This window comes from Pseudorca crassidens, chromosome 8 (genome assembly GCF_039906515.1).
Source record: "Pseudorca crassidens isolate mPseCra1 chromosome 8, mPseCra1.hap1, whole genome shotgun sequence".
NCBI lineage: Eukaryota > Metazoa > Chordata > Mammalia > Artiodactyla > Delphinidae > Pseudorca > Pseudorca crassidens.
The window spans coordinates 40,727,205-40,871,383 of NC_090303.1; the positions used below are offsets into that span (position 1 = coordinate 40,727,205).

At 37.5% G+C, this 144,179-nt stretch overlaps 1 protein-coding gene across 12 annotated transcripts; it reads left to right on the forward strand.

Moving 5' to 3' along the window:
- Positions 1-7,589: 7,589 nt before the first annotated feature.
- Positions 7,590-104,389, forward strand: ETV1 (ETS variant transcription factor 1). Of its 12 annotated transcripts, none has more exons than XM_067746252.1 (14): positions 8,952-9,309; positions 9,408-9,567; positions 9,745-9,876; positions 10,688-10,775; positions 12,145-12,192; positions 21,471-21,524; positions 59,683-59,812; positions 63,375-63,563; positions 67,868-68,115; positions 85,577-85,643; positions 87,237-87,307; positions 90,793-90,962; positions 96,592-96,693; positions 101,547-104,389. In XM_067746252.1, exons 3-14 carry the CDS (start codon positions 9,832-9,834, stop codon positions 101,766-101,768), a joined length of 1,434 nt encoding a protein of 477 aa, XP_067602353.1. In that variant the 5' UTR covers positions 8,952-9,309; positions 9,408-9,567; positions 9,745-9,831; the 3' UTR covers positions 101,769-104,389. The 12 variants fall into 12 exon arrangements, with proteins under 12 accessions (XP_067602356.1, XP_067602353.1, XP_067602351.1 ...); XM_067746250.1 differs by having other exon boundaries at positions 8,953-9,309; positions 9,408-9,604; positions 9,718-9,876; XM_067746251.1 differs by having other exon boundaries at positions 8,953-9,309; positions 9,408-9,604.
- The last annotated feature ends 39,790 nt before the right edge of the window (positions 104,390-144,179 follow it).

Genomic DNA, 144,179 nt, shown 5'->3' on the forward strand with positions numbered 1-144,179 from the left:
AAGCCACTTGGCATACATTAAAATGGCAAGTAAATCTGTGTTCAATCTGTGATAGACTGGACATTTGAAAAGAAAAAAGTTCTTATAGTCAGCCTCTAAGATTGCCACCAGTGATCCCAGCTTCCTAATATTCACACCTTTGTGCCATCTCTCTCTCACATTGTATTAGTCTGTATGACCAATAGTCTATGGCAGAACTGATGGTTTGTCACTTCCGAGATTAGGTTGTAAAAGACTGATTTCCATCTTGAGCTGTCTCTCTTGGATTATTGGTACTTGAAAGCCTTGTCATCAGCAGCCCTATGGAGAAACACACATGGTGAAAAACTGAGCTATGTGGCCAATAGTCACAAGAAACTGAGGGCACCAGCCACCACATGAGTGAGCCTGGCAGCAGATTTCCTAGCTCCAGATCACAGCTTGACTACAGCCTCGGGAGAGACCCTGAGCCAGAAATACCCAGCTAGGTTTTTCTTAGATTCCTGATTCATAGAAATAGTGAGATAATAAATGTGGAGTAACTTAAGCCATTAAATTTGGAGATAGTTTGTAACTCAGTGATGGATAACTAACGCTGGTCTTTCACTGCAGATAATTTGAGAGACAGTGATCTAGAATGTTCTTGATCAGTGATCAGATATGGAAGGCTTAAGTAAGACTTGATAAGCTCTAAATAAGTATGGCTCTGTGTGTTGGAAAATAAGAAGAGTAGTGATGGCATTGATAACAAACTTGATGAGCTACTGATGCCCCTTTGAGCTATAAGACTGAATTATCTAGAAACCAAGCACGGATATCTCACATTACGTCACGAATGAGTCAAATAACAAGAGCTATTTGTAATGAATGTCATGGCCTTTTCCTCTGTTTTAACTGATAACACTTATTATTTTAAGAATTCTGATATTTCAGTAGGAGTGGGTGTGAGAATATGTATATGTATAGGAAAGAATATCTTTGTTTTAACTCTGAATGCAAAATTATTTTTAGGTTTCATCCATATACATACCTGCTTCCTGAATGCCTTTCTGATAATGCCTTCCTTTATGGACTCAAATGATGTCAAGAGTGTCAGATACAAATCTTTCCTAACAAAGGTAAGACTCTCATCATAAATAACTTATTTTTCTGGGTGGACTATGTTGTTCCAAGATATATTTGATAAACTTATGAGCATTGATATTATTTGACACAAGAGAAATAGGGAGTAATTTCAATTTAGAATATAAAAGTGAACCAAGAATAAAAACCTGAGTTGTATTTAGAGTGTGTCAGACAGATACAAAGAAGATTTGTAGCTTTCTTTGATGTGCTCACATGAAATGCCTGTAGTCAAAGGGCTATTTTTAAACTTGAGAAGAAATTCAGGACAAAAGGAACATTTTAAATATAAAAGAGAATTCAGGAAGATCACAAAGAAGTGAAATCACTATTACAAAGTTCAAAGACACATTGTTCTTCAAATACCAAGAAACTGACTTAAGGATCATTGGTGACCCTCATTCAGGGAAGACTCTCTAGGTATTAAGGAAGTGAGGGACACGAGGCTCTTCTCTTGCCCCCTTTGCAGAAACTGCTCTGTTTGGACAACTTTTCTGTTTTACTTTCTTGAGACTAATTCCTCTGTTGTGCACTGCCGTCAAGCAGCATTTTCTCTCTCCTTCAGCTACTGTGCTAGAGTTTTGAACTCAGCAAGGAGATCTTAACTGCAAGATAATTGGCATGTGGTGTCAGGCGTCACGTTGGCTGATCACTAGAGACCAGGGAGAGGAATCTGATGTGTCAGTCCCCTGCCTGAGCAGGATAAGTATTGGAGACCAGGAATTGACCTCCACATTGATAGGAAGCTAGAAAATTATTTTAAACATGGACAGGAAGTCCATAACAGGAAGTCAGGCTGACTGTTCTTAGGTATTAAGGACAGTTCTAAAAGTCATCTGGAAGGTCACAGGGATAGATCTGTGACATTAGGCCAAGGAGGACTGACCCAGAGAGGAGAAATCTTTTGTCTTATGTCAGAGAAAATCTCTAACACACAGGACAAGAAAGGCAACTTCTATGAGTACCAACTCTGCGAGGCAATTTAGATACATTAACTCATTTCTTCCTCAGCAGTTTTGGAAAAGAGGTTTTATATCCATTATATAGCTGTGGAAACTGAGACTCAGAGACATGACATAATTTAGCCTGTGTTGGACCGGCATTCAGATCTATGACCATCTGATACAAAATCCTCTTTCCACTACACCACTGTTTTTTTTCCTCTGAGTGACTTTATCACAGTCCTTGACTAAAAATAAGATAGGAGACTTCTTTCATAAGGGATCTTAAGGGTATCTATTACAAACCCTTCATTTAATACATTTAAAAAAGAAAGAAAGGTTACATTGGTACAAGTTATGATTCTGAATTATATACTTCAGATACTTTGCTGTCAGTCACAAATATCAGATCCTGAGAAATCACAAAGAATGTTTCTCTGTGTCAAAAAAAAATGAAAGAAACCTATACATAGGAGAAATATATTTAGCTCAAGGCAGCTTTTAATTTTCTTTTCGATAATAAATCAAGAACAAACCTTTATCAAAAAGCCATTTGTACTCAGGTAAATCGGCCCTTTTCAGTTGTCCAGCAAATTTTTATTTGTTTTCAGTACAGTCTGCCTACAACATTGCTTAGTTAATATTTGAAATGTGTTTATATTTGTAGAGTGAGGCAGTTCAGTAGTAGGCTATCCATTCACTGATTCATTCATCCTACAACAAGCATTAAACACCTTCTATATGCCAGTGGCTAAGATACTTGTAATCAGGTCCTAAGTACTGAATGAAGGACAGTTATTAACATTTACACAGAATTTAGAGCTATGAAAAAATGCCAGCTCTGAGAGGCCAGAAGAAGAAATTCTCCTAAAACTACCTTGGGATTCAGAACTGGAGAAAACAAACTATTTCCAGGAGGACCACCCAGAGGAGGTACTTTGGGAAGCCAGCCTGGAAATAGTCCTCCCAATGTGTAATACACATAAAAGATTAACTTTATTGCTGGTGATTTAGATTGTTCTAAATCAAGTTGTGTCCCAGGAGAATAAAATTCCATTTCTAAAGTGGACTTTTAGAATCATTTTTTCCCTTTTACATGAGGAAAGCACCTCCACCAAACCTGCATCTCTCACAGTGGTCCAGAAAACAACTACAAGGGTAGAGATTGGTGAACTCCGCTGATGTCTTACTGTTTAATGTTACCAATGCCATGCCTTCAAATGCAAGTAGTCCTCTCTCCAAAGAAAGGTAAAAGATTTGTTTTGTTCCTTGTTCATTATTTATTCTAAAATTTATAAATCACTCAAAGTTAAGATCCATGACTATCTAGATATATTGTTATTCTATAAATGAAAATTTCTATGGTTCTTACAAAATTAACTCTAAATTACTAATGTGTTCACCCCTTAAATGGATTAAAAAATGACTGATACATGCATGTTGTAACAAACCATTCCACGTGCTAAAAGAAAAATATGATTATCTTTTTTTATAAATTTCTTTGTTTGGTTTTTTTTTGGCTGTGTTGGGTCTTTGTTGCTGTGTGCAGGCTTTCTCTAGTTGCCGCGAGTGGCGGCTACTCTTCATTGCGGTGCGCGGGCTTCTCTTGTTGCGGAGCACGGGCTGTAGGCATGCAGGCTTCAGTAGTTGTGGCACGTGGGGTCAGTAGTTGTGGCTTGCGGGCTCTAGAGCACAGGCTCAGTAGTTGTGGCACACGGGCTTGGTTGCTCCACGGCATGTGGGATCTTCCCAGGCCAGGGCTCGAACCCATGTCCCTTGCATTGGCAGGCAGATTCTTAACCACTGCGCCACCAGGGAAGCCCCCTATGATTATCTTTTACCTCACACCTCCAATCAGACCTACTAGAGGTACCTGTAACTAATAATAAGAGATGGATGTGTATTCTTTGGGATGATAAAAATCAATATTTTTAGCTAAATATAGTACCTATAGAAAGAGAAAAGTAAAGGTATATATTATACATTCTCAATGGGGGTGATATTGCCCCCAAGTGTTGAAAATTGGTTCTTGGAGGGATAAATGTTAGATATTACACTAATTTGTGACCTTCCAAAGGATTAAGGATATAAACAAATATATAGTATATCTGTAGTACTAAAATTGAATGGGAGGGGGGCAATTAGAAATAAAAAATGTCCACAAAGCCTCTTTGGGGAGGCAGTAATGAAAAATTGTTGACAAACACTGGTGTATAGGTATATATACACATATGTCTCCTATATGTGTATACAGGCACCTTTACGCACACTATTTTTTCTTTTGAACAAAAACAGAATATATGATACTCTATATTCTGTCCCTTGCTTTTATTAACATGCTATGCCACGTGTAATCCGGGATTGACACATGCAAATGCTTACAGGGGTCAGGTGGGTAACATAAATAACATAACATAAATAAGAAAAACAGGGATTAGGGAAGAGTGTGGGCCATGGCAAAACTGAAACCCATGCTTCTTCACAAGAGCTTCACAAGCTCCAGCTGATGGTTGCTATTTGGGAATTTAGTCTCAGTGTTATCATATTCTCTGATTTGTCAAGCAATAGTGGAAATCGAAATTTTACGTGTTGATGATGAAATTTCCAAGCATGTCAACATTATGTGGGTCAAGCAAAACATGTCCCAACTAGTAAACCTTGCAGGTCTCCCTTTGGATTTCTGGTAGAGGTCCAACCCAGGGTTTCCCCAGAAAGATTCAGAGGCCAACTACAACAAAATCCTCTGCAACAGAATTTTCATGTGATGTGCTTGCCGGGCCCAAGTTCAGGTCTTCTGAATCGGAAACTCTGTGGGTCCATCCAGGAATCTGAAGTTTTATAAAACAAGGAGTTTCTTAAGTAATCTCAAGTTTGAGAACCAAGAACACAGCATACTTTTTAACAGCTATATAAGCACCATAATTGAATTCCAAAGTATGAAATGATCATACTATGTTAAAAACCATGTCCTCATTGGTGGGTATTGAAGTTGCTTCTAAATTTCCCCCTCTATACATAATACTTCAGTAAATGTCCTTATGCACATTGCTTTTATTTTTATAGAACAGATTTCCCAAATCAGGATTATTGGGTCTAACTAAGGTCTAATAGATACTGTACATTTTAGGGTCTAGTAGATACTGACTTCATACTTACTTTAGACATTTTAGGGTCTAGTAGATACTTGCTTTATAAAGGTTGCAGAAAGTCACATTCCCACCAGCAATACATGTGAGTGCCCTTATCCCAACACTAACATCCCTGGACATTAGAATTTTTTTCCAATTTGATGGGATAAAGATGTTTTTAATTTTTTTAATGAATAATGTCCTGACTTCCAGTGCAGTTAACAATTTTTTAAATCACATTTCCTCTACAAGGGAATATTGGAGATATTCCCCTGCTGAGAATGGCAGGGTTAGAGTGGGAGCTAACACCTTGTACACAGTGGCAACTTTCTTGATACCCTTACCTTCTTCCTAGGGTCTACCCTCCTCTCAAATCCCTGCTTCTCTTCCCACAGGGAGCCCACTATAGCCACTCATTATCTTTCACTATTCTGGCAGGTTTCTAAGTTTTCCTTTAAAATTATATTCACCTGTTCATTCCTATGCCCACTTGTCTATTTAATGGTCTGTCTTTTCCTTATCTATTTGATGTAGCTCTGTGCAAACTAGGCCATTAACAGTTTGCTTACAAAGAATTCAAAAAATTATACAGGTTACTATTTTACTTAATAATCAACCCAATTTGAACAAATTTCATTTAATTTTAATCATATTAACCATTTCAAACTATCAGTAGTACCATTTTAGTTTGTTTCTGCTGCTTTTAGAAATGTGCTTTAACATCAGGCATTTTCAGTATAATGCTATAATAAGTTAACTGCAGAAAAGCCACTAATGAATTTTATTTTATTAAATAACAGCAAAGGAACTATAAAGATTTAAATAGCTTTCTATGCAAGTTAAAAACTTTCCAAACTCAGAAATGGATTTTTATGGGGGGCGGAGGGGGGGAGGTGGGCTTTCTCTCAAGAGCTCTAATTTCAAAACCCAGATGGAATTTCAAAATACAAGTAAATAAATGTCAAAGCCTCTTGGCCTCTGCTCTGCCATTCTATGCCTGAAATCCTGCCAAAATGAAATTTTCCATTCAAGGAGGACTGGCGTTTACTAAGCTGATTTTTAAAGACTCACTTTCAAAAGTAGTGGAAACTTTGTGCAACTTTTGACGTTCCTCTCTGTGGATACAACAGCTGCCTCTGTAGACATTTTCCACAATGGTAACAATTTCTGAAAAACGAATTTTTAGCCCTTCCAATGCCTTCAGCCACTAGGTCTACTGGTTTTTCCCAGCGCCAAGCAGAGAAGATAAACAGAAGCCAAACTAAAAGCTAGCGTCTCACTAAGTATCACGGCACAAAAAGGACAGAAAGAGAAAGGGCAGAAGAGAAAGTGGGAGGGAGGAGGGAGCGTGGTCCGATAGTCCACTTGCTAGAGGGAAACATTAATCTCAAAACTGTGTGCTGTTTCAACAAAACTGAGCTGTAGTGAGACTGGCTTGTCTGCTTATTCACATATTATCATATTCAGTTACTGTTAAGATCAAATAGTTAGAAAAGCTGAGTTCGTTTAAAGAATACAAAGGGAAAATATGGAGCCCCTGCAATACGTAGTCAAATCCGAGGATTAAGGCTCAGCTTCTCTTGGTCAGTCCAGCGTAGGTGGGAAGTAGGGGTAGTGCTTTGGGGGGCCGGTGAAAGAGTGAAGTCTTGGCAAATGGAAACTAAAACTGTCAGCCAGTGAAAACCTGCAGTGTGCCTAAAAGAAGCTTTAAAAAGTTAACAAACTATGGGATAAATCTAAGGTGGGAATGAAAATTAGAGTGTTGTGAGAAAACTGAAATCCATTTACTCTTTGACAGTCTAAAAGCAACTTGAAACAGCAAGCCTAAGTTCCTAGCTTGTCCTTAAGGCTTTCTCCCCACTCCTTTATTCTCTTCCTTTCCTTTTTCGCAGCTTTTCTCATATGCAGTGTATGTACCCCGTAATTATCTCCCTGTAAGTCTTCCTTTAATTTCGGACTTATTTTTTCCCCCCTCTTTGTTGCTCCCAGACCCAAGCCTCCTTTTCCTCATATTCTACTATTTGTTCGCTGACGGAACAGAGAAGGGGTAGCGAGGCAGAAAAGTTTTGTGGTTTGGAAAACTTGGGCCTTTGTTGTGTCATTTCCCCTACCCCGTCACGCCCCCAACCACGTGACCAAGAAAGGCCGGAATTTTGTGAATGGAGCCGAAAGGTGGCTGCAGGGCGGGAGAGGCTCCGCCTCTTTTCCTAAAGCGGCCAATCTCCTAGCGGAGCGCTGCGGGGTCAGCAATAAACAACAATGGGCTGGGAACAGACGGTAAATTATTGGCTACCGAGAGAACCTCGCGGGGGCTGAGTCTGAAGCTCCGCCCCCTCCCGGTTACCATCGTTACCCGTCAGGCTCCAGCCGCAGAGAAGGTCTTTGGAAACTGTTGGTCAGGTTACGGGGGCTGGGTTATCCCGGGAGTGTTGGGCGGCGGGACACACTTGCCGCCTGACTGCACCCTCAGAAAGTACCCTGGAGCCTCACGATGCCAGCCTCGAGGCCCGGCTGCGCCCGAACCCCTCCCCGGCTCGGGTAAATGTGCAGTTCCCGCTCAAAATGCTTGTAGGTGCGCGCCTTAGGACGGGCTAACTCCGATTTACTACTTTCAGGGAACGCACGGTGTGTGTGTCCTTGCTGTCCACAGTTACTGGGTGTTTCCCCAGTAATAAGTTTTTTTTTTAATATTAAAAAAATTTTTGACCCATGACCTCCATGGGTCCGGAATTGAGCCTTGTGCGCTCACACTCCGGTTTAATACGGCTCCATAACGTTCCATTTAAGGAAGGAAACTTTCAATTAGAAATTAAGAACTGCAGCACGTTTCTCAAAGGGCTGAACAGCTGCCGGAAACATCCTTTGGTCTCTAGCTCTGGTCGCCACCAGGATCACAAATGAATTTCAACACCATTGAGTCCCTGGTCCCATCCCCGAGGCCTCTCATCCCCGGTTGGGCCGAGGCTTCTGAAGTGACTCTTTACAGCTCTAAGCCCCGTAGGAGGGTCAGGGCAAGTGGTTTCAGAATTGCAGCCCTCCCTTTTTAACGTCCTAGTCATTGTCCTTGAAACCCGACCCCCCTCGCCTCTCTCCCCCAGCTCCCGGCTCTAGCTGTTTAAAAGCTGGAGAGGAAGTGAAAGCGTCAAGTACAGTAAGTGATACCCTCCGCCTCCGTGTATACATAACAAAAGCTCAGGAAACGTGCGGGTCCCTAGGATATCCGAGCCACCCCTAACCTATCCCTGCTCCTCCCCACCTCCACCAGGGACTGGAAACACCTTGTCCCAGTGCACACGTGGGACAAATTTTATTTTAATACTTTACCTCACCTAGATCGCTCTGTACTTCTCCCTTCCAACGCAACCACTCCTGAAGCAATTCCTCTGCTTCTCCCAGGTGCTTTCCCCATAGATTTTACTGTCCCATGAAAGATTTACTTGAGGATGACGTTAAAAAAATAATGTTGTTGATGCGCCATAATGGTTATGGTGGGTGTTGAAAAATGGGAAGAGAACCTGGGCCAAAAACTTAGTGGGAACGAGGCTATAGTGTGAGGTGGGCTCCTTATCAGGTTCAAAATAGAGGGGCTGGAGATCTTGAGGGAGGGGTGGTGGGAGACTAAGGAGGCACGGTCTTGGTGGATCGCACTTCAGAGTATATATCTGACCCGAACGAATGTGCTTTAGGAAATCAGCCCAATTAGTGGACCAAACACACCAGTAAGGGGAACTGGCGACTCGAAACACATGGCTTCGGTGTCCCCGGGCGCCTTAACAATAAGCAGCGGGTTAGGACGGCAGTCGATTTGCTCTGTGGCGTTTCCAGGCTGTGGTCACCGCGCCAGCCGGCGGAGCACGGGTATGGGCAGAGGGGCGCGGGAGATTCACGAGCAGGGGCAGCAAGCCTCCTGATTGACAGCCCGAAATCCGATCTTGTGAAAGAGACGCGGAGCCAATGGGAGGCAGCGATCCATCAGTTTGGATTGGAGGCCCCTGGAGGAGAAGTAGAGGAAAAACCACCGAATTGAGCTCTGTCAGAGGCGCTTTCGGCTTCCAAGGGGGAAGTGCTGGGCAATAATTAATGTTTTTATTAAAATTGGAGGGAATTTTTTGCAGCCGTTCGCCTAGCGTGGCCTTCAGGTGGGTCTTTCCAACAACTTTTTATGTCTCTCCAGATAATTGCATGGTTGTGGGTTGCAAAAACTATCCTTATGAAAGAGGTGTCTCCGTCTCTTTAGTCCCGTTAGGTGCAAAGCAAGTCTCGTTGATCGCCATTGCTAGTTTTGCACACGTTTGCGAATCAGAGCTGCCCGGGGTACACCGACCGCGCAGGGAAACATCGAGAGTGTAAATAAATACATCGCCTCTGGTTCGGATTTTTGCTACTGCCGAAAATATGTAAATTGTGAACTCTCTTGTCTCTCTTTGGATCCAGGTGAAGGAGGCGGTGTAGGGAGGGTTATTTTTGTGAATGGGACTGTCGGAGGGTAATTAGCTATGCAAATTCAAGAGCTTCATTCATGATTTTTTTTTTTTTTTTTTTTGTAGCCTAAAAGCCATCTTGTTCCCCTCTAGGTTGATAGAAGTCCAGATCCCGAGGAAATCTCCAGCTAAATGCTCAAAATATAAAATACTGAGCTGAGATTTGCGAAGAGCAGCAGAATGGATGGATTTTATGACCAGCAAGTGCCTTACATGGTCACCAATGTGAGTGATCAGTTCGAAAGTTGCTGTTTATAAACTTGACTCCGACGGAGGGGGTGGGGTGGGGAGGAGGGAGAGAATGAGGAGGGAGGGGGCAAGGAGGCTGGGATTGCAGATACTTTATCTGCTTTGTTGCCACTGTAGGGCGACTCTGCTTCTAGAAGCCCAGTCTTCAAAATGAGCTTACCTTTCAGTGATTTGGATAAGGCATAGTTTTGTTTTTAAGACTCCTTTTTCTGATTAAAGTGCTCAAGATGAGTGGAAGAGGAGATGGGGGGCAGCAGCAGCTGCTGGTCTCAAAGTTTTTGGCTGGGTTTGTCTGCCACATTGAAAAGAATGAAGTTGAGACAAATGCTGACACTTTTTGTTTATATGGGGTGTTTATTTTTTTCTTTTTTTTTCCATTGTCTCTCTTACATTTTTCATTTCACCACTCTGTTTTTGTTCTTTTTTTAGGGGTGTTTCAGGGAGAATAAAATTCACTGTGTTTTAATCTAGCATTGATCCAGCCTAAAACGACTTTAAGTGTAATTGCTTAATGTTGTTTTGATGTTGAGATACCATGAATATATGACTGATAAATAGTGTATTACCATCGGCACAGGGGAGCAACTCTCCCTGGCTGTTGAGTTCTCAGCATAAGCTTTCACTGTCAAATGAACACAGAAAATGATTATTGGAATTGATACGATGGACTTTTATTTTTCTATTTAGGGAGGAGATCCAGTAGACTTTTGTATGCATGTGTGTTTCTATGTGTGTGTGCCATGTGAGGTTTACATTCTTTTAAAGGATTTTATCTTTCCCTTTGTAGAATCAGCGTGGGAGAAATTGTAACGAGAAACCAACAAATGTCAGGAAAAGAAAATTCATTAACAGAGATCTGGCTCATGATTCAGAAGGTGAGGTTTGATTTTGGGCTGAATCCCCCCTCTTTACCTATACTTCCCACCCTCATAAAGAAGAGAAGCACTTCAGTCTTACCTTAAGAATAATACACTTTCAAATTACTGCATTTAACCAAGACTTTTATTTGGAGCAATTAACATGATGTGACAGTTTGCGTTGAGAGATATTTTATGGCTCTGTCACAAACTAATGCAAGAAGGAAATAAAAACAGTGACAACTTTCTTTTAATCATTCTTTTGTGTTTAAATACCTTTGTCCATATGGCATACAAGTAATCCCATACACTAAGGTAACAATTTTGAAATATCCAACACAGTGGGACAAATTAGGCAGCTGTGCACACTGCTTAATTTCTCTTTTCTCCTGTGTTAGAAGTTAAGCAATGTAAGTGATTGTTTGATTTCCCATCCCCTTACACTAAAACCATATACTGTTATCAAACTTTTCATTGATGATTTTGATGACCACATGGTGAGGCCTTAAAATGTTCAGTGAATCATAATCAAGGCCTAATTAGTAATTATAATACCTATTTGGGAAATTGGGTCACAGATTCTTTTTATGAACTGTTGGTAGGAGGTCAATATATTATAAATTATTCCAGCCCTATGCAGGCATTCATAATAAACTTACCATACTTAGATTTAATTACCAAAGTTCAGTTTGCCATTTAGATTAGGTATATTGGATTCTGAAACATCCTCAAATCTTCATATAAGTATAAATAAGTTACACGTGCCTCTCCCTCCCCACTATGACAGAATACACAGTTTTGGACTTGATAATAATCAGGTACCAGAGAATTATCTCTCTGACTTTTGTAAACCTATTCCTGTAGAAATTTTCTTCCAAAATCTTGTATTTAAAAGTTGTCCCTTTTAGTTTTGAGGCGTTGAACTTCAAAACATATAGTACTTTGAGAATTATACAATGTACTGTTACATGTTTTATATAAGATTCGGAAGATAGAAATAAAACGTTTTTCAGTCGTTCTGATTTTTCCCCTACTACTGTTTTAGCAAGAGTTGAATATATTTAAGAAAGGTTTCTGTGGATAGACATGCCTTTACCTCAGCCTTTTTGAGTTCTAGTGTATGCGTGTTGTTTGAGGTCCCTAAGCTTATTTATTAAGCTAACTGTTAAAAAGGGGAAAAAAAAGATATTGAGAAGTATTGCTTAATAGACATCAAAATGGGCAGGATTATTGATATAATTAAGTTACAAATCCTGATTTCTTTTTATATTGACTCCCCTCCCCAAATTAAATTGATCTATAGTACTAATTTCATGACAAACATTTCCATTTAATGTAGGCTAAAGGTTTGCAAATCTTTTGTTTATGTCTTTGACTTGTTTTTTAGAACTCTTTCAAGATCTAAGTCAATTACAGGAAACATGGCTTGCAGAAGGTAAGGCAAAAGATTGCTTTCAAAGGAGGGGAAAAGCAACTCTAGAAGGGGAGGGAAAAAAAGTCCTGAACTTGCTGTCTTAATGTTCAGCCCAATTAATTGAGCTCTAAAAGAGCCACCTCATGTGTCATGCATACATTAGAGCCTCTGATGAGTTTGTCTTCGGGGAATCTGGGACTGCACTACCCAGTGTCATCACAAATTACCAGGAGAAATTGCTTCCAGCTCACAATCACATCTGCTTTTGGCAAGAACTAATGCACCAAGACTTCAAGTTCTAAGCCTCTGTTCAGATTTTAATTGCAATTGATCAGGTTTATATTATTGTACCTCGAGAGACCTCCTAGAGCCAGAACTCGGCTTGCTGTTTCCTTTAGAGCAGCGCATATCATTATTTGGTGTTCTGGCGGAGGACTTTTCTGATGGCAGAAATTAGTTTCTCTGGGTTCATCACGACGGGATGCTTCAAGATTTAAGTGCAAGTGTCTTCTTTCCACCTTGTTCACAACACAGAACGTTAGGTGTGTATCCAATGCTAAGGAAATCCATGGCTTTAAAATAAATCTTGGGGGGATTGGAGGATTTTAAAAATGTTTTCTGTTTGTTACTATGATGTGATGTTTGTTGAAATTGATCTTTGCTATTATAACACTTTTATTAGGATTTATTTAATATAGCAAGGAGATATTTAAAGGCATTACTTTTATTTTTGATAAAATTTTGTGTTGCAGTCTATTGTATCTTTTTTTGTGAAACTTTATTTTATAGGAACGAGGAGATATTGCTTCAGTACAGCTTTATACAACTTGAGAAATGTCTAATGTTGAGGGACTTTTGTTGGCGTCTATAATTTGAAATTTTTCTTTTGGATTTGGTACACTAAATGTGAAATAATAATTTTATCCTACGATGTGTTTTGTGGGAAATACAAAGAGAAAATTATAGATAGTTAGGTATTGAGTATAGTTGTGTTATTTCTGTCTTTGCATTACGTGGGAAACATGCAGTTTTTGGAACAGATTTTTAAGATGGTTCAAAGAAGAGAGAGGGTCTCTTTAAAAGGAACCCAAGCAATGCTGTTGCTACTTTGAGGCAGACTGCTGTGTTTTTTCTAGTGGTCTTGCTTGCAGTTGATCAAGTTGCTGTTAGCATGTAAAATAAGTTTCTTTGTTTTGCTGATATTCTAGTTCTTCCAAAGGGCTTCTGCAATCTTTATAAAGCTTTTAAGTTAAATAGCTTTTCCAGTATCCCTTTGCAAGGGTGATTGTATTTGTATGTTAATGAAAGGTAAGTATTAATGAAAGTTTTAGTTACATTTAAAGGTCATTTTGCTTGTCACTGTAAATGAAACTTATTGCAATAGATTACTTATTATTGCAACATAAGCCATATATTCAAATGTAACTTTCTCAAGAAAAATCTGCACAGAGGCTCTTGCATGAATTTTATCTGTTAGTTTTGCAAAGTTAAATGTTGTGAGAACACTATGTTTATGAGGGAATTTATTCGCTTATCCAGAATACCTTCAGATATCTATTTTAATTGTTCTGGAAGGTTTGTTGGTTCTTAAGATGTTTAAGTCTCATTGATTCCAAGTCAGTGCACTTGCTGGCAGATTTTGAATGTGCACAGCAACTCTGTTCCTGGAATTTAAAAATGTGGAATCTGTGACAGACTCTTACCATTTTATAATCAGTTTCAGTGCAGTGTTTTACTTTTGACTTGTTTTGTTTCTTTGTCCCTCAGATAAGTGATTTGGTAATTTATCCAAGTTTATTTTAAAACTCTACACTGAATATTCTTACCCATGATAATTAACTTACCTGTAAATCAGATCTGAAGATTTAGCTTTATATAAAATAAACCTAGAAAATGATTGATGTATTTGAAAGAACATGGACTTTTACTTAGAAAAGAATTTATAAGCTTAAATAAGTTCAGGAATTAATCCTCGGAGTGTTTTATTGAATACCCAGGTGGGCTCCTATTTACAAACCATGAGTAAGATTGCATTTGAGGATAATTTAAACATTTGTTCAGAATACTTTACGTTAATGTATCCTGTCATGATATAAGCATAACATTAACTTTATTTCTAAAAATCTAAGAGTAAGAAGAGAGGTGGGTTTTTAAAATTATCTGTTAATGGACTGCACATTTATTTTTAGCAATTTTATATAATTATGTTATTTGCATTAGCATGTTAACTTATCCCACATCTTGAACAATATTAGCTAAGAAGAGATCTCAAAATTATACTAGTTTATTTGTAGCTAGATCTGTTCATTTATGTTCTTCTGGTCATCCAGAAATTAAAACATTGCCAAACTGGCAGACTATAAACGGTTCACATATTTCTTTTCATAATTCTTTATCGCCAAGAAAGGGACCATGGAATTTTAAGTCATCTTGACCCTTTTTAAAAAGACCATTGGCAATTAACCAAGTTTCTCCCATAAGAATCCCACTGGGAAGTTAAACAGGTCTAAAAATGTTACTAGGCAGGAGAGTCAAGGTACTTGTAATGTGTCATATGAATTTTTAAAAAATTATCAAAGTCCCTAAATACTTGGGAAATAATATTGTTTCAGGTTTAATTTATTTTTTTCCTGTAAAAATTTTTATAAGGTAGACCCGAAGTGTAACATGGATTGGTCAGAGGTAAATTATTATGGATTATGAAATGTGTTTTATGTCCAAGGAAAAATTTGGATAGATAAGGTAGGACTTATTTGAGGGTGGGGTTGGAACCAGTATTTTCAATTCACTAAAGTCCTCTCCAAAAAATATGCTTCCATTCTTCCCCCAAATTTCTAAACAGGGATCAAAAATATGTTTTTGAAGAATATAACTTTATATTAGTATCAGTTTTGAAGTACTAACTGCAATTTTAAGGTTTTTTAACATATACACCACAATTTAAAATAATCACATCTTATTCTGAAGAAAATTGAAAAGGTAATGTTTTCAGTGACCAGAGTAGCAGTTAAAAAAGTGAAGAATGTGCTTATTTTAAATTTTGCCATAGCCAGTTTATATTGTCATTTTACTGTGTACAATTCTTTATTTATTGATTCTTTGACTTTTGAATTCGATTGCCACTGACAGAAAGGCAATTCCAATTATTTGATCCCATGAAATAATGAGTTCAAATATCAATTCTATCAACATCCTGGTAACGTCCTGTTTTTTTAAGTGGTGCTTTAAGGAAGGGCATCCTAGAAATTCATAGTTAAAATGGAACCTTTTGTGTGGGGGGGACAGAAGTAGAAGGATGTAAAATCGAGTTAAAAGAGGATCACGTTCTTTTAAAGTTGCTTGTTAAAGTTTACCTTTAACACAACTTAAAGAAAAATAATACATTTCATATGTATCTAATATAAATACATAGCAACTTTTGAGTGTTATTTTTGATGTTGGTCTAGATGTCCTTGAGGTTTCTTTTCATCAGTAATATTAAGGAAAATTGTCGATAGTGATTCGCTGCCATCAGGGTAGAATGTTTTTCAGTTGTGTGGTAAGTCAAGTTTCATGCTGCCAGGACACTTTAGTCAAAGTTGTGCCTCCAAGAATAACCTTTCTACACTAAAGATTATTATTACCTCATGCCCTCATGCCGATAAGCTTTTTTCCTTTTGTTTTATGTGACCTTCTATTAATAGTCAGGTTTGCTGAAAAGTAGAGATGTCATTCTATCTCCTCAGTTCACTTTAGTGGCTGATACTAAATTTATAATCAAAATCATTTATTATGAATTTCATCAAATAATATGTGCTCTTGTTACTCAATATACATAATGCCACCCATAATACACAGTAGTCATAATGTACTCATTTTTATTTTTTAAAAACTAGACTGTTTCTTTTTGAAACGGAACATAAATTGGGTATGGACTCACGATTTTTTTTTAAATGTGAGGCAGTAAGGAGAAAAAGCTTTAAAAACTACATTATTTTGTGTGGTTTAAATAAAAAAGGAATTGAGAGTTAGGCATTAAATTACAGAAGTCCATACTATTTCTTAGAGTTGAGCAAGAGTCATTGTATGGGGGGAGGGGGGAGCTACTCTCCATCTTTTTCTTGTACCAGGAAATACTCTAAACTATGAAACAAAGACTTCTTGTTTGGACTTCATTAAAGGGTAGCAGGTAGAGTAGATGTATTCTGTTTCTCAACATTTATTGGAAGTATATAAATGCATTTTCATCTAGGGTCTATTTGCAAAATAGAAAAATTTGTTAAAAATAGAATTCGGATTTGATGTAGCCTAGATATCGGTTTTCCAGAGGGTCCTAATACATGTTAATGAAATATTGCTGAACTTTTCTAATTCAGTTACAGAAAATGTATAATTTCTTGAATTTCATAATATAACTTTATTTCCTTTGACCTGTGCACAACATTGTAATTAAAATAATAATAATGATAATAATAATAGAAGTCAGACCTCAGTAGCATTAGAGAAAATATATGGATAATAACAACAGCTCTGAGCTACGCTTAAGTTTTCAAGTCTCTCTATAGGTTAGTTAGGAAATTGAAGTTGATTTGAGACTAAAGACAACTAAAACTTACTGTTTTCTTTCTTTTAGAGCATACAGAAAGAATGCCTTTATCAATATTAAAGATGTTTTTGTCATGGGGAAAATGCCCCCCCTTTTTTCATCTGTTTCAATGTATTTATATTTCTGTATTAATTAATGTTTATACATTGGTACAATCATTTTAATGTTAAAAGCGATGTGGTATAAAACCAGGCTTAGCGGTCTCATGATTATTTTCTTCCATGGCCTGAAGCTTCATTTTAGGATTAAACAAAGTATGACTGTGTGAAGGTTGATTTTCTTGTTGTTTTACTTTTATTTAAAAGAAAATTTAAATTTCTTTAGAGAAACTTGTTTCTTAACCCTGTGAGAGTGAAATGCTACTAAGTTCAGCAATAAACTATTATAATCTTAAGATAAAAAGAGCATTTGAATAATAAGCAAGAAAAATAAGGTATTTCTTTAATGGTTTGGCTTTTTTTCCCCCTTCCTTCTTTCCTTCCTTCCTTCCATCCACCCATCCATCCATCCATCCATCCATCCATCCATCCGTCTATCTTTACCTCTTTTCTTTTTTCCTTCTTAGTTTTATACATTTAAGTTTCTGTGACAAATTACCGTATAAAGCAGGATGGGTTAAACATATGTAAATATATATATGGATTTAACTTTGTCATTTATTTAAACGTGTACCTTAATGGATTTGAGCTGTATTTGAGACAGAGCAATAAAACTGGTATGTTTATACTGCAAGTTCAAGTTGACTTGCTTTAGCTCTCTGGAAGGGTGTGACATGAAAAGATTGCGGTTGGGCCCCATGGCTCATGCTGGACTGTGTTTTTGTGAATGGAGGCGGAACTCCAGCTCTGCCTGCTTGTCTGGAGGAATTGCTGAGGAGATCAGCTGTCTCATTCACGGGCAGAAAGAATGACTCATACATCTTCCGCCTTGTTTGGCTCCAGGTCATTGTTACAGTGGATAGAACTGGTTTTAATTAAATATTAACCCCTTTTCAACTTGACATTTGTTTCAGTTGTAATTTTTCCACTTTTTCCCTAGCTTTAAAAGAAAACCTGACAGGCGCCTAGTTTGTAAGAAAAAGGGGGTTTTTACTTGTTTGCAGCCAAACTTGGAAAATATTTCAACACTCACCTTTCCTTAAGTAATGATTATTACTTTATTTGAAGGTTTAAAATAAGCACAAAAGACAGACAAACTCTGTTTAAAAATTGTGCACTCCCCACCCCAGCCCCGCCCAAGAAATGTTAGTTAAGAAAGTATATTAAAATTCAAAATAAGGGTTAGTGATTCTGTGACATCAAGACTGTGATTAATATTTTCATGGGTTTCTTTCTCATAATATGTATTGCGATGTAGTAGAACGAGAGAGAGAGAGAGAGAGAGAGAGAGAGAGAGAGAGGGAGAGAGGGAGAGAGAGGAGAAACAACTTTGGATAATAATGTAGGTAAATAGCTGAAAGTGCAAATACTTCCCTTATAAAGGCGAAGTCCTGAGACTTGATGGCAACTTGTCTATTAATGTGTGATGAACTGATAGAAGCGCTCCAGCTATTACCAGTAAAATCCACATGCTTCATCTTCTTGAAAGCCTTTTATTGGTCTTTTGGTATATACTTTCTCTTCTCCTTTCTTACTCTTTCCCCTTCCTCTTTAATTACAGAGTGTGGGGAAACATTTTCATTCCCCAAAGGTGATTATTCCAAGCATAGTTTATTATAGATGGCAGTGAAAAAAACTAATTTATTTTTAGGTTGGCCTCTATTGTTAATTTTCCACTTTGGAGTTGGTATGGCTTGCCGCAAATTTTCAGGAAGCTGTAGTTTGCTACTTCACAGAATTCCCCGTGAATGGAGGAAAAAAAGGAAATGTACGATACGAGTGTGGCAATACTTTGTCATATTTTCCTTGCCCAGATCCAACTTGTGTTTTTCGTTAGCTGCTTTCCTTTGACTCTAACTTGAAGTTAGAGGTAGACTTCAGCTTTTGTCCATTTAAGTAGCATGCTGCTTCATTTGGTCTATTCAGTTTCTTAAGATTAGCTTCTGTGAAAATGTGAGTCATATGTTTTTTGTTAAAATTCTGGAATATGTTCAGGCATAAGTGTGAAGTATTTATTCAGTATGTTAAGGAGTTAGAACAGAAATAGCAGTTCTTATTCTTTTTACAAAATTGTTGGTATGTAGCTATTTTCTGTATTTGTGAGGTATAACTTCTGGTTTCTTCTCCTCCTGAAGTTTTCCCTCCCCAGCTCCCATCTCCCAACATACGCTGCTTATCCATCAGCGATTTTTTACGCCTTTCTTGCAGTGATATATATCATTGAATTGCAACTTTGTCTTCTGATAGTAAGAAAAAAAAAGTCTGGCCTTTGGGACAGTCATACCAGCATATTCTGTTACAAATACGTTTTTGTTACTCACCCGCTATTTTTAACTATTCCTGTAAAGGGATATTATGTTTTTATTAGATTCTTGTAAATGTTGGCTTTTTAAAAGCATAGTGATTGCTGTGGTTGATAATTTTGCATCTCAGTAGTTATCTGGGTTTAGCTGTTAATTTCAAAGGAAAACCAAAACCTGTGGATATGGTGGGAAAAATGTGTAGGGTTTGATTCTGTCTGCCTGCTGTTATTTATTAAATAGATATTAAAAACACTTTTTGTAATTTTTTTTGGTGAAAAGACTTATTTTGATCGTTACTCCTCCACTTATAATTTGTGAGTCTTTGAGAAAAATCAGGTTTACTGTACTGTCAAAAGAATGTTTATAGCTAAGAGAATGCTAATGTACAAATTTTAGCTGCGATTTTTATCCGTCTCCAATATAATTCATTAGAAGTAAAGATATTAAACTTGCATTGTAATGATTTGAGTAGTACCTCGTCTGTGAATTGAAAAAAAGGGATGGGTGGTGGAGGTTTGGAAAGAAGAATATAAGTAACGTTTCTTGAGTATCTGATATTGTGTCTGGCGTTGTGCTTAGACTATTCCATTTAATCCTCATGAAAAACCTATATTATCACTATTAAACTGATGAGTAAAATGGAGTTCAAAGAGGTTAAATAATGTTACACAGTTTACACAGCATAACATAGAACAATGATTTGAAGGTTGTTGGCCTTTAGTTAACCTTGGTATCAGGTATTAGTGGAATCGGAAGAAAAAAGTACCTCTTCCTCCAGTACAGGCTGATCAAATAGGTATCAGTTCTAATTTGGAAAAAAGCGCTTAATTTGTTTGGTTTTCTTAAGTGGCAGAGGATGGAATTTGTCTTCAATAAACTTAAGTATTGGTGTACAGAAGAAAGTTGTTAGAAAATAATTGAATGTCAAACTGCATATGTCTTGGTAATAGGCAAGATTATCGTTTGTTCTGCTCTTAATAATATAACATAAATTTTATTCAACCAAATATTTGTTTTTTTAAATCCTATTAAATAAGCTGACACAATAGACATTTTAATTCTATGTATGTTGTGTTCCTTTTTTATACAGAATTTTTAAAATGTAGAATTTCTTTTTATATGAATTTTTTTTCTTAATTACCAACACAAAGCTTTTTCAACAAAGACTGATTATGTTAATAAGAATTCCCCATACAGAATAGGCACTTTTAAAAAAATTAATTGACATCTGTTTTAGTATGACTTGATTGGATAAAAAGTTTCACTCTTAGATAATACTAGTAAAGTAATACTAACTAATCAGGTTATAGCTAAAGTTAATTAGGATTATAACTCATTATAAACCCAGCTTTTATGTAGCTTGTATGTCTGTAAGTGTGCGTATTTGTGTGTGCAGATGAAAACTCATTTTTTTAATATGTCAATTTGGAATAGGTTATTTTGACACCTAAATTAACTGTGATGAAAATATTCTAGAAGTGAAAAATATACTTGTGTTTTGATTGCCGAATACATTAAGTTCTTGCTCCTCAGAATTTTTTTCCTTTACTAAAAATAGGGTAGTCATTTGACATTAGGACTGATGAAATAGTGATATTCTTTTGTTAGTACTAAATAGTCACCTGGAAAATATTTTGCATGAAAAGATGGAGTTTGGTTTTATTATTTACTATTTTTATTATTGTGACCATAATCATTGAGATATAATATTTTATCATATATGACCAAAATCAATGATAATCTTTTCATGTAAAAAACTTTGTCACATATTTTGGCCAAATTTAGGGCAAACATTTTTAATTGTGGTAGTCTAATTGGCAGTAGACCGAACATATCAAAAGCAGATATTTCGAAAAAGCAGAGGGATATGTGTAGTAATTACACATCATTTGGAAGAATTGTGTGGTTAATTGAAATGGGCCGCTTAAGCACCGGCAGTAGGTGAATTGAAATACTTCTTACTCCATTCTTGCAAAAACAGAAAACAAAAAAACCCCCACTGCATCTAATGGAATTCCTGTAGCTTCTTTTATTTTGCATGTTTCTTTTATTTCCACGTGGCAGGTGAAATTCAGAGGGACTACAACTTCCACCATTTTATTTCTGACATACGTGTTTTCTGGGTGACACTGATGATGGCTTCTATTTCTCCTCCCAAATATTGCTGTCAATGCCATTTTAAATATGAGCTCATTGGCAAATAATCATAGGTTTGGTCTCAGTCTAAAAAGCTCTTCCATGAGAGATCTTACTTGACATTCTTTATGCCTTGGCAGTTTCTCTCTTAATTTTGTTTTCTTTTTTTTTCCTCAGCTCAGGTACCTGACAATGATGAGCAGTTTGTGCCAGACTATCAGGCTGAAAGTTGTAAGTATACTATGACTCATCTCTTGAACTTTTCTTTGTCTTTGTTTCCTGCTTTTATCCTTTCTCTTTGGTTGGTCTCCACTTCCAGTGTCTTTTCTTGCATTGTGTCCGTGCCTTTTTAGCTTACAGTCATGAGGTGATTGTATTTGTCAGGTTGTGACCTCAGTAGAACCCCTGTAGGATCTGAAAAGAGCTTAGGAAAACTGTTTGGATTAAAAGATGGTCCTGTTCTCTATTTCGTTTATATCCTTGGAGAAGAAACAGGGTGTGATCCATGAACATGCGAGTGTTTACTTCCAGCTTTTCAGTATGTCCAGCAGGAAAAGTGTGTGTGCTGATGGGAGACGGTCAGTAGTTCAAATCCTCATGAGATTTATTGTATAACATAAAAATCTTAGACCACACATCCTCTGGCTTATTGTATTATTTTACACTCATGAACTTTCACCTGCTTGGATTTAATTTTTAGCCTCATTATCTGCTTCCCGGTTGCAGTCACACAAATGCAAGTAGCCATTGGCTTCTCTTAGGATCCCTTCTGTGTTTCTTTCCCCGAGCCTTGCTCCAGGGCTTGTCATAGCATGCGAGAGGAGTGATTCAGGGGTTCTCCCCTCCTCTAATCAAAGAATGAGCATTTTGCCTGTATCAACATGGTTGCCTCGGGGTTTGCTTCCGATATTTATGGTTTGCCTCTATCAGCAAACTGCAGCTATTGACCTGAGGTGTGAATAGTAAAGATAAGGGTATAAATGCCATCCCGATTATAAAACTGACCTAATACATTTTTGTTCTTTTAGCACCAATTAAAGCTGTAACTTGTTTCATTTTTCCAGGCCATTGACGGTTTCACAGGAGGCAGTAGCAACAGCAACAACAGATGCTTAATACCTTACAACTTATCAAACCCATATTTTCACACCTAATATCATAAATCTAACACAAATACCTACGTTACTTTGAGTAACAGATGTTCGTGTGCAATGTTTTCAGCTTTTATGTTTGCTATCTTACATTTCCCAGGTGTCAAGGGTTGTAAGAGGTTTCTTCCAGATTCTCTCCCGTGTTACATATTTTAGTTCGGCGTCATTACAATTTTTTTCATTTGTGGTAAAATATATATTACAGAAAATTTATCATTTGAATCATTTTTAAGTGTGCAGTTCAATGGCAGTCATGTTGTTGTGCAAACACCAACACCATCCATTTCCAGAACTTTCTTATCATCCCTACTGAAAGTCTGTACTTACCAAAAACTAACTCCCCACTTACCCTGCCCCCAGCACCTGGTAACTGCTGTTGTATCAGCTTGATTTTTGATCTGAGAAGAGAATTTTCTGTACTGTTTGATATATTTATTAGACATAGGACTTCAAGAAACCTGTTCAGCTAAGGTTTAGACCTTAATTAGAGACTCTTAGAAATTCCCGGAAGGATGATGGCTAAGGATGACAGCTAGGCAAGGTCTCCCTTTCTTCGGTGAAGTGTGGGAAGAGAATGGTCACATTTCCACATGTCCCTTCCTGTGAGGCACTGGAGTTCTTTCTAAAAACTAAACCTGTCATCTGAGTGGGAGAGTTAGTCTCATGGAGTCATTTTATATCTGAAGAAATTGGTAATGATTTTAATACTCTACCAAATGCCTAAAGGTAATTTTTTATTCCTTTTCTTATTTGCCGTCTTTTTGTTTTTTCGTATTCTTGATTAATTCGTCTCCTTGAACTCACTTCTCTAGGTTCACAGCATGATTTTTTCTTTCTTTCTTTATTCCTTTGATTACTCCTTCTCAAGTCACTCATCTGCTTTCTCTGTCTTTCCCAGGGTTCTGTGCCGTGCCAGCACAGTCCCACAGAACTTTCTGTGATGATGGGAATAATCTACGTCTGTACCGTTCAGTATAGGAGCCACTAACCACATTCCTCATTGAGCACTTGAACTGTGGCTAATGGGACTGAAGAAATTAATTTTTAATTTATTTATTTTTTATGACTTTAAATGTATGTGAACACATGTGGCTATCAGCTACTGTGGTCAGCGTGCTTCTGTTGAGCTATGTCTCCTACGTCGTTTTCTCTAGTGCGGGTCTCCAGTCTGTCCCCGTCTACTGAACATCTGGTGCCCCGATCCACCACTGAGGTCCTGGTGCAAATTAGAAAAACGCAGCACCTCTGCACTCACCCCCTCCGCCCTCAGCTGAGCATCAGCATAAAACACCATTTACATAGCACCCCCAGTTTTCAATGTGATTCTCCAGTGACAGTACACTCTCAGTAAGGCCAATGGTGAAATCTTTACTTTTTTTCTGCCCAGCATCTCTCTTCAACTTCTGTTGCCCTTCTAAGTTGATGGCATCACCAATCCAAGCTGAAAACCTTTAATTTATCTTCAGTCCGTCCCAGTTCTTTACCATTAACCTCCCTTTGCTTACCAAGTTGTTAATTCTATGTCTCAGAAGTATCTTAATTTCATGGCTTCGACTCCATTTCTAATATTTCACTGCCTTAGTTCACACCCACTTTCTGCCTCCACGGAACTTGTGAATCAGCCTTTCTGTTGGTGTTCTTGCCTTCGTGTTTCCCTCCTTCCAGTCCGCTCTCTGCAATGATATTAACACACAGCCATGTGACCTTGTTAATTTTCTCTTTAAACTTCTTTCAGGACAAAGTCCTAATTCTTTAGCTGTACAGAGCATTGTTCTATAACCTGGGCCTTGGCTATCTTTTCAGTTTTAACTCTTGCTATCCCAGCACCCTGTGTCTCTCCATTCTCTAAACTTGAGCCTTTCTAATTTTTCAGTCCCCCAAACAGAGTGAGCTCTCTTATGCCTCTACCTTTGCACGTGTTCATTTTGCTTTAAAATTTTTTAAGTTTTGCTTTGCAGTCTGGTGTACCTCCAACTCCAGACTCAGCTGCGAGTTCACCGCACTGAGGTCTTTCTTGACCTTTCTTTGCATCCTTACCCTGCAGAGTTAGACTCTATAGCATCTTGTATCTTCTGTTTATTATAATATTGTAGATCCATGTCAGTAAGACTGTGAACTTCTTGAGGATTAGGAGCATGTCATAGTCAGTATGCCTGGCGTGTTTCAGAAGCACCATAAGTAAAATTGTTGTCATAACCATGATCAGCTTCTTAGTGCTGATTTTCTCCTAAGTATTTTCGAAGTCCTAATTCCCTTCTTAAGGTAGAAACATCTGATCATGCCTTAAAGCATTATATATAGTGTCCTTCTGGAAAAACATGCTAAAACCATGAATTAATTTAGCCAAGCACTTTCAGAATGCTGAAATTTTATTTTACTTCAATGAGTGAGTATTTACAGTTTAACAAATATGGTTCTAGGACATATGAATAAAACACCTAATTATAGAGGAAAACGTATAAACACACGTAAAAATAAATCTGAAATAGTCTAATAAGAAGAAAGTGGAGATGTGATTTATTTTAAGTTTCACTGACTTAAAGGACTATTGTTCGGATGATGGTGACCAGCTAATTTCAATGTTCACTGAGGATGGAGAAAGAGGGAAATAATTTAAATAGAGGAATAGGGCATATGGATTAGACTCTAAAGAGCATTTCTGGATGGAGAAGTTTATCAAATACTGGAATTGAAAGGCCATCTTGTCTCCTAAATGCCCTTTGCAAATGTTTGATACTTGTCTGTCTGGAAAAGCTTAGTGGGGCAGAGGGATCCTATCTCTAGGAACAGAAGGAAACTCCATCCCCTCTGTGTGGCCCGTCTATAACTTCTATGGGGCTATTTTTTTCCAATGGGAATAATCAGATTTCCTTACATACCTCAATCGAATAAAATGCTTCTGTTTTTGCTTTTATTGCTTTAGCCCTTTGGTAAATGTAGGTTAGGAGAATGAATGGCAAGTTTCTGCCCAGCACTGTATTACAGAACATACATTCGAGTGTAACGTGTATAAACATACGTAGAAGAGTAGGGAACAGAGCATTCAAAAAATCTGAAAAATGAAATTAAACCATAACACTGGGGTATTGCCTAGAAATTTTCCTGAGCATCTCTTATTTTTATTTATAAAGTTTTTCTGTTGGAAACCTGGAATCTTAATGATGTCATGCTATAGTTTGGTAACCTTTGAAGGCTGCTGACGTTTGAAGCATGTATAGACATTAAAAACAAATGAGAACAAACAAAAACATCATACAAGCCCATCCTAGGAATTGAATGGAGGTTAAGAAAAACAATTATGTGGCTCAAACAAACTGTTTCTTAGAAATGAATCTTTTCAGAATTCAGACACTGTGGAAAAAGATAGAATAACTTTAGGATACGCTTTAGTCCAGAGGAAGTAGAATTATATCTCTTCAGAAAAGAGAATTAAAAGAGTGTTTAGAATAATAGATGAGCCTTATCTTTCCAAAGTAGATACAAATTTGTGTATAGACTGAATTTTTGTAAACCATGTGTTTTAAATTCAATACATCAATAATCTTACATTTTAAGTCATGTACTTTAAATTTAGTTATACCACTAGTCTTTTAAAATCTACCACCCCTCATTTTCTTCATGTACAAAGTTGTGTGTTACTATTTTTCTAACTTGTTCGTTTCCATTTGATTACATTAGTTCCTTTCCATGTTTCCTCTACAGTGATTCACATGATAGATGATATTCACATTTACATTTTATGTTCTCCCAGAGCATTCCCAGGGGTTTAGCCAGGGTTATGCAAAATTCCCAGTAGGATAGATCCTTGTAACTCTACACCTTTCTTTCACACCCGAGAAAGAACACTGGAATGCAAATCAATTAGAATGATGTCATTAAAGGAATAATAACCTTGACTCTTCTCTGATATATTTATGAAAGTAAATATAAAAAGTTTGCAAATTTCTCTACTTCAACTGAAGTTTGTAACACAATACTAGTGACCCATTCTGAAAATAAGACAAACCAGTGTGTGCGGACTCAACTGTTTAAAGCCATTATTACACGGGTGATACGTTGTCTATGTAAATGAAAGTCCTAGCTGCACTTCATCTTCGTAGGAATTTTTAAAAAAAAAAATAGCACTTGGGGTGCTTTTTGCAGTGAAGTGGAGAAAAAAAATACCTTAACAGATTCATGTTACAAATCTGCTTCTGAAAAAAGCTGAAGTTAGGTCTATGCAGACCCTGACTGAATAATTCCTTTTATATTAACATGCGTTTGTCCTGGGTTGGAAAGTTCCACTTAGTGTTTGTGTTTCTTAATTTTCTTCCTTTCTACTAAGCTACCTTCCTGCATTCTGTTCCTTTCTACACAGACAGTGAGTACTTTATAAAATTTACTTTTCGTTACTAATTTTGAAACCTTTCTTACCTGATTCATGTTTTGGATGTGACTGGTCAGGAAGATCTTGTTTTTTATTTCTCTAACTGCTTTTACCAGAAGGTGAGCACACATTCACAGAGGAATTCCGTTTCTGAGATTTGAGGAAGTGAGTTTGTTACTGTGTTTTGTCTTCTTTTTAAACATTTTTGGAGGTAAATTTAAGCATGTCACCGTCATCAGACTTAAACTATCCATTTCAAGGATGAAGTGTCTTCTGCCTTTCTCACCTGCGATCATACGTATGTGTATGATCTCAGCCATTGCCAGCCCTTGAAGGTTGATTCCTTTGTGTATGGTTTTTGTTGTGGTTTTTGTTGTTTTTGGTCTGTTTGTTGCTTTGGGGTTTTTTTCTTGGTTTTTTTTTTTTTTTTTACAGTTTAAATATTTTATCAAAGCAATATATTGATAGAGTGGAAAACACAAGTAAGATCATTCCCCATTTTTCACAGTTCTCTTCTCTAGAGGCAACCATTTTTTTTTTCCTTTGTAGTTGGCTCACATACTAAATAATGTAATTGTACTGCAACTTATTGATTTATCAATTTTAGGGTTTTTTTGTTGTCCTGTTCAGATAGATAATCACTTTGGGTAAGTTTAAATTATTTTCCTGAAAGTCATCAGCTATGTAATTTTACATGAGTCCAGTAAACTTATTCACACTTGAGTGTGAATATGAATTATTTGGGAAGCTTATTCAAATGCAGGTTTATGGTCCCTATCTGTGAGAGTTTGACCGTTTAGGTCTGGAATTGGGCCCTGTAATTTCTAACGAGCTGTTAGGTGATTCTGATGCAGGCCTTCCAAGGAGCACAACGTTAGAAATTTTACTATCCTGTTATTTACTTATTTGTAGACTAAAGATAGCAGCATCAATTTTTTGCAGTTAAGTTGTAAGATGGACTTGGCTATTCATACACAATTCATTATGTAATAGATACAGTTTCTGAAGATGTTATTAAGTAATATATTGTCATCTTGTTGAAATATACTAGGGAATTGAATCTATATAAAAATGATACTGTTGAAGTGGTTTCTTCATTTTTATCATTTTTACTTGAGTTATTTGTGTTTTCCAATTGCAAAGACTATTTTCTACTTATTTTCTCTTACCTTTAGCTATAAGAAAGTCATGGCTGATTGTAGATCCCGGTCATCCTTCAATCAATTCTACTTTAGAAGGCTACCTAGTAAATTGTGAATTTTCCCAATCTGGTTAGAGAGAACCAAGCATTAGGGGCCCCATCCTTTTCCAAGTACATTCATTAGGGATTCTTGTTATTAGATAGTCTGCTCTTCCTTTGGGAGTGCACATCTGCCCTATCTATGCCAGTTTTGAGTCCAGCAGCCACATTTTCAGCAAAAAAAAATTTAATTCGGTGCTTGACTGTTTCACAAGGAATGTATTTTTCAAACCAAAATAGAAACCCAGTGAAAAATAAGCTGCATCTTGCCATAATTTTCATTTTAGATAACCTCCCAGGAATCCACAAAGTTTTAGAGAAGAAAGAAAATCTAAATAATACACCTTGGGCCTGTTTCTTGATCTTTATTTACTTATCCGTAAAATGACAAAGAAATAATCTCTCAGACCCAGGCCACGTTGTGACTGTGACTCTCTTTCCACGCTCAAGGGAAAAAAGGAAGGGTAACATCTAAATATGGTAAATGCTTGCTTGAATTTGAAAGTGGACTTTAGAAAAAACATAATGGGGAAATGTATAAATAGCAATTACCATAAATTACTATGTACTTATAAGTAAACAGTTGGATCAATTTTATTAAGATCTGCTCTAGGAGAGAGATCCCTTTCACAAATTTTGGTTCTACCGGTTTATTCGTCATAAGGTAGATAGTTCAGACTCAGTGCCAAAGTGAAAACCAAAAGACAAAGGAAAACAACCCCACCTTCCAAAAAAAATTGGAGTTTGTTGTTTCCTTATAGCTGAAAGCTAAAATTACGTATCTCAACCCAAGATTTTAGCTTTTTGTTTCCTATTTTCTTTATCGTTCTTTAATTTTGCCTTCAGTATAACAAATTATCCTAGAAATTAACTTCAGAAACATGCTCAAAGGGAGTACGTCAACAAATGCTTTCCACTTAGCCTGCCTATAATTAGTAACAAATTATTTTGAGAAAAGTGATCTGTGCCTTTGGTTGAACGTTACTCAATATTAAATAAGTATATCGTTATGCAGTAACTGGATTTATTAGTCTGAAAGCCAAATGGTATTTATTGGAAAAATTAGGTAAGGGATGAAGGTGGAAAAGTATTTGCAGAACCAAAGTTATGTTCTTTGTTCTAGTATTTTTAATATATACACAGATGCGTATATATATATTGATGAATTTAAAAAGCAAAAACAACATTTATTAGTATTTGCAAATAAAGCCAAAGCAGTCATGAAAATGAGTACATTTGGGGGCCACCAAATGTATGTAAATTTCATGAAATCAGATATAAAGGACCAATGAAGAGGTAATCTGAGCTAAACCAGTACATGAGAATCTTTATGTCATAATTGTATGTTTAGTGTTCTTATGGGGTTTTATTTATATCATTCTGTTTTTTCCATTTTTTCCCTTTTATAACATTAAACGTCTACTTAATAGGCACAGTGCTTATTTGCTTCTGTCTGTTAATGAATTTTCTCCTAATGAGAGTTTGTGCTGTGTCTCACTGAGTAAAAATGGTTGGTTTGATGTGGTTGCTTTTTTAAATCTAATGAATTGTGCCCCAACAGGCACTACTTTGCTTTGGCATTAGCTGAGGCTTTTGTGAACCCAAGAACGTATTTATCGGCAATTTATCAGGAGTGGCTAGATTAAAAATCCTACTTATATAATGTCTGATTAAAGTTTAAGAAAAACTACTTTTGTGTGCTAATGATTTTATATGCCATCTTTAAATCTTATTTAAATCTAAGGTTAGCAAAGTTCATTTTGCCATAGATACTACATTGTTAAACCGTTCAGGTCTGTTTCATAATTACTCCTAGTTGTTGAATTTACAGTGCTTTTAAGAGCGATTTTTAGATGCCATGGAAGAGGTTTGAATTGTGATTGTTCCTTTATGTTTTATAGGGAAATATTATATTCATATTTCTGTTTGCAAAATTGGAGTGCTTATGTACGCTTACAAGCGTGAGCCATATCCATTATCTTCATTTTTATTATTTAAAATATGAATAATATATCTTAGTAGTATAAACATTTTTATTTTACTTATGAGATTTTAATTTAACTTATTTACTGATACATACGTCTATACAGTTGTATATTAAGGATGCTAAGTAAGTTTATAAGACACTGAAAGTTTATTCGTTCAGCGAATGTGCTTTGAGCCTATTATATGCCGTGCTTTGTTCTAGGCATTGCTGATACAGTGGTGGGCAAACCAGAAAAATACCTCTGCTCTCGTGAAGCTTTCGTTCTTATTGCATGTAACTGATAAAGTCTTATTCATCCCATGTTGAGGGATGTGAAATTGTATCGGGATGAGTGTGTATTCATAGTCACTGTCTGTTCAGACTCTGATCTGTTATGTTCTGAAGAAAATGTACTTAGGTGTTTTTTTCAAATTTTATGTTTATTTCCACAGAAAGCACTCTGCTTAAAGGTGTAGCCACTGGATTTCCCAGTGGATGACTCTCTGTGTTCATACCTCTTTAGCCTAAGTCTAAATTCCTGTGATGGTTGACTAAGAAGAATATTTTACAGCTTTTTAAAAATTACGTACTCTCATGTTAATATTGGGTTGGCCAGGAAGATCGTGTAACATCGTACGGAAAATGCCGAATGAACTTTCTGGCCAACCCAATACTATACATTGTATATTACTATATACAGTGTATTAACCTCTACATTTTGAGATCATACTCGTTCTTTAAGATTCCGTTCATATGTCATTTATTCCTTAATTATGTTCGAATTAATGACTTCTGTGTGCCCCTAAATGCTTTGTGTGCATCTCAATTTAAACACTATTTCAATTGGCTTGTAGAGGATGGATCATGTCCTGCTCATCCTTGTATGATTCCCATGTTGTGGCGGTTGAATGAGTATTGAAATGAATGAATAGCTTCTTGGGTGCTTAGACTCTTTCTAAAAACATATTCATGCACAGGTGGCTTAAGTTGTTTGAAATCTAACACAGATATCTTCTTTTATCTTCCATGTTTCATTTTTATTTGAAGGATAATGGAAAGCTGTCTGCATTTGTGTAACATTAGAGCCAAGTCTCAGTTATCAGATTAGGGGTCTCTGATAAATATTATTTAAGACTCATATCTCACATTTCTCAGTAATCTCTATTTAGCACGAATACTCTGAAATAACTTGGTATTGTTCCAGTTTTATACAGAGAGAAACCTAGGATGTAAAATAATTCAGTAGGTAAAGCATGTGATGACTGATATTACAGAGGTCAGACCCCAGCTCATACTTTCTTTCTCTGTGGAAATCTTCCTTCCCTGAGCGCCCTTCCTTAGCCCACTTGTAAAGATTTCAAAACTGTTATTACCCTTGGGAAAAAACCTACATTGTTAAAAAAGAATGTTCTTCATATGAGACATCAATATTGTTTGAAAATTCTTCTTATCAAGGTGTGATAAATTGACAGAGACCAAGAGAGCTGGGCGTTTGTCCCAAGAAAGATATTCTGTGAACTGATATGAGCTAATTACCTACAGGAAAGCAAGATGGGAGGACTTGGTATTTGGGGACTATTGCCAATCCTTATCTAGGCTACAGTGCTTTTTTTCCTCTTCCTCAAATATTTTATCTTACTTTTCCAGCATTTGAGAGGTTTATGACAACACTATATATTTTCATGTTTATGCGCAGGTTTTGACTTCAGAAATGTTTCAGACCTGGCATATTTTCCTCGCAGGAGGTGGAGGGAGAAGAATAGTTTGGGTAATTATGACAGTAGTAGTAGTTAGCAGCAGCAGAATTAGTAAGAGTACTAGTCACAGTCGTAGTGTCCATGGAATTGCCAAAATAGTAGTAAATATTCATGAAAATCCCAAAGCTGCAGCTTGAAGAGACATTATAGATTAGTGATATCACCATTCTTCTGTTAAAGATGAAAAACTGAAATCCAGAAATATTATTGGGCTGTCTCTGATTTTAAAAAGAGTATATGCTCTCACTTGTGTGTAGGTAAAACAGCAAATAAAAATTCTATGAACCTAGACACTGTCACTTATATGTGACCTTTTCTTTATCAAATTCTCCGTTTGTAACCCTGGAATAAAAAATATTTTTCTCAACCATTTTCTCATTCAAGAATGTACTTTTAAACTCTGCAACCTTATTAGCACAAATGTGTATTTTTCAGATAAAGGAATGAGTTTAATTCAATACGTCTTTATGGTAGGCTTTTGTTTATCTGCGTTACCAATTTTAGTGTGTCTGTATTTAATTCTTAGTTTACTATTATTTAGGTTTTTCACATTAAGTATGATCAACATCTATAAACCGCTACAAAATTCTGGATACATTTTGATCAGAAAGAAATATATACCTTGCTTTGTCCACTTTTCCCTCTGAACTTCTCAACACTGACATTTAATCCTAAACCATAATACGCTCTTCTTAGATTGTCTTCCAGCTATAGAGTTGCCAGGAAAAGTTCTGTCAAATACTCTCAAGGCAACTGGACTCGGTTAAAAGTGGCTCTTTCTTATCAAGATGTATGGATAATATTGAAGCAAACCTTTCAATAGTGTTAGCTTTTCCTTTGAAATGGAGGTCATGCTGTGAAGTGAACTCTTACTGCTGTTTGAGGTGGTTTTCCTCCATCCTCATGGACACAACAGCCTTATTACATTGATTTGATTTGATTCTCTGGTCCATGGCACTGGGGCTAGAATGTCAGGTGACTCAGTTGTCTCAACTGACAGGGCTGCAGGGAAAGCCAAGTAACTGGATGTCATTGCTCCCTTTTTTCTGAATGTTTTTGCCTTCCTCAGTCTCTCCACATTCTTGTTTTCTTCTAGGGTAATCAAACCTTATTTTCCTTTCTGAAAGCTCTACGTTCGTTCACTGTTTTATTGCAGATTAAAGGCTGGTGCATTAGAAGGTTATCAGCTAATCAATAAACTTCAGGCATCCCATCTTGTGATAAAACTGTTTCATTGATCAAAGTGGAAATTAGGCCCTTAGCCTTTAAATGGCAGTTTCTGAAGGTTTGGAGAATGTGCGTATGGAATGTATAGCCCAATCCTCTTGTGTATATTGAGAGGTAGTGGTATGAGTTTAATGTGTGTGTGTGATGTACACAGAAGCAGATCCACGTATAAAAATGTCTTTAGGGCTTCCCTGGTGGCGCAGTGGTTGAGAGTCCGTCTGCCGATGTAGGGGACACGGGTTCGTGCCCCGGGCCGGGAAGATCCCACATGCCGCGGAGCGGCTGGGCCCGTGAGCCATGGCCGCTGAGCCTGCGCGTCCGGAGCCTGTGGTCCGCAACGGGAGAGGCCACAACAGTGAGAGGCCCGCGTACTGCAAAGAAAAAAAAGTCTTTAACTGTATTTTATTTAACATATCGTTCTCACTTTTCTTAAATTTTTTTTTCAAATTCTGATCAGTAAACCTCTCTCTCCCTATCTCTCTAAATATATAAAACCTATTTTTGTTAAGACTGGTATTAAGATGTCTTCTAAACCCCTAAAGTGAATTTTCAATAATTGCACACATAGGAGATAAAGGTTCAAATGCTGATTGTGAAATGAGAAAAATAATACTCTTATTTTCATATTAATTACGTAGTTAAATAGATAATAGCTTAAGAATCTTAAGATTTCGCTTCTTTATTTTGGTAAATGGAAGCTTGCTCTTTTGGTTGAGTTCCTACCATTGCTTTTTTTTTTTCCATAATGAAAAGTAAGTTTTGCCAACAAATATTCATAGTGCCAGGCATTATGCTAGGTGCTATAGAATGAAATTTAAAAACAATATTTGTGATAATACTAATCTCTATTTGTTTAGCAATTTAGAATTCATAGATCATTTTCACACCCACGTTTCATTTGTACCTCGCAGTGGTCCTGGGATGTAGGCAGAGCAGACAACGTCATACAGGTTTAGTGAGATTCCCAAAGTCTCATAGATAGTGAATGTCAGAACCAACTCATCTTGTAGCATTTTCTCTTACACGCATCTGAGCAGAATGTGTTAACCCGTCATTCCTTGAAATGCTAAGACTAGACAAGTGAATAAAAAACATAAGTATTTTTTCCATTTGCATGTATACATACATAAATTTATGTTTGTATAATATAATAAATTAAAGGAAAAATGGAAAACATCCAAAAGTTTCTTACTGTTTATGGATTTCTTCTAATTTATAACAATGTACAAAATAACATATATGGAAAGCATGGGTGGAGTAGACAGTCCTTTAAGTTCCCTATTACTCTATGAAAATCATGCTCATACTTTGAGTTGTAGAGAGGTATGGTTAACTCCTGTGTATACATAAGCCTTCAGCTTCAGGAATCCTGAATGTTTGATTAACAAAATAATGAAGCTCTCAAAAGAGAATTTTTAAATTTTGGTTTGGAACACTATTTCTCTTTGGGCATTGTATAACTTGGCCAGAAATAATTCCTAATATTGTGCAGAAATTAATTGAACATTATATTTGACATTCTGTCTGGTACAACTTTTTTATGTCTATTCATGCTGTTTTATAGTATTAATGCTATAGACACTAAAGCCATGTAATATAAACATGGGATCCTTTCAGGGGACCAAGGGCAGTGTACTACATAAGATCAAGGCATTGGACCTAGGATGCTTGAGTTGAAATCTCTATTTACTAGGTGTGTGGCTTTGTATAAGCAACTTAAGATCATTGTGCCTCAGTTTCCTCCTGTTTAAAACCTGGATAATAATGTTCCCATCCCTTAGGGTCACTTGTGTATGTTTATATAAAATATGTAAGTAATGAACAGTGAGTAATAAACTACTATGCCATTTTAAATAAGGACTTGAGCATTGGGATTTTGGTATCCATGGGTGGGAACAGATTCTAGAACTAATACCCTGAGGATGCCTAGGCAACAACTGTATGTCTGGCACATAGAAAACACCATATAAGCTTTTATTCTATATATACACAAATATATATGAAATACACAAAATACATAATTCAGATAATATTTCACAAATGCATTTATTTTGATCAACTTACTTTTCTGTGTTGTTTTTGTTTGTTTGCTTTTGCCATATTCAGAAATTATCTATACCTCCCAGCTTACAGGCTTATCTACACATATTGTAAAATAGTAGAAGAATACTATTTTAAAAGGTCAAAAGAATAGTATTTGACCTTTTACTGTTGGTCACACTAAGCAGTTCAGTGCATATCCGCAGTGATACTGTCAGAAGACACTCAGAAGTGTTGTTTGTTCAAACCTACTGTCATTTTGACTCTAAGGATTCATAAACAGAAAGTTGACCTGGAAACATTCAGTACTTGAAAAACAGACCTGGTTATAGGATCAGCTAACATCTTACATTTAAGATTATGGGTTATGCATTCTGGTTGATCAAGGACACCCTGATTTGTGGGTCTAGCAAAATTGCCTGCATCTTCAATGTTTTTGTTGATTTTGAAGTTGATGTATTCATTGAAAGGGAAAAAAAGTGTTGATTTTTCAAGACGCAACCTTTACAGTGCAAAGCGATAATAATTATAGTGTTCACTCAGCCTGAAGAAAAAATTTCACCAGTTAAATAGCAATAATCAAGATGAGAACTATATTAGAAGGGTGCTAATTTTATGATCCTCTCTTATTTAAATAATAAAAATGAATCCCCAGGACCTTTGCTGTAACACTACGTGCAATGAAAGGGTATTCAGCTTTAGATGTGGCCTGTGGAAGCCCATTTAAAAGTAATTGGTTGCTTAAGTTGTGAATGACCTAAGATCATCCTTATCAAATAGGATGAATGAATTAGTTAGGCAGTGGCTGGGCTTCTACCAGACCAGTTGTGTTCGACCTAAGAATTGGACTCTGCGTGCTAAATTTAAGAAAAGTTGGTTCTAGCTGTACCTAAAACAGAACTGGAATTACTAACGTTGGATGCTTGTTCAGCACTGATATAAATAAAGATCTTAAAGTAGCTATAATCTCACAAGGCAACACGTTGGCTTTAGGTTCAAATCTTAAGTTCCACAGTTTACCATATTTGTGATCTTGGGCTAATTACTTAACTTCTTTAACCCTTGTAAGTAAGAGGAGAAAGTAAATGGATTGGTGTAATGATTAAATGAGATATTTTATGTCAAGATTTTGGCATGCAAGTTAGTATTTGATAACTCAGTAACTCTATAGAAGTAAGACATTATCGATGTCTATACTCTTTTGAGGCCAGAGGATTTCATAAGCTACAGTGACAATTTCAGAATAGTAATGCTAATAATACAGTTGAAAACAATTGAAAGTGACTGCATTTGATTGACCTAGTGGTGAAGAAATTTGGTTTGTGTTGTCATTCCTGCTACCTAACCACCTGTTGGTAATATACCTACTCTAGATAGAGATCATCAATAGATGGTTCTTTAAAAAGTAAACCTCACCCTCCTTTCCATTATGCTCCATTACCAACCCACAAGGAAGAAACACTACAGATGTAGCAGCGTATACATTACAAAATTGTGGAAGATCCTGCTCTTTCTCTAGTTGGTGTGGTAGGTTGTCTATGCCCAGTGCTTGAAGTTTTTCCTGTAGGAAAGATAAACACTGTATTCGTGACTCACAATTTGGGGGGGGGGGGAAAGGTGGTTTGACAGACCCAACCATTTTTATTTATTTTATTTTATTTTTTATTGGCAGAGGCACATTTAATTTACAGTGATTATACTATCTATTATTCAGCACAGTTTTAAGTACTACAAGCTCCCTGGAGAACAGCGGGGAAAAAATGCATGTAAAAAGAACCCAACCCTCTACAAAATCACACAATGCAGAAGAATCTCAGTGACAAAATACAATTCATGGCACAATACTGTATTTTAAAGTACTTTATATTTCTCAATTCTGTATTTCATTCCCATGAGGAACTCAGTTTATTTATTTTTTTGAATTTTTGAATTTAATTTTTTTTATACAGCAGGTTCTTATTAGTTATCCATTTATACAGATTATATATGTCAATCCCAATCTCTCAGTTCATCACACCACCACCACCATCCTCTGCTGCTTCCCCACTTGGTGTCCATACGTTTGTTTTCTACAACTGGGTCTCAATTTCTGCCCTGCAAACCGGTTCATCTGTACCATTTTTCTAGGTTCCACATATATGCGTTAATATACCATATTTGTTTTTCTCTTTCTGACTTACTTCACTCTGTATGACAGTCTCTAGATTCATCCATGTCTCTACAAATGACCCAATTTTGTTCCTATTCATGGCTGAGTAATATTCCATTATATATATGTACCACATCTTTTATTTTCTTTTTTGGTTCCACATCTTCTTTATTCGTCTGTCAATGGGCATTTAGGTTGCTTCCATGACCTGGCTATTGTAAATAGTGCTGCAATGAACATTGGGGTGCATGTGTCTTTTTGAATTATGGTTTTCTCTGGGTATATGCCCAGTAGTGGGATTGCTGGGTCATATGGTAATTCTATTTTTAGTTTTCTAAGGAACCTCCATACTGTTCTCCATAGTGGCTGTATCAATTTACATTCCCACCAACAGTGCAAGAGGGTTCCCTTTTCTCCACACCCTCTCCAGCATTTATTGTTTGTAGATTTTCTGATGATGCCCATTCTAATGGGTGTGAGGTGATACCTCATTGTAGTTATGATTTGCATTTCTCTACTAATTAGTGACGTTGAGCAGCTTTTCATGTGCTCCTTGGCAATCTGTATGTCTTCTTTGGAGAAATGTCTGTTTAGGTGTTCTGCCCATTTTTGGATTGGGTTGTTTTTTTTAATATTGAGCTGCATGAGCTGTTTATATATTTTGGAGATTAATCCTTTGTCCGTTGATTCGTTTGCAAATATTTTTTCCCATTCTGAGGGTTGTCTTTTAGTCTTGTTTGTAGTTTCCTTTGCTGTGCAAAAGCTTTTAATTTTCATTAGGTCCCATTTGTTTATTTTTGTTTTTATTTCCATTACTCTAGGAGGTGGGTCAAAAAAGATCTTGCTGTGATTTATGTCAAAGAGTGTTCTTCCTATGTTTTCCTCTAAGAGTTTTATAGTGCCCGGTCTTACATTTAGGTCTTTAATCCATCTTGAGTTTATTTTTGTGTACGGTGTTAGGGAGTATTCCAGTTTCATTCTTTACATGTAGCTGTCCAGTTTTCCCAGCACCACTTATTGAAGAGACTGTTTTTTCTGTGTTGTATATCCTTGCCTCCTTTGTCATAGATTAGTTGACCATAGGTGCATGGGTTTATCTCTGGGCTTTCTGTCCTGTTACATTGATCTATATTTCTGTTTTTGTGCCAGTACCATACTGTCTTAATTACTGTACCTTTGTAGTATAGTCTGAAGTCAAGGAGTCTGATTCCTCCAGCTCCATTTTTTTTCCCTGAAGACTGCTTTGGCTATTCAGGGTCTTTTGTGTCTCCATACAAATTTTAAGTTTTTTTGTTCTAGTTCTGTAAAAAATGCCATTGGTAATTTGATAGGGATTGCGTTGAATCTGTAGATTGCTTTGGGTAGTAATTTTCACAATATTGATTCTTTCAATCTAAGAACATGGTATATCTCTCCATCTGTTTATAGCATCTTTAATTTCTTTCATCAGTGTCTTATAGTTTTCTGCATACAGGTCTTTTGCCTCCCTAGGCAGGTTTATTCCTATGTATTTTATTATTTTTGTTGCAATCGTAATTGGGAGTGTTTCCTTAATTTCTCTTTCAGATTTTTCATCATTAGTGTATAGGAATGCAATTGATTTCTGTGCATTAATTTTGTATCCTGCTACTTTACCAAATTCATTGATTAGCTCTAGTAGTTTTCTGGTGGCACCTTTAGGATTTTCTATATATAGTATTGTGTCATCTGCAAACAGTTACAGTTTTACTTCTTCTTTTCCGGTTTGTTTTCCTTTTATTTCTTTTTCTTCTCTGATTGCTGTGGTTAGGACTTCCAAAACTATGTTGAATAATAGTGGTGAGAGTGGACATACTTGTCTTGTTGCTGTTCTTAGAGGAAATGCTTTCAGTTTTTCACTATTGAGAATGATGCTTGCTGTGGGTTTCTCATATATGGCCTTTATTATGTTGAGGTAGGTTCCCTCTATGTCCACTTTCTGGAGAGTTTTTATTATAAATCGGTGTGGAATTTTGTCAAAAGCTTTTTCTGCATCTATTGAGATGATCATATGGTTTTTCTTCGTCAGTTTGTTAATATGGTGTATCACATTGATTGATTTGCATACATTGAAGAATCCTTGCATCCCTGGGATAAATCCGACTTGATCATGGTGTATGATCCTTTTAATGTGTTGTTCGATTCTGTTTGCTAGTATTTTGTTCATGATTTTTGCATGTATGTTCATCAGTAATATTGGTCTGTAATTTTCTTTTTTCGTAGTATCTTTGCCTGGCTCTGGTATCAGGGTGATGGTGGCCTCATAGAATGAGTTTGGGAGTGTTCCTTCCTCTGCAATATTTTGGAAGAGTTTGAGGATAGGTGTTAGCTCTTCTCTAAATGTTTGATAGAATTCACCTGTGAAGCCATCTGGTCCTGGACTTTTGTTTGTTGGAAGATTTTTAATCACAGTTTCAATTTCAGTACTTGTGATTGGTCTGTTCATATTTTTTATTTCTTCCTGGTTCAGTCTTGGAAGGTTATACCTTGCTAAGGATTTGTCCATTTCTTCCAGGTTGTCCATTTTATTGGCATAGAGCTGCTTGTAGTAGTCTCTTAGGATGCTTTGTATTTCTGAGGTGTCTGTTGTAACTTCTCCTTTTTCATTTCTAATTTTATTGATTTGAGTCCTCTCCTTCTTCTTCTTGATGAGTCTGGCTAATGGTTTATCAATTTTATTTATCGTCTCAAAGAACCAGATTTTGGTTTTATTGATCTTTGCTATTGTTTTCTTTGTTTCTCTTTCATTTATTTCTGCTCTGATCTTTATGATTTCTTTCCTTCTGTTACCTTTGGGTTTTGATTGTTCTTCTTTCTCTAGTTCCTTTAAGTGTAAGGTTAGATTGTTTATTTGAGATTTTTCTTGTTTTTTGAGGTAGGCTTGTATTGCTATAAAGTTCCCTCTTAGAACTGCTTTTGCTGCATCCCATAGGTTTTGGATCGTCGTGTTTTCATTGTCATTTGTCTCTAGGTATTTTTTTATTTCCTCTTTGATTTCTTCAGTGATCTCTTGGTTATTTAGTAATGTATTGTTTAGTCTCCATGTGTTTGTGTTTTTTACGTTTTTTTCCCTGTAATTGATTTCTAATCTCATAGTCTTGAGGTCAGAAAAGATGCTTGATATGATTTCAATTTTCTTAAATTTACTGAGGCTTGATTTGTGATCAAGATGTGATCTATCCTGGAGAATGTTCCATGCACACTTGAGAAGAAAGTGCAATCTGCTGTTTTTGGATGGAATATCCTATAAATATCAATTAAGTCCATCTTGTTTAATGTATCATTTAAAGCTTGTGTTTCCTTATTAATTTTCTGTCTGGATGATCTGTCCATTGGTGTAAGTGAGATGTTAAAGTCCCCGACTATTATTGTTACTGTTGATTTCCTCTTTTATAGCTGTTAGCAGTAGGCTTATGTGTTGAGGTGCTTCTGTATTGGGTACACAGCTATTTATAATTGTTATATCTTCTTGGATTGATCCCTTGATCATTATGTAGTGTCCTTCCTTGCCTCTTGTAGCATTCTTTATTTTAAAGTCTATTTTATCTGATATGAGTATTGCTGCTCCAGCTTTCTTTTGATTTCCATTTGCATGGAATATCTTTTTCCCTCAGTTTATTTCTAGTAGAGGAAAAAAGTATATCAACAATTTAGAATTCTGAGACCCAGCCATTTTTAAACCATGGTTAAGAGTCATTCCATTTTAGAAATTGTGTGAATTATTTGCATAGATGTAGTGCCAAGATAAAGATAGACAAATATTTAAGTCTTTATTTACATGGAGTACAGTTCTCGTGCATAAAAATATGTTAAAAACCAAAACCATGATCCTTGAATTCAAAAAACATAGTGGGAAGTTTGGAAGACGAGGGTGAAATATGCCTGGGATAGTTAAGATACAGTAGAGTGAGGAGTTAACATAGCAGCTAAGAGTACAGGTTCTGGGGTCCTACTAGTTAGGCTCATAACTCGATCTGCTACTTTCTAATTCAGTGATCTTAGTAAGTCACTTCGTCTCCCAATACTTCCATTTCCTCAGCTTACAAAAAGGCTCTCAATGGTAAGGATGCTATAGATGTGGAACAAGGGAACAAGCATACAACTAATCAGGGCGTTCATAATTATTGACACTATTACTATTATAAAATTAATAAAAGTCCTGCATGACTAACAAATTAAATAAATGTTACATAACTTCTATAGCTTTTTTAAGAGATTAATGTAAATTGGAGTAGTTGAGAATGTCTTCATGAAACAAATGAAACATGACCTGGAACTAGAAACCCAGATTCATGGAATGAAATGATCCATGAAGTGAAATGAACCTAGAGATTATCCACCCTTCATGGGCAGTAGTAGTGAATACTTGTTTAGTGCTCCCTGTGTGCTGGGTACTTTTCTAAGCACTTTATATATATCTTCATGCATCATCCAATCTTTACAACAACCTTGTGTACTGCAAACTATTAGTTCCTTTTTTTCAGGTGGGAAGATTGAGGCACAGAGTGGTTAAGTGGATTGTGTCTGATCACACAGTGACCAAGTTGCAGATCTGACTCTAGAGTTTACACCCATAACCACTATCCTATGCTGTTCCAGATAGAGTTTTGTGCCAAAACTAAGGTTGGTGGGGGAAAACAATTTGCTCAAGGTGACTAGTAGTTAGTGCCCAAGAAGTTAGGCACTTAATCCTTCTTAGCGCCTAATTTACAATACTTCTGTGCATCCGCCACCTCAACTGGCTCTTCGTGATTTGTGTGATTTCCCCAGTCATGATGGGAGGGCCTGTGAGGTGAGATGAAGGCCAGGTGTTAATTTCTCTGAAGAAGGCCTGAGCATTTTCTGTCCTTTGGGGAGAAAGGCAGCAGTATTTGGAGAATAGGTGTGCATTGGATAGTGGGAAGATGAAATTTGATAGGTCACAGTCAACATTTGTGAGTCAGCAGAAGTCCGTCAGGTACATTTGGGATTTATTCCTAAGGACAAACAGGCCAGCCTGGAAATTTCTAAGCATGAAATCAGATGTCATGTTATTGAGGAAGAGAAAGTGGAGAGAAAAAAACAAAGGCGCATAATATATATATATTTTTCTTTTTTTTCTTTTTTTTTTCTTCGGTACGTGTGCCTCTCACAGCTCTGGCCTCTCCCGCTGCGGAGCACAGGCTCCGGACATGCAGGCCCAGCGGCCATGGCTCACGGGCCCAGCCGCTCCGCGGCATGTGGGATCTTCCCAGACTGGGGCACGAACCCGCGTCCCCTGCATCGGCAGGCGGATTCTCAACCACCGTGCCACCAGGGAAGCCCTATATTTTTTGTACATATATTTCAGCATATAAGCGCACTGTAGGTAACCATATTTAAAAGAGGTACATACTAAGTAATGCACCTGTATCAGAAATGTTATAATTATGTTGGTGGAATCTAATGTGGTAAATTGAAGAAATGTGCAGTGGCTAAGAATTTATATGCATGCAGTTGTAAAGGGAGAGGGGAATCAAGCTTAATCTGACAATATTTATCCCTATGCACACCCTCAGTTTACAAAGCTTCCATTAACTTCAAAGGAATGAGGTGGAGAATGCAAACCAGGCCTGTTTTGTTTGTGATCATACGCTTGTTTTGTGGGTGGTATCCTTGTGTTTCTCCAAATTCATCTTTTCTATTTGCACACACGGAAGGAGAGCCGAGTCCTCTTTCATCTTCATATTTTTCTAGTTTCTTGGAAATGTCAGTTACAAAGGAGGGCTGTATAAATCTTCTTTGTGTGGTTTAAGTGCTAATATAAGCTGCCGAACATATCAGCTGGCTACAGTATTTGACACACTTAATACTGACTTTACACCTGCAGTTATAGCAGACGCATTGGTAGAGCTCTGTGTTCTAAAGAATGAGATGATATTTCAGAATACAACATACAAAAGAAATATAAAAAAGTCCATTTTACTCATGAGTTTCCTACATTGTGTTACATCGGTAAAACATTAAGCAGCTTGAAAAAACGCTGTTTGTTTTCATTGTCTGTCATCCTCTGATCACTCAGTTGTAGAAAAATGATTATTCCTGTATAATTTGTGATCTACAGTAGGCATTATAATATCCGTTTATTCACAGGGGCTTGCTGTTAACATCTAAGCATCTCAAGAGGCAAATTTTAAAGAGGTGCTTTAGGTTGACACAGCAGTAAATCTAGTTTTGACAGTTTTAAAAGAAAGCAGTTAAACATGCGAATACATTGATTGTTTGGATATACCAACACATTTGAGCATGGAGATCCATTTATATATACCTTACGTCTTTAATTTTTTAAATCCACAAGGAGTATTAGTAACTAATATTTATTTAAGTGAAATTTATGTGAAAATACAATCCAATGCAGAATTTATTTCCCAGTTAGTGCATCAATATATTATGAATAACATAAAGACTTGCATTGTGCAAAGATTAGTATGATTTGATATGTACCTTGATGTTACCACAAAACGCTTTGTCCAAAGTAGAAGTAAAAAGATTTGTAATATACAAATATTATTGCCTCCGTGCTGTGATTTTCTATTTCCAATAACACCTGTACAGTACTGCTACCTAGTTATGCTCTACCTTTTATGTTTAATGTGGTAATCTAATTTCCCCATTTTTGCAATTAGCAAGTCAAAGTAAAAAATGTACATTGGAAAGTTGCCATGACACTATTGCCCTGGAGCCAAATTTAGTAACCGGTGAGAAGTCTTGGTTCCTATCAGACAGGGCTGGTTCCTGAAGGACCAAGCAGAATGATCTTATTACATGGCGTTTTCCCCTGTAATGTAACCTCAAGGATGCACTTGTGGGGTCATGCAATAGGAAGGCTCTAGAGTAGGGGAAAAAAGGAACAGACTTCCTTTGAACTAGCAGCTGCGAAGTTACATCAACAACTCTATGAAGTGTAATAAAAATTGGGGGATAATTTTCTACACATTTAAGAAGGCCTTCTGGAATACTGTGAATAGGGTGAAAATTAAGGAAATTTCTAAGGTTATCAGTGTGTGTAATTAATGAATAGTTGTATAATACTTGATTTCGTATTTTCAGCTATTCTTATGATTATGTATCCCTAGATCATAGCAAGTAAGTCCCATATAATTGTAAGTTTATATAAATATGTCTTGAGATAAATTGGGCTGCAGGGTATAAAAATCATATTTAAAAAGTTGTATTATCCATGGTTAAAGTCTTTCTCAATAATTGTTCATTGTGAAGATTGTGAAAGTGGACAAGAGTAGTCTCTTAAACTCTTTATGTAGTACCATAAACTGACTTGGTGCATTTGTGATTCATAACTCCCAACTGTTATGCCAATTAAAAATTAGAGATGTCTTCCTGTAGAAAAAAATTAATTTAATCTATAATATAATACATTTTTTAAAAAAACTTATATTCAAAGGAAGCAATCTATTTTTTAATGAATTTATTTATTTATTTATTTTTGGCTGCATTCGGTGTTCGTTGCTGTGTGCAGGCTTTCTCTAGTTGCAGCAAGCAGGCTTCTCGTTGCGGTGGCTTCTCTTGTTGCGGAGCACGGGCTCTAGGCGCGTGGGCTTCAGTAGTTGTGGCACATGGGCTCAGTAGTTGTGGCTTGCGGGCTCTAGAGCACAGCCTCAGTAGTTGTGGCGCACGGGCTTTGTTGCTCCGTGGCATGTGGGATATTCCCGGACCGGGGCTCGAGCCCAGGTCCCCTGCACTGGCAGGTGGATTCTTAACCACTGCGCCACCAGGGAAGCCCTGGAAGCAATCTTTTAAAAATAAGTATGTTAAGAAATCACAGAAACTACTTAAAAAATGCTAGTGTAATTCTGAAAGTCTTCATCCCAATAACAGTTTTCTTGGGATTATATCCTTTAGCTGTGGAAATGCGATCTGTGTATACACTGATTGTTTACATTTGCTTTCTGAAACATTTGCAGAGTAAAATCAGCTCCTTATATACTGTATCTTACGTGGTATCTCTTGACTGTTTATTTCATGGCCATGTTTAAGCCTATCCAAAGCTCCCTTCATCCTTTGGCTTGTTTACTTATTTTATTTATGAAGGCTGGGCCTGTGTCAGTAGAGACTTTTTATAGTTATTCTGATATCACTCGTGCTATAGATTTTTTAAGTTAATATTTATTGTTAAGAAATGACAAAAGGGCTTGATTGGCATCTGGAGGTGCTGATGGTATTGTCACAGTTTAGGAAGCAAACACTCTACTTAGCTATGAGTCTCATTTTTTAAGAAAATCTTACGGATTTTCATAAGGAAGTTTGGTCAGCAATATTACCTGCTGTATGAAAAATAACGTGCACTTTTCTAAATGTTTCTACGTAATAATGAAACATTTTTTTCTTCATAAAGGCTATTTTGGGGTTAAAAATGTGGCTCCCAAATCATAGTATTTACTTTTATATTTCATGAATCTCCCTTTTCTTGGAGAGAGTTCTTAATCTGGTACAGTTAAATAACCATTTTTCAAGATGGGCAAAATAGTTTGGATAAAAGCTTTTCTGTAAGAATGGTAATTTCTCCATGGAAAATGCTCTAGTGTACCTTGAATTAAATATTACAGGGCATATTTAAAGAAAATCCCCAAATTTATTTTGGGGAAGAAATTCTAAACATTTTGTACCAAATTAGTAGTTGGTTTAAGTAAGATGTGTTTGTGGGATTTATCCTCGTTAGTAGGAACATCTGTAACAATTGAGGCCAAGTGACAGATAATTTCTTTTTTAAGAAGGTGTTTATTGTCAGGAAAATTACAAAGTTTCCTTTGTAATTACTCTTTGTTATTTTGGCAGCCTGTAAAGTTTTATTGGCATTTACTGAAAGGTACTTTTTTTGGCTCTAGGCAGCTGCCTTTCTTTGTGGGGTAAACTTTTCTAGCTCTGGTATTCACGACATATTTTCAACTTTGTCTCCCGACGGTGTCTTTTTGAACAAGGAGCCAAGTGGCTAATAATGTCTGAATTGTTCTCAATCATGTCTTCAGGAGAGTGACATCAGAATACTGCAGGTGTACTTCAGCCATTTGAGTGTTGTATCCTACTTATCCCGTGTATCATTGTGGAACCAAAGTGGTCAATTTAAGACCATGCAAATTACAGGCTCTTTCACATACAGCCTGGAGGAAAAGTATGTTGAAATTATGAATCGAAAGTGAGGATTCACTAATTTGAAAGAAAACAGAATCTTTCAAGCAGTACCGGGTCACCAAATCAGAATTGAAAGATTCTTTTCAAGAGGTGAATATTAAAAGAAGTAAAGCCCAAACATGGAAGAAATGGTGCTATAATAGAATTTTGTTAGACTTGGGAGTGTGACATATACGTTTGGAATTTCAGTTGTCTTGGTGGTGGTATTCACTCTGTCGCCCATGTACCATTTCTCTTACCTCTGGGCTTATTTAAAGACTTTTCTAGTTCAAGCCATTACATGTGAGATGAATTCTAAATTTAGAATTATACTGCTCTAGTTTTGAAGACCACCAAATTCGTTTAAGCAAGTCTTTGCATCACTAATTACTTATTTCATTGCTTTGAAAATAATACTGGAGAAAGTGGTTATACTTTATTTCATAAAAACTTATTTATTTGACTACTTGTTCTTAGTGAGTAAGACTTACAAATCATAGAAAACTGCTGGTCTTTTTACTAATTATTATTCCAAAGTGATGACAGGCATGTTAGTAATTGGCAGTCTTCTTTGGCAATGAAATATCATCTTAATTTTGTTTTTTATGTTACTATGGTCTATAGAGTAATTAATGTAAAATTTTAGGTTGGAGCTTCTGTATTTGTGATTTAATAAAAAAGGAAAATTAAAGATTACATTTATTGTTTGCTACTTCTAAGTAAAAATATCCTTAGATGCTACTATCTGCCTTGGTTCTTCTCTACTGTCTGTTGTCTACTTTCTTTTTTTTAATCAATAGATTTCAAAGAATATATTTACCACCTTTTATCTGAACCACTTGTTAGAGATCTATACAGATAGTTTGCAGAGGGTGATACTCTGAGGTTTGTTCTGGAGAGCTGGACGAGGCAGGGGGGTGCAGGATAGAAGAAGCCCACCTTTTACATGTCCTTCCTATGGGAAGGAGCTGTCTTCATGGTCACACAGTGTCGAGGACAGAGCACTCTTGGTGTCTGGGTATTCAGCAGGGCCCATCTGTCATGGCCTTCTTCAGAACTTCTTCATGCTAGACTGAGAAACACCAGGTAGTGTTGGCATCTTCCAAGTCACCTAGGAATAATAATAGATGCTGATCAGCCTTTTCCAAGACAGTATTGTCCATTATTTGGAAGCAATTACAGAATTACAAGGTAGAGAAGTAATATTAATTTTTGTAACCGTATAGGTCTTAACGAGTATCCATATCAAAGCACAATGGAACAATTTCTGCAGAAGAGATATCTTGTGTATTTATAAAGGTCGTAAGTAGGTGATTGATGAAGTAGGGCAGTTTTTGAGGGGTGTGGGTTTGGGTGGGCATCTTGATTCAGAACTTCATTTCAGTTTATTAGATCTGTTTCTCAAATAGCTGCAGCTTGTTCAGGTTTGATTCCTGCCAGCTGGATATGAAGTACTCTCTGTTTGGGCTCGCTGTACAGAATCTCTTTCCAAAAAAATAGTGTCGTGCTGCTTTCCATCTACTGGACCAGTAGGGGAAGGAAGATCTGATTTGAAGCCAGTACAGAATGCAAAACTGATTCGATTTGGATTGTTTTTACATTAGGTCTTCTTTTCCCTGTTCTTACCCTTTTCCAGATGGAAGAACCAGTTTCCCACCAGGGCACTTTCTCCTGGCAGTTAAATTGTGAAGGTGAGGATCATTTAGCACCACTCCTGCTGAAGTACTGTTATAGTAGGATTAGGCTTTAAAATTCAGAGGAATGAATCAACACTGTCCGAGGTCTCTCTATTTTTAAATTAATGGTGCTTGCGATGCTTTTAAACTAGGAATATAACTTTTTGTCTTTTGATTCTGCTTTTATCAACATAATAACATTATCAACATAATAACATTATCAACATAATAACATTATCAACATAATAACATTACTTTTCATCATCAGCTGGAAAGAAGGTGGTCCATGAAATGCCTTTTAAAGCACCAAGTGTTTTAAAATGTTAACCATAGGTACACCTTTCTAATGTGCATATGCACCCTCCTTTCTTGAATATAGTAGATCACACCCAATGTTGCCTTTTCTTGGTGATTAAGTCTCATTATGAATTTCAGTGACCACCATTTGCTAAAATCCAGTAATGCCCTCGGATTCTTGAGGTGCTTAGAGCTGTGTGGCCTCAGAATGTTATGCCCTCCGAATTCTTGCATCAGATTTTTACATTTTTCTTTGACATCAGCGGCAAGCAGGTACTTACACCCAGAGTTACATTTTAGAACTACAAGATTGCTTAGTCTGATGCTTTCGTTTTGGAGATGAGGAACAGAAGCCCAGAGAGGTTGCACACTGTGCCTGAGGTCACGCAGCTAGTTAGCGGTGGTAGGAACTAGGTACAGAGGACTTGACTCCTTATCCAATGCTCATTCTGCCAGGCCACACTGTTTGCTTTTTCCTCTCGTCAAGGTACCTTCCTTATAGATTCTTCTCCATGTGTACATTGTTTGTTCTTAGTGAGTAGTTGACTTGACATAACTACTGTGAAGTAGTATGTGTGAAGTTTCCCTATGAAATTGGAAACAGGATGAAATAGAAAACGTAGTATGGTAACACTCTGATGGTTGAAGTCCCGTTCCTATCATTGGTCACTTTACTTTCTTGAGTTTCAGTTTATCTTTCGTGAAAGGAAGTGCTTGGAGTAATAATGGTAATAACTAACGTTTCCTGAGTTCTTACCACGTGCCAGGTACTCTTCAGAGTTCTCCTGTGCATTACCTCATTTAATTCTCACACAGACTCCATGAGGAGGGTCTATGATAAGCCCCATATTACACGGGGAGAAACTGAATCCTGTAGCAGCTACCTAGTTGACCAGAAGCCCTTAAGCTAGTAAGTAGCAAAGCCAAATTTCATCTCCACGCTCTTAGCCACTGCTGTTATGTTTCTGGGTGATCTACGTGTTCTCTTTTAGCTGTCATGTGTAAATATTCTGGGTTTGAATCATAACAATGCCAATAGCTAGTATTATTGAGCACTTACGTACTTTACGCGTAGCATCCCACTTAATCTTAACAGCGACTCCACAGGGCAGGTGCTATTATCATGCCAACTTTATAAAAGAGGAAAGTGAAGTACACAGAGGCTTACCCAGTCTTACAACTGGTAAGTAACAGTGGCAAAATTTGAAACCAGGCAGATTTAAGTACTTGTTACCTTCACTGTTCTGCCCTATTGCCTGAGAACGAGTACTTGAGTACCTAAGCCAGAGCGTGTTATAAGTTTTGTAATAGTTATTTTTGCTGATTAGAGGTAATGTGTGTGTGTGTGTGTGTGTGTGTGTGTGTGTGTGTGTGTGTGTGTGTGTCTGGGCACATGCACATCCACATGTGGAAACACACTGACTAATGATTTCTTAGCTATGTGTTTGATGAGGTGTAGAAAACTCTCATGCCAAGCATAGAAATGAGGGAAGTAATTTAGTGCCAGAGAGAATGGGGTGTGGAGTGGTAGCGATGGTGGGAACTGTGACAAATAGGAAAACACGGGTTGTGGCCAAAGGGGAAGGTGATATAGGGCTCAGTCAACTGCTGTCCTATTTTTCAGGCTGGAAAGTGGATTCAGTATTGCTGGATATTGTGTTTTTTTCTAGAGAAGCCAGAATTTTAAACCAGAAAAGGATTTTTAAGCTGATTTTTAAATGATCACAACGGGGGCTTCCCTGGTGGTGCAGTGGTTGAGAGTCCGCCTGCCGATGCAGGGAACACGGGTTCGTGCCCCGGTCCGGGAAGATCCCACATGCCGCGGAGCGGCTGGGCCCGTGAGCCTTGGCCGCTGAGCCTGTGCGTCCAGAGCCTGTGCTCCGCAAAGGGAGAGGCCACAACAGTGAGAGGCCGGCGTACCGCAAAAAAAAAAAAAAAAGATCACAACGAATTGAAATTATTTGAAGCCACTATGTGAACCAAACAGAAACATTGGCAACCTCTGGTTTAGACCATCAGGACTGGTAGATAAGTGACCTTCAGATGAGTCAGAGTTGGTTGCGTCTTTTGAAGAGGGAGGGTTCCAAATCCAGAATACTTGTCCATTCTATTCTGTCTATTAAGATGGCGTAACGGTAGTCTGTGGTGTAGAGAAAGTTGAATTATGAAGTGTACTTTTAAGAAATAACTGTCTTGCGTGAGGCTTTTCTCTGTAGATTGTGAGGATTCCTGGCTTCTGATTTTGGCTCTGTCCTCAGCACTTGTTTCCACGTCTGTAGACACCACAGCAGATTCTGGATGGGGCTGTGGGGTGCAGGATGACCTCCGGGACTTTTTCAAGCTCCATCCCCTCTTTTGTTCGGGTATGTACACCCCTGGCAGGACCATTCAGGAATCCCTGCAATGGAGCATGCAGTCCCTGTTACTGATAGGAGGAGTTTGGGATTAGGGAAAAGAGTTTGATATGCCCTTCTGAGAAAGGTGTGGCTTCTCTGAGGTTCAGTTCTGGTTTTCAGACTGCCCAGGAAGTTCCTTGCGTGTGCCGAACATTTACTTCTGGGAGCAATGCAGGGGCAGTTTGATGGCTGTTTGCCTTCCTCCAATTAAAGTAGCTCCTCTTGTTTATATTTTTACCCAAAGGGCGTCCACTTATGGTTCCTTTAGCACAGGGGTTTCTGAGTACAAACACCGGCTCAATCGCTAAAACTTGATCATATCTAATGTTTTCAATTTAAAAATTCTGAGATTGATAACAAGAGGTGAGAGTCTCCCTTACTTTACCTTTGTGATTACTACGGTGCAGCATTCTATGTGTTGCCAAACTAACATCAAAGGACCAACTAGGTATGGGATCTATCCCCACTGATAATATTCCTTTAAGAAACATTGTATCATCTTTTTGATAACTGCTTTACTCATAGAATATTCTTTCAGAAAAAAATATATATCAACTTGCTGTGCAGTGGTCTACATTTTTGTCTTGGAAATATTATAGGTGAATCTATTTCCAGATGCTGCAAATAATGGAAAATCATGGAAAGTGGAATCAGGGTCTCTGTCCTTAAATGTGTTTCAGTTTGCATTTTGATAGCAGTTTAGAAATGTTATCGCTTGTTTTGTCACAGGCATAATTCACATCTTTCTTCGGGCACTGTAAACAAGAGAAATGGTTTAATGGCCCCATAGAGGCACTCTGCTGATAGCTGAGATTAGGCCCTTTAGTAATGGATGTGCGTGTATGTGTGAGTGGTACGTGTACACAGTGGGGGTGGGGAGGGCTTGGAAGAAGTAGATGTACTGGAAAAGAATCTTCGAGAGGCTCAGATGCAGCAGAAGTGCCCGCCGATTTTCTGTAAGACTTGGAAGATGGATTTACGGAGTGTGTGACACTATTGTCTTTATTTGTACACAAGCCTTCCCCTTTGCTTCTGGAATTTAACCCAGTACTAATTGAGGTCACTGCCACCCATTTATCACCTGAAATTGAAGTGATGTTAACTTAAAGTGAATGCTTTTCATCTAGTGAGTGTATTCCCAACTATATATATTTGTATAAAAGGCTACATGCATTTTTCATGCCATGCTTGTATCTGGTCTTAAATAACCTAATTTATGTATACCATTTACTTTTTCCCCTTTTTACAGAGTTTTTTTTAATTTGCTGCTATAGCCAAGTGAAATTATTTTACAAACACTTTTGTGTCCACAGAATGATTTGTTTTGACTTCCTCAGCTATATTTTGTAGACAAGTGTAAAAAACTCTCTGCATTATACATAACCATGGTCTAAGTAAATGCCTTGAAATACCTCAAAACACATAAATTTCTAGTGTTTTAGAGCCTGAATATCATGTCATGTTTTTCACCATCTTTTTTGTGTATATCCCTTTAAATTGGCTACACAGCCAGAGTAAACACAGGGTTAGTGAAGCAAAATTAAATATCCGTTGTTAACTAATTTAGCTGTTCCCTATCACTAGCAGGGGTCACTGTGCCAGACCTTTCTCCTTTCTCATTGCAGACCCTAATCTAGACTAGGGATCAGCAGACATTTTTTTCTGTTTTTCTATTTTCAGATAGTAAATATTTTAGGCTTTGTGGGTCAAAGTGTTTCTGTCACAAATATCCCATTGTTACTCAAAGTAGTCCTAGACTCTACCTAAATGAATGGGTAGAATGGTGTTCCAATAAAACTTTATTTACCAAAACAGGTGGGAAGCTGGATTTGACCCATGGGCTGCAATTTGCTAACCCCTGTTCTAGAATACTGTACGGTAGACTATTCTAAAACAGACTTTTTGAGCAGACCAGAAATCGCAGCATCAAACTCAGGAGAGTCTCTTCAAGGCTCTAAATTCCCAGCTAATATTGATTCAGAAACTACAGATGTGATTCAAAGACATAGTTTTGTTTACAGAAGAAGTAGTTAAAAATCTGATGTGCTTCTCTCTGCAGGGTAATTGTTTTGTACTCACAGAAATTACTGCTCTATTTCACTCTTAGGATAAGAGGTGGGAGGAAAGCAGAGTGAAAGGTCAGAGCTAAGACAATTTATCACCGTATTTACATTCAGTGTCCACATAGAGAAGCGACCCATCACTTGTGACATTTTGGTTATCAGAATCAAGGGGAAGCTTTAGATGTTGGATAGCAATGTTTTTCCATCAGTGGAATATGAGTGGTGTGAATTTTTAAATGCCTTTGGCCACAGCAATAAATTGAAAGAAGACAGAATGCCTAAAAGCAAGCATGAATGCTCTAAGTGTTTTCATTTAGTTACAAGTGCAAGAATATATTATTAAGGTCATGTATACAGAAATATGCATAGCATACACATGAATTGATCAAACTTAAAGAAGACTGGCTAATATATTTATTAGAACTTTTCTTAAAAAAACAACTAAATAAAGCTCTAATTGGACTTCTGTGAGCTCTTGATGGTTAGGACTGTGCCTTACTGTTCAGCTTCTTCTATAGCTCCACATTCCCTGCCCCTTAGCAACTGGCATAATGTCTGGGCTGTAGAAAATGAATGAATTAATGAAGAAGTAAATGGATAAAGAACCATCTGATATAATGTTGTAGTGGTGCTCATGCATGAAGGAGATCTTAAGTGTGCTTATTCAAAAATATATTTGAATTGTATGCTCAAGGGTTCAAGAGTTGCTGCCCAAAGCCCATGGCTTTAATTCCTAGGCTGTTAGAAGTTAGTCCTAGGTCTTTAGTTGGACATGAAGCTTAGCTTCTTCATGCCTTTAAAAATTCTTTTTGCAAAATTGGAATGCTAATGTCCTTATCTTGAATGATGAGAATCGAGAGTTGGTGAAGATTCTTTGAAAACTTTATAATACTATGTAAATTTGAGTCTTTTTTAAAAAAAAAAGCATTATAGCTGGTGTTTTCTAGCACTATTCCAAACTCAACCAGAGTTCAGTATGTTAACACCTACAGTTTAGCATATTATCTTTCTTAAATTTATATCATGTTCACTATAGAAATATAAACAGAAACTCAGTTCATAAGTTTCATTGTTTATTCTCTGGACTAACATGAACCAGTAAGTCATAACATGGTCTGTTCTCAATTTAGTGGTGCCAAAAAATACTCCAGGGTCATGACTATTTAGGAAATTATTCTCCTATGAGCAAATTTTTAAATTCATTATCTCCATCTCTAATATTGTAGGTGTTCACTTATGACTTATATGTCTACCCTGAGCCAAAGACTTGGTTGTATGCCAGCATTGTTGCATTTGTAAAGCCAAGGGGATTTCTGTGCTCCAGGAGAATGATGACAACAAGAGTGGTCAAAAATGTGGGCAGAAAAAAATGGAATCCAAGATGATGCCTCATAGTTCATAGTTCTAAAATGAAAACAATCACTAATCTAACAAATACTTTACGATGAATACCATAAACCCAAATAAACTGTGTGAAGTAAGAAGTGGTTAAGTTTATTTTGGAAGTGCATTTTTTAAAGTCCTGGTACTTTGGAGCACTTACGTTTAACCATTAGAGGAATTCAGTCATTGTAAGTCAGCCTTGAGATGTGGTTTTAAAGGTCAAGCCTCCATCAAAGAAAAAATGCAAGAATCATCTCTTGAGAGTTCTCTTGGCTTCTCCTCCTAAAAATCTGATTGTCCAGAGGAGTTGCAGGTCATAAAAGTTTGCATGGAAACGTGTTTGAGGAGGACAGCAGATTTCATAGATAAATGATCTGAACTGTCTGAAGTCAGGGATAAGGATATAATATAATATCATTGGGAACCATCACTTCTTTGTAAATGAAATGAAGGAGTTAACTCACTTGATTTGATACACTTGAAGAAGGAAAGATTCACTTTAATTAAAACTACAAACAATGCCGATTCCTGTAGCCCTGGTTCCAGAGCCAGCCAGGACAGTACAGTAAGCGAGATGAAATGTACCTAAGCAGCCTCGGCAGCAGGCTGGAGCCATGTTCAGCGAAAGTAATTTAATTAGTGTTGATCATGACTCCAGATGATGGTGATTTGATAAGGAATAATTTAGTACTTAACAGCCTTTTACATGCACCAACTCCTTGTGGGAAGGTAAAGCAAATTGCACAAAATGAATGTGCTGCTTCCACTTGTGACTGTGCCAGTGAGCTGGAAAACTGCCTGTTCACAGACGCTCAGGCTCTCAGCCCTGTGATGAAATACCCAACAGGGTCTCAGCTCAGCCCTCTCTGGTGGGAGTCTCTGTACTACTCTTACTGAAGAATAATAAATAACAGAAATCATTTTTGTGATCTAAAATCTCGAGGAAGCAGAAAAGTGAAATTGAGGAAAATAAAGTAGCTCTGGTTCTTGAGCAAAAGGTTGACGATCTTAGGCTGGCTTCTTTTTTCCCCTCAACACAGCAATTAAAAAAAAAAAATCCTCGCATTTGGCTTACGACTGGAAAAAAAAAGTCATGATTCCAAGGGCACACAGTGATTAAGAGGCCCACACACGGAGAGAGTAGGGGAGCCCTAAACTTCTTGGAGAACCTGTGAGAATCCTTGAGTGTTGGCATCTAACAAAAAGGAAGACATGGTTAGTTTTTTTAAAAACGTCTTTTCAAGTACTGGACCTGTTTCAGTGCAGCACACGCTGGATCCAGGTGTTGCCAAGCATCATAGTGGATTTGAAATTTGCCCGGTTATGAGAATCACCTAGAAAATTTTATAAGATACAGAATCCTGATCTATATATCAGCTTTAGTGAATCAGTGTCTGGGAACAGGGTATGAGTTTGCTAGGGCTGCCATAACAAGGTACCACAAACTGGGTCCCACCCTAATGACCCCATCTTAACTAATTTTCCAAATAAGGTCACATTCTGAGGTGGGGTTAGGACTTCAGGATAAAATTTGGAGGGGACACAACTGAACCTGTAACATATGGAGTATGGGCATGCCTGTTTGTTTTTTTTTCAGAATTTCCCTCGGTAATCTGATGATTAGCCAAATTTGGGGGACCCCTGTTTAGGGATCTACTTGCCTCTGATAGCACTTTGGGAATCCTCATGTGTTCTTTCTTCTAAAGTCACTTTGGGAAACTCATGGGGCCAGTCTGAAAGCACTAGAGCTCCAGATGGTGTATCTACAAGGATGGGTCATGCCTTTTGCTTCTAGGTTGATATTAATGGACATTTTGATAGGAGGCTACTGTCCTGCTAGCAACCATTCCCAATGGTATCCCAGACTTGTCATTCCTCCCGTGAGTCATCTGGAATTATTTATTATGTGAAGTTGAAGCACATGATCAGACGTCTCTGCTGGAAGAGGAGGCCACCAGACATTTTCAAACATCTTAATTTGTATAGCATTGCTTGATGCTTCTCATACTTTTAAATCTTTTTATGGAGGTACACATTCATTACAATGCAAAAATCTTAAGTGTATAACTTGATGAATTTTACATAGGTATATACTCATATATACACCGCCAAGAGCAAGATATAAAATATTTACAGTTCTCTAGTAGGTTACTAGTGCCCTTTCTCAGTCATGAACACTGCCATCCACCAACAGAAGGAGATTCTTTCATTATCCATTAGTTTGGTCTGTACTTGAAATTCATATACTGTGTACTCCTTGTATACTCTTTTGTGTTTGTCTTCTTTTACTCAGTTTACCATCTGTGAGACCATCCACATTTCTGCATGTGTCATCAATGTGTTCCTTGTTAATTCTTGTGGAATATTCCATTGTATGAATAAGCCACAATTTACTCATCCATTTTTCTGCTAATGAACATTGGAATTTTTCCAGTTTTTGGTATTATGAATAAAGCTGCTATGAACATGTACTTTAGTAAACATATTCAATCCTTTCTCTTTGATATCTACCTAGGAGTATAGTTACTGGACCATAGTGGAGATTTATATGGAGACTTGGTAGATACTTCAAAAAATTTTCCAAAGTGTTTTTGTCAGTTTATACTCTTAGCAGCATATATAAGCAGTTCTTACTGCTTTAGGTCTTCTTCGTATCTTGGTAATGCCAGTCTTTTTCAGTTTAGCCATTCTAGTGGGTGTATAGTGAAAACCTCGTGTGATTTTATTTGCAGTTTCCTGATGAGTAAAGATGCTGAATACTTTTTCATATATGCTTGCTTTGTTGCTCATTTGTTTGTCGTTTGGGTATCTTCTTTTATGAACTGCCCGTTTGAGTCTTTTGCCCGTTTTAATTGGGTCTCTTGTTTTCTTTTATTAATTTGTAGCAATTCTTATTATGTTGAATATGATTTCTTTGTCAGATCTTTCTATAGCAACTATCCTCTTGGTGTCTGTAACTTAGTGTCTTGATGAAGAGAAGTTCTTAATTTCAATGAAGCCTAATTCGTAGATTATTTTCTTTTATGGTTAATGCCTTTTGCATCCTGTTTACTAATCTTTTCCTACACTATGGTCCCAAAGACTTTTAAAATATAGTAATGTTGAATACGGCAGTCTCTGGTATGTTTGATATTTTGATAAATATGATAAACTTTGCATCATACTGGCAATTTATTAGCTTTTAGGTTCTTATCCATTTTCATTCATATAATTTAGATCTCCTCTCTCAGGTATAGTGATTTGTTACTTAGTTGAATGGCAAAGTGAGTTCCTTTGATGCTGCTGCTGCTTTTTCTTAGGAAAATATAAAACCTACTACTTAATCTAAAGTGCTGAACTAGGGTATACACATTTTGTTGTATATGTTCAAGTAAGTAATAAACAGTGGAAAACTATTTGTTAAGAAAGCAACAAATGCATGGTTAAGATATTACAAGATTGCATCATACAATATTTGTCATTCTAAGAAGTAGCACACACAGGGAGAGAATTTTCTTATAGAATACTACTTTAAATCTTTTGTGATTTTTTTCCCACATTTAAAAAACATTTCATCTTGCAAATTCAGGTAAAAGTAAAGAAAATAATGTAGTGAACTCCCACCTATCCATCAGTCAGCTTTTAACATTTATCAACATTTTTCTATTTGATTCTTCCCTCATACATTTTTTTCTAGAGTATTTTAAAGAAAATCCCAGAGCTTATTTTTTATCTGTAAATATTTTATGAAGCTTTAGCTTTAAACCTTTCTTTTTGGTACAACTGCCATTTCATTATCACATCCAACAAAATTAACAATAATTTCTTAAACATCTAATACCTAGTCCACATTGAAATATCTTATTTGTTGGAAAGGTGTCTCTTTCAGTTGGTTTGTTCAAGTCAGAATCCAAACAAGTCCTCATGTTACAATTGATTCTTGAGGTTCTTAAGCCTCTTCTATCGTAACGTTTTATAAATTCTAACTTTCTGACTTGGTAAAGTTAATGAACATACGTACCCTTTGCATATGAAGAGACATGTAATTTCCCCTTTGTTTCTAACTCTCTACTTTGAGTAGGTATATTAAACACACATTAAATTAGAAAAAAATACTTTGAAATAGACCACTCAGCGAAATAATTGTATTATTATTTATTAAGTTTTCCTTAGACAACTAATTTAGATGAAACTTGTTCACTTCTGTGGCACATTTGTTTTCTACAGTGTTTCAGATGTCTCTTGAGTACCACTGAACATTTTTGTCAAAATTATGTGCTTATGTAAAAAAATAGCATTTATCTTCCTGGAGCTTGGTAGCTCTTGATATCAATTTCTTATACTAAAATTATATATGACATTCAAGTTAGTACAAGTTCATAATGATGTAATATCATAATCAAGATTGAATGGCATCATAAGACACAAAGCTTCTCTTGTAATATCTTCCTTTATAGTATATACACTTAATATTTTGTTTTAATCCCAGGTTTTATAGGACTTGGAGTAACTATCCACAGTGTGTCCTTCTTGTGTTTATCCTTGATAATTCATACCTGTGCAAATTGTATGAAAATAAAATTCATTCTCATGTCTATTTTCCCCTTATCGTTTCATTCATTTTCCATTTATACTAAAACTTCAATTATTCTGAGGATCTCTAATATGCATTTGTTCAGTTTCATATAGAAGAATAAAAATATATAATCTTATTTATTTATTGGTTTGAAAGCTATGATTCCACCCCAAATATACATATTTCTTCATATTTTATGATATTGTCTTTATATTATATTGAAGAGTAATGACATAAGACACTGAGTCATATGAAAAAGGAGGAAACATCGTTTCATATAGAATAATTGTTTTATGGTAGATTATATATGAAAAATAACTTTAACATATTTCTCACAATGTATCTTCACACTTGTGGTAAGTAGTTAGGCAAATAGTTTTATGTGTATTTTTATATATGAGCGCTGGCCTAAACAGAGGTCGAGTTTTTTGTCCTTTCGTCCAAAGTATCATTAGTTACCCTGAGAACTGCATGCATCTGGATTTTCTTTCTCATAGTCCAGTTGTTATTCCATTAAACCATTACTATTGGTACATTTGAGATATTTTCCTTTCAATAATACTTAAATTTATGTTCCTGTCTTCAGTTAATTCTTGGATAATCAGCTGTATTTTTTCTGCTTTAGTCATTGGAAACCTTTCTGAAATGTTTTCAAGCTTACTTTCTGAAAACTTCTAGTATTGTCAGTATCCGCTAAACCAATTACAAGTAGTTCATCTGACTTTAAGTAATGAGAGAGAGTTTAAGCATGCATTTCGTTATGCAGTAAAAGCAAACAACGAGTATATGGAGATCCTCCAGAATCTTTTCTTGCATGAAATTCATCCAATGTGATTTTTCTTATGTATGAAAGTTAATATGAAATGTTAGTGACATTTTAACCAAGAGGAGTAGAACAGATTAGTGTACTTAATTCCTAACTGTATTTCATTTTTGTGGGTATTTGTGTTTTGTTTTCTAGTGGCTTTTCATGGCCTCCCACTGAAAATCAAGAAAGAACCCCACAGTCCATGTTCAGAACTTGGCTCTGCCTGCAGTCAAGAACAGCCCTTTAAATTCAGCTATGGAGAAAAGTGCCTGTACAATGTCAGGTAAAGCAATCAGGTGTACAGAGAAGGCCTGATGGTTCTTATTGAAACACAGTTCCAGCATAATATAAAATCTCAAGTCATATTTTATGAGTTACACCTGCAGCATATAACAAGCTAATTAGGTTATGTGTTTAGCAGAACTCGGAAGGACCATTTACTGTCTGATTACATACTTTCAGAATCATTTTAATTAAAGGTCAAGTCAGAGACCTATCTTTTTTTTTTTTTTTTTGGGTCTTTGTTGCTGTGTGGGGGCTTTCTCTAGTTGCGGCGAGGGGGGCTACTCTTCGTTGGGTTTTGCAGGCTTCTCACTGCAGTGGCTTCTCTTGTTGCAGAGCACGGGCTCTAGGCGGGCAGGCTTCAGTAGTTGTGGTGCACGGGCTCAGTAGCTGTGGCTCACGGACTCTAGAGCGCAGGCTCAGTAGTTGTGGCGCACAGGCTTAGTTGCTCTGCGGCATGTGGGATCTTCCCGGACCAGGGCTCGAATACATGTCCCCTGCATTGGCAGGCGGATTCTTAACCACCGCGCCATCAGGGAAGCCCCCAGAATCATTTTAATGCAGTCATTTTTATCCAAATCATGAGTTACTTTTCTACTGTAGTGATGCACTATGGGATTGAAAAGAGGGACTGGGGACTTCCCTGGCCGTCCAGTGGTGAAGAATCCGTGCTTCCACTGCAGGGGGCACTGGTTCAATCCCTGGTCGGAGAACTAAGATCTTACATGCTGTGCGGTGTGCCCAAATAAATAAATAAATAAACAAGTAAAAGAGGAAGGTGCTTCCTGTGTCTATCTTCACTTAAAAAAAAGAGAGAGAGAGAGAGAGAGGTTCTTACTTTGCATGCATGAATAGCTGCTGAAAGTTCTCATTAGAAAGAAAGCATTATGCACTTTAGATAGAGTGTGTAGGAAAAAATGAACCATTTGGCAGGTCTAAGCAGTACATTAGTTATCTGACAGGTTTTGCAGATGATCTATAAGATGCATTCATGGACAATTGCAGTAAAGTTAGAATTTTATAAGGCTTAGCAGAGGCTATTATCTATTAAAAAGCCAGTTGTTCCTTCGGGTGATAATAAAGGGGGGTGGGGCAGTAGAAGTGCACTGTTCATTTGTTGGAAAATTTGATAACATGTATGTTCATTAAAAACCCTTCATAGTAAATTGCATTCTGCTGCTTTTCATATCGGCCTCTAATTGCGTACGGAAAAAGTTGGCTCTGTATATTGTATGTTATTACTCTCAATTATAGTAGAGACGTACGTAGTTCTTTAAAGGAGTTAGTTTAGAAACTTATAAAAATGATTAAAAATATTTGTGGTCTTATGAATTATGTTGATTCCAGTTCATAATACGTTATAATCCAAAGGAGTCTTCTATTTCCTCAGATTTTTTTTACATATTTTCTTTTTTCTTTTTCGTGGAATAATTTTTTTCCTTTTTTTTAAATTGAAGTATAGTTGATGTACAATATTATATAAGATAGAGGTGTACAAGATAGTGATTCACAACATTTAAAGGTTATACTCCATTTATAGTTATTATAAAATATTGGCTATAGTCCCTGTGTTGTACAGTATGTCCTTGTAGCTTATTTTATGCCTAGTAGTTTGTACCTCTTAATCTCCTACCCCTGTGTTGCCCCTCTCAACTTCACTCTCCCCACTGGTAACCACTCGTTTGTTCTTTATATCTGTGAGTCTGCTTCCTTTTTGTTATATTCACTAGTTTGTTGTCCAAGATAGTTAAGATTTGAGAAACTTCGATTTGTGCAGTCTCACAGTACCTGACCAGTGCTTGGACATTCTGTTACTATTTGTTCTTGCCAACTTGTCTTTTATGTCTGTTTTTCTAGGAGGTTCACCAGAGCCTGAAATGATGAGGCAGTTCAGTTGAACTTCAAAGCTTTTATAAAACAGATCTCTTGTAGAAGCCAACTAATAAAACATACTGAGTTCAGATAAAACAATATTGATCAATCTGAGTTTTATTTTTATCATGTTTTTAATTTTTGCATTTTCTCCTTAAGAGTACTGTGTATTCTCAGAGTAATTATTTAACATATGGAGGAATTTTTAATTAATAAACCAAATAGGTATAGAATTGCCATTGCATTTTAGCATTGATCAGAAGTGTGACTGTGAAATAACTGCTGCTTTATGGACTTAGAAAGAAGAAAGACATATCTGACTTTCATAAATTAATGGTAGAAGAATTACCTGAATATTTTGAGGTTCTTCTTGGGGACCAGTAATTCCCACAGTGATATATGGATTAAATTTTGTTATTTCCATTTCTATACAAACAGTGTAACTCAATACAGCATTTCATAAGGGAAAAAAGTAATATTCTAGGACAGGAGATGTATCATTTTTTCTTTTTATGTGGGAATGAGACATGTGAACCATTTTATAAAAGAAGTGGGTTCACATTCAGAAATATTGGTAAGTGAAATAGGTAGGACCAAACATAATATGAGTTCCACTGACTTTGCTTTAAAGCAAGGAAGACTTATGCAGCACATACTCCTTCACTTCTATAAAGTATTTTTGCACTTGGATGTTATTCTGTTGTATAGATGGTGCAACAGGGTAAATTATTACATAAGTCAGTTTTTTTTTAAAGTTTCTTTTTTAAAGAAAAATATATATTAATGAATGCTTTTTATTTTAAAATGAAATACAGTATTTTAATCTAGAACATCTTTTTTTGTTCAGAAATTTAAGTACAATTTGTTTTCAATAAAATATTTTTTAGATTACAAAAATTAGTTAAATCATATTCCTGAGAGCTACGCTAAAGAAAGCAACTTAAATTCATAATGTATATAAAAACAAGCTTACTCATTTTATTATTTTGTAACTGTGTTCTGAAGTTAGACGATGATAACAGGATTTTACTCTTAAGAACATTATTTTGTACCTATTCTTATACTCCAAGAAAGTTTAAAGATATCAGAGACATAAATCTTTATTAATTTGCCTCATAAACCTTTATTATCCTATGTGAGGAAATTAATGCCAGGCGTCATTTATTTTACATTAAAAAAATGACAATAAGGCAAAAGCATGGCCTTCTTAGAGTTCTACCACAAATACAGACGAGCCAGGTATGATCCGCATCTCGTTAAACTGACATGAGTTCTTATTCTAAAATCTTCTGTAATATAGAAGGATTATAATATCAGAAATATTTAATGATCTAGAAAAGATCTATGGAACTTGCTTAAGGAGACATATCGAGAATAGATGGAAATAATATGCCACTGCTTTCATTGACAGAGATGTTCCTTATACTGTGTTGTTTGTATATATATTAAAAATAGATGTTGTATATTTATGCTGTTACCAAGTTATACATTCATTATCCCATTTTCTTTTTAAGTGTGTGACAGTTTCAAAGATTACGTGTTCTAGAGCTGCGGAAACCAAAAAACATGCAATTCCAACTTCCTTAAGACTTAAGCCTAAAATATTTTTTCTACCCTTGGGTTGGGGGGAAAAAAAAGTTTTAATTGCTCCCAAGAAGCACATGTTCTCTTTTCTTTCATTCCTTGGGTAGTGCCTATGATCAGAAGCCACAAGTGGGAATGAGGCCCTCCAACCCCCCAACACCATCCAGCACCCCAGTGTCCCCCCTGCACCATGCGTCTCCCAACTCAGCTCACACTTCGAAACCTGACCGCGCCTTCCCAGCTCACCTCCCTCCGTCGCAGCCCATTCAAGACAGTAGCTACCCCATGGACCACAGGTAACTGCAAGTACCATTTTAAAAAAATGTTTGGTTAGAGTATAGTTGATTTACAATGTTGTGTTAGTTTCTGCTGTACAGCAAAGTGGTTAAGTTATACACATACATATATCCACTGTTTTTTTAGATTCTTTTCCTATATAGGCCATTACAGAGTACTGGGTAGAGTTCCCTGTGTTATACAGTAGGTCCTTATCAGTTACTTATTTTATATGTAGTAGTGTGTATGTGTTAATCCCAATCTCCCAATTTATCCCTTCTCCCACCCTTACCCCCTGGTAACTGCAAGTACCATTTAGAAAAACAAAAAACAAACCAAAAAAACAACTGTTTTTAGCATTCTTGGAAGAAAGTCCTATTACTACCAATTCCTAAGACCTATAGTAAATTCAAGGGGAGTGTATTAATTTTGCACATCGGTGCAAAATATTTTTAGGAAGAGCTTGCTCTATCTATCTTTAGCTATAAATAATTTGTGGAGAAGGTCATTTATAAACATTCCTTTATAAACATTTAAATTGGTTGCTAAAATGGAAAATTAATCTATATACTGACATTTGAACATTTCCCTTTCACTTTGCTTGAATTAAATTGCTTCAGTTAAACTTTAAATCAGATCATCCCATTTTTATGAGCATATGTGTGTACTTTTTCTATAAAGTTAGGAGACTAATTTTAGTAGGTGGCTTACAGAAAGGTTCTTTACCTTAGATGAGTGGTTTAGCTGTACGTAGTTTTGCAGAAGAAAACTTATTTGATAGAACTATCTTTCCTCCTTTCCAAGTAATGAATATTTAATGTCAGTAGAGGCATGACCCTGAACGCTGAGAATATAAAGAGGTAGAGACTCAATTAGTATTACTTAGAAAGGAATAATGCAAGATACAACATAGAGCTAAAGAGAATGTTACGGTGGGTAATTCTCGACTCCTAGAGATGAAAAAATTCATATTGAAATAAAATATTGGAGGACCTTTAGAGGCCTTAACAATACAACTTAAAACACAAGTCAATTATGTATAGCATCCTTTCTTCCCCTTCTACCTTGTACTTATATAGAGTGAGTGGTGTGCTGGTAAATGGTTAACAACAGGCTCTATGGGAGTAAACCCAAGGACCTTGATCTATAGCATTTGATGCGTCTGTGATGTAAATATTGCCCCCATGGCAGACTCCAGGGTATCACTGTGACAACCCTGAATGTGGAATTGCAAAGAGATGTGTAGTAACATGCCATGAAACAGTATTTCTGCCAAACAGATACAATAGACATAACCTCTAGAGCGTAATTAGTATAATTAGTAGTAAAATGTAGTAAAAGAATTAGGAAGTGATGAGTTTTGAGTGTTTTCTGCCTTTGTTTTAAATATAATTTTTTAATAATTTTAAACTTACATAATTTAATTCTTAACGATGGCTGTGTTTAAGAGTTGGCTCCCATAATTCCTGAAAATTTAACAATAAGCCCGTGCAAATTGGCTCTGACACACCATTATAAAAATAGCTCAGCCAGAGGAATCTCCCAGATCAGCGGAGGAAACCAGAAGATGTGCCACTGGCAACTTTCGGAAAATAAGGGAATACTCAGATCTGCTTTTTATAGGTTATTTAATGGGACTCAATCTCAAGTTCAGTAACTCTTTTGGTATGAAGGTAAGATGAAAGCATTCTTTCCAAGGTGAGACCAAGTCATAACTTTCCTACCTTGGTTTCCATCCCTGAGTCCTCTTGTGCTTTAGTTATGAAATGCTTCCCATTATCTTTCCCTTCTCACCCTGTGGACTTGAGACTTTGTCCGAGTGTAACGGTATGTGCATCTGTGTAAACAGTTTTGTAAATACAGATGAAAGACATCTTATTGCCGGGTGGGCCATTAAACAGATGCACATTGTGCAGGGCTGAAAGGGAAAAAGAGGACGACCAAAGAAAAGCAAGTTTTGTTTTGTCTACTTCTGGTGACTTCCCAGAGTTCTTGATAGCGCGTCTCACACCTCAAATGAGGGCCAGAATTAGAGATTGCATAGTCGGTGCTCTGTGCAGAATAGTTCTTTCTTATGGGAGGTGACCGCTGAACAAGCAGTATGGCTGTTTTTAGGTGACCTAACTTGAAATGCTGTAGCCAAACCCATTTTAGTTTCTCTACTTGAACTCAAATATTTGAGACTGAGAACAGCCGGCCCGGAACTAGAAGAGGGAAGCTCAGGGTCTTTTCCCACTGCCCCCCACTGAGTGTTGAGGACAGCACCAGCTGGCCGATCCCAGGAAAATCTCTGAAGCCGTATGCTTCTGAGGAGGATTTCTTGGAGAGCTCTAGCCAACAAATGACAGTCCCTCAGTTATAATTGGCAAATTTGCTCTGGGAACAGATCCTTTCCCCCAAATAGCCCCATCCAGCCGAGGCACCCCACCTCACTCTGGGAATGCTTCATGGCCAACTGGGCTGCACCCCGCTTCCTTTCCTCAGCCTCATTCTGCTCCTTGGGCCAGCCCTTTGGCACTTTTTCCTGAACCCACTGTGCAGGAGCCCTGTCTCTTTTTCTCAATGTTTCCCACCACTTAGGCACTGTTTTTCTTTACCCAGGAGCTCATCAGCACGCCCTCCTTACCCATGAACTCTCTCCAGAAAGCTTCTGGAGTCGCTTTCTCTTTACAGTGGGTCATAAGAATGATACCACAAACTTGTAGTTTCTTAGGAAGCACGTGTGTTTGATATATTCCTGGTCCTCAGTGAGTACCAACTGGAATCATGTTGACTTGTGAAAACAAATGGCTTGATTTTTCAACAAAGCTTTTCGTAGAAGTATTATTATCTTCCTTTGAAGACTTCCCAAGTGAGCTGGTTTCTTTTTTTAACTTCAACTTACAATTTTCTTATTCATTCCTTGACAGTTCTTAATGATAATTTGTTTCTTTTTTTGGCTAATGAAATAAGCAAGTGAAGGGAAGTGAATGCAGTGCCAGTCAGCCTATTTTGCTATATCTGAGTTTCTGAGTTTATTTTCTGCAGGTGTAGGTGGAATTTCAGTGCTTTCCATGGCAGCCAGAAAGGCTAGAGTTAAATCACAGGGTGGAGTGTTCTTAGAAATGCTAAAGCAATTGCCCTGCCATTCTTTCGCTTTTACCTTGTTTTCATTTAACGTTACCAAAATTAAATGTTAACTTTCCAAATTAAAGTCTGAGGAATGCTTTTGGGGGCGGGTGCAGGGGAGTTAATAGACTTACATTTGCTCATAGAAATGTTGGATAGGTTATTTTTAAGCACTCCTGGGCATGTTTAGAGCTGTTAAATCTTTAATTAATCCACATCTTTGCGGTGGGTCAATGATATTAGGATGAGAAACACAGAACTGAACTGATGAAGTGATTAGCCAGTCAGTACGCAGGATAACCAAGAAGGAAGGAGCGTAGAGACTCACTCTCAGCCTTCTGCCAAGGCCTCAGAACTTCCCCATGACCTAACGGCACGACCTGTCCCAAAGCTATGTGACGCATGCATGTTCCTTCCATCATTGGAGGTCTGCTGTAATAGTTTATGCTTATTTTTATCAACCTGATATTTTGTTTGAAAATCTTGGAAGCCAGTGAGTTCTGTGTTGCTGTTTGACAGTAAAGAAGTAGTCTTTTACAACTAGCTTGGATTTCAGTCTCTATAATATTTCCCAGTTTAATTTCTCACTAGAATACAGGGTTATTTAGGACATTGTTGAAGATGTAAGAGTCCTGCACATTTGAGAAGAAAGTCATTCCCTTCTCGCTCCCTTGATAACTGATGGTAAGGGAAGGAAAACCAATAAGGAGGTTTTTATGTGGTTGATTTTGTTGGTTGGTTGGTTAGTTTGATAACAGAATTAAAAGCTGGAGGCTGCAGTTTGAAATCAGATTCTTTCTGGTTCCCCTGTTTTGTTTTGTTTTTCTTGTCTATAATTAATTTGAGACCCTCTTAATAAGGAAATCTGGTAAATGATCCAGTTGATTTCTAGTTGGGCATTTTAACTGTTAGAGTGTGTTATTTCTTGCAAACACTACAATGCTCTCCTAGCCTTCCCCGAAGCACATCTTTAACTTTTTGTCAGGTACTGAAATAGTGCTGAATGGAACTAATTAGAAGAGGAACACAAGGTGTATTATGATTAGAAATCACAGTGCTACCGACCCAGGAAGGAGATATCTAGTCTTTGGTAAAGATTTACACTTCGGGTCAGCTGGTGTCATGTTCATTAACTAGAAGTTAAAAATCGTGCCAGTATTTTTAAAGGGTATTCCTTGTTACTATTTTATTTGAAACATGCTCTCTTATTTCCCAGATTTCGCCGCCAACTTTCTGAACCCTGTAATTCCTTTCCTCCTTTGCCGACAATGCCAAGGGAAGGACGTCCCATGTACCAACGGCAGATGTCTGAGCCAAACATTCCCTTCCCACCTCAAGGCTTTAAGCAGGAGTACCACGACCCAGTGTATGAACACAACACCATGGTTGGTGGTGCGGCCAGCCAAAGCTTCCCCCCTCCTCTGATGATCAAACAGGAGCCCAGAGATTTTGCATATGATTCAGGTAGGCCTGTGCTTTAAGTTATGTTTAAGATAAATCTTTTCACTTGCTTGTCAGTTTCATTAGTGTTGGCCACAGATGGGGTGGCTCCTGACCAGTTTTTGGTGGAATCTTTCTGATTTATTCCTTCTTTGAATCTCTCTCTTTATGTGAAGGGTTGGACTGTCAAACCAGTTTGGCATGAGCCAATGGATGAAATAGTGTCTAGAAATGAAACCTGTCCAAAGAAGAGTACAATTTGTAAAATTACGCGCACTCTCAGCCCAAGAGAGTAACGTGATCCTTCTTGTCTTGATTCTGGGCTTTCTTTCCATTTGCTCCTGCTGCACTGTTTAATAACAATATTAACAGAAAGCAATATTCTTCTGTACTGAGTAACTTATTGCTTATAACTGTTTGTTTGTTTGTTTCTTTATTTTTGTGGCAAGATTCCAAGGGTCCGGAAGTAAGGATTCTTCCATATTGGGAGAGGGATAGCAAAAATAGCAATAATAGGCTTAGCTCTAGTCTCACTGAGCCTGAAAGATCTCACTAAGTAGTACGTCAAGATGGAGAATTGGGGTTTCCCGAAAGTAAAAAGCACTTATGTCTATTGTTAATGTTACCACCAACTTTGCCAATATTTGATCTTAAGAACTCAGAAAAATTACTTAACTATTCTGTGCTCATTTCTTTTGTTATAATCTCAAAATCAGGACACCTGCCTTTCAGAAATCTCAGGAATTTGGGGAAAAAGTATGAAATAAAAGCTAATGCTTCTAAGAAGGGCACCAGGCAAAATATTACTAACGTTATTGTAAGCACGGTCAATAGATGGTTGTGGACTTAAAAATATTGGAAAACAATGTGACTTCCTTTCATCTGGATGCAAAGTTGTGGATGTTCTTTATGAAGGAACTATTGCTTCTCTAGGCATAACTCTGCCGAGTTTTTCTATCGGTTCTACTTGAGGAAAGAAAATTGTCTGCTGGTCTTCAGTTTCCAACTTGCATAAAGTTACCTGTTTTATTATAAACTGGTCTTAAAGCTCAGCAAGAAGGAGCCCTACCACTGAGAGTCTCCCTCTGGCCACCCTTCCTCATTGGCCAAGAAGTTGAAAAGGACTAAGGGGAGTTGCCCACTGAGAGGCTATACCTCTACTTCTGGAAGGTATACCAGTTACCCAGGGCCCATGAATTCCCTGCCCAGCCAACCTTGAGTCCACTTCCAGGGCCTGAGCAAGTTTATCCCAGGCCTAGTTTTCTGAAGGCAGAGCACACTGTTCCTGTCTAGGTCCAAGGAGGTGGCCAAGGGACAGCTGCTTGTGGGAGGATGAGGATGAAGCTTGGTTGTGCCCATATGTTTGGTGTGTGAGGCCCCCGTGGTGTGGAACAAGGTGGGGTTGAGGAATAGGGAGAGAGGCAGGAAGGGGGTGTGGAGGGGCCGGGATCTGAAGACTGAAAACTGGCTGCATACCATCCTCTTTCAGCACTAATCCTAGAGATTTCCCCAAATTCTAGGTTTGGCCTGGCCTTCTAAGTTGTTATGTTTTTATAGTTTCAAGGAATAGGAGGAGAGAACATATTTATTTATCGTTTTGTTTGGCTGGTTTATAGTTTAAAAATTTAAACATATGGTGTGAGGGACTATACTTGAATGCTTGTCCCAGGCCCTGTAATTTGGAGAGGGTCCTAGAATGTACCATAGTGTTTACACTTTAGAACCTTTTATGTTTGTCCATGATTTACGGGCATAATTAAGAACTCTGCACTACAGTGGGCTTTATTATAGACACGATTCATTTTTCTCTGCAAGTTTCTAGTCCTGTTAACTGATGTTATTCTTACTCTCCAAACCACATTTTAATTTGCTGCACAGTTTTTTGAATTCATCATGATTTCAAGAAACTTTACATGGAAATCAGTTAAAATAGCCCAAATAATTGGTTCAAAAGGACTTGTAGGGCATAGCATTTTTAGAAAATTCTTTGTGTTTTTTAGAATGTTTTTATAGGTATAATCTCAGAAAGATTATCACTGAAATCATTTTCTTGATTCTGTGGTTTTCCATACATATATATATATACATATACACACACACGTATATATTCTCCTTATATCTATATTGTATATAAAATTATATATAACATGATGTTGAAGACGTGTAACTTTTCCTGAGAAGATGTGAAGCAAACAAGAAAAATATTTAAATAATACATTGAGGGCAAAAAAATAGGAACTCGGGCTGTGAGGTTTAATTGCATTATTTGTGGACCATATATAATATGAATTCGAGTCAGCTACAGTCTGACCCTCAAAAGCACAGATTCAGTCACTTCTAACCTAAAGAAGGATAGTCCATTCCTTAGCTCAATCTGCTATAATAAAATACCATCATCAGTGGGAAAGCTGAAGTAACAGACATTTAACTTCCACAGTTCTGCAGGCTGGGAAGTCCAAGATCAAGGTTCTAGAAGATTCATTTCCTGGTGAGGCCTCTTTTCCTGGCTTTGCAGATGGCTACTTACTCACTGTGTCCTCATGAGGCAGAGAGAGGGCTCTGGTCTCTCTTCCTCTTCTTTTATAAGGACACTAATTCCACCATGGGGGCCCTACCCTCATGACCTAGTCTTATTCTAATTACCTCTCAAAGCCCCCGCCCCCCTCCAAATACCACCACTTTTGGCATTAGGGCTTCACAATGAATTATGGGGGACACGATCATTCAGTCTATAACAGTCCAGTATCCTGTTTTAAAGGTACATAGGGCATCTCTTTTGTAAGTTGCCATAAAGCTTGCAAATGACTTGTGGAATATTTGTTTAATATTTGAGAAGCTGTTAATTTATGTTACTGTCTCTCCTGTAAATTATATTTCCGATTGCTAAAGTTGGACAACACCTTTGAATTCTAATTTCAATATTGCCAATAAGATACACTTCAGTTTCGCTTGAATAGTTAAATAGTAAAGTTGTATCTTCTGGATGGATGTGGTCTAAAGAACTGTAGTTACTGTGTAACCAGGGCAGATGAAAAATTAACCTGTGTGTTTCAAAATATGTTTTACTGGCCACCAAATTGCTGCAATTAAGGTGACGCATCTGTATACGTCATACATTGCCGTCAACAAGTACGATCTCCAGATGTTTTGTTTTGTTGTCATTAGTTCTTTCATCCTTGCTGACAGAATATTAAATAACCTTTTTAGGAAATCTAATGTATTTATCACTGAATCATTAAGTTCTTTGTTCACTTATTGATGTTGAACAAGTAGCACATTAGAAAATACTTAATGTGATTTAAAGACAATGCAAAAACGTTTCATAGTCCATTTACTCAGCATCTGTGATCCAAAGCTTGTCCTTTAAGAAGGCCTCTAGAACTCGTTATTGCTTAATTCAATATAGCATAAATGTTGTGAAAATAAAAGAAGCTTTGTAAGTGAAAAGGTAGCATGATTATGCTCTAATAAAGCCTGACATTAATTATGATATGGGAAATGGAAGGTCTATTAGTTATAATTATAATTACAGGAATGCAATTTCAACTGCTGCGTATTTAAGCTAAAAAATTGCAAAATATTATGTTAGTAGAGTAGAAATTTTATTCAGGAAAAGGGACAAATCTTGGATCAGAAGACACTGAGGAGATAAAAAAAATTGATATTTAGGGCCAATTTGGTGAACCAGTAGAGTGTGATCATGATTATATGATATTAAGTTCTCAGCAGTCCAATTGCATCTATTATTGTTGTTTTCCTCCTCTGCTTCTTTAGCCTAATAGTGCTGCATAAAGCAGGACACAGGTTTTTTGTTGGTTGGTTGCTTTGTCTTGAATCCAACCTGGTTCCTCTCTTTTGCTCCTATGGCCAAGTGACTATGTAAAAAGCGTTGAATAAGCATTGTGCACTTCATGTGGATGCAATGCTCCATTTTCATAAAATCGTGGTTATTTTCCCATTATGCTTGCATATGAGGTTTTGCAGATTCAAAATGCCCAATGAGGTAAATATTTTAGATACTCACAGCAACATATTTTATTAGAATTGTATGTGTTCGTCTTTTGTTTGTTTTTGTTTTGGATAGCTTCGGGTAGTATTTTTAGGAGGGTGGTGGGCACATGAAACTAAAGTTTGACTCAAGAAAATATCAGCACACAATGTTCATGTGCTTTGATTAGTAGATATTTTCACTCTCAGAAAATTATCTTAAGGAAGGGGAGTTGCAGGATGAATGTTTGGGGGGGGGAGGAATATTACAGAGTAATTGGTAATGTAAGTTATGGCTGCCAATAACAGAAATACTATGCAGCCATTAGAAGTCAGCTTTTAAAAAATATTTCGTGAAATGAGACTATTGAGTAAAAAAAATTATAAGTGTAAAGCCCGACTTAGGCAAAATAAGACTCAGGACATAAATACTGTGGTTATACATGCGTGGTGCTATTATAGGCAATATTTATTTTGTCTGTAAAGTGCTTTGTCTTTCAACAGTGCTTACGTACTGCTTTCCTATTCAGACAGAGTACGTATTATATTTTAAAGTATCAACCAATTTAGAATTGAAGAAAAAAGTGTCCAAATTAATCACATCAGTCCTATAAGTGAAAAGAATGCTAAGTTAAAGATGACACAGTCTCATTCATTGCAAACCTGACTTTCTATTCGTTTGTTTCCAGGACTGCCTTAGAGAGGGAGGAGAATGAATATGCTACTTGGTGGGTTTCAGGTTCATCCCTGCACTGTTCTTGCAGTACCATCATGTAATGCTATTACGTTCCTTTGCATTTTGGGGTGTCTTAAAAATCTTAACCTAGGAGTTGATTGGAGGGGGTGATACATTAATAAGGTGTTTTTAACACTCAGCGCCTATTCTATTACTTTAATTAGTTTAAAAGATACTTCCCAGCCCTGTGGTGGAGCAGTTTAAGCTAGGAGCTGGGAAGGAAGAGGGGAAAGAGAACTTTCAGGGACAGAATAAGGTTTCTGAAGTAAGAAAAAGGGGGAAAGCGTGTGCTTGGAGCTTCGGGAGAGGAGGAAGTAGTTGTAGAGGGTAAGGGAGAAAGCTGACATCATGTTTTCTGAAGAAAAAGTTTCTGTATTTTTTAATTGTGTTTTTTAGGGCCATGAGTCCTGGTACTGATGAGGCCTTCTTTCAGTTTGGAGGCATGTCGCATTTATGTGGTAGTAAATGTTAGCATTATTTTCAATTGGGAAATTGACACAAATAGCTGTTTCATAGAATCATAAACCTTTAAACTCATGAAAGCTCTGGGGTATCACCTAATTCACATTCCTTCTTTACGCCCTATTATACAGATAAAATGTCCGAGGCTCATTCAAGTTAACTTACCATCAGTTACAAAGGTGTTTTGTTAAACAGCCAAAACCAGAACCAAGGTTTTCTTATTCTTAGTTTAGTGCACAGTCCACAGCCTATCTTTCTATATAATTGTCCAAAATAAAGTACTTTAATCTACAGTTTGTTAGATATATTATTTACCCTTTTCTCTAATTCTTAGAATGAGTATTTGCCTATGTCTTTTCGGTACGCGGGCCTCTCACTGTTGTGGCCCCTCCCGCTGCGGAGCACAGGCTCTGGACGCACAGGCTCAGCGGCCATGGCTCACAGACCCAGCCACTCCGCGGCACGTGGGATCTTCCTGAACCGGGGCACGAGCCCCTGCATCGGCAGGCGGACTCTCAACCGCTGTGCCACCAGGGAAGCCCTGCCTATGTCTTTTAAAAGCTCTATGTGACCCAGGGCAAAGAAAGCATTTGCATTAAAACTTAAGGTGTGCTTTTCCTAATTTGGGGGTATTTATTTCACATTAGACAGTCCCCAGATTTTATTCTGTTAGGTGCTCACTGTTGTAAGGTAGGAAAATATAAAACTTCAAATGATATTTCAGATTAAAATGTGTTCTATTTCCTTTTTAAAAATGCACCATAAACATTATCAAACATTGAGATTGTCAGAGAAGTAACTTTTCCTAATAGTTCTTCTGGAAAAAGCTGAACAATTATTAGAAGGAAACGTATCAAATCGATGGCCTAGCCAGCTCGAAAATTCTTTGATTGATTATATAAACTTTGAGTGTGTCTGAGCCTTCTTTCTTATTGGACTTCACTCTTTGTTAAAACACTTGATAGCTTGATGGCTTAAAATTTAACTATAAGAGTCATTTTCAAACTTTTGTCAGCTGAATCTATTTTTCAGCAGAAAGCTTATGAAGGACTGCGGTATCTAAAACAGATACGGGACTTCCCTGGCCGTCCAGTGGTTGGAACTCCACGCTTCCACTGCAGAGGGCGAGGGTTCGATCCCTGGTTGGGGAACTAAGATCCCACATACTGTGTGGCATGGCCAAAAAATTAAAAAACAAAACAAACAAAAGAACATATAAGGAAAACTTACATTTGGAAAAATAATCTTTCATTTTTAAATATCTTTCATTTTTAAATCCTAGCAACCCTTTCCAAGTTTCCATATACTTCATCACCTTAGGACTTTGATGAAGGCCAATAGACAAACCTTCAAATTTGGAGAGTAATTATCTGTACTTAGCATGTAGAAAAATAATATGTAGGCAGAGAAATGATAAAATAGGTGCACAATACTTAGCTCATGTTAAGTATGTTAAAACTAGGAATACGTTTAACTTTCATCTGTGAGAGCTGACAAATATATCTGGTACTCACATAGGGCCAAGCTGGCAATGTAGTCGTAAGAGTTAAATAGTTTTGCGTTTCTGAAGTGGCGAGAGAAGATTTTTATGTTGTCAATGTTATTCTGTGTTTTGCTGTGTTGATGGGTACTCATCTTAAATAGCAGAGAAGATAGTGAAGTCATTCCTAATGCTGCTCTTAGTGAGCATTGCTTGGGATTCCCCTTGCAGAATTTAGAATATGGTTTGAAGGTTAAAGTTATAGGATGAAATCAGTAGATAATAGAGGGAGAAAAACGTACTTGTTTTCTGCAGCCACATGGAAATATGAGTAAATAGTGCTTTATGTGTTTGGAGATGATTTGTCAGGGCCCCAATCAACTGGCTCAACTTGCACAAAATTACAAAAAAACAAAACCCCAAAAACACCAAAATTCAGAAGGCAAGATGTACTCAGTAGTTTATTTCTAAACTGTTACTACTATGATTGTTACTACTACTCCTGTAGTAACAGCTCAGAAATTCTGTCATCAGGATATATTATTTTTTAATGATTTCTTATTATTTACTTTTTAAGAGGGGATATATATTTTAGGGAAACTAACCTCATATATTTTATAATAAATGTTCTTATATGTCTTCTGAACAATTGAGTTATACATAAGTAAACAACCAGAAATATTGTTCAAGAAATACAAGGAATGCAGTGATGACAAAAGGAAACTGTTGGAAAATGCTCATTAAAGTTGGATGGAACAGAGAGAAGAGAAGTAAAGGCTACTGATATTTATTTTGAACTTCCAGGCTTGCCATAAACTAGCTTCTTCATTTCTGAAATGGAAGGCCCCGTGATTGATAATTATAACTTTAATTTTTAAAAATATGAAATAAAAACATTTAGAAATATTAAGCTTTACTTCATCACTTTTACTTACGTATCTTTGAACCACCTTAAAAACTAATTCCTAAAAGAATACTGAAATTTTTTAAAGCCAAAAACAGAGAATGTTATTTAAGAATTAATAACTGAATGTACGTTGACTCTTCAGTGGTCTTTCTCTGTTCCATGTTTCCTCTGGATGATAGATTATAGGATTCCTTATCATCTCCCCTCCTGACTGTGTCAAGTATTTTAATTTTAGTTTTATTTTAGTTTAAAGTTAAATATGGTAGTAACTTGATTTATTCTCTATCATTTTATTAGCCAGATATTAGAAATTGGAAGATAAATATTAAATTATAACGCCATAGTAGAAAATCTTGCACACATTTAAAACCAAAGACCATGTATTTTTCATGTTTCTCCTCATTCCTTCTTCTGTAGGCATAGCAAAGATCCTATGAGAAATCAGTTAGAGATATATTCAGGGATTGTTGACTGCAACCATTTCCCAATGTGGCTTCAGGTCACTGGAAGAGAAAAGTATTTTCTTCCCTCTGGAGTCAAGGACCAAGTTACAGATGGCTGATAAAACCCATTATATGTTTTAACAGTGTTTGGTATTGGACTGACTCTTTACAAATCATTCCCATAATTGCTCATAAATAGTTTTCTTCCCTCCTAAAAACTCTGGATATTTCTTAAGCATTACCATCTTTAGTAATTTCCAGCGCAGTGATGATTATGGTTCCATGAATTTTGGCTTTTTGTACCTGCTATTTAACACTCCCAAAGGCCAAGCCTTGGCCCTACTCCATTACTAAGCATCATTTGCTTATGGCCACATTTTCTCCTAAAACATGGCAACTGATTTTTTTCCCTCCTAACTTTGAAACCATTGCTCCAAAAATTTCAAGTGGAGAATCACTCGGGAATTTAAAGGAATGAGCTATTGATCCTTCAGGAAAAATTAACATCTTACCTGTTTCTCTAGAATCCAAATATAATTTTCTTTTTCTCAGTGTGTGATTTGTGGACTAGAAGATCACTTAATCTCTGATATTTAGGTGCTTAAATTATGAAAAGTGACGGTGATGCCTTCCTAATTGATTTTGTTATTATAATAGAGCTCACAGTTTGACTTTGCTTTTTATTGCTTAGCAGATCTCATATGAGTTTTCCTCATTCAGTTCTGGGTTAAAATAGCAAATCTCCCCAAACAGCACTTTGGTCCACTATATCAGTTTTTCTAAGAAATACTTCAGTATGCGCTAAATCTACAGTTACAGTAAGTGGCATTGGCTAGTGATTTGATTTGAGAATTGAGACTATGGTCTGGATTTACTCTTTATGCATTAACACAGGTCAAATGGACAGGGACTGTATTTTAAGTCAGTAATGGAAGGCTGAAGGCTGTCTTAAACCAATCACATCAGTTTTACCCATGACTGATTGATCCCTAGGGGCAGAGCCCTGTAAGCATTTCTCTTACATGAATGGACTCTATAGAGCCTGGAGTTTCATTCATAAAATGGAGATTGAAAGGACACACACACACACACACACACACACACACACACACACACACACACTCTTTACTCTCTGGAATGTCCATTTATACAGAGCTGAAGGGTATAGTGTTCCATCAGCTGCTGCTTTTGCCAGTTGACTGGAAGTAATGATTAATGCTCATTGGTCCTGCCTGCATGTAACCTGACACTATTTATGGCCTTGCAGTGTTCCTAATGTATAGTGAATGAGAAGGCAACATTCTCAAATCAGAAACATAAACAGGAACTGGTGGGTCTGAATTCCATTCAAATATGTCATTTCAGCCACACAGTGTTTGTCTAACTGGGATTTTACAGGCAGGAAAGGGGGAAGGGAGGGATAATCTGCTTGTGAGTTGAACTAGCATGAAAAAAGGGAATTAGAATGGGGAGGGGGGGTGTACTTTTTTAGTGTAGGATTTTTAGTTTCTTTTTAAAGAAAACAACCAGGATGCTTAGGCCCAGAACTGCTTATTGCGAGTGGGTGAGATGAACATACAACTGTTTTCATATGTGCAACTAAGATTTGCAATTAAATGAGACAGTTGAAGGATGCGCGTTTGGATTTCTCCCTCTGTGTGTGTGTTTCATAAACGTGAACAAGAGAGGGAAGATAAATATTTATTTTTTACAAGTATATGTCTGAGTATATATTTTTAGGTTTAGAATATCGTTATAGAATATTTTACACTTAAAGGATCTCTATACTTAAGTGACTTAACTATGTAATAGTTTAAAGGGAGACTTTTTATTTCATAAAATATTTTTACCTAACATAGGCATAACTTAATTGAAATCTTTTCAAGGAATTTTTTTTCAGATTAAATAGATTATGGTTTTTATCATGGTTGTACATGTGTGTAAATTTTCTATTTAATTGCTTCTAATACAGTCTTGAAAATTTTACAAAGATAGCTATTCAAAAACACATGTGAAAAACAAAGCAAGGCGAAACTGAAAGAATGACACGCATATATCATTATGATTTATTTACTATTCTCTTAAGTTTAGAAAAGTATCTTTGAACATTCCATTCTGCTAACCCTTCTTTGCAGTGTGTGGGCCCTCACAGTTCACTGTTTTCATCCACATGTTTTTGTTATTCTTAGCATTAAAAAATAAAACCACCCACTTGGTATGACACTGGAAACATTATACTGAATCCTGGACCTGTTACCTATTTACTACTAATGTCATTTTGAGCATGTTTTGTTACCTCTTTTGTCCTCAGTTTCCTCATTCATGGAAAGGGGAAAATAATTCCTATACCTTTTGTGTTTTTGTGAGGATTAAATATGACTATGTTTGTAAAATTGCTAATACAGTGTTAGGGGTCTAGGCAGTTAGAATAAGGATTTCTGTTGATATGATTTTATCTTAACTTCTAGAGATTTCCTCAGACTGTCGCTAGTTCTTGAATGAGGTGCCACTATTACAATATTTATAAATACACTTCAGTGCTAAAGGATAGGACAAAATAAGAGAGATATTCTTATGTTAAAACAATCATATTGGGGCTTCCCTGGTGGCGCAGTGGTTGAGAGTCCGCCTGCCGATGCAGGGGACACGGGTTCGTGCCCCGGTCCGGGAAGATCTCACATGCCGCGGAGCGGCTGGGCCCGTGAGCCATGGCCGCTGAGCCTGCGCGTCCGGAGCCTGTGCTCCGCAGCGGGAGAGGCCACGGCAGTGAGAGGCCCGCGTACCGCAAAAAAAAAAAAAGAAAGAAAAAACAATCATATTGGGCTTCCCTGGTAGCGCAGTGGTTGAGAGTCCGCCTGCCGATGCAGGGCACACGGGTTCGTGCCCCGGTCCGGGAAGATCCCACATGCCGCGGAGCGGCTGGGCCTGTGAGCCATGGCCGCTGAGCCTGCGCGTCCCGGAGCCTGTTTTCCGCAACGGGAGAGACCACAACAGTGAGAGGCCCGTGTACCGCAAAAAAACAAAACAAAACAAACAAAAAGCAATCATATTGTGCATAGCCAGCAAGATAGTGTACAATTATGCTGTTTCTGACGAAGTGAAAGAGTCGTACTGAACTTACTGCTAGTGTTATTCATGTTTAAAGCAAGGAGACTAAATCATCTGAATATTGAGGTGATCCAAGGAAAAATGAGTGAGAGGACAAAGCAATTCATGATGTATTTGTTTCAAATTGTGTAGGTTCCAGAAAGGGAACAATTCAGTATTGAAGCTCATCATGAAAAATTCCCCCACTTCAGAATTTTTTTTGTGGCCCGCTTTGGCAACTAATGGCATCTTTTCTCATATATATTTTTAAAATTCCATTAATTGTCAGAGTGCAATAATATCTAACAAGTAGTCAAAGTTAAAATTGTGCTTATTTTGTGCAATTGTGTTTCCTATCGTTGCAACTTTATTTTCAACTCTAACTTACTGAAACCTCCACAGGCTTGTAAAACTGTGAGCCAACTAGATCATAATAAGCTAATCCTCTTTGAATGTGGTGGTTATTTGTGTAGGATACTGTCCCCTGCAAAAAAAAAAAAAAAAAAGCCAAAAAGCCCAGATGCTTACAAGAGAAGTTTGTGGTTTCTCAGGTAAAATTCTATGCTGTTGTTTTAGGTTATATAGCCTTTAAGTTTTAAAAGCATCTGAATGCAGATAACTGTGTTACTTTTTTTTTCTTTTTCAAGGTTTTGCAAGCACTATTCTAGGCATACGAAGACTGACATAGTTCTCTTTCTGTCCTCAAAGTCTGTCAACAGTAGATTCAGTACATCTGATCTGTGGCAAAAGAAATATCTCTGCAGATTTTACATTATTTATATTCACAGTTTACTAAAAATCCTAATGACAAAGCTCCCATCTAAGTGTGAATGAAGTAATACCAAATGCATCACTCTCTTAAGATTTCAGCCACCTCCAACTTTTCTGCCTTCTTTACGTGTTTCAGTGACTAAGTTGTTATATTTATATAGAGCTTTTGTGACTGACAACAGATAGATCTTATAAAACTTGACTTAAAGCCTTCACACTTGAATTCAGACATATTAATACTGGGCCTTATTTTTTAGAGTTAATTACTTTCAGGTTTGTTCTATAAATAGCTTGTATGGGTGTAAAAAAAATCCTCATGTTAGCATCCTTTTTAGAACACTTTATAAAATATATTTTCTTGAGTAGTTACACGAAATCTCTTCATGTGGCAAGTAGAAATGCAGAGTAAAAGGATGTTACACTAGTATGTATGTGAAGACCTGTGCATTTAAATACATCTTTATGAAGCTCATTTATTTATGCACTCTGGAAAACCTTTGGATTTTAAACATGAAACTGAATTTGCCAGGAAATGAGAAGAAACAAAAAACTTAAGTTTAAGAAAGACAAAACTTAGGCAAGATCTGTCATAATGCTCTTCTTTCTTGAATGAGATTGATGCGATTAGTTCTTGGTACAGCTCAGTATTTGTTTAGATGATAAATAAATGTCTTTGAAAACTTGTTTAAACTCCTGTGTTTACATTGAAATACGCACACACACACACAGACAAGCACATTTTTCACCAAGTACCTGTTAATTTCAGATGTATGTTGACACACACATTTTGGCCCTGGAGTTTTAATTTCCGCCATCATCATTATACCATAAACAAGTTTAGGTGGACTTGATCTTGTTACATCACCTCCTCAAGGAGTTAGTTAAGTGTGTAATCAATCCATCTCTGCAGTGTACACTCACATGAAAGCAAAATCACATTAAAATACAACATCAAACTTATTTCTATTTTACTGGGATTTCTCATTTACTCTCAGAGATTTGAATGCTTAATTAAGTTATCACACTGATTGTTTCTCCAGGAATTTAACTAGAAGCATCAAATGAAAGAAAGGTGCTTTTTCCCCCCTTATTTAGAGTTTACAATCTGAAGTGTTTTCAGCTTCGTACACTATTTGATAACAAAGAATTTCAACAAATCATAGGGATGTCTCATACAACTGTGGCAAATAGTTTCTCTCTGATCCGGCCTGTTATAGCTCCTAGAAACTTTAGGCAAACCATGACCTGAAGAAGAAACTTCATCCTGTACTATGGGGCAACGCATATGCAAATCAGAAAAGTGCCTAGCAACTTCAAAACTGCACTTTGTGGGCAGACCTTTGGTAAAGCTTCCCAAATCAGTATTATGTTTCCCAATACAGTTTTAAAATGCAAGTCAAGAAACAGCTTTTTAGTTTCATACTTGCTTATCTTAATTTAAAGGAAATTTTAACTGCGTTACTAAAGGTGAAGACTAATCAAATCAGGTAGTTTAGTGTGTTAGTTTACTTCTTCTTAACTTCCGCCACAGTGACTATGACTAGCGCATTAAAATGACAACAGTGCTTTGCTGCTTTGAATTTTTGCAGCATATTAGATCAGCTTTCATCACCATGAACTCATCTGTGACAAATTATAGGCAGTTTAGTTTCTGCAAGCTGATTTGGCCCCATCCTAAGGTCATGCTGAAGAGCTCTTTGATCCATAAGTTTCCAAATAATAAAAAACAATCCTTTACCCTAAATTAAATATACATAATTCAATTTACAGATTGAATTTAAAACTTTTTAGACTAAAGCCATTTAGCATCAAATATCAGGGAGTAATACTGTAAAAAGAAGCTCAAAAGAGGTACCTCCAAATATTTTGAAAATATAATGGAGCTTCTCACTTAAACCTTATAAATTTATAATGAATTTAAAATCAATATATTTTAAATATCATAGGTTAATAGATTTATGAAGAATATTACTGAATAAGTACACGAATAAGCAATGTCAACCATCTCAATAGATACATGATTTAAGAATAGCAAATTAAGTTACAAAAATAATTTTGATATGTAATTATTTCTAGTTTTAAGTACGGTGATTCACACAGTTTAAATACTTGTGAGGTTCACTTAAAAGTAGATTCTGTTAGTAATAAGTACCTTATATTGAATCCTGAGTGTTAGCAGAAAGTGGGCAGAATGTTGCCCATGGCTTACTCCATATGGTCTTCCAAAAACCCTTTGAAGGAAATCACTGTTATTCCCATTTTACAGATGTGGAGGTTGAGAGTTAAGAGGTGTTAAAAAACTAACAAAATGTTATACTCCCATAAAATATCAGAACTGAGATTCAAAACCAGGTCTCTTAGATGACAAGGTGAACGTTTGTAATCACTGCTGACTAATGATCCTAAGATTATAATCATGGATGCATATTAAGACAGTGTAAATATGCTCTCATCTTAACGTTTGTGAACAGGATAAACTGCAGCTTATTATTGTCACTGAATTATGTAAGTTTTATTTCATGGATAAACATAAACGAATACGTATGAAATGCCTCCATTCCCTGCTACAAAACATTTCCCTTTGAAGTCGCCACTTAGCTAGTTTGGATCTGAGTTGAGCATTTAGCAAAAGTTAAAATGTAATGCCAAACTTCATTGGTTGGATTTTTTATTAGATAAGGTAGAAATGAAAGCAGCAGGCAATTTAATTAGCAGTAATTTTTCTGGGCAAGTCATTACTTTGATGAACTTCAGAGCAACGTTTATGGCTCCTAATTAACCATGTTAGTCATTTGATTGAATAATCACTTTGGAAATGTTTCTACAATTTGATTAGAGTCTGACCCACTCGGATGGTCATAAATTAACTGATATCGCTTTAGGATAACATGACTTTCGTTACTTTAGGGGAGTAAACTTCTCTTAGCCATATTTTTTTCAGGCTTCTCTGGACCATACAGAGGGCACCGATTTTAAAGATAGACTGGACTTAAACGATGCTGGCCAAGTGTCTCAATTCCAAGAGCTAGATGTTAATTTTATTTACTCTGGGGTGTAATCAATAGTATTAAGAACTGGCATAATCACAAATATATTCTCATGTATGCATTTTTTTTCTAAATTGCTGTTCAGTGCTTTTTTGTTGAGCCTTTGGAAACGTAATGGAGGCTGCGGCATCAGCCATATTTTATGTCATTAATTTACGATGAATTTTAAATCAGTATATTTTAAATGTCATAGAATAATAAGTAGAATTTATGAATAATATTACAGAGTAAGTACAACAGAAACCAATAAATCAGCTAGTTCAATAGACACGAGTATTAGTGAAATTATCCATCGAATCCTATCTTTGATGTCAAATGTCTAGTTTTCCAGGATTATGATTATTTCATATGATGTTAGGGCACTTTTATAAGCCGACCCTTCAACTTTGAATAGTGGGTTTCTCAGAAACGCTTGCATTTTCTTTCTTCCGCTTTTTCTCCCCCTTTGGGGAGGAAACTACATTTAGTCACACTAAATATATAATAGAGTTTAACCTATACATTTCCTAGCTGCCTCCAGAGCCAGCCAGCTGTTTTTACAGCCACACTCCAGCTGGGCAGCAGTCAGTAAAAGTATTTTGTGGCAGGGTGTCAACATTGGTACAACAAAATGCTTGCCTCTAAGCAGCTGCGGAGCTGATGGCAGAGTCATTAACACTCTCCTTTCCAGGCCCAGCTGCCTGAGGGAACTTACGCCTTGGTAATAAATCAAAATAACATGAAAAATTAATTTGAAGTACCATTGGTTAAAGAGTTGGGATAAAATGCATTGCTAATCATTTGTTAACCCAGAAGATCAACTCCACTGCAACCCTATTGTAAGCACTGATATCAGGAAGCACGGTTTAACCCTGTAGGGTCAGAATTATATACTACATAATACTTTATATAAAGAAGGCACAATGTAATAAAGTGTTTGAAAATGAGTTTTACACTATTTTCGGCTTGTAAGCTATTGATTGCCACATACTTTTCAATATTACTGCTATTAGGGATCGCCATTAAGCTATTTTTGACTAAAACCACATAAGATAAGCTTTTTTCTGTGAAATAATATCTCATATTTTGGTTGATATTTATCACTAGAAAAAATTTTAGAACATCAGGTAGACTTTAAAAATGGAACATTCCAGACCAAGAAAGAATGACGTCTGGGCTAAACAGTGCTCATTATCTATTACAGCATGAAAGTCTATAGATGGATAGTTAAAGAGAGATAAGGGCCTTTGGATTCCCATTCATTTAAATGTTATTACTTGTTCAGAAGTTAAGTACTTACTACAAGTGGTGGAAAGGAAGATATATTCTTATATTAAATAGCACATTTGTCATATATATTTTATACATTTAGTTTTGTACATGTTGTTTTAAAAACTTAAGTAATACATACAGAAGATAGAATCAACTTAATCACATGTGTATATATTCCTGTGGAACCTATATATGTTATATGTAGGGTTGGGCCCAGGTTTTTGGTACCTAAAACTTATAAAATTTGGGGAACCCTCTGAAACAAAAGGAAAAGGAAATGACATATACAAAATTAGGCATAGGATTTCAGTAGGGCTCTTGCAAGTAGAGGGTCTTGAGGTTGAAACTACACTCTCTTCACCATGAATAGACCTCTGGTTATGTGAGTGAACTTCTATATTCAGAGTTAAATAACTAGGGACGATAACAGACTCAGATAACATCTCACCCAACCCTTTGTTTTATATAAACTTAGACACAAAATGGCTTATCTAAAGTCATGTAGCTTTATTAGTAGTAAATGAAGGACTTGAATTTTAATCTTTTGTCTCTTAATCTATATATCTTTCCTTTTCCCCATATCTAAAGCTACTAAACACATTAGATACACAACCATCACTATGACTCAAGTTTAACCATTAACCAAGTTTATTTTCTCAGGGATGAGTTAACTGGGTCACACAGGCAAGGCCTCACTCTTAAGGTAACAATGGTGTTTGCTAAAAAGTTGTTGGATTTCTCTTTTATAGCCTCACTGGATTTGAATCTGACCTGTGGGCTTAACAAAATGAAAAGCCAGTCTTGTTTCTATCTGAAGAAAAAAGAGCAGTCACCTTACTAGGCTGGAGTAATTTTAAGAGATATAACAATTTCGTCTTCTCATAATAATTTCTAGCCAGTGTTCATGAAATAAACTATGAATGAGTCTTTTATTGATCTTTGCTTTGGATGACATCGAGTATACAAAGTTATTCCATACATGTCCTGAAATATTTTTTAAGTCATGACACTGTTTGAGGACACAATCACATTTATGCAGGGTTGCTAGTAAAGCCACCTTTACTTTATGAAGGTTGGTGTGGGTAAAACTTTGAATTCACCTGCCTGTTCAGGAGAATCAGTATCCACCATGGTATGCTTCTCATCCTTAAGTTTCTTGTGTGGGCCCTGCCTGAAATGTTAACTATGTGTTGACAAGTTCCCCTCAAGAGACTCGTGTCAGTTTCTGTTACTTTTCCTTTCTGCACTCTGTCCACTGATAACAGCACATTTTCAGCTCCAGACATCTTTGACCGCTGTTGTTTCCTCTTGCAGAAGTGCCTAGCTGCCACTCCATTTATATGAGGCAAGAAGGCTTCCTGGCTCATCCCAGCAGAACAGAAGTTAAGTTTTCCACTATTGAAATTCTTGTAAATACCTGTCAACATAATTGGACATCCTAAGGATGCTGTCAGATTATCATTATATTACATGGGGAAAATCACTTATGTCCACTAAACCATTATTTTAAAACTTTTCTTTTTAAAGTGAAAGGCAGATTTTTCAGGTCATGATCTCTTATATTTGGTTGTTAACATGAGTCATGTGCATATAAACAGCTGAAAAGTGGACTTCTCTGTTCTTTTTTGCCAGCAACCACCTCCTTTTGAAAGAGAACGTGTGCTTTTATAAGATCACCTTGCCTTACTGCCTTCTACTGAAGTGTATCTTCTAGGAATTTTCAGTTTTGCTTTAGAGACCTAAGCCATTGTTTTGAAATAAAGCACCGTTGATTTAAATACATTCACCTTTAAATATCCTAGATTTTACATTTTGGGACAAGTAATTGTTAAGAATGGACTTTCACAGAAGAGACTTAGAAAAGGAGTTTTCTGTTGTGGATGTGTTATGGTAACCGTGGGGGGAAAGTTTTGTTCTAATGGGCATGATACCTGCAAAGTAATGAATGAAAATGATTTTATCTGGATAGACTCCCCTTTAAAGTATTTCCGGAATTATGTGCATGGTCCTTGATGTCAATACTATGTATCTTCAGTGAATGACTTAGATCCATCCTTCTAGGTTGAGTCCAGCATTGGTTGTTTTGTTTAAATAACATTAATAGAAGTAAATCCCCATGTTTAAAGGATAGTATTATGAGATGGTAAATCCAGAAAATATGAGGCCAAAAATTTTGCACAAATGCAATATAATTATTGTTGCTATTTTTAATATTATGTACCTACCACAGAGACCAATACTTTTGAGAAATAAAACTGTGACTAAGCTGTGGGAAATTTCTTCCTGGTGATGAAAGATAACAGCAATTAAATGAAGGTCCCACAGTCAAGGATATTTGGGGGAGAAAATGATTGTGAAAAGCTGTCAATTTATTTTGCATTTTTCCTGTGGACTTAGTTATGTTACAGCAAAAAAGGAAAGTTTTTTTTAACTGCCTTGGCTATTGAAGATGAAAACATGAGAAAGTTAACCTAGCTAAATATTTCTGCAAAGAAGTAAGGGGGTAAACCGTACCTGTTTCAGCTCCTCACGGTCATAATGCAAGGTACATGGCAGTAATTCACTCTGATTTCCCTCTCATCTCGTTGAATAACAAAACTTGGAAGAAAATGGAAAAGGAAACGATACGTTGTACATCCCAGGTTTGCCAGTGTTTACGTAAGCTCTATGCTTTGGTTAGTAATAATATAAATTGCTAACTCTCATGTATTACCATGTGCTAGGCAGTGTTCTAAGGCTGCATATATTAAATCATGTAATCCTCACAACAACCCTATAAGGTAGATGCTTTGTTATCATTCCCATTTTATAGATGAGGAGACTGAGGCACAGAGGTTAAATAATGTGTCCAAGGTCACGGAGTGGAAAAGTAGAAGAGTCCTTTTCTACCTCCGTTTTTGCGTTAATGGTTATATTTTGATTTATTTGTGAGTGTTATTTCTGTCATGAGTAAATGTATTTCATTTCCCCCCACAGGCTGCATGTTTGAAAAGGGCCCCAGGCAGTTTTATGATGACACCTGTGTTGTCCCAGAGAAATTCGATGGTAGGTTTTTCATTGTGTATCAAGTTTTGATTTCTGTAAGAGGACGAGGAGAGATCACCTTCGCCTCTCCTGAAAGCAGTCAACATCGCTACTTAACGATCTTTATGCCCGTCACTTACGATGCACTCAAGTCTCGCTGAACTTTGCCTCTTATAAATTCCCTTTCCTTTGCCCATTAAGAAGCTTTTTCCTTTGTCCTATGAGAGATCCCATTTTTAGAGTTAGACAGAGTGTCATTCTTGCTGGGCTTTATGTAGAATAAGGGGGCCCTTTCCATTGCCCGGCTGAGGACATGCAGCTTGTTGCTTGAGATTTACTGAGAGCTGATCCCGTAATTAACAAAGCAGAGGAGAAAGCGTGCTACCGTGGATGCATGGATGACTAATGCAGGCTCTTGCCTTTTATTGTTCACGAAAACATGCATTATGGAACACAGGAACAATACAGCTGCCCATTTAGTTAGTGATTGTGAGTCCTCCTTTTTTGTTTTTCCCCTGGGAAGATGTTCATTACTAATGTGACATTACTTTGTAATTGCTTCAGATGGAGTTAAGAAAGCATCACTTTTTGTTTGTTTGTTTGTTTTTGCCGTACGCGGGCCTCTCACTGTTGTGGCCTCTCCCGTTGCGGAGCACAGGCTCCGGACACGCAGGCTCAGCGGCCATGGCTCACGGGCCCAGCCGCTCCACGGCATGTGGGATCTTTCCGGACCGGGGCCCGAACCCGTGTCCCCTGCATCGGCAGGTGGACTCTCAACCACTGCGCCACCAGGGAAGCCCTGCATCACTCTTTTAATATCACTTGCTGTGGCAATGAAAATGAAAATATCACCCCGCACACACACGTTAGAAAGGGGTGTCAAGTTAGAATCTTCTTTTCTTGACAAAGGTGGCAGCAGTCAGCGTCTACACAGAGGCTTCGGTAAAAAGTGAACAGTTGATTGACTTAGTGGTTCTTCAGAGCGGTCTACATATTTCCTGCTTTGATTGTTTAACAGGAAACAAGCAGGGGCCCTCTGATTAGCTGATTGCACAAACTTTAGGGATCATGGCTGTAATGGCCTGGTAGCTCTCAGGAGTTTTTAATTGTCATTATTTAAACAGCAAAGTGTATGTGCAGATTGCTTCGCAGTTTCTAATTAGTTGCTTGAAGTCTACTGTGTTCCCCAGGCTTTCGCTACACGTAGACGCTGCAGAAGGGGTGATATAAGTCTTGGGAAGATCTGTTTCCTTAGCCTCCCTTTACATCGCTAAATTCATGCCAAGGTCACAGGGTTAAACTCCAATAGGGATCACTTTTTCAGCCTTACTCTATACTAGATGTTACTTTTAACCTTTGAGTTTCAGAGGTGTGATCTGTGTTATTTTCTTTGGCATCATTCGCAGAGCATCGACATCCTTAAAGTCCAGCTTTTTCTCTTGAGATACAGCATAAAGTCTACTTTTTGGCATGACCTTCATCAGTTTATTTCATGCTTAGTGAGCTTAACATTTTAAGAAATCGCGATAATTAGTATGGGCACGTAAGGAAGGAAAATAGCTCAAAACTGTAGACAGGATTATGATATAATCTAACAGGGCAAAGTCTAAGTCACTTACATGTTTGGGGAAGCTAACTGTCTTGATTATATTTTCCCTTTGGGTTTGAAATACTCCTCAATTTTATACTAAGAAAATATTTTTGGGAAGATAGTATTGGGCTTACATTTTATAAGGAATAGAGACCAAGAAGAAAGAACGAAGGGTTATTTTTTCATTGTACAAGGCCAGTATGGTCAGTCACATTTATAGGCAGAAGCAATCTAAAGGTTAGAAAATCTGAATCTGACAGTGTTTCACTCTGTCTGCATAATTGCTCAGTTGCCCCCATGAAAATTTCTAAATCTCAGAAGGAAAAACGGAGATAAATAAACCTGTCATTGAAATCAGTATGAAGACACTTCTATATTTTATAGCTTAGACCAAAACAACACAATGATTTTTAGCAGCTGTTGAGTGAATAATTTTATTTTGGTTTAGGTTTTTCTTTTGCGGTACGCGGGCCTCTCACTGTTGTGGCCTCTCCCGTCGCGGAGCACAGGCACAGGCTCCGGACGTACAGGCTCAGCGGCCATGGCTCACGGGCCCAGCCGCTCTGCGGCATGTGGGATCCTCCCGGACCGGGGATGAACCCGTGTCCCCTGCATCGGCAGGCGGACTCTCAACCACTGCGCCACCAGGGAAGCCCTGGTTTAGGTTTTTTAAGTGTTCTTTCTGTAATTATTTTAAGAGGTGTATTTCTGTCTCTTGACCAAAGGAAACTTTTAAAAAGCTCGTGATTTGGTCTGGTTTATAATTCACACTTAATGTCAGAAGATCGGCTCGAATGTATTCTGTCTGAATTGTTTCTTTAGTGCAGGAGAGAAATTCATGCATTAATAGTGATATGCTTGTAGGGCCCTAGACATTCAATCCCCAATGTGACTAATTCCACATATTTTTGAGACAATTTGCTGGAGATAGAAGTAAATAATCAGTAGTCATGAAACTGAGTTGTGTTTTTCTTTTTTGGTTTGTTTGTTTTTTGGTAAAATCAAAATATCTGGCCAGATATTCCAAAGAATTGGAAACTAACACCTTTGCTGCTGTAATCTATTTAATAGTCTTTTACACTTTGTATGAATAACAAATAAATGTAGCACAAACAAACCTTTCTTGTTTAAAAATATAGATAACAGAAAACTCTGGTGTATTCTTTTTTGTGTGTGTATAAACATTATAAAATTGGACTTTTAGAAAAAGAATAGCAAGCTAAACTCAAATAAGTGCAATACAAACAAGAGACAAGGAAAAATGAGAGAATTTTCATTTGCTGCCAGTTGAGAAAGCAGAGTGCCAGTGAAGGTGGAAGAAAGATGGTATACCAGTAATCCAGTATGCCCTGAATTACCCATGACGTTGTCCTAGTTTTTGCTTAACTCACAGAGTCTAAGATGCTATTAACTTTGCTTTGAAGTATTTGCATTAAAATTTTCACTAGTTTGTCATGTGCAGGTCAATGAGGTATTTACAAATTGCAGAATTTAATTTGCGCAAATAAAATGCACAGAGCTTAAAATTGATTACTCCCTCTGCATTGTTACTTAGAACAGTAAGTAATAGCATTAACAATGAAGGCAAGAAGTATGATCGGATACTACAGTTTTTAAAATAGTATCTAAAGAAAAAAAAGTTATACAGCATTTTTATAAGTAAATGACCTCCATGGATTTATTCTGGCCTTTGTGCGTTTATAGTGACCTCTATATATACAGTTGCGTGTAAGTTTGTAGATTCCTGGGTTATATTCACCCTTTTACCTATTTTAAATCCCTATTTAATGGTAACAGTATATTTCATAGAAACCCTTAAGTTGGTTGTGCTGTAACCATTTCAGTGATTGATTTAATATAAATTTTATGTAAATATCATGGCTAATCATAGAAACTTAAAATGTTTTTAATTTAGGAGATATAAAGCAAGAGCCAGGAATGTATCGGGAAGGACCCACGTACCAGCGGCGGGGATCACTTCAGCTCTGGCAGTTTTTGGTAGCACTTCTGGACGACCCTTCCAATTCCCATTTCATTGCCTGGACTGGGAGAGGCATGGAATTTAAATTGATTGAGCCTGAAGAGGTGAGTTTAGTAGATTCTAGTTAGGAAGATCAGATGTGTTCTGATATAAGGAAACATAGACTTGATTAATATGCCAAAGAAGTATTTTTTAATTTTAAAACTATAGGGAAACATTGTGAATTAAAAGGTGGGCCAAAAAAAAAAAAGCAGGAATGTATTTAAAATAAGACATGAATATGTTGCAGGCTTTTTCCAGTTGCATACCATCCTACAGGAATTGAAGGAAATCAACCGGATTGTTAGCATAATCCTTTATTCAAGAGAGCAGGGCTTGGGAAGTCTTTAAAGGTGCATCTAAGTTGGGCACGTTTGATGGTCTTTGAGGAAGAGAGATGTCTATCAAAGTTCAACTAGTTTTGGGTATGGAGGAATTGTTCTTGAGAATTAGCAGTTATTATTTGGACAGTCTTGATTTTTGTCAAGAGGGTTAGAGAGGAACATTTAGAGAACAAAGTCATGTGTAAGAGGGTGTAGGGGAGACGTAGCTGTGGGCAGTAAAGGCACACAAGGGCCACAGTGGGAAATTCTTACTCCTTAAGTGTTTCTTAGGAGACACAGACCTGTACAACCATTGTTTCCCTTTGATTATTGGTGACATCTGTTTTGAATCAGCTGGGCTGTGTACGTTCCTTTGGAAGGTAGGAATAAAGTTTAAAATGTCACCATACCTAAGAAGGCTCTGGATAGAGAGAATACAGTAAATGGAACACCTTTCATTCTGTTCAGCTGTCTTACTTCCTCAAACCCTCCCCCATGCACATACCAATGGAGTGTTTTCCTGAAAAACCTCTCAGTTCAATTTTTATTCTGCCCAGGACTAACTTTAGGCTTAAGCCTACTATTTTTTTTTTTTTTTTTTTTTCTTTTTTTGGTTGCGGCCCATGGGATCTGAGTCATGCAGGATCTTTTCATTACGGGGCGGTCTCTTCGTTGCCGTGCTCGGGTTTCTCTCTAGTTGTGGCATGCAGGATTTCTCTTTCTCGTTGAGGTGCGTGAGCTCAATAGTTGTGGCACACGGGCTTAGCTGCCCCACAGCATGTGGGATCTTAGTTCCCCAACCAGGGATCAAACCCGTGTCCCCTTCATTGGCAGGCAGATTCCTTACCACTGGACCACCGGGGAAGTCCCAAGCCTACTATTATTATTACAACATAACCTACCGAATAGCATTTTGGATCTCAAAAGAAAGGTGACTTTTATACGAAATGTTTGTGTCTTATCAAAGATGCTTTTTCTGCTGCTGTTAAAATTGACTTCAGTTTACATTAGCTGAGAAAGCAATGGAAGACTTTTAGCTAACATGCCTATGACTGATCATATTGGCTATAGGATCTAAACACCTCAGAAAAGTCGAAAAATTCAGAGAGAGATATCCAGCTATTTTTTAATTCAAAGTGATTAGTTTCACGTAGACTAGACATCTACAACCTAGACTAGGCTAATGGGCCTATACATCTTGCATTTTCTGCTCTATGAGACCATGTATTTAATCATAATCAGATAACGTGTCCTAATTTGATTTCCAGAAGATAAGGTGACATTACTTATTAAGATTTAAGAGATTATCCGATTCGAGTATGTATTAAATAAAGTATGAAATCAGAGGAGATGGTTAGTACAATTAAGTGTACTCCGGGTTACGTCAATACCCTGGTAGCATTTGAGGGCTCAAGTTAAATCAGAAATTCAATTGAGTATAGGCTAAATGTTTGGGTGTTTGAATTTTGTACTGCATCTAAAACTTAATTTGGCTGTCAAAAGAAATTCATTTTTTATGTAGGTGTACTTAAATGATATAAGTGAAAAAACCACAAAAATGTGAAGCACTAAAAATTGAGACTAGAAACACTTAACGTAAAGTAATTTGAAAGCCCTTTAACATGATGGGAATGTGTGCTCTTCACCTCGTGAAAGATGTTAATAATCTCTGCAAGAGTTGCTTCATGCTAGAACTGAGGACATTCAACAGGGATTTATATCAATTACTTCCGTCCATCTGTGGTTAAAATAAGTGAGCAGAAACAGAATTTTTATTTTTGCCATCTATCTGTTAAGATGGGGGAAATGACTGAATTATGTCTGTGATTATTGATCCACTCAGAAGTGTAAAAATACTTAGGCACACGTGATTAAGTTCTTTATATAGCAATTGTTGATTTTTAAGCTGATCATGTTTGAACAAGTAGAATAGGAGACTTGACCAGGGGACCATTAAGTTACATCAAATTGTGAATTTCTGTGATTTTTTTTTTTTTAAATGCCGGGAAGGAATACAATTATTTCTGTTCCATACAACAAACCAACATTTAGACACCTTTTCTGTATCAGACTCAGAAAGTAAAAAAGGACAGGGGAATTCAGAGTCAGCCTAACTCCCTGGCAATTGTGCAATAAGCGCTCAATGTCTCCTAAGGCCCTTTGTTCAAAATGAAACATTCCATTTCTGATTGCTGCATTGCTCACTGCTACAATTGCTTCCATCAGGCAATGACTGTGCTGCTTATGTTTAAATTTCTTCTTTGGAAAATGTTTGCGAAATTTCTTTAGTCTCTGTGGCCCACGGTCACCCTCTTCTTTCAACTACACAGCAGTTAATTGAGGGTCTGTGACAGCACAGCTCATGAAAGGTGGCTCTGAAGCCATCCTTGTTGGAATTACTCATGAGTTCCGCTTTTTGTATTTCCTCTTGCAGTTTCAAATGATACTGAGTGAGACTGCAGTCTTGTGGCTGATTATATGCTCAGTGTGTTTGGATAACTTTTAGCAAGCACGTAATCTTTAACATCTCTTTTTGAGATATTCGAGATAATGACATGTTATTTTTTAATTAATCATGGGTTCTGGGGAATTGTTCCAGGGAACAGTTATTGACATAGTGAAGCATCTGTAGGAGGCAGAGTAGAAGTCTTCTGCTAATATGCAAGCTTGTTGAGCTGGAAGAGTTATCGAGAAGTCTGATAGCCAGGCCCTGATTGTGGTTTCTAGGTTTACTGTTGCATATTCAAGCGTGATTTTAAAAATAAATTGAATAATAATTGAACGATTGCATTTTCCTGTTTAATTCATTTGGTGATAAGGATAAATGCTAGAGTGCTATAGAGATCTTTTCACTCTCCTCATTAACATCCAAAGTTTTCTTTTGAAAGAGTATTAAAAGGAATTTACTGGAAGTATTGCCATCATCGTACCCACTCCATGTTGAAAATGGTACCTTGGCGCTTTTTTTTTAACATCTTTATTGTAGTATAATTGTTTTACAATGGTGTGTCAGTTTCTGCTTATGACAAAGTGAATCAGCCATATGTATACATATATCCCCATATCTCCTCCCTCTTGCGTCTCCCTCCCACCCTCCCTATCCCACCCCTCTAGGTGGTCACAAAGCACCGAGCTGATCTCCCTGTGCTATGCAGCTGCTTCCCACTAGCTATCTGTTTTACATTTGGTACCTTGGCTTTTAGTGGCGCCGGATATAGTGGTGATTGATGGGGTCATATGTGAGGGCTGAGTGGACTTTCTTAGTTGTTGGATGGTCTAACCTATCCTGGAAATTATTTATGTTATCTGTTCATTGTAAGTTGCAATCTTTTAAAAAATTTTTATCATGATAGGAACACAACATGGGATCTATCTTCTTATCAAATTTTTATGCATTCAATCCAGTATCATTATAGGAACAGTGCTGTACAACAGATTTCTGTATCTTATTCCTTCATCTTGCACAACTTGTCTGCATCTCTCAGGCATATGAGTATCCATTTCCCTCAACTTTATAATGAATGTGATATTGAAACAGCTCTAAGAATAAATTTGGGGGCTTCCCTGTTGGCGCAGTGGTTGGGAGTCCGCCTGCCGATGCAGAGGACACGGGTTCATGCCCCGGTCCAGGAGGATCCCACATGCTGTGGAGCGGTTGGGCCCCTGAGCCATGGCCGCTGAGCCTGCACGTCCAGAGCCTGTGCTCTGCAACGGGAGAGACCACAACAGTGAGAGGCGCGCGTACCGCAAAAAAAAGAAAAAAGAAGAATAAATTTGATTGTTTTAAAATGTCTACTGATACCCACGGTGCTGAGAATTAACTGGCATCATAAAAGTCAAACTCTGCTTATGGTATTAAAAAAACATCTTTCTCTCCCCAAAGACTTCCACTGTGTTGTCTTGAAGTTTGTTGTAGGTATTTTACTTTCTAGGTGCCTCCTGGTGAGCCTCTAGAAAAGTATCATTTACAAATGCATAAGTGTTCAGAAATTGTTGTTCAATTTCAGGAGATACTAATAATTTATTTTCACATCCCCTTCAGGTTCGCAGGCTGTTCAGTTGTCATGTCTATTAAAGATTCACTGATGTCCATTGTTAGCTTTTTAAAAGACATTTTATTTAGAAATTATTGCTTTCACTTCTTATTGCCATCAGCCCATTTTGCTATTGCTTAGAACATTTACATTAAAACGAAGTTTATCTTTGGAACTTTAAGATGTACCTGTCACAGTGACTCCGTTTTGATATATAGTCACGTCCCTGTGACGTTACATCTCTCTGCTCTTAAAAAATTATACTGATATATGTGACTAAATTACATTGTATCTTCATTCAGGAAGTAGAAATTAGTGAGAGAGAAAATAGCAAGGATCAGTGTTTTTAAAAGAGAAAAAAAAAACTCTGGAGAAAGGTTATTGCTAATGAAGTAGAGAGAGACAGAATGATCTCTTTGCAAAGCATTCTGTTTTAGTATATTACACGTAGCAACAACTTGGAATTCTGTGAACATGAAGGAAAACTCTAACCCTATTTAAAAATGGTGTCTCAGGGTTACCTAGGTATGCATGGCAGCTGCAATTTCTGCTCAGATGAAGCACAAGTGGAAATTAATGCGAAAGTGACTTTAGCTGGGGTCATAGAAGCAGGCCACCCTGTTCTGGATAATGCTGCATGTAGCCAGGGTAGTGGTGAGGTAGGGGATGCAGATATGTTGAGGAAGGAGGTTTTGCTGAAGCTCTGTTGAAGCTCGGAGATTGTTCACTAAACAACAAAAGTAGATATTCTGCTTTAGAGATTTTTGTCTGTGGACTCATATACACGGTGACCTTCGTATTTTTAGCATCTGATTACTGTTTAAATGAACGCTTAATTCCCCAGTGTAGTATTGGCTACAATTTTATCCTGATGCTGCTTCAGGCAATAAAAAGTATTTGCAGTTCAGCTTACTAAATGGTATACTGTTTCCTCTGCTGTACACACTGTGCCACTTGTTCACTCTTTTATTCAGCGTCATGCAGGATATCTATTTTCCTTTGGTTTATCATAACCTCAAAAACACCTTTACAAAGAGATCACGAAGCCACTCTTGATCTATAGATTTTATCTGAAAAGAAAAAATAAGAAGGAAAAAACAGGGAACCTCAGAATGCGAAGCATGCCTCGGCTCCAGGGTGATCACTGAAGGCCTGGTTTAAAAAGCAAACCAGGACGCAGGATATGCAGATCACGATAGCTTTTGTGTCTTTACTTATGTTTTTGATTTGAATGTGTTTTAGAGCGTTTGGAAGTAATTAATGAATTAACTAATTTTTATGAGATATGTTGATAAGTTTTTACTTAACACTACAATGTAATTTTGTTTTGGTGGCAGGTGGCCCGGCGTTGGGGCATTCAGAAAAACAGGCCAGCTATGAACTATGATAAACTTAGCCGTTCACTCCGCTATTATTATGAGAAAGGAATCATGCAAAAGGTGAGCAGCTAATACAGCATTAAAATTCATTGAAATGTTGCACATTCATCTGCATGTCATACTTTAAAGCCACATATCATTACACTGCTGAAGCAAGGTTTTCGCCCACTTTAACATATGCTTAGCTGTTTGTTTTGCTATTACAAGCCTTTCTGTTTATAAATGCATGGGCATTATAGACAAATGTGTAATAATATCATATACAAAGTAGTAGACTTTCTGGAAGTCCCCACTTTCCTGTGTTTGGTAGAAAAAATGTTGTTTTCGTACGAATATGGCAAGCATATATCCCCAGAAGTCATTGATATTTTGCTACATTCTCCACAAGTATATAATTTTGAATACTAACTGAATTGTTGCCTTTTCCCTCTTGTTCTGGTTCTTAAAACATTCAGAACACTGCTTGTTCTCATTCTGAAAAACATTTTTTCGTGGCTGATTTCATTACTTGACAGCTTAACATCTTAAACCGTTGATTAAAAATAAGTATTTGATCTTATTTCATTGGTATAATGAAGTTAAATTTATTTTATTTCAAATGAGTGTCTCTTAATATTTCCAGGTAGCTTTTTTAAAAGGTGTGAGATAAAACAAATGAATTACACCTAGAACAAAATATAAAATTTTTGAAGAAGGTAATGAATAAATAAAGATAAAACATTTGGGTATTTGTTATTGTTACATCCTTCAGCCTTGCATGCATATTCGATCTAATAGTCTTGACTGTGAACAACGTTTAGGATTTATTCATCGTGAATATTACATTATAGTTTTATTATGCATCCTTTGTTCATTTGGGGGGACACAGACGTATATCACAGATTGTGGCATAGTTTTATGTCACCATGGTTCTGCCAAGAAAAACTAGACCAGTTGATCCATGAAACTTACTAGACGACAGGGAAACAGCATCATTGAGTTTTCTAGACCAAAGGGAATCTGTGCTCTGGAGCTGGCCAGCCTGGAAGTTAGAACTTGAAAGATCCTTAAAAGATAAGGCTGAATTAGATTCTTAATTGCTTCCTATTTCCCTGAATCTCTCCTTCAAAATGTAAAACCAGTTACTATCTGCTCTGTCTTCTCCATCTCAACCCTGGAGTCCTTTTTAATTCCTCCCTTCCTCTCATCCACCACTCCCATTTGCAGCCAACCCCTTTCACATACATCCCATTCTTTTCGTTTTCATCACCATCTTCCTAATTGGGCACATCAAGTGGGCTGGCACAGTAGGTGCTCTGCAGGTCCCCTGGGCAGTGTTACACAAAAGGCAGTCATGACTTTGGTTTGCATGCTACCTTCTCATTAGATCACCTTTTTTGAACAGATTCTTCTGCTACTAAGCAGTGGTATTCTTACCCCGTGAAGCTGCTGTGATTATTAAATGAAATTATGTGCTTGAGACACTTGCATTGTACCTGGCGCAAAAGTCTTCAACAAATGGTAGCTGTGAATGCATCTCACACCCTGAATCCAAGGCATATCTAGCTTGTGTGTCTTGACCAGTAAGTCCCTTACTAAATGGAGCAGTCACAGAGAGCTAAAAAGTATCGTAAAATGTCCAATCATACCTCAGGTTTTAGACACAGTATTTGAGGGGGTATCTTCAGGATGACATGTCTGGTCTTAAATATTCTCAAAGGGGTTCAAACTTATGCTTATTACTGATACCACCACTTCCATGTTCCTATTTATTTATACAGTTATCACATATCCTATTTATTTACCTCTTACTTTAATAAATTAATAAGGCAAGATGCTATCAAATAGTCAAATGACAGCATAGATGTTGAAAAAACAAAGAAAAAATGTTGTGGCTCCTCACGTTTTTTCTATTAGGCTGTAATTGCCAAAGGAAACTATTAGCAACTATTTATTTGTCAGCTAATATAGGAGAGCAAAATGTTGTACATCACAGGCCTTTTGGGGTATTGCATATGATATAAGGAAAACCAGGTCGTTTAAAGGTGGAAAATGCAAAAGTTGAAGTCTGCTTGTAACTAGCACAACAATCAAGACTTTGGACAATTTTTACAGACGTACATATACTTATTCTTCCTTCCACGTGTTGAGCCGTTCTACTTGCCACTTTCTGACACACCTGTGACTCTCATTGCTTCACTCTTTTTAGAATGTCCTGCCATCTTATCTTTACCTGTTAACATAATGGTTAAGTAAGTTCTAGTATAGTCATTCAGGGGAAAATGATGCAGTCCTTTAAAAAAAGAAAACTCTGATGTAGAATTATATATTTTAATGTATGGGGAAAGTGTTTATCTGACCACGCTTGTTCATGAACTTAAAACTCTGTGTGTATGTGGTGTATGTAAAAGAAAATAAAACGGAAAGATTAGAGGATAAAATAAAACCCAAGTGGATCTAAACATCAAAGAAACCCTGATTATTTTAGTAGTTATGAAAGAAATAAGAAATGAAGTAATGATCATTATACCTTATAGACAGTACATGTATGAATTTCAAAATTTAGAAATGATGGGAAAAGTATATACAAACATTTAAGCATTGGTTATTTCTGGTTGATATAATCAGATTATTATTTCTTTTGGCTTAATCTGTAATTTAAAATTTTCTTCCAATATCCCTGTATCACTTCTGAAACTTTAAAAGTTAACGCATAATTTAAATAGCTAGTCTTTCAAAATTCATGTTTTATCTATCTAAGCATTGCAGTTTGTGTATACTGAATGTATAGCATTTTCCATATTATAACTGAATAACAGAAGACGTTCTGTCCCTTGGTTGGTTATCAGCCCTTGTTCTAAACTTTGTGGCATTTAACATAGTCCAGTAATTATGGTAGTAGCCCTAAATATGTTTACTGTAAGGAAAACAAAACAGTGAGTCAAGGCAGAGTCCTTAAGAGGTTTTATAATCTTGATGGCATATTATACATTTTAATTCCCCACAGTGATTTATTGAATCATTTCTAATTATAACCAATAGCAACAGGTTGTACAAAAAAACTTCCAGTGTCCTAAAGCAAATGCCTCCTTCTCAGCGGCTGCAGACAAAACAAAGCAGGTTATTAAATGCTCTGAGGTATGCAGGCCATTTATTTTATTTTTATTCTCAAAGTGCTTTGAACAAAGAAACACGGGAAACAAGGATTTAGTATAGTTAAGCTTTGTTTCTGATATGGTCTATTTTTACTTTTATGGCAGTTCCACCATTTCACCTTTACGAACTTAATTTCCTTTTTATAAAGGACTAAAGTGAATAAATTTATGCCAGACTCCTCTGTTTGCCATGCCCTGTGCTAGAGACTTCCATATTAGTCTTGCAACAGGCTGTCCAAGAAGCCATTCCTGACTCCATTTCACAAAAAAAAAAGGGGAACTGGGGGCAGTTTAAGAAACATGTCCAAATTCATAAAAACTAAGTCTTGGCTGTTTTCAAGCCTAAGGATATTCAGAGTATTTGAATTCTCTAAATTGATTCCTCTTACAGGGTAAAAAAAATCCAGGGCAGAAAACATTCTAAATCTGAGTCCAGAACAGCAGTGCTCTTTGGTAATTTTTTTTTTCTTCCCAAACTTGCACAGATAGTTTATAAACTATGAACTCACCATACCCCCACGTCACACAGCAAGTAGCAGAGGAGTTGAGTAATTTGCACCTTTCTAAAATTACTGAACTCTACATACACACAAAAAGTTACTGCCAAACTTAATACAAAGAACTGTATTCATCCACTCCCGCCCTGCCCAACCCCCCCCCGTGGGTTTTTGAGAAGCTCAGCATTGTCTATTAATGGCAGCGGGGGCAGGGCTGTATTTGTTCCACTCAATTGTTTATAATTTCCTAGAGAAGCATTACTCTTCAAAATTTAAGTTTGGGACATGTTATTTCCTACAAATTACGCCACTTCTCCTTTATTTCAGGCAGCTGTCACATTCCTTTTTTTCATTTCCTCCCTATGCATCGTGTATTTTAAATTCCTTTCACTTTTTTACACCGTCTTACTTCAATTTGACACTTTATATACATCCTTACCTTCTGTCTAAGGCATCTTGCTTTCACTTTTAAAAGTGATGTACCCAGGATAATGCTGGGTACATCTCGATCCATCTTTCGTTTAAATAAGGCTATGTATCTTTTTCTTCGGGTGAGAATATACAGTGCAAAAGAAAAAAAAAAGAAAAAAAGAACAGTTCACCCTGCGAATCAGTGAATCACTAGTCTAGTCTTATTAGGAACACAATACATTTTTCTTCCAAGATTTGGAAGTTTAGTTTTTCTACAGTTTCAGAAATATAATGTTAAGAGGGAGACACTACACTTTAAAGGCCTGTTTATTTTATAAGTACTATAGATACTACCTTTTCAAACAGAGGGGAAAACATTGTAATGTGAAGATGCCTGCATGAAATCATTGATTTTTTTTTCCCCCAAATAGCAATGTAAGTTTACACTTACATGAAAACAAGCAAACTGCTAAGCTTTCTAGCTATATCTGGAATGAATGTAATTATTACTCAAGGTCAACATTTTGCATTTCCCTCGATTGAATTGTAGTTTATCACACAAAGTGAGGATTTTTTTTTTTTCTATCTGTTAATAGTTCATTGCTTCTTCTTTTGTTATTCATCCTTTCTGGAGTATTAAATCATGTTTTTGTTTATTTCTTTCTCTGCCCTTCCAATCTGGGATGGTGAAGATGAGTTGTTGGGTTTTTTTAAGCTGAGATGTAGTTGACATAACAACCTCACATTAGTTTCAGGTGTACAACGCAGCGATTGGATATTTGTATCTCTTGCGAAATGCTCACCACACTAAGTCCAGTTACCATCCGGCACTGCACATAAGGATGGGATTTCTCTTCCGTGTTTCCCTTAGGTGGCTGGAGAGAGATACGTCTACAAGTTTGTATGTGATCCAGAAGCCCTCTTCTCCATGGCCTTTCCAGATAATCAGCGCCCACTGCTGAAGACAGACATGGAGCGTCATATCAACGAAGAGGACACGGTGCCTCTGTCCCACTTTGACGAGAGCATGGCCTATATGCCAGAAGGGGGCTGCTGCAACCCTCACCCCTATAACGAAGGCTACGTGTATTAACACAAGTGACAGTCAAGGGCCTCCTCGCGCCTCTCCTCTTTTGCGAGATGCAGAGAATCTCTGAATTCTCTTCAATCTTTGTCTGATTTTTGTTGTTTGTATTTTATTTTTAAATAATAATACACAAAAAGGGGCTTTTCCTGTTGCATTATTCTATGGTCTGCCATGGACTGTGCACTTTATTTGAGGGTGGGTGGGAGTAATCTAAACATTTATTCTGTGTAACAGGAAGGTAATGGGTGAATGGGAGGGGGGGATTGGGGGATTACTTTTTACTTAGGCTTGGGATGGGGTCCTACAGGTTTTAAGTATGATGAAGCTCTATCATGTTGATTTGATTTCATAACAACCTAGAAAATGTTCATGTCCTCTGGGTGTCTATAGTACCCAGTTAATTCACATTGTGTAAATATCCACTTGGAGACTATTTGCCTTGGGCATTTTCCCCTATCATTTCTGAGTCTCTGCAAGGTGTACAAAAAAAAACTACTGTAAAAGGCAGTTTAATTGTTAGAAATGACTGTTTTTGCACCTCTTGTAAAAAGGTATCTAGAGATTGCATTTGCTGCTTTTTGTTTCGTTTTGCTTTATATATGACTCTTAGAGGATAACCATAAAATGGGTAATTCTCTCTGAAGTTGAGTAATCACCATGACTGTAAATGAGGGGCACAATTTTGGACTCTGGCTCCAAACTGAGTCACAGGCCAGTAGCAGTATACGTATCTGGTGCCACCTTGCTCTTTAGATACAAATCATACTGTTGTTAAAGTATTTTGAAGCTCATTTCAGTTAAATAATGATATTTTTCATGGTCCTTTGAGATCTTCATTTAAATGGTAAATCTGGGATCACAATGAAGCAAAAAATATCTGTCTCCTTTCGCTTCCTTCAGTACATAAAAACATTATTTAATCAATAAGAATTAACTGTACTAAATCACATAATATGCTGTTCTAGATACAGCAAGCACTCCTTAAGAAAAATATCCAATACACTAAATAGGTACTATAGTAATTTTTAGACATGGTACCCATTGATATGCATTTAAACCTTTTACTGCTGTGTTATGTTGAAACATATATAAATATTAGATAATGCTAATGCTTCTGCTGCTGTCTTTTCTGTAATATTCTCTTTCATGCTGAATTTACTATGACCATTTATAAGCAATGCAGTTAACTACAGATAGCATTTCAGGACAAAATAGATGACTCGAACCATTTATTGCTTAAAAAATAGCTTATGCCATGCTATGCTATAAGCAGCTTTTATGCACATTGACAAAATGAAGAGTAAGCTTCAGCTTGCTAAGGGAAACTGTGGAAAATTTTGTAACTTTTGGTGAAATGGAAAATTATTTACAAACTGTCAAAGAATATGAGGAAGTTGCTGTATGACATAGTGCTGGCGCTGGTACTATCCATCATCTTGTTTTGGACACTCGTGTAAATGTGATTGGATTGTTTGAAAGAAGATTTAAAGTTTCAAAGGTTTTTGTTTTGTTTTGCATTTGGAGAAAATACTGAAAGCAGGGTATAACAAAACCATAAGTAAATGGTGTTACAGTATCTCTGAAGAGCTTGCTAAAATGATTCAAGCAAGAAACACGAATTTTGTTCACTCCATCAATATCCCAGAGGAACAAAAATTTTTAAAGAGTCAGTAGCAAAATTTTAAAAAAGTCCTAAACACAAAGCCAAAATCGACTTATAAAAGCTTTTCATGATGAACACGGGAAAAATTGTTGAAAGATGATCTCCTGGCTACCCATTTTCCAACATGACATGGATCACAACTCATGTCTTTAAATTGAACAGTTATTGGGAAACCCACATACCATAATCAATACTACTCACATTTAATCCTACAAAAAAAATTCTAATTTCAACACATCTGTGTAACCTGTGATTTCAAGGCTTGTTCTACATTTACATTATATAGCATTAGGCCCATTATGGGCTAATAAATATGCCTTAAAAATCAGAACTTTTGCCCCCCACTTTGCTCATGTGGCCATTTACAGCATGTAGAATAAAAACAGATTTTAAAATATTCAGCTAAAGTTTTACTGGAAAGAGAATTGACACATTTGGAGAAATTGAAGGAGAAATTGGAAGTGGGTCCTTAAAATATGATCTAAGTGAAAATTATATTGAGTATTCTTTTTTTTCTCTTTTTCTTTTATTCTTTTAAAACTTCTAGTTTGACAGTGAGAAAATTGGGCTATGAGTTATTTTAAGGAATCAAGGAAGAATTGGTATTGATTATATAATATTTAAGGACAAATGATATATTTTGCTGTTTACGGTACTAACTCACTGAATGAAGTAAGTAATTGGCCAACATTAAGTATATTTCTCATACAGAAGGGTTCAAGACATTACATTATAAACTCTTGGGAAATGTATCTAATTTTTTTTTTTTTTGGTTCTGTTCTTATTCTACTTTTTGTTTGGTTGTATTTTTATTTTCAGATAGATTAATAAATCTGGCAGCTGATTTCTGCAAGATTCTTGTGTTTTGAATTTCTAATTGAATTGGTTATTCAAACATAGAAACCAACAACATAACATTTTCCTTCAACTTGGTAAAGGAAAATAAAAGAATTATCTCCCCTCATGTTTGCTGCCTTTTGATGTTAATACCCAACAGACTAATTACAACAAAGAATGTCACCTCTGCAATAACTAATGAAAGATGATTTTCTTTAAGTTATGCCTATAAAAATGCTTAAAAATAAAAATTCACACAGCTGACAGTGCAGAGCAGTTTTCTCGAATTATAGAAAGTTCTTGGGGGTCACTTAATTGAAACTCCTTTTTATAGATTTTTATCAGTTTCCTGTAGATTTTATAACAAATTACCACAAGTTTAATAACTTAAAGCAGCACAAATTTATCCTCTTTTAGTTCTAGAGATCAGAAGTCCAAAATGAGTCGAAAGGGGATAAAATCAAGGTGTCTGTAGGGCTGGTTCCTTCTGGAGGAAGCCCATCCTTACTTCTACTTTTAGAAGCCGTTGTCATTTCTGGCTCCTGGCTCCTGGCTTCCTTACTCCAATCTCTGCTTCTGTGGTCACATCTCTTTTTCCTCTACTGTAGTCAAATCTTCCTCGGCCTATCTCTTACAAGGATATCTGTGATTACATTTAGGGTCTACCCAGATAACGCAGGATAATCTCCCCATCTCAAGATCTTTAACTTAATCACATCTTTGACGTCCCTTTTGCCCGGTAAGTTATCATTCACAGGGATCAGGACACACAGGTAAGGGGTTATGGAGGAAAAGGGGTGGCTCTTATTCAGCTTACCACACAGATGAAGACACTGTGTATTAAAAATACTGATTGACTTACCTATGGACAAAAATGTTCTTATTGATGGCTCTAGGGTGAGAAATTACTGAAGAACATTTTTGTTTACCATTGAGATGGTCTCACTCTACTCTGCATAAAAGGTAATGAAAGCATTCTATGTTAAAGTTCACCTACTCCATTAAAGCATCTGATAATCACATAGAGCTTTTAGATTATTTAATTCCCCCACATGTAAAAATTATGTAATGAGAGAAAAATATAGTGTGATAATTACAGAGTTATAACATAGTTAATTATGTTATCCAAGTCAGATTATTTTTTTTAATATAAATTTCTTTTGATGCTAGTATGGGTTGTTACTCTACAGCCTTAACATCTACAAGTTATTACTGTTTAAGAAAGAATGATATGTAGAATATGTTTGTTACTCAAAAGAGCAATTTTAAAATATGAGTCAACTTATGTTTATATGACAAGGAAAGAAATCTATTACCAGATGTCTTAGCATTTGGCCAGATCATAGGTGCTTCTAAAATGAATGTTCTATCAGGTAGCATTTTCAGAGCGTATAATGACAAAACATTACAGAGGGGAAGACCATTTGAATGTTTCTTACTTGGTATCTCAAAAGAGAAAAACTGAAATTTGAAAATAAGAAATGAGTGAGCTATTTTCCAGTTGCAGTTTGATATGGGGAAGGGGAAAAATAGAATTGTAAGAAAAAAATAAAGATGGGTAAAAATAATAGAAGGAAGTTGAAGGCAAATGAACATATTGAGCAATTGTGAGAAGAATTACATCAAAGCCAAGTTTCCATAAGATATCCGTGTCGGACATGATACTGAAGAATTCGGCTCAATTTACTCAGAACTCAACTAGTACATACTTTTAAGACTTAGCTTTTTTTTTTTCTTCTTTTTTTAATATATGAGACTTCTTTAGAAAGATTTATTTATTAAAAAAAATTTTATGGAAAGATGTGGTTTAAGAAGAGGAGAATTTGATCAGAGTAGTGGATGCCTTTACTGAAAAATATTGACGATTTTAGAACGTTCCATTAAAAGTATTCATAGAATAGCTGTGGTTTATAAACTCATATGTAAGATAAGGTTGTTTTTTTTCTTTTTCTTTTTGCATATAGACTCCAATATTCTTACTTAGTTCCATCCTAAAATTATGTTTCTATGGAGAAGAAATTTTTAATTCACTTGGATATATTAAAATTATACTTACGGTTTGAGAAAACATTCCATGAAGTTTCTGTGATCATAGCAAATAAATATGCTCAAAATTTAAATCTAAAATAAAAGCCCAGAAGCTGAATATATTGCACTATTGTGATCACTCTGGGAGGTGGCACATGTAAAACTGATAAATATCATCTAAGATGTTGACTTGCTTTGAATCATTTTAATCACTTAATTTATGACCAGTGTACTTGAGTAGTGTTTTGCCCTCCTGTCACTTCCCACGTGTTATTCTTTTTCTGGTAATGTAGGTCCCAGGACACCTGATAAATATTTTTCTAGTACTGTGTTCTAATCTCTTTCAATACATGCATGGTTTCACTTAATCTGTTCAGCAGCTATTTCAGGAAGAAATTTTGGGAAAGGAACTATCTAAATTATTTCAGTGACTCCCATGTGCCAGCCAGGGTGCATGCTTGACAGATGTTAGTGTTTCCATCACTGATTGGCTTTGAGGAGAAGCTGAGGCTAAAGACAAAACAGAATGTCATTGTGTTCAAAATGTCATGTGATCACAGGCAAATTCATAAACGAGGCTTTTTTTGTTGTTCGTTTTTGTAAACTGGACCTAGCTACTTTCTTGACTTAAATTTTAAATAACTTAAAAATGTATGTAAGTCTCTGCTCAGCTCAGAGAGGGACGCGGCGGCCGTGCAGGCCCCGGGGGACAGCACTGTAGGGGCAGGGGGCGGAGTTGGTCAGCAAAGCTCTTGAACTCCTGATCGCCAGAGTAGTTCAGGTAGCCCTGGAGGTGAGGGTGGGGCTCAGAAGGCCGGGGTGGGCCTGGCAGAGGAGCAGGGATGGAAGTAGCTGCCGCTGGTCCCAAGGGTGAGTCGGCACCACGTGCCCTAGGACATGGTGGAGATGCAGCACCCGCGGCTGTAGGGCCTGGAAGTGGACTGCTGGTGTTCACACTCACAGTGCCTTTCCGACCCCCCCTGGGGGTGGGGGCAGACATGCCCCGCAGGTCTCTGATCCCAGATGCCTAATGCCACCAAGGCATGATTCATAAGGAGTATACAGTGAATGGCAGTGCCCTGGCTATTAGATGGTCTGCTGAAGACCTTGTCCTCTTCCAGATTTCCATCAACTCATTCTTGGATCAGCTTTCCCTGGTGGTTTGGAATATTCGGCGCTTTGGGCCCCTGCTTCCCCAAAGGCTAGGCGGAGGAAAGGGGGCTGTGGCCTAACCTTGTGTCCCCTACTAGGGAAGGCATAGGGAATTCAAACTTAGAGTAATTGCCACTTTGTTATTTGGGTTTAATTTTTTGCCTCTACTGGTCCTTGGTATCTCTTGGTTCACTTGTTTTGTTTCCCTGCAGCTTGAGGAGTGGGATGCTTCAATGTTTATTACTGCAGAAAATAAAACTTAGCTACTAAAAAAAAAAAAAAAATTATGTAACAGTGACATTTTGCTGAAACACAGTCTTATTTAAAATGTATTTCTTTAAACATCTTTGATTAGTCTTTATAGAAAAATCTGAAAAAGAAATCAAGTACTACTTAAACAATAGCAATATCATAACATGAATTTTTTTTTTGAGTCTTTAAGCATTTAGAAATCAAAATGATTGAAGTATCACTTTGGTTTTTCCACTGGAGGATACAGCTTAATGATCCCGAAAGAGACAGATCAACTTCTTCAGAATGTTGTAAACACTGCCCCCATGACTTACGCTATTAGACATGACTTCTGAAAGTAATAGATTGCCCAGAAAACTTTTAAAGCATGGCAGATTTGAAGTCACGTGATTCAGAAGAAGCAACAAATGAATTTTTAAAGTAGAACTGAAATCACAGCAACTATTTTCCAAAGAAATCTTAATTTTTAAAAACTATCACATTGTTTTAGAGGGGACTATGACATCTTATTATGTACGTTTAAATTTTCTGAACAGCCAGTAAAACTATTTGTCCTATAGAAAATTTAATGTGAATTTAATTGACAGAAGGCAAATATGGCACAAAAAGATGGGGAGAAAATAAGATAATGCATGTGGCATTACATTTTAAAATTTATTTATTTATTTATTTTCTCATTTATTTTTTTGGCTGTGTCGGGTCTTAGCTGCCACGCGCGGGATTTTTGTTGCGGCGTGCAGGCTTCTCTGTAGTTGTGGTGTGCTGGCTCCACGGCGTGTGGGCTCTGTAGTTTGCAGGCATGTGGGCTCTTGCTGAGGCATGAGCTCAGTAGTTGTGGCATGGGCTTAGTTGGCCCACGGCATGTGGGATCTTGGTTCCCCAACCAGGGATCGAACCTGCGTCCCCCTGCACTGGAAGGCAGATTCTTTACCACTGGACCACCAGGGAAGTCCTGACATTACATCTTAAACTGCACAATGCTCTCCTACTTTTAATACTTGAGAAATATTTTACTTGATATTTAAAAATATTAAATTCTTTAAATTTTTTCTATTTAAAAATTGTAGTAAAATATATGTAACATAAAACTTGCCATTTTAACCATTTTTAAGTGTCCGCTTCAGTGGCATGAATGACATTCTCAGTGTTGTGCAACCATCACCACTAGTATTTCCAATCCATTTAGATTATTTTATTCTTAAAGTATTTAAAAAAATACTATAGGAGATACTTTGTTATATATTAGAAACGTAAAAAATGCAACCTTATGCTTTCTAATAATTCACATTACTTGTAGTTCCTTTATTAATAGGTTGGCCTTGATTTCATACTGTAGTTTAATAGCGTTATTAAAGAAAAAAAGAACTTTATGTATAAACACTATTTCTACAAAGTCCCAATGATTGCAGGGAAAAAAAGTTCATTTAGATAAGGAGCTTACTGGATGCTTTGAAAATAACTCAGTTATGTACATCTATGTTAACAAATAAAAACGGCCCAGAACCTTAAAACAAACTACATCAAACAGAGAACTGATCTTTTGCACTCTTGTTTCTTTAGTTTGCATGGACAGATTTGATTAACACATCATAAAGACACAAACATACTGAAGCTATGCTCTTTAATACAGTGATAATTTCAGGTAACTTTTTTTTTAGGAAAAATTCCCAAACAGAAACATGTGAGATTTAATAAAAGTACTGAATTGATGTGAAATCAGGTTAACAAGATACACTGGGCATCACGCCAACATCCCCTCACCAAACACTAAGAACTTGCTAAGTTAAAACAGAAATTGAATATTTTTCCGTGACTTTTCAAACCTCATATATTCCTTTCAAAATCTGTCCTCTGAAATATGGTGCTTAATCACAAGGTGACTTGTTTATAATCATTCACTTATAGAGTAAATTTTGGTTTATTATTGAAAGCATAGCATCTGAAGAGAGAAGTCTATTATTTATTTTTTCCTCAGATATATAATGCCAGGCCCAAATGTGATAACATTCCAAATTTGTTTGTTAATTTTTGTCTGTTTCATGAACAGCTTGCTTTACAGGTGTAACAAATCACCCATAAAATTGCCATTTCAATTATTTCATATGCCAACATTTGAAATTCACCATCACGAAAATTATGAAGGACTTCCCTGGTGGTCCGGTGGTAAAAAAGCCGCCTTACAATGCAAGGGACGCAGGTTCGATCCCTGGTCAGGGAACTAAGATCCCACATGCTGCGGGGCAACTAAGCCCACATCCCACAACTCACACAACTTCAACGAGAGTCCACGTGCCCTGGAGCCTGTGCACCACAACTAGAGAAGAGAAAATCCTCACGCCACAACTAGAGAGAAGCCCACGCACCACAATGAAGAGCCCGTGCGCCGCAACTGAGACCCGATGCAGCCAAAAATAAATAAATCTTTTTAAAAAGTTATGAAATAGAATCAACCGAAAAAATAATTCTTCCCTAGAATTTACTGTTTAGTTATTTTCGTAAAAATTTGTGATCATGTAGAAATCCTGAGGCAGTTTTCCAAAACCAAAACAAGGAGAAATATGAAAATAAATATTTGGATAATTTAGATCTCAAAGGAGAAATACATTGCTCACTAATTTATTCATTGAGTGAGTATTAACTCACTCATATTAGAACAGACTTTGGATTATTCATTTCAATTTGTTCTTTGTTGGGAAATCCATTGATTTCATCCCTCAGAAATCCCCAATTATGAATCTTCTACAAATTGGTCTTAAACATTGCTATAAAATCAGTTGATTGTGTACTTACTGCACCCAAATTAAGTTACCCCACCCCATAAGTAGACTCTATGGAGGATGTAGTAGATTTATAAAAGTGATTCCTGCCCTCAAACTACATAAGACTAACCCACATGAATCTAACCCACACTTAGAGAACTACATATGATATATCAGTTAGGCTGAAATAATCCATTATTTAGTGCATAAAGTCTGTGGAGAAGGAGTATGGTAACGAAGTGGGCTTTAAAATGCTAGTGACAGTGGGAAGCAGGGATACTTTTATTCAAATATAATGAGTGTTTCAGGTCAATCATGCCTGTTGCTATAAAATGAAGCTTTCAGTTAATCACTACATGCAAGTCTATGTGGCCCATCATGGACAAGAATGCTGAACATTTAACTAAAAATCAAGGCAGGGCAGACTACTGACTTATTAACTTCCAGACTATCTTGACTCTGAGAATGTTGACTAAAAGCATTTATCAAATGCCCACTTGCTGTGTATGTGTACATCCTAGTAGCAAGAAATAGTCATCAATCTATTCAGGTCACTATTACTGAAATCAAAGATTACCAACTATCGTTCCATTCTTGTATTACTTTACTCAAGATTCAGAGCCCAGGAGAGAGAACCCAAGGGTTTGCCCTTTGTTTGTGTCCTCACCCTTTGCCGGTAAAAGGGCGTGGAATCTTACAGTCCCGTGAAGCCCTTGCATGCTGGATGAGAAGTAATTCCCTCAAGTAACTGGCATAAACAAGAAGTGGAATTGCCGGCTGGGGGTGTTCAGTCTTTCTCAAAGTCCCTAAAATTAATATTATCTTCCATCTTCAGAATGGGAAAACTGCTGAATATAGAATGTCCTTTTTGTTCTTCCATTTCCTTCAAGAGTATTTTGATTCCTACAGGTCCTTAAAGCCTGCTGACATGGTGATGTGCATAAAAGCAGTGATTAGCAAGAACTGGACGTATCTACCAAGTTCTAGAAGAGTATAATCTAAGAGGAATAACGATGAGAACAAACCACTATGCATATAGGACAGGTACTACATTAGTTCACTGGGGCTGCCGTAACAAAGTAGCATCAACAGGGTGGTTTGAACAGCTGAAATGTATTATCTCAAGTTCTGAGGCTAGACCTCTAAAATCAAGGTTTTGGCAGGGTTAGTATCTTCTATGGAGCTCAGTCTGTTGCAGGTCCCTCTCCTTAGCTTCTAGCTGTTCTTTTTCCCATTTCTCTTCATATCGTCTTTCCCCTGCATCTGCCTCTGTGTTCACTTTCTCCTTTTCAGGATACTTGTCATATTGGGTTAGGGCTCACCCTAATGACCTCACTTTAACTTACTTCTGTAAAGACGCTGAAACCATGGTTAAATCCATTTCACCTGCCTTTACTAATCAAGGCCATTTTAAGATTTGCATGCCCTCCAGGCCGCAGGTAGCCTTAATGATAAGTTGTTTGCCTGAGTTGTTTTCTAGGAACTTGGTGTCAGCTGCCTCTAAATCAATCTGAATCTAAGACCCTCCAACTGGGCATGCGCTAGCGTCCTCTCGGTGACCTGAACTGACAGAGGCCTGTAGCTTAGTTACGCCTGCGCAGAACCACACACCTTCCTCCAATCACCTTTCCCCATGCTCCCCAGACCTCAAACCGCCCTGCTTTCTCATTTGTTATCCCATCGGTACCCGGAGCCCCTTGCCTTCAGGGAAGGCGGAAGGCGGCTTTGGGATTCGTTTTCCTGCTCCTCGCCGGACTGCCTTGCGAGTAAACGCTCTCTTCTCTGCAAACCTCGATGTCTCAGCGCTTTGACTTGACAGGTAAGACGAGCCTGGCTCGGTAGCAATCTCATCTCCAAGTAAGGTCACTTTCAGACCTGTTGCAGGTAGGACTTCACGTTTCTTTTTGGGGGAGAACACAATTCAACCCGTAGCAAGTTATGGTCAAGCGAAAGTGAAAGAATCCATTAAAACGAAATTATTATCCATTACATGTGAGATTTAAGCTTAAGAGAGAAATTACAACCGTATCTTTCTTATATTACATGACTAATGTGGATAAAGATATTGCATAAATATAACCAAGGCATTGCCCTTTATTTTCAATGTGGATGTTCAAAATAAATTTTGTTTTCATCGTCCTCTTGTCCCGCTACCAATGAACACTTTTCCTAAAAAAATGTTATAGGAGAATAGAAGTAAAGGGATTGCTCACATAATAAAATGAAAATCTACTAAGAAATTGTAGGGGGACTTCCCTGGCGGTTCAGTGGTTAAGACTCTGTGCTTCCAATGCAGGGGTTGCAGGTTTGGTCCCTGGTCGGGGAACTTAACATCCCACATGCTGCAAGGTGCAGGCAAAAAAAAAAAAAAAAAAGAAGAAGAAAAAGTGGTACCCTAAAAAAATTAGTATGTTGTTTCTGTTCTCTGGTTTTTAAGACCTAGAAACTTGCTCTGTGCTAGGAGAAAAAAATCTATGAACAAAAACACTGTAAACTTTTCTAGGCTAAAATGAGAAGTTAGATGAGGAAATTTGCGTTGAGCACTACTTATAATTTAAGCACCATTGAGCAACAAGCAGCCTGGGTTTACACAGAGCAAATCATGCCAAACAAACCTGATTGCTTTTTTTATTGAATTACAAGATTAGTGGATGAATGCAAAGTGGGAGATGTAATACATTTGGATTTTAGCAAAACATTTGATACAGCGTCTCATGAACTCTGAAATGAATTCAAAGAGTCAGGAATATTAACACTGAGGTAAGGAATAGAAATTCAATGAAGGATTGCAAAGAAAAAGAAGTCATAATCAACCATGATATGGCAGCCTGGGAACACATCATTATAGGTACTACAGCGATCACAGGATTTATTCAGTCCATATTAACATTCATACAGCTTTCTCAGGCTTGATAAAAAGAAATGGAATAAAGGATTCAGAATGCACCCCATGATTTCAGGCCGTATGTACAGTCAATCCAGATTTGGGGGAAGGAGAAAATAGCTTCAAACGTTTTTGATGCCTTTAAAAATAGTTATTTATATCACTGGATCATTTAATTCACTTAATGCTCCAAGATTTTGTTGTGATGCTATTATTTGATCCCTTTTCTGTGTCTCAAGATGAGCCAGTTTTTTTGTTTGTTTTTTTTTTTTTTGCGGTACGCGGGCTTCTCACTGTTGTGGCCTCCCCCGATGCGGAGCACAGGCTCCAGACGCACAGGCTCAGTAGCCATGGCTCACGGGCCCAGCCGCTCCGCGGCATGTGGAATTTTCCTGGACCGAGGCTCAAACCCGCGTCCCCTGCATCAGCAGGTGGACTCCCAACCACTGCGCCACCAGGGAAGCCCGGGATGAGCCAGTTTTTGACATCATCCATATTCTTACGTAGGGTAAGTCATAGTGTACTTTAGTATAAGTCTGGCTGGCCTTATACTAAAGATCAATGAAGACGATAACACAAGCTCTCTTGGTTGCCCGACTTTTTAGCGTTCAGGAGACTTAAATCCCACCACCTGTGTGTGGACTTCACATTAGATACCGCCCTCAAGGTGCAAGTTAAAAGGATACCTAATTAAGTAAATAGGAAGCAGTAGAAGCATTCCAATGAAATTCTCAGTTGATAGCTAAATTGGGAGGTGCTGCTAAAAGCAATGAGACCAGTAAAATTAAAGCTGGTGTTGTGGCACAGCTGAGAGATGTGTATGTCAAATGCAAAGCGCCAAGAGTCGCTTGGAAAGGAGAAAAACATTCAGCAGAAATGCCGGAGGCGACAGGAAACAGCAAGTTGCACGTGAGTTTACAATGTCAGATATCACCCAAGAGATGTAGCAGAATGTTTGATCTATTAGATGAGTTTGAAAAAGATTCATCAGTTTCTAATATAATGCTAAAGTCCCTTCTGGAAGACTGAGCTTATTCCCTTTGGAAACATCCTTTTCCAGAATAACAGAAAGGTACAGAGGGAAATCAGAGCACAGCAACAAAAAATGATTATGAAGTGGCAGGATAGTCTCACAATGAAAGATCAAAATGTGTATAGTATTGTTAAAAGGAAAAGGAATTACACAGTTAATCTGCAGATGTATAATAATATCTGTTAAGGTGAGTAGCAAAAGAGAATCAGTATTTTCTAAAAAAGGCAGTAAAACAGTTGAAAAAACTGAGAATAAATTTACAACCACATTAATAAAAAATTAAAATCTTGAGAAGGGGAGACACTATATATCTGAGAAAGTCTTCAAATTTCACCCTTTGATAAATTGACTTGAATATGCCAAAAAGTTAGAAATGCAATGGATTTCTTTTTGGTTATCACATTTTTTAATTGAAGTATAGTTGATTTACAGTGTTAATTTCTGCTGTATAGCAGAGTGATTCAGTTATACATATATAAATATACATACATTGTTTTTTCATTACGGTTTATCATAGGATACTGAGTATTGTTTTCTGTGCTATATAGTAGGACCTTGTTGTTTATCCATTCAGTATATAATAGTTTACATCTGCTGATCCCAACCTCCCACTCCATCCCTTCCCCAACCCCCTCCCCCTTGGCAATCACAAGTCTGTTCTTTATGTCCTTGATTTTGTTTCTGTTTCGCAGATAGGTTCATTTGTGTCATATTTTAGATTCCACATATAAGTGATATCATATGGTATTTGTCCTTCTGACTTACTTCCCTTAGTATAATAATCTCTAGTTGCACCCATGTTGCTACAAATGGCATTATTTCCTTCTTTTTTTATAGCTGAGTCATATTCCATTGTATATACGTACCACATCTTCTTTATCCATTCATCTGCCGATTGACATTTAGTTTGTTTCCATGTCTTGGCTATTGTGAATAGTGCTGCTATGAACACAGGGGTTCATGTATGTTTTTGGATTAGAGTTTTGTCTGGATATATGCGCAAGAGTGGGATTGCTGGGTCACGTGGTAGCTCTATTTTTAGTTTTCTAAGGAACCTGCATACTGTTCTCCATAGTGGCTGTATCAATTTACATTCCCACCAACAGTGCAGGAGGGTTCCCTTTTCTCCACACTCTCTCCAGCATTTATTGTTTGTAGACTTTTTAATGATGGCCATTCTGACCAGTGAGAGGTGATACCTCATTGTAGTTTTGATTTGCATTTCTCTAATAATTAGTGATGTTGACCATTTTTTCATGTGCCTATTGTCCATTTGTATTTCTTTGGAGAAATGTCTCTTTAGATCTTCTGCCCATTTTTCGATTGGGTTGTTTGTTTTTTTGTTGAGTTGTATGAGTTGTTTGTACATTTTGGAAATTAAGCCCTTGTCAGTCTCATCATTTGCAAATATTTTTCCCATTTTGTAGGTTGCCTTTTCATTTTGTGTATGGTTTCCTTTGCTGTGCGAAAGCTTGTAAGTTTGGTTAGGTCCCATTTGTTTATTTTAATTTTTATTTCTTGCAAATCAAAACCACAACGGTGAGAAGCCCGCGTACTGCAAAAAAAAAAAAAAAACAACAAAGAACTAAAAATAGAACTACCATACGATCCAGCAATCCCACTACTGGGCATATACCCTAAGAAAACCATAATTCGAAAAGAGTCATTTACCACAGTGTTCATTGCAGCTCTATTTACAGTAGCCAGGACATGGAAGCAACCTAAGTGTCCATTGACAGATGAATGGATAAAGAAGATGTGGCACATATATACAATGGAATATTAGTCAGCCATAAAAAGAAACGAAATTGAGTTATTTGTAGTGAGGTGGATGGACCTAGAGTCTGTCATACAGAGTGAAGTAAGTCAGAAAGAGAAAAATAAATACCATATGCTAATACATATATATGGAATCTAAAAAAATAAGTGGTTCTGAAGAACCTAGGGGCAGGACAGGAATAAAGATGCAGACGTAGAGAATGGACTTGAGGACACAGGGAGGGGGTAGGGTAAGCTGGGACAAAGTGACAGAGTGGCATAGACATATATACACTACCAGATGTAAAATAGATGGCTAGTGGGAAGCAGCTGCATAGCACAGGGAGATCAGCTCGGTGCTTTGTGACCACCTAGAGGGGTGGGATAGGGAGGGTGGGAGGGAGACACAAGAGGGAGGGGATATGGGGATATATGTATACATGTAGGTGATTCACTTTACTATACAGCAGAAACACAACATTGTAAAACAATTATATTCCAATAAAGGTGCTAAAAACATTATTTTTTATTTCTATTGCCTTGGGAGACTGACCTAAGAAAACATTGGTATGATTTATGTCAGAGTATGTTTTGCCTGTGTTGTCTTCTAGGAGTTATATGGTGTCATATCTTATTATGGTGTCATATCTTATAAGTCTTTAAGCCATTTTGAGTTAATTTTTGTGTATGGTGAGAGGGAGTGTTCTAACTTTATTTATTTACACGCGGCTGTCCAACTTTCTCAACACAACTTGCTGAAGACACTGTTTTTTCTCCATTGTATGTTCTTGTCTCTTTTGTCGAAGATTAATTGACCGTAGGGGTGTGGGTGTATTTCTGGACTCTATTCTTTTACATAGATCCATATGTCTGTTTTTGTGCCAATACCACACTGTTTTGATTACCGTAGAGAAACGCAGTGGCTTTCTGAACAAGGGTTTGCCGAGAACTTAAGAATTTTCTTGACAAACTGAGAGATTCAATAACTTATTTGAATAAAAATTCAAATTCCAATACACATTTTTCATATATCCATTATGACCATAACTATTGGATCTGCATGTTCTTTCCTTCCTTCCTTTCTCCCTTCCTCCCTCCCTCCCTCCCTCCCTTCCTTCCCTCCCCCATTCCCTTCTTCTCCCTATCTCCCTTTCTCCCATCTTTCCTTCTTTCCTTCCTTCCTTCCTCCCTCCCTCCCTCCCTTCCTTTCTTTCTCCCTCTCTCCCTCCCTCCCCCTCTCTTTTTCTTTCCTTCTTTTTCTCCTTCTTTCTTTTTCCCTTCCCTCCTTCCTTCCTTTTCTTTCTTTCTTTCTCCCTTCCACCCTCCCTCCCTCCTTCCCTCTTTCTCTTTCTTTCCTTCCTTTTCTTTTTTCCTCCCTCCCTCCCTTCTCTCCTCTCTCTCTCTCTCTCTTTCTCTTTCTCTCTCCCCCCCCTTTCTTTCTCTCTCTCTCTCTCCCTCTCTCTCTCTTTTGGTATGATTAACCATGTTTTTAAGTGGTTTGTGTGCTACCCTGTTTCTCAACCAGAACAGTGGGCATTTGGGCCAGATAATTCTTGAGCAGGACTCCCATGCATTATAGCATGTATGGCATCTGCAACCCCCAGACACTACATGACAGTAGGTCCTCCAGGACGATAACAGTCAAACCCTTACACACACACATACACATTTCTAAGTTCCCCTAATGTCACCCTCTATCCCAGAAAAGTTCAAAAAAGTTTTAAGCACACTCACCATAGCAAACTCATTAATTAAGGTTTCCATACTTAGGTTTATTGTCATACCTGCTTGGGGAATTCAAGGGTCCGTGTCACAAGAACCTTGTATCAGTCAGGATATATTAGCTTGTGCTAAGTGGCTTACAGAAACAAAGTTTATTTTTCTGTCTACATATCCACCATAGGTCAGCTGCAGTCCTGTCTCACACTTTGTTTTGATAGCGCAGTCTTAAGGCAGAACATTGATGGTTGTTATGGCCCAGGGAAAAAGAACATGGTAACCAGCTTCTGCTCTGAAGTTACACTAGCACTTCGGTTCATACTCATTGGCCGAAGGGTGTCACTTGCCCGTGCTTGAGTTCCAGAGAATGGGGATATACAACTTTTCTGCTGGGAGGGGCATTTAATATGAGTAAACAAACCGTCTTTGGCTCTTAATATTCTTTTTGAATTTGAAGGAAAATAACGTTGGAATTCATCATAAAATTTCCCATAGTGGAAATGGCACCTTTAAACAAGGTGATGGTTGCTACACCGATATTCATAGTAAAAATGTTAGGGAAGCATGGAACAGAACTGCTTTGCATCTGGCCATGTGGAGTTTTCTAGAGATGAGAGGGTCAAAATTACCACACCAGAACTTGTCTCACTGACTTCCTTACTCCTGTTACTGTGATATGTGTATTGTTGTGTTTATAAAACAAGTAAATCTTAATGACTTCAACATATTTATTGAATAAGCTCTGAAAATGAGAAAAATAAAGAAGACAGCTTCTCTTGAGGAAGTCAGTGTCGGAGGCAAGAAAGACACAGAGATCATTGTCTGTAATTCAGTGTGTGAAATGTTATATTACAGATATCTAATAAGTATCTGAGTACAGTTATGTGAGCAGTTAATCTTGCGTGAATGTGGATGTGGAGACATCTTTATAGATGAAATGATGTAGGGCCCAAGCATGTCAATTTGGTGGATAATTTCAGGTAGATAATAGAGACTGGCAAGTGAGGAGCGAGAGAGAGAAAATCTGGGATTGTCAGAACCTTCTGGGAACCTTTCTTAAGCTATGCATCCCCATCCCCCAACTCCCCATGGCGCAACAGAAAAAAGCAGGAGACATGCTCATTCTGATAAAACTTCCAAGGTGATTCTAATGCACGCACAACCCTTACGAATATCATCATCACCACCGCTCCATGCTTTGATCTGCTCTCCAGCAGATCAACAACCCACCCAGCTGGGTTCTTTAACATTGGAATCACTTGGGGTTTTGTTTTAAAATAAAGATTCCTGAGTTTCAGATTCAGGAGGCCTGGGATAAGGCCCAGGAATCCTAATCCCATGTGATTCTACTATAAGTGATCCGCCAACCTCACTTATGTGGGATATAGGACATGAGGAAGTATGCCTGGGGTTGAGGTTATTAGGAGAGGCTGAAACGAGGGCTTGAAATTCTTCTGTGGAAAGATAAGGGGTTCAAACAGAAACAGAGACACAGACATAGAGAAGGAACGTGTAGATACCAGGGGCGAAGGGGGGGTCGGATGAATTGGGAGATTGGGATTGACATGTACACTATTGATACTATGTATAAAGTAGATAACTAATGAGAACCTACTGTATAGCACAGGGAACTCTACTCAGTGCTCTGTGGTGACCTAAATGGGGAGGAAATCCAAAAAAGAGGGGATATGTGTATATGTATAGCCGATTCACTATGCTGTACAGTAGAAACTGACACAATATTGTAAAGCAACTATACGCCAATAAAAATTGAAAAAAAACTAAAACCAGAAAAAAAAAAAGATAAAGGGTTCGTGCGGCCTGTAAATATTGTGGATCCACTATTCTGCCTACCGCAACATGCAGGCATAGGATTGCAAACCAGGAGGAAAAAAATTCAGTTTTACTGTATGTAATTTAATGCATAAAATAAAATGGCTCAACTGATTCTTAATATAAAGCAAGTTCTAGAAACTCAGCTTTTGGCCAAGGTGAGCCATCAAAGTCTATTAAGCGTAAGTATGAAGAGTGATATTTTTGTTTAAAAAAAATGTTCTTTTGTAGATGTGTGAAGGGTATATTGGGGGCTATGGAGTGGAGACAAGCTCATCAATTAGAATGCAATTAGTTACGGCAAGAGATGGGTGAGGATCATAATTAGACCCTGGAGCCTAATTTTCTAGAAATTGTGACTTCCTCTGGGAAGAGCCTAAGAGAAGGACCCTGGGTTTATGCTCCTCCCTTTCCCCTTACCCAATAGTAGTGTCTGCTTTCCATGTTAAAAGCACAAGGAAATTGTGGAGAATACAAAGCTATCATCTTCACATTTGTTCTCAAGAAGCTTAAAATCTGACATTCTAAATGATGAAAAGGAATAAACCAAGAAAGAAAGGGTGTGTGGGAAGGTTCTGAGCGCAGGCTTGGTCTGGATAAGAACGGTGGTACCCTGGTGTGGAGAGACTGCTTTTCAATACATTGCCAATGATGCTAGGGAGGTCAGCATAATACCCACAGCTGAAACTAGTTGGTTGGAGGGTCTTTGAAATTCTGCCCCAAATTGCAGCTCAGTAGTAACATTGTGGCTCATTTATAAGTTATAGAAGAGACTAAAGGAGCAGGTCTGTTTGAACAGTTATTCAGTGTTCGCCTTCATTGCAGAATACTGTGTGAGCCTGAAGATAGGAGTTTGGATGCATGTCTTTTTTCTCTACCTATCATGATCCATCAGCTCATCCTAATAAAAAAAGAATTCCTGGGCTTCCCTGGTGGCGCGGTGGTTGCGAGTCCACCTGCCGATGCAGGGGACGTGGGTTCGTGCCGCGGTCTGGGAGGATCCCACGTGCCGCGGAGTGGCTGGGCTCGTGAGCCATGGCCGCTGAGCCTGCGCGTCGGGAGCCTGTGCTCCACAACAGGAGAGGCCCGCGTACCGCAAAAAAAAAAAAAAAAAAGAATTCCAGGGTTGAGGTTTTGGGGCTTCCAGCTTGAGGAAGATAGCCTTTAAAGCATTATTGAGTAGAGTGTCTTTGAACACACACATTTATATGTATTTAGGCTAGTGAATCAACCTGGCTTCTGTTACCAATGCTTCCTGTTATAGGTCCTAACGAGCGAAAGATTGAAATCAGAAAGTTAAAAGAGCAAAAATAGCCCTATATGGTTCAGGCATCCATCACTTAGGGCCTATTAGAATAATTGGCACTGAGAAACAGGGTAGCTGAAAACTTTTGATGCCAATAGAAACCAGATAAGAGGTAGACTCCGGTCTCATAGCATCGCAGCATGAACAGGAGTGGATGGGGGCTGGACAAGGAATGGAACAAAGCAAAAGGAGTATCTGGCCAAGGCCCATCATCAAGGTGAGCAGGAGCCAGTGCATCAGGAAGGATCTTAACAGGACCTAAAAGCTGAGTACAGCCAGAGTCACACACATAAGTAGACTACACCAAGGAAAACTGGAAGCAACCTTCTTATCGAGCACTAGATGCTTCTGATCAGAAGGGGCAGTTTCTCCTGTGCACGGAGAGGGTGGGTTATAATGAAAATACTTAGAGAAATTTGAGTTCTAAGTTAATTTGTGGGGGACTTAGAGACAAATAGAATCTTTTAGTAACACTTGGCCACTTTCTCTGTGTTGAAGAGACTTCCGGCTATTGCTCTGTCCTGCCTTTTTAGTCACTCTTGTCAGTCCCTTGTGTGTGTTCTTCTTGCTCTGCTGGCCATCCTTGGCCTTTTTCTAGTCTCACTTTATGGATTCTCCCTGGGTTATCTCTTTGAAGCCTACGGTTCCTATCACCACTTATTTTGACGTATTCTGAAAATCGAATTCGTAACCCCAGCTCCAAATCCCAATTTCAGATTTCCTGCTGGACATCTGGGTATTCCACAAGACTCTCAAATGTATCGTGTCCCAAACCGAACCCAACAATTATCCTCTTACAGGCCCTTTGTTTCCCTGCACTGGTCCCACACCTCACCCTATAAGCATTTACTCTGGAAAGTCTTCTACAGCTCACCCTCCAACTGTATCTCCTTGCTTATGCTATCTGTATTTTTGTATTAGTGTCTCACAACTAATTGAAATAATAAGTTGCTTAAATTTGACCTTGTGTGACACATATTTTAATAAAATAGTAAGCAAATATTGAAGAATTGTGTCCTATTGCTAATTTGATAAACACAGCAGGGACAGTGGGGCAACGGAATTCCAAATATCTTATGTGCACAGACATGAAGATGACCAGGGATATTAATGAGTTGGGAAGTCTAGAGCCGATCTTTACCCCTGTATGTGGCACAGTAGGGCACTATCCTCTGTGTCTGTCCTGTAGAAGCAGAAGATAAAAGCCACAAAGATCATATGCAAAATTATCCTGGACTGTGTTGACTGGGTGTGTCAGACCTGACTTGCAGAGCCTATACTGTGTCCACTGTTTCCTGCTTCAGGAGAACCCAGTCATTTTGGTTCTGGCATAAGAAATATCCCAACCTTGCCTACGGGTTGGAGGAAGGGAAAGGAATAGTTGTGTTATATTGATATTTTTTGTTTCGCCACTATACTTAGGCCGGAGGGCTAACATGCTTAAGAGAGTGATGGGTTAGAGAAGAGGAATACAAACTGTACACACTGCTAAGAGTCTGGCTCTCCCGCTGAGCTCTGTAAGGTACTGGATTGAGTCCTTCCGTGATAGGCACAGAGGCTGAGTATGGGCATCCTCTGAATCTGACAGTCAAGTGGTCTTGAGGGAGCTATTCTTATAAATGTACAGTGTTACTGGTGGGTGTTAATAGATATGGAAGACACTGTATTAAGACTGATTTTGGCCCGGAAAACTCTTTTGGGTTTCATGTATTTTGTCTGGTTTCCCTCAAGAACATTTTTAGTTTTTGCTTCTGGCTCTGTTTTCCTTTTGTCTCCAGAGTAAGAATTCTATCTCATCTCAACTTTTGCTACTAAATCTGGGAATAATTCTAGAATAATCAGTTTCTAACCTGATTTATTGACCTGGATGACTTTCTGTGTTCTTGAGTATAACTGTACATTGTGACTTTTTAAAGTTATGTACAGGTGTTCTACGATTTATTTAACCAGTTTTCAAATTTGGACACTTAATTGCTTCTAGGGGTTTTCTGTATTGTTACAAATTTTAGATAGATTTATCTTCGTATTTTTATCTTAGAGTTTTGTTATTGTTGTTGTTAAATTTCTTAGGAGTGAAATCACTGGATCACAGGATATGCTATTGTCGCATTATTTTAACTTTTGCTGAAGTTTTAATCAACCAGCAAAGGTCATTTTTGAGAAAATAATGAAGCCATATTCCTGAATAAAAGGTAACCATGCAAAAACAAATCAATGAAATTTTTTCAGTTAAGATACGTGACTGGAAGTTCAGGGTAGTTTATTGAATATTAGGGTAATTGATTAGCTACAGGGAGATGTAAATATACTCTGGGCTTAGGAGGAACATTGGTAAAGACCTAGGAACATTGTCTCCTTTTTCTTTCTGAGGAAAAAAAATTTTTTCTTGTAGTGAATAATATCTTATGGCCATAGAACCATAGAATCCCAAAGTACATGCAGACCTAGGCATAGCTGTTGACATCAAAAGGGGATAAACACAGTGGTGTAGCTATATATAACAGGAGACAGAAGGAAACACCAACTGTATGTATGGATCTCAAAAGACGCAACACAGGGAAGGAATGAGAGAAGAAAATAGCAGAAGGCAACAAGACAAAGGAGACACAGAAGGTAGATGATGTAACATGGTATACAGGGGTTCAGAAAGTATAGGATCAAAATTAGTTTGGATAGAAAAGAGGAACCTAAATATCCAACACTGGAAAGTGGTTAAATATATTGAGATGACTGATCAAATTTGAATATGGGCTATATATTATATAATAGAATTTTATTGACATTAAATTTTCTGATTTTGATAATTGTGCTATAATGTATAAAAGAATGTCCTTGTACTTAGAACATGAGTGCTGAGAAGGGTGAAGGCCATGATGTTTGCAGCATACTTTGAGATGGCTTAGAAACACAAGCGTGCACACGCACATTATGAACACTGTGATAAATTTTAAAATGTGACCAAATGTTAACAGTTAGTAAATTTGCGTGAAGGAAATAAAGGAGTTAATTATAATGTTACTGTAACCTTTATGGAAATTTGAAGTTATTTCCAAATAAAAAGTTGAAAGAGGAGAAAATAAGAATACTCTCTATTCCCTGAAGTTATTAAAGGATGGCTTTAGATATTCAAGGATGAATTTGTAACCCAAAATGGACCAATCATAACTTTTCTTATAACTTTTCTATTATGATCCAGCATCAAAGACCGTCTTTGGGGTCACAGTACTGGAAGATGGAAGTTTAGAACCTGTTATCCAGTCACATGAAACATGTTTAATTGGCAAACTCCTCTTCTGCTCCATGGAATTTTAATGGGGCTGCTACAGAATTTGATACTTTACCCATCTTCCAGCCCTCAATGTTTAATTCAGGGATTAGCATGAGACCAAATCCAGGTCAATCAGTGTACTCCCCATATTTTTTTAGCAAGTAGTACTACGGATGACTGTCTCTTGCCTTTGGAATTTCAATGCTAGAATAATACAGATTTAGAATTGCTTGGGTCAATATTACTAGGTCTCAAAAAGACAGCTTATTTGCAGCAGGAAATAATGAGATCAAACATGTAAAATTAAGCAGAACTGAGCTAGGAAAAAAAATGCAGAAACATCCATAATGTATTTTCAGTCCCTGGTTCAGTGATGCCTGAAACCTGAAGATCCAAGCAGAGACTTCCTAGTTATAATAAATTATAATAAATCAACAGATTCCCTTTAGTTTTAGCTTAAATTAGTTTATAGTATGTAGTTGTTGGTTTGGATATTCTACATTTGTCAATTATGTCAAATTGGTTAATTACGTTGTTCAAGTCTTTTATCATTACTGATTTATCTGCTTGTCCTATCAGTCACTGAGAGAGTTGTTTTAAAGTCTTTAAATATAACTGTGAAATTGACTGTTTCTTCGTGTAGAACTGTGAATTTTTTCACTATTTTGAGGCTATGCTAATATGTGTGTACATATTTAGAATTATTCTAGTTTTATAGTGGTTTTACCCTTTTATCATTGTGAAATGTATCTTTGATCTGTAATAATGTCTCTTTCCTTAGAGTCTGCTTTGTTTAATATTAGTGTAGTTTTAAAAACTTCCTTTTATGTTGCTCTAAAATTCTTTTATCATTCTTTTATTTTTAACTTTTCTGAATTTTAAAATTGAAAGTATCTCTTACAAGCAGCATTTATTTGAGTTTAGTTGTTTTCAAGTATTTAAATCTTCATCTTGTAATTTTAGTTCATTTACATTTAATGTTTTTAGTTATATATTGGTGTTTAAATCTACCGTCTTATTTGTTTTCGGTTTCTTCTATCTGTCCTATGTACCTTGTTTTCTCTTTCTAAGTCTTCTTTTGTTTGTATTTAATTGTTAAATTCCATACCCATTAGCTTGTTAGTTATACATTCTTGTACTATTTTTACTGTTACAACATTCCTTGACATATTAACATCCGCCCTAGAGATTACAACACACGTTTTTGACTGATTAAAGTCAAATATAAATGAATACCTTTACTATTTTCCAGACAATACAATGACCTTAGAACAGTATATGTTTTAAACTTAAAACATTGTATTTCTTTGATACTGTCAATAACTAAGTTTGCTTATGGATTTCCAAATACATTGCTCTTTCAAATACTTTTTCTTCACTTTTATGCTTCCCTCTTTTATCAGTTTCATCTGCCTGATAAACTCCCTTTAGAATTTCCTGAGCAAAACATATGGACAATGACGGTGTCTGATCAGAGATGAACATAGCCCTTTTCTGGAGATGCAGATCGGGGATAACTTACGCTATGTCTAATTCATTTCAGTTGAAAAGTTGGCAGTAGTATGTAGGCGGCTGTTAGAGCAAACAATCTCATAGACCTCTCCTGGTTTTTGACTCTACAGCACTCTTCTGTCTTAGAATTTTGGCCTCAGTTCCTAACACTAACTGTCAAACTTCCAGATCTTTATTTTGGATACATAGACTGCGAACCACATTGCATTCTGTCGGGCAATCTACCTGACAAGATTAACCAGAGATTAATCTGGTTAAACTCAAACTCATGAGGCTGGAAGTTTTACTGAACGATACTTACTAGCTGATCTACGTGGAACAAAAATTACCTCCTAATTTATGTTTACTTCCCAATACCATGTAAATTACAAAATATCTTTTTGTTTTATGCTCAATCAATTCATATAGTTAATTTTCCATGAAAAACTGAATTATGTATGCTGCTGATAGTATAAAATCAAGACCATTTAATATTTTTTGACATTGAATTTCAAATTTGTTAATGTTTACACATTCTAGCTAAGTTTGAAAAGTTACTGACAATTGTTCAATGGGTTTTGTCTGCACTATTCAACTATAACATTCCTTTGAGTAAAAACATTTCATGTTCTCAGCATAAAGTTTTGTTACTGAGAGTGTGCCTTTTACACATCCGAACAGCCTGAATTGAGTTTTATTTTGAATTTTGTACCTGCTTCAAAGACTATTGGCACACAGGTAAAGCTTTATGAAAATACATGGAGGTTGTAAATGCCATGAAAATGCCACTTTTCTACTCTTGAAACATATGTCTGTAAATGACAGATGATTATTGATTTGTTGGTAGAAAAATGCACAAAAAGTACTGACCTCACCCACATCTTCACTCATATATCTCTTACATTTAGCAGAGAAATCACACTACGGTATACTTTTCAACCAGAGCACTTAACAGTTTGATGGTGTCACGGCTCCCATGTGTCTCTCCATTTTGATTCTTCGACTAGTCTCATAAGTAGGTCCCTTGTCAACTCTGGCTCTCTCCCACATACTTTGAACACAGGTAAAATGATACTTTAGAAAGGATTATACTCCGAGGAAAAAAACTGTCCTTTAGCATGTTGATCTGCTGAAGGAAAACCAAATGCAACTTGCAGCAAAATACATGTTTATCTCTCTTAGTCCATCAGAGAGATGAAAAATGGCTACTCTTACTTTTACCTAATCAAAAGCTTCAATCTGTTTGTTCCCAGGCTTTACAGCCCAGGCTTGTGCTATTGTATATTGATTGTGCCTGAGGGCACCTCCTTGTGGAGAACAATTGATTTTTCTTTGTTAGCAAAGCGATTTTAATAGTCTTTCTACAGGCTGTCATGTTTCAAGGCCCCAGAATCAAGACGCACCTGTTACTAGAACTGAGTGATCAATCGCTCAACCCACAGAAAATGTGCCTGTCTGCTGTGCTGAAACACCTCCACAGCAGTTACTCAGAAGGTGACTTTAACTAGTTTTGATAAATATGCTTCCTGGGAGTCTCAGGTGGGTTATCTTAAGAAGTTTTACCTCTGGAGCCCGAAGCTAGGTGTTTTGTTACATTGCCATTAAGAGAGCTGAGTTGCAAGAACAGAGTTTTGCTGTTTGTTACTTTAGTAGTTTCATGCCAAACTTCCTTGCCAAAGAAACTAGCCCAAAGTAAAGGTCACTGCTTTGAAGAGTGAGTGATGATGATAACTCTATGTGTATTGCCCTTGATATTTGAAAACAGCTCCTCTAGGTAATTGTGTGGCAGGACTAAAAAGTCAAAGGTAGGCTCTGGAGCTTACTTTGTACAGTCGCTGTCTCTTCTCCTTGAGCAGTAGTGACTACTGTTTCCTTAATGTCATACAAAGTATCCCTTTTTTTTTTTTAAACCTCTCCATGATCTGGTTCACAAGGTTTTTCTATGTGTGTATGGAGGCCTCTCTGTTATCTATAGCCACGCTAAATTCTTTAAAAACTTCTAGCAAACCTTAAGTGTTTGATTCATGCCGTTTAAAGGACTCCTGCCTTTAGGTCATTGTTAATGGGACCAACTTGTAAAGTTTGTAGCCTTAAAGAAACCTCCATGCTAAAAAGTTTGTTCTGCTACAACTCAAAAACATGAAGTGACTGCCTGGAATTTGGAGTTAGTCCCAGTGTTCAGGTGAAGGAGAGGTGACTGCTTTTCAAAGAAGGACCCAAACACACTACCACTGTCTTCTACAGGGATTGTTGGGCAGGCCTGGGATCCAGGTCTTTCCAGTGAACAGGAGGAAAGAAGAGCTCTGAAACAAGGCTCTGATACCACGGGTAATATGTAGGAGAGAACTAACAAGATTCTGTTAATTAAGATCCAAGCAGAACTTGTTTCAGGAGTCATTTTATCTGACATGATCATTATTTCTACAGGAAACCGGATGTTCAATGCTCCTTTTTACACTTTATCTTGCATATATTTGTACAAAAATTGTCTTCATCCGGGGCTTCCCTGGGTGGCGCAGTGGTTAAGAATCCGCCTGCCAATGCAGGGGACACGGGTTCGAGCCCTGGTCTGGGGAGATCCCACATGCCGCGGAGCAACTAAGCCCGTGCGCCACAACTACTGAGCCTGCGCTCTAGAACCCGTGAGCCACAACGGAGCCCGTGCACCACAACAACAGAAGCCCACGTCCCTAGAGCCCGTGCTCTGCAACAAGAGAAGCCACCCAGGGCTTCCCTGGTGGCGCAGTGGTTGAGAGTCCGCCTGCCGATGCAGGGCACACGGGTTCGTGCCCCGGTCCGGGAAGATCCCACATGCCGCAGAGCGGCTGGGCCCCTGAGCCATGGCCGCTGAGACTGCGCGTTTGGAGCCTGTGCTCCGCAACAGGGGAGGCCACAACAGTGAGAGGCCCGCGTACCGGGGGGGGCGGGGGGGGAAAGCCACCCAATGAGAAGCCCGTGCACAGCAACGAAAAGTAGCCCCGCTCGCGGCAGCTAGAGAAAAGCCCCCGTGTGGCAACAAAGACCCAACGCAACCTAAATAAATAAATAAAAATAAAAATTGTCTTCATCCTTGTGCTGCCTACCCATCTGAGCCATCTTCGTAGTCCCCATGCCTCTGCTTCGTTTTTCTTCTGTAGAGTGAGGCTTTTGCTTTTGCCTTAAGGTTTCTCTAGGGAATTAACAGGTCTTGTCATTTTGTACAGCTTCTGCAGCATGGATCAAACATTGGCTTACTATGCTGATGTGTGAAGAGAAAAATTATCTAAAGCAGGTGAGCTTTAATGAACAAATGTGTATTTTCTCTGAATTTGATTAGGGTGTGTGTGGTTTTGTTTTAATGAATTTATTTATTTTTGGCTGTACTGGGTCTTAGTTGCTGCGCGCGGGCTTTCTCTAGTTGCTGCAAGTGGGGGCTACTCTTCGTTCCAGTGCCCGGGCTTCTCACTGGGTGGCTTCTCTTGTTGTGGAGCACGGGCTCTAGGCACGCGGGCTTCAATAGTTGTGGTGCATGCGCTTAGTTGCTCTGCGGCACGTGGGATCTTCCCGGACCAGAGCTAGAATCCGTGTCCCCTGCATTGGCAGGCGGATTCTTAACCACTGCACCACCAGGGAAGCCCTTGTTTTGTTTTTTAATTAATATGAAGAAAGTTAAGTCCAGTTCTCACAGATATTAATCAAATAAAAATTGCTACTAATTCTTGAAGAGGTGCAAACGTAAAATTTACAAAATAAGTGGAGTGGAGGCTAGAACCATGAGGAAAAAATTTATCAGCAGGTTCATTAATTATTTTGGATTTGGAACTTTGTTTTGTTTTTTAATAGTGATAAGAATGGTGGAGTACTAGGAAAGTTGTGGAAGATGCTGTTAATTTTACTTAAAAATGAGAAGATGGTGTTTCTGTATTTTATTGTTATAAATAAAACTTCTTAAGTGTTTTGGGAAAAAACCCACAGAACTTTTAGCAAGTCTTGCAGAATCATGTCAGCACTTTAAGCTTGTAGCCATCCTGTACCATAGTACTATTAGCTAACATTGTTGAGAATGTTGCGCCTGTTATCTTAATCAACTTTCAGTCAAATTCTTCAAGGTATGGACTATAGGTCATGCTTTATAAATGACATTTGAGAGAAATTTGTGAGAAATTACGAAACATCAGGTTACATACATACATAAGTGACAAAAGCGATATTTGAGCCTAGTCCAACCTCTTAACCACAGTAGTATGCTGTCTCTCAGTACGATGGTGTAAATGTGACTGGAAGTTGGAGAGTCCTTGCCTGGCTCCCAAGTGCAGAAAAATCCCTGACCCCCCCCGTAAGGGGAGAAACCTTTTCAATTCAGCAAGCATTTTGGGGAGGTCTACGACATGTTACACAGCATGGTAGACTTTGGGGATAAAATAGCAGACTAAGAAAAATAAAATCCTTGATTTCAAGAATCTTGTCATGAAGTAGGGAGAGGGAATTGTCACTGAGGGACTCAGCAGGGGAAAATACCCCCTGGGCCTGGAGTCAGGGGAATGTTTAATGAGAGAGATTGCTTTTGAATAGGTCTGGAAACACACATCGGGTGGTTAGGAGTTTAACTGTGCCCCCTACCCCCAAATTCATGTCTTGAAGTCCTAACTCCCGGTACTTCACAACGTGACGTTTGGAAACAGGGTTTTTGCAGAAGTAGCCGAGTTAAGATGAGGTCATTAAGGTGGGTCGTAATCTGATTTGTGTCCTTATAAAAAGGGAAAATTTGGACACAGAGACCCAGCGAGAACGCCATGTGAAGGTTGGATTTACGTTGCCAAGGAAGGCTAAAGGTTGTCAGCGAAACGCCAGGAGCTAGGGGAGAGACTCGAACATACTCTCCCTCCTTGCCCTCAGAAGGAACCAGCCCTTGCAAATAGACTCCTAGAAATTTGCTAAGCTTGATTTCGGACGTTTAGCCTCCAGAACACTGTGAGAGAATACTTTACCGCTGTTTAGGTCCCCCAATCTGTGGCACTGCGTTACGGCAGCCCTGGCAAACTAACACAAGGGTTTTGACCAGAATAATTTTTTGACCAGAATAATCTCTCTGGTTTTGACCAGAGAGATTTTTTTGGGTTTGTTTTGGCAGTAGACACAGGGGGAAAAAATAGCAAAATCTGAAGATTAGGAAATACTTGTCGTCTGAGGAAAGAGTGAGAAGCCTCCAGTGTTTCTGGAGCGGGCAGCCCAGCAGCACTCTCAGAATTGTGCTTTAGGAAAACTCACGTCACGTCATAGGTTAGAAAGACTGACAGATTTAGCTGGCTCCGAAATTTTTTTGCAGGTGGAAGTCAGCAAGGAAGAAGAGAAGGTTGCTTGATTTGAGATGATTTAAAAACTGAACTTTCTTTAAAGATGTCAGCAACTCTGGCCCTTATATTTGTAGATGAGGGAAGAAGCCCTTGTCATTTTGCCTGAGGGATTAGAACCAGGAATAATGATGCAACAGGTTAGATTTATAGAAGGCAAAACATTTTAGAAATGTTTTTTCCATCCGTTCAGGTCTTACATGGGTAGAAACACCCGTTGCTGGTCAGTCGGCAGACTTGAATTTGAGTCAGCTTTGCAGTAAATTACATAAACAGATTGGTTAATTTCTCCACATTTCTCGATTTTGGTTTTTTTCTTAGAAAGAAAGTGGTGGCAAGAGGGAAGAGATACGGGAACATAGGTATATGTATAACTGATTCACTTTGTTATAAAGCAGAAACTAACACACCGTTGTAAAGCAATTATACTCCAATAAAGATGTAAAAAAAAAAAAAGGAAGTGGTGGATGTATTGGTAGTTATGTTCCTTTCAGCTGTAATAAACTCTCTTCTTAAGGAATGTGGTGAGTTTACCTTCCCTTTAGATGGTTTTTGTTTCATCCTGTATCTCTTTCTCAGTGTTTTTAGGCTGTATTAACATAGTTAAACCTTTGAATAACCTTGAATTTTAAGAGGTTGCCCACCCACTGCTAATCCTCTAATCATTTGAAGTGCTCATAGAATTTACATGGTGTCCAGAGCCGCAAATGCCATAAGTAAATGTGTTGCAATCACAGCTAGCAAGTGGAAAAAAGTCAGAGATTTAAAGGAAAAAATAACAGTTCAGAAACCAAGTGAAATTTCAGTAACATAAGTAAAAGCTAGCTGAGAAATAAAAGGGAAAGAGGAGATGGGCTAGTACAGGTGTAGAAAGAGAGGAGCGTCGATCTAAGGAAGCAGCATCTAGGCGATGAACAGGTGCAGCAAGAGCGGTGCAAAGATTAATGATTTATTATGGAAAATTCACATCAAGTGTCTGTTTCTAGCTCTGTTACCGAAGGGGACTATTCTCACTAAGTGAAACTAATCAGTGCTGATTACTCACATCTAACAGTTTTAAAGGGGTTAAGGGTAAAGGAGGGGAAGAGGTGATGTAGGCTTAAATGCTGTTTCTGTATGCGTGTTCTCATGACTGAACAAATCATTTGCCACAGCAGTTGAAAGGAGGCAGGGGTCAGCAAACTGTGGCCTGTGGGCCAAATCTGGCTGACTTCTGTTTTTGGAAATAAGCATTTATTGGGACATAGCCATGGCCATTGTATACATATTGTCTACAGCTGCTTTTTCACTACAATGGCCAAGTTAAATAGTTGCAACAGAGATCATTAAGCCCCCAAGGCTGAAAATACTTACTCTTTCACCTTTTACAGAAAAAGATCTCTGACCTCCGCACTAAAGGATGCTTAAAATGCATTTTTTGGCCTACGTATTTTTTTAATTGAAATATAGTTGATTTACAGTGTTGTTAATTTCTGCTGTACAGCAAAGCGATTCAGTTATACTATATATACATTCTTGTTTAATATTCTTTGCCATTATGGTTTATCACAGAATATTGAATATAGTTCCCTGTGCTATACTGTAGGACCTTGTTATTTATCCATTCCATACATAATAGTTTGCATCTGCTAGTTCCAAACTCCTCATCCAACCCTCTGCCACTGCTCACTTGGCAACCACAAGTCTGTTCTCTATGTCTGTGTGTCTGTTTCTGTTTCATAAAAGTTTATTTGTGTCATATTTTAGATTCCCCATATAAGTGATATTTTATGGTATTTGTCTTTCTCTGACTTACTTCACACCGTGTGACAATCTCTAGGTCCATCCATGTTGCTACAAATGGCATTATTTTGTTCTTTTTTATGACTGAGTAATAGTCCATTGTATATATGTACCACATCTTCTTTATCCATTCATCTGTCGGTGGGCATTTAGGTTGCTTCCATGTCTTGGATATTGTAAATAGTGCTGCTGTGAACGTTGGGGGTGTATGTTTCTTTTCGAATTAGAGTTTTCTCTGGATATATGCCCAGGAGTGGGATTGCGGGATCATAGGGCAATTCTATTTTTAGTTTTCTGAGGAACCTCCAAACTTAACATATGTTTTAGAGAATTCTCAGCTCTGGAAATTTGACTGCTTGAGTTAAAATACTTTTTCTTCTGCCTGCTAACCTTGTAGTCTTGGACTAGATATTGCCACTCTTCAACTTTGAGTTTTCCTCGTGTATAAAATGGGTATAATAATAATCCTTCTCTACTAGGGTGGTTGCTAGGACCAACTAAATAAGCGTTACAAGCACCACTGCTCCTGATTTTCACTCCATCTATGCTATTGTATTGCTTCCTTATTGGTGTCTTCCAGGGATTATTACAGTTTCTGTCGTCCATGCTGACCCTTTACTACATACATTTGTGACCACCAGGCATTACAAAGGTCCTCAAAGTTCCAAAGTTTCACAGCTATTTGTAGCAGTTTAGAATAGGGTGACACCATTTTGCTTTAAAATTTGTTAGAGGCATGCCAAGCAAATACACGATGCGCTCCACAGTTTTAAAGTTTTCACTGAAATTGTCCTTTTTTTATTATTTTTTATTTTTTTTAACATCTTTATTGGGGTACAATTGCTTTACAATGGTGTGTTAGTTTCTGCTTTATAACAAAGTGAATCAGTTATACATATACATATGTTCCCATATCTCTTCCCTCTTGCGTCTCCCTCCCTCCCACCCCTCCAGGCTGTCACAAAGCAGGGTGAGCTGTGACAGGGCGCGAGAGAGTCATGGACATATACACACTAACAAACGTAGTAAGGTAGATAGCTAGTGGGAAGCAGCCGCATGTCCTTTTGTTTTAAACTTGGGAGTCCTGTCCCTCCTTTAGGACCCAGATAGAAATCCATGGTGGTGGGCCAGTGACTGCCTGACAGGAGAATCACTTTTCCCTTCTGAAAACAAACGTCTTGTAGGTAATCAAGTTGGTCGTTGAAAGCTCTCTTTTTCCTTGGAATGAGTTCACGCCCTGGAGACTTCCCAGTTCCCTATGCAAATAGTTCTCTTTCTCTTCATCCTTTTTACAGGTATTAGAATATCTGAACTCCAACAGATGACACAGTTTAGGCTAAAGCTGGTGACTCCTTTGCCCTTCCTTACTGTTTTACCCTTTATAGTATTCACAGTAGGGATAACTGAATATATTTAGAAATAGTTGATACGCTTTAAGACAATATCAGTTGCTAATATTTACTCTGTGCCATTTACTTATATGCATTTGTTGTAAGCCAGGTGCTGAGCTAATCACCTTAATGTATTGATATTTTATCTAATCCTCAAACACTTCCAAGGTATTGTCATTATTCCTAGCCAGGTACTGAGCTAATCACCTTAATGTATTGATATTTTATCTAATCCTCAAAAACTTCCAAGGTATTGTCATTAATCCTACTTTATACATGAAAACTAAGTCTTTTAAGGAAGATTAAATAAATGGACTCAGGTCACAGTTAGTGGTAGGACAAGGTTTTGAAACCAGAGCTTTTTCATTCCAAAGCCCCTACTGGTGAGCGTCACTGTGATGGTTTCTCAATATCAGTAATTGTTATGAGTTTGAATTGTGTCTCTTAAAAACAGATGTGTTGAAGTCTTCACTATAGAATGTGACTTTATTTGGATTTAGGGTTGTGGCAGATGTAATTTATTAAGTTAGGTCATACTGGAGTTGGGTGGGCCCCTGATCTGATATGCATGGTGTCCTTATAAGAAGACGGCTGTGGAAAGAGAGAGACACACCAGGAGAACCCTATGTGACAAAGAAGGTAGAGATTTTATTTATACAGCTGCAAGCCAGGGAGCGCCAAAGATTACTAGCAAACCAAGAGAAGCTAGAAAAGGCGAGGAAGTATTCCCCTATAGGTTTCAGAGAAAACATGAAACTCGATCCTGCCAGCACCTTGATCTTGGACTTCTGGCCTTCACAAGTGTGAGACAATACATTTCTTTTGTTTTAAGCCACCCAGTTTGTGGCACTTTGTTATGGCAGCCCTAACAAACTACTACTGTGATACAGATGGAGAAACTCTCAGGAAAAAGATGTTACGATGCCATGAATACAGAATCCAAAATATACAGTGAAGAGGGACAGGAGACTCCAAATAAAACAACTTTCTAAGGAGGAAGAGACCAAAAAAAAAAAAAAGTTGAAAAGTGAGATCTCTGATGACATCTGATTTTAACAGGACATCCGTGAAGAATGAAAGCAGGGATGTGTAAAACCAGAGTAAATCAATACAGATAAGTGAGTTCGTGATTAACAAGGTGGTTTTAACTTGGTGGCTTGGTGATGGTGACCTGGGAAGAGGTAGTTACATACAACTAAAGACCAAAGCTAAATAAGTGCAGATTGGATTTAATGTAAACTTCTCAAAGTTAAAATGACATCCAAATGTAGCATTCTGTAAATCGCCTCCAAAGAAGAAAATACACTAGAGCTGTAGTTTAGATCTACAACCATAAATTGCCTGATAAAAAGTAGCTAAAATGGCTCTCTGTTGAAATAGTCTGTTATTGTTGCCTCTCGCATCTCAGCTGAGCTCTCACTTTTCCCAGTGATGGAATACAGCATCAGGGCGCTCGTCCTCTGCAACAGACTCAAACCAATTTACTGTGTTTCCAAGTAATAGACACATCCTAATATGTAGGTGTTTTAAACAATTCATAAAAATATAGATTCATTCAAAATCATGTAGTTTTTTCTTTTACTGCAGTTAATTTGAAAATGGTCAACCTACTTATAAAAATTAGAGTGTTGTATGCAAGAAGCACGTGAAGTATCAGATGTGCAGATAAATGCTTTACATCCAAAGCCACGGTCCTTTTTTCCTCTTTGCCTTGTAGCTGCTTGGATTTCCCTTCCTTTGATCTTGTCTACCTGACCAATCCTTTAAGGTACGGTTTAAGAAAAACTTCCTTTGTTAAGAAGCCTTTACAAACTGCCTGTCCCTTAGCCCATGTTGCTAATCTCTCCTTTGTGCTAACGGTACACTGTAAAAATATTGTTTATTGTGTAATGTGGCATACTTGTGTGCCTAGCTGTAGAACGTGAGCCCCTTGAGGGCATGGCCACACCTTATTAATATTTATATAGCTGACATCTAGTACAGTATCTGGCATATAGTAGCCACTCTCTAAAGAACGAATAGAAGAACAAATGTAATTTGCGACAAAAAATATTAGGGGAGATGCAAAAGAATTTATCAGTCCTAGATCTTGTAGAGAAGATCAAGAATAGGCTCAGGATTCAGGCAGAGATAACGTGAGTGAGAAGACAGAAACGCTAAATGCCTGTTCTGTTTCCAACTTGTGTTTAAAGATGAATCCTCTTAAAAATGAAGCCAAGATCATGGTTGAGAGGATATAAAATTGGAGATCAATGAGGTGGCTATAAAAGGCACTGGACTGCTTTCAGTGAATACAGGTCTCTAAGATTAGGTGAAGGACGTTCTCAGGTTTAAAAAAAAAGCTTCTTTCCATGTCACTAGGTTATTTTGATTCTTTCTTCACAACGTGGACCAGGAATCCCCCTCAGGGCTATCACTGTAGTGGGACGTTTGATTATCATCAGTTTAAGTAATACAACGGCCTAATTTTTAGCTTATTTCCTGCCTCAGGTTTGTCTACTCTTCAACCCATTTTGCACACTGCCTTGTTGCTATCATTCCTCTGTTCAGAAATCTTCACTTGTTCCCTGCCTGCCTACAGACCAAAGTTCATCTTCCGCAGCCTTCAGTGGCCTCTCTGAATCCATCCAAACCATTGTTCCAACGTAATTCCCCATCATCCACAGGAATATCCTTACTCCATTTTATTTTATTCTTTGGGAAATACAGTTCATTAAGTCTATTATTAAATATAACTTGATTGTTTTATTTTTGAAAGACTATTTTGATGCTTGCTACCACCTGATAACAAAGGACCCACAATTTCTGGAAATTTTCATCCTCTCTTGGACCCTTGATATTTCTGGGAGTCCTCTGCAAGATTCTCCCATCTTTGTGGTTCCAGCAAAGTCTCCAGTTTTTCCCAGGAAGCTGTCCTTCTCTGAGAAGAACCTAGTGAGTGGTGTCAATTATAGTTTGAATTGTGTCCTCTGCTCTAGGTGGTCATAGCTTACCCCAACTCTGGGGTGGTTCAGGAGTACCTTTATCTCCTATGTCTCTGTCAAACTCATTACTTAGTTGATAATATCCATGTGGCACTTACGTAATTGGCTTGTTAGTTTAATAATCCAGTTTGGTTGATTATTTCTAATACACTCAGCATCATTACTACTCTCTTTATCACAGAGAAGAGGCTGGAACTATATTTCACAGAATTTACTTCACTGCGTGTCCCTGGGTTAGAGTTTCTCCACATGAAACCCTTGCATGCAATTTGAAATGTGAATAGGAGTAGCTGTTATTTTTCTTAGGCAAAAGCAGCCACACCTGTGGACAGACACGATTCACCTTGCTGCTCTAGGTTGATGTCTTAGAATTCTTGGACTACTAGAACAAAATACCATAGATGACATGATTTAAACAATAGAAATTTATATCTCACAGTTCTAGAGACTGGGAAGTCCAAGATCAGAAGTCAGCACGGTCAGGTTCTGGTGAAACATTTCTTCTGTCTTGCAGACAGCAGCCTTTTCACAGTGTCCTCACGTGGCAGCGGTGGTGGGGTGGGAGTGGGTGTTGGGGGGTGGGGTGGGTGTGAGTGGGAGAGCATGGTAGACAGTAAGCTCAGGTCTCCCTTCCTCTTCGTATCAGGGCACTAATCCCATCATGAGAGCCCCACCTTCACAGCTTCATCTAGACCTAATTACCTCCCAAAGGCCCCGCCTCCAAATACCATCACATTGGGTTTGTTAAGTCTTCAATATGTGAATTTGGGAGGGGACACAATTCAGTCCGTAGCAGTTGAGATATTGACTGGAAGCATTCGGGAGATTCTTGAGAATTTCATCAGCTTCCTGCAGAGTTGTTGAGACCCATCTACTTTGGTGCTTTAGGTTGAGATTGAGGACAGCAGTTTCCCTGACCTTAGCTCCCAGTCCTCCCAGTGATTTTCTGTGCTGCAACCTTTCACATTTAGAATGCAGAAAGTAGCTTTTGTTGAGGGGAGAGAGATTGGATTTCCTGCTTTGACCAACACATGGCATTTATGGTATTGAACTCTGGATCTTGCCTGGTGATGTGAGAGTCCTTGCACTCCTGCATGTCTTGTTGGTATACCAAGAACGCAAGACCCTGACTGCTGTTTCTCAGGGTTGTGTTCACAGAGAGCAGCTTTGACAGATAGGTAAAGTCTCCCTCTTTGATGAGCAGCAGGCTTGGTTATTGCTTACCATGAAAGTAATAGATTCTCTAGTTCAGTGTTCCTCTGCTGTAACACAATCTACTGAGTGTGCAGGTATCTGTTTGAGCCCTCTGCATCCCCCGCCCCCAGCCCCCCGGGGCTTGGGTGTGGGGCAGTAGGAATCGACACAGTCATGTTGACGCTCATGCTGCCTGCTGTGTCATGTATGATTAATAAAGTCCTTGGTTTCTAAACCAGGAGTCTCTTGTCTTCTGCTGGTGTCTATGAAGCATAAATAGGCTAATTTACCAGTTTTAAATGGAATAGAATCAGATTCCAAACTTGACACCTGGGATACAGTTTGCATCCCAAATACTAAAGAGGGGCACACAGCTCCATGCCTTTCTTCTGCTAGGTGATGACCTTTTTGAAGACAGAAATTTCAATTTTATTTTATTCACTTTTGTAGCCCCATAGCTCTATATATTTTGCAATTATATTAGTGTTCATTAAATAGTTATGGAATGAATTAATGAAAGATATTAATACATATTGCTTTCAGCTCTTCCCAGCATTTATTAGAATACCTCAGGATCATTGTAGAAGCACAGATTTTTTTTTTTTTTTTTTTTTTTTTTGTGGTACGCGGGCCTCTCACTGTTGTGGCCTCTCCCGTTGCGGAGCACAGGCACCGGACGCGCAGGCTCAGCGGCCATGGCTCATGGACCCAGCTGCTCCGCGGCACGTGGAATCTTCCCGGACTGGGGCACGAACCCGTGTCCCCTACATAGGCAGGCGGACTCTCAACCACTGTGCCACCAGGGAAGCCCAGAAGCACAGATTAACATGGTTTCATCTCTGGAATTCTGATTAGTAGAAACTTTGATTTTTTTTTTTTTAATTGTGAGCATTAAATATACTGGAGTTTGTCAAGTGACTTATATGTTGTAGGTTCTCAAAGTTAGTTATGTACTTCTCCATTCCATTTTTCCAAATCATTCATTTTTCCCAGTTTTATTGAGATATAATTGGCATACAGCACTATATAAATTTAAAGTGTACAGCGTAATGATTTGACTTACATATATTGTGAAATTATTTCCACAATAAGTTTAGTTAACATCCATCATCTCATATAGATATAAAAAAGAAAAAAAAATGTTTTTTTTCCTTGAAGTAAGAACTCTTTAGGATTTACTTTCTTCACAGTCTTCACATTTACTGCACATCAGTGTTAACTATAGTCATCATGTTGTACATCCTTAGTACTTATTTATCTTATAACTGAACGTTTATACCTTTTGACCACCTTCATTCAGCTTCCCCTCTTCCCCTGCACCCAGTCCTGGTAATCACAAATCTGATTTCTTTTACTGTAAGGTTTTGGTTTTTTTTAGATGCCACTTATAGGTGAGATCATACAATATTTATCTTTCTCTGTCTGATTTATTTCATTTAATATAATGCCCTCAAACTCCTTCCATGTTGTTGCAAATGGCAGGATTTCCTTTTTTATGGCTGAATAATATTCCATTGTATATATGTACCACATCTTCTTTATCCATTCATATGTCAGTGTACACTTGTTTCCATATCTTGGCTATTGTAAATAATGGTGCTATGGACACGGGGGTGCACATATCTCTTCCATATACTGATTTTAATTCTTTGGATATATACCCAGGAGTGGGATTGCTGGGATTATATCTTAGCTGTATTTTTAATTTTTTAAGGAACCTCCAAACTGTATTCCATAGTGGCTGTACAAATTTATAACCCCACCAACAGTGCACAAACGTTCCCTTTTCTCCACATCCTTACCAACATTTGTTATCTCTTGTCCGTTTGATGATAGCCATTCTAACAGGTATGAAGTGATATCTCATTGTGGTTTTGTTTTGCATTTCTTTACAATTAGTGAGGTTGAACACCTTTTCATGTACCTGTTGGCCATCTGTATATCTTCTTTGGAAAAATGTCTATTTAGGTCCTTTACCGATTTTTTAATTGGATTCTTTGCTTTTTTGCTATTGAGTTATATGAGTTCTTTTGTATATTAACCCCTTATCGGATATATGGTTTGCAAATATTTTTTCCCATTCCAGAGACTGTCTTTTCATTTTGTTGACTGTTTCTTTTGCTGTGTAGAAGCTTTTTAGTTTGATGTAGTCCCACTTTTTTTTTTTTTTTTTGATTTTGTTGCTTGTGCTTTTGGTCATATCCAAAAAATCATTGCCAATATCTGTGTCAAAGAGCTTTTTTTCTATGTTTTCTTCTAGAAGTTTTATGGTTTCAGGTCTTACATTTAGGTCTTTAATTCATTTCAAGTTAGTTTCGTGAGTGGTATAAGATAGGGGGTCTAGTTTCATTCTTTTACAAATGAATGTCCACTTTTCCCAGCGCCGTTTATTGGAAGACTGTCTTTTCTCCAGGGAGTTTTCTTGGCTCCTTTATCAGGCATAAGCTGACTATACCTGCGTGTGTTTATTTCTGTGCTCTCACAAATGGTTCATTTTTAAATGAATCATTAACAACCTTTGTTCTCTGGATTATTTTTTCATATCAAGAATTTCAACTTCACAATTCTCAGAGATTGTTGCAATTTTCTTAAAAGTTCCCAACTGTCCTGGTGTGTGGAATGAAATTAGGCCTATTTAAGATGAATTCAAAGAACTGTTATTTTTCTTGCTTTCCTAAAGTAGATATATCATCACTATCAACTATTGTTTGCGAGAACCTTGTATACCGAATGACATAGATAGCACCTCTTCTCTACCTTTTTTGGTGCTATCATCTCTACAGGAATAAAAATACCTTTAACTTTATAATTAACACTTTTTACACCAACTGTGAAGGCTGTGAGTTTTCAGATTAATATATTTTTCCAGACAGTCCAAGGTTATCCCAAGAAATTCAGCAGTTAACTATCACTGGAAGCTTCTAGTGTCCTCTCAAGCCCAATTGCAGCCCAGTCTCTGGTTCCATAGCTGAGAGTCATGATTCCATAGCTCTGCCTTAGAGAGCTGGCAGGAGGCCATAAAAGTAAACCAGTGGGTAAGAATCAAGTGAAATGGGCCAAGGTGGTGGGATTTACCAGCCTTTAAAGTAAGAGCTTAGCTCTTTGATTTTAGAAAGGCGGAACACATTTTGGTTTTAATTTTCTAATTTGTGGTTCTAAATGCCTCAAGATTTAGTCAAGGAGTAAGGCAGTGGTTAAACTTCTTTTTTCCTGCTGGTATGAGCTGTTTGAGTCAAGCCACCAACCCATATCCCTGCAAATGAAACATATTTGCGTTTCTCATGTGTGTAAGCCTAGTAAATGTTGATTGCTTTCAGCTCACTGACATAGCTCCCCCGTGCTTTCCATTTTGTTACCAAATAATAAAACCTGAAACAGAGGCACCATCCCTGGGCTTAACAGGAAGCATGACTCACACCTCTAACCACCAGAGAAGGGAAACAGCAGTGGTGCACTTAGCTGGTTTAAAATGAGCATTAGCACTAGCTTTGTAACATACATTAGAAACAGTGGCCTTCCCAGCACAGTCTTTCCTCCTGAGCATGGTTAAGGGCTGAAGGGCAATCTTACTCCAGTAAGGGAATGCGTGAAATAATATATACCGTGTTCTACTTGCCCCAGCAGAAGAACCCCAGCACAAGGATTTACTAATTATACACTTGCTTTTCTGCATCTTTGCTTATGTATCAGGATTTTCTTTTGTTGTTGAATGCAAAAAAGCAACAACAGCAACTCATATTGACTTAAACTATAAAGGCAATATTTTGTATATTTTGGTTCACATCCAGGTTAGGACTTAGGCAATGTTTGTTGAACAGTATTTCTTTCTTTTTTTTTTTTTTTTTGCGGTATGCGGGCCTCTCACTGTTGTGGCCTCTCCCGTTGCGGGGCACAGGCTCCGGACACGCAGGCTCAGCGGCACGTGGGATCTTCCCGGGCCAGGGCACGAACCCGTGTCCCCTGCATCGGCAGGCAGACTCTCAACCACTGCACCACCAGGGAAGCCCGACAGTATTTCTTTTTTGATGACTGTTTTTCTCAGGTTGTTTCTTGTTTGTTTGTTTAGTCATGGTAGGAAAACGGCTGCACAAGTGTTGGGATGTATATCTCTAACCACAGGATCTGGAATAATTTATCTTTACTCAACTATTGAAAAAAAGGAGTAGGCTTTACTAATTGGACAAAATTAGGTCACATCCCTACCTCTGACCCAACCACCAATCACTGGGCCCGATGCTGAGTCAGCCTGGACCCCTGACTACCCTGAACCTGTGCAGGAGTGAAGGTGTTTCATGGAACAGATGAGGCCACTTAGCCCTCTCTGCTTATTCTCTGAGCTAAGACGGGGTGTCGCTGCCGATGCTAGCCAAACCAGAGTACTGCAGCATGGCACTGGCCTGGTGCGTGTAGGGAGGAAAAAACCCAGGGTCTACTACAGTGTGGAAGCGTCTTGGCCTGAGATTGAGGAAATTGATGTTAAAGACTTAGCTTTAGCCAATTATCTTGTGATTTGGCCAGATCTGATCTGATCTCTCAGTTGTATGTTAATTCCTTTTACACAGGATTTTTTTAAACAAAATTACTCCTGGGCTTTTGGTTGTGTTTTTGATTTTTGTTTCTTCTTTTTTTTTTTTAAGAAAATTCGAATCTAGTTCACACAACCTCATTTCAAAACCAAAAGTAATTCAGTCACTTTAAATGCCATATGGAATAAATAAATGTTTCAAAACAAATCAAACTTAATTCCCTGTAAAAATCATCAGCATTGGTAACTCTGATTATATATGTAAGGCCAGCAAAGGCCGAGGCTTTTGGCAGGCCTATAAAGGAGAAATGAAAGGAATTAGAAAGCAGGAGTCACTTCGTGAATTAAAAAGTGATGGCAGAATTGTTATTTTTATAACTTCCCAGAATAAAAAAAAAAATGTGGGCTTGCAGCTGAAAATTGGCTGGTGATCACAGCCTGGCAGACTGAACAAGGCACATGAACCGTGTGTTTGGATCATCCATTACATTAGCACACACTGAAAATAACCAAAACTGGAGGGAAATCTTACCACCAGTTCAGTTCGATTCAAGAAACAAATACCGATTCAGCAAGCCCTCTGTCCCAGGCTTAGCATTGAAGAGATGGTAAAGAAGAGGAAGAGATTGAGTCTGTCATCAAAGAGCTTACTGTATTAAAGAAATGAGGCAATCATCTAACATTAAAAAATAATTTTAAAGTGCAAGCCCCATTTTAGAAGGAGAGAGTGATTGTGTTACATGGGTGTCAGTAGTGATATCTACCATGTATATGGAAACCCACCTATGCCAGGTAGTGTCTAGGATTTTACATTCTATTAAAAAAAAAAATCCATGAATTAAACTTTACAATTTTAACTTACTGATAAAATAATGGACAGACAGAACAGCTTACATACCTTGCTCAAAGTTATCCTGTTCCCAAGTGGCAGAGTCAACATACAAACTGAGGTTTTCTTATGGCTCGAAAGTGAGTCCCTTCTCCCACAGTGTGCTCTTCCTAGGAACCTTCTCCAGGTTAGCAGTTTGAGCGTATTGATCAAACATCAAAGTCAGACAGAAGTGAAGGAAAACTGAGTTCTTCACCTCCAAGGAAATGTATATCGCAGAATCAGTCTCTGACCAGATTTTAACAATCCAGGAAAAAGAGATCTGTGAGATATACACATGTATATCACAAAACGAAATACAAAAAAATCTAAAGAGTAAGTAAATATATACATATATAA

Bases quoted from the DNA above. Each gene is read 5' to 3' on its own strand.
- ETV1 (XM_067746248.1), top strand. From the start codon at position 10,128: ATGAGTGGAAGAGGAGATGGGGGGCAGCAGCAGCTGCTGGTCTCAAAG. The intron at 10,776-12,144 runs GTGAGGTTTGAT...CTTGTTTTTTAG, and splicing joins TCTGGCTCATGATTCAGAAG to AACTCTTTCAAGATCTAAGT. The intron at 87,308-90,792 runs GTAGGTTTTTCA...TTTTTAATTTAG, and splicing joins TGTCCCAGAGAAATTCGATG to GAGATATAAAGCAAGAGCCA.